Raw genomic sequence first — 140,336 nt, 5'->3', positions numbered from 1 at the left:
ATGACACTTTGAAATTTACCCAGAAATTCCGGCAAAACACTATTTCCGGCGAAACCAGTCCGGCGACGCGAGGAAGAAGACGCGCGCGTGGGCAGCGCGTGAACAGGGCGCGTGGGGGCGCGTGAGAGCTCCAAATTGAGTTCTGAAAATTGTCACGTGTTCGTGACGTCGTGTAGATCACCGTGGTATATTCATACACCCAAATTGAGCAATGTATGAAAAAGTTATGGACAAATGTTTGGTGTATGTGCGTTAAATAATGTCAATTTGGTTACTGTTTGTATAGGTGAAAATTATACAAAAGAAGAATGTAACCAATCTAGGGGAGGCTCAGGGACCTACGAGACGTCGATGTGATATGTGAGTGGGCAGTTATTTTTCAGTATATATATATATATACGTATGCTTGACGTATTTCCCAGAAAACGTATTTTAAAAGAAATACGAATTATATATCCTGTCATTTATGCATCATATTTTAATATGTGCATTACCATAATTATGCATACTGTTGCATGGTGCTGAGGAGGCCCAGGTAAGTGCCAGGTAAGTGGTATTCATGTTTGTATGCAATAGTGGTTGAGATGTTTAGAGAGCTCATAATCTGCACCCCGGTGTTAGTGCTCCCGCCCAGGGCCAGGGCATAGTCCTTCACGTGATGTTCACCCGCACCACACGCTCGTCTTGGATCCAAGTAGGTGCAAGCCTTGTCGTACAGACCACATTAGGTGGTTCCGACTCGTAGGTGACCCGCGATTATTCGCACAGTCTTCACGTGATCGTAGCACTAGAGCGTATATATTACACCCAGTCTTGTCGTACAGACCACGTTAGGTGGTTCCGACTCGTGTGCAGATTCAGATATTGAGTTGAGATTGGAGCTCTACATGCAGCCGTACAGGTCACGTTAGGTGACTCCCGGCTGCCAGATTATATGTTATTGATGTGAATTATGCTTGAGCATTTACATTTATTGTGAGATTCTAATGTGGCATATTCTCAAGCATGAATGGCATATTCTTGAGCATGAATGATATACCCTTGAGCATGTTGGCATATTTATACATACGTATATATGTTTATTTCTCTGGGAAACTATATTTGTTTTACGGCGAGGGGTTAGTATATTCAAAAGAGAAAAGAAGGTTTTGAATAAGTTCGTTTTGCTGACCCACTCAACTTTGTTTTGCGCCCCTCCAGGTTCAAGAATTGCAAAGGTGTGGTGACTACGAGGAAATTCAACGGTGTTCTGACAGAGTAGACCAAATAAGGACTCACCTTCGGGTGTTTCATTTTAGAAGTTGTATATTTTAAAGCTTCCGAACTGTGCAAATGGTTACGTCACTCTCACGTGATGGCCAGCATGCCCTCCTTCGGGACGGGGTGTGTCAATAATTTTCTCAAACATAGAGTGATGTGTGGTCATAATTTTTTTGGACATGAAGTGAGGAAAACATGACTATATCCATACTATTTATTTACACTTTTTTATTAGAGTAAAATTTTGTAGTAATGTTCTGTCAGTAAGGCCATCTCCAACCGAATGGTCCAAAGAGATGCTTCTTGTATTAAGCACTTAAACTGTTTTTCTAGAATTACTTGGATTTTTACTAAGGATTGATTTCAAAAATATTTTCATCAAAAGTGCTTCAGTCATTTTAAAAGCATTTATAAATGAGCTCTTATTGTGCTCCAAGTTACAAAGGAGTGGCTTGTTAATAGGAGAACTAAAAAACTATTTAAATAAAAAATAAAAACTTTTTTCCGCTGCCGGGATTCGAACCCGGTTGTGATACAAAGCTCAATCCAATTTATGTGCTACAACGGAATATGGGATGCTAGTAGAAGAATTAAAAAATTATTTAAAGTGAGAGAACTTGATATTATTTGTGATAAATAATAAATATTATCTTCCCAAGGGAATACTATTTCCAGTTAAGGGATCATCTGAGGATCATATTAGACCAACTATGATCGAACGATGTGTGAACATAATTTTCTCAGACATAGTGTGATGTGTGATCATAATTTTTTCGGACATGAAGTGAGGAAAACATGACTATATCCATACTATTTATTTACACTTTTTTATTAGAGTAAAATTTTGTAGTAATGTTCTGTCAGTGAGGCCATCTCCAACCGAATGGTCCAAATATATGGTTCTTCTATTAAGCACTTAAACTGCTTTTCTAGAATTACTTGGATTTTTACTAAGAATTGATTTTAAAAATATTTTCATCAAAAGCGCTTCAGTCATTTCAAAAGCATTTATAAATGAGCTCTTATTGTGCTGCAAGTTACAAAGGAGTGGGTTGTTAATAGGAGAGTTAAAAAACTATTTAAATAAAAAATAAAAACTTTTTTCCGCTGCCGGGATTCGAACCCGGTTGTGATACAAAGCTCAATCCAATTTATGTGCTACAGCGGAATATCAGATGCTAGTAGAAGAATTAAAAAATTATTTAAAGTGAGAGAACTTGATGTTATTTGTGATAAATAATAAATATTATCTTCCCAGGGGAATACTATTTCCAGTTAAGGGATCATCTGAGGCTCATATTAGACCAACTATGATCGAACGATGTGTGATCATAATTTTCTCAAACATAGAGTGATGTGTGATCATAATTTTTTTGGACATGAAGTGAGGAAAACATGACTATATCCATACTATTTATTTACACTTTTTTATTAGAGTAAAATTTTGTAGTAATGTTCTGTCAGTAAGGCCATCTCCAACCGAATGGTCCAAAGATATGCTTCTTGTATTAAGCACTTAAACTGCTTTTCTAGAATTACTTGGATTTTTACTAATAAATGATTTCAAAAATATTTTCATCAAAAGCGCTTCAGTCATTTTATAAGCATTTATAAATGAGCTCTTATTGTGCTGCAAGTTACAAAGGAGTGGCTTGTTCATAGGAGAGTTAAAAAATTATTTAAATAAAAAAGAAAAATTTTTTCCGCTGTCGGGATTCGAACCCGATTGTGATACAAAGCTCAATCCAATTTATGTGCTACAGCGGAATATGGGATGCTAGTAGAAGAATTAAAAAATTATTTAAAGTGAGAGAACTTGATGTTATTTGTGATAAATAATAAATATTATCTTCCCAGGGGAATACTATTTCCAGTTAAGAGATCATCTGAGGCTCGTATTAGACCAACTATGATCGCACGATGTGTGATCATAATTTTCTCAAACATAGAATGATGTGTGATCATAATTTTTTTGGACATGAAGTGAGGAAAACATGACTATATCTATAATATTTATTCACACTTTTTTATTAGAGTTAAATTTTGTAGTAATGTTCTTTCAGTAAGGTCATCTCCAACCGAATGGTCCAGATATATGCTTCTTGTATTAAGCACTTAAACTGCTTTTCTAGAATTACTTGGATTTTTACTAAGGATTGATTTCAAAAATATTTTCACCAAAAGTGCTTCAGTCATTTCAAAAGCATTTATAAATGAGCTCTTATTGTGCTGCAAGTTACAAAGGAGTGGGTTGTTAATAGGAGAACTAAAAAACTATTTAAATAAAAAATAAAAACTTTTTTCCGCTGCCGGGATTCGAACCCGGTTGTGATACAAAGCTCAATCCAATTTATGTGCTACAGCGGAATATCGGATGCTAGTAGAAGAATTCAAAAAATTATTTAAAGTGAGAGAACTTGATATTATTTGTGATAAATAATAAATATTATCTTCCTAGGGGAATACTATTTCCAGTTAAGGGATCATCTGAGGCTCATATTAGACCAACTATGATCGAACGATGTGTGATCATAATTTTCTCAGACATAGTGTGACGTGTGATCATAATTTTTTCGGACATGAAGTGAGGAAAACATGACTATATCCATACTATTTATTTACACTTTTTTATTAGAGTAAAATTTTGTAGTGATGTTCTGTCAGTGAGGCCATGTGACATCCCACATTGCCCAGAGGAGTAATCCTTAAATGTATATTCCCATCCCTACCTAGCGCGAGGCCTTTTGGGAGCTCACTGGCTTCGGGTTCCGTAGGAACTCCGAAGTTAAGCAAGAAGGGGGCTAGAGCAATCCCATGATGGGTGACCCACTGGGAAGTTGCTCGTGAGTTCCCAAAAACAAAACCGTGAGAGAATGGTAAGCCCAAAGCGGACAATATCGTGCTACGGTGGTGGAGTGGGCCCGGGAAGTGATCCGCCCCGGGCCGGGATGTGAAAATTTTGGTATCAGAGCCAATCCCTGGCCGGAAATGTGCCGACGAGGACGTCGGGCCCCTAAGGGGGGTGGATTGTGACATCCCACATTGCCCAGAGGAGTGATCCTTAAATGTATATTCTCATCCCTACCTAGCGCGAGGCCTTTTGGGAGCTTACTGGCTTCGAGTTCCGTAGGAACTCCGAAGTTAAGCGAGAAGGGGGCTAGAGCAATCCCATGATGGGTGACCCACTGGGAAGTTGTTCGTGAGTTCCCAAAAACAAAACCGTGAGGGAATGGTAATCCCAAAGCGGACAATATCGTGCTACGGTGGTGGAGTGGGCCCGGGAAGTGATCCGTCCCAGGCCGGGATAATCCCACATTGCCCAGAGGAGTGATCCTTAAATGTATATTCCCATCCCTACCTAGCGCGAGGCCTTTTGGGAGCTCACTGGCTTCGGGTTCCGTAGGAACTCCGAAGTTAAGCGAGAAGGGGGCTAGAGCAATCTCATGATGGGTGACCCACTGGGAAGTTGCTCGTGAGTTCCCAAAAACAAAACCGTGAGGGAATGGTAAGCCCAAAGCGGACAATATCGTGCTACGGTGGTGGAGTGGGCCCGGGAAGTGATCCGCCCCGGGCCGGGATGTGAAAATTTTGGTATCAGAGCCAATCCCTGGCCGGAAATGTGCCGACGAGGACGTCGGGCCCCTAAGGGGTGGATTGTGACATCCCACATTGCCCAGAGGAGTGATCCTTAAATGTATATTCTCATCCCTACCTAGCGCGAGGCCTTTTGGGAGCTCACTGGCTTCGAGTTCCGTAAGAACTCCGAAGTTAAGCGAGAAGGGGGCTAGAGTAATCCCATGATGGGTGACCCACTGGGAAGTTGTTCGTGAGTTCCCAAAAACAAAACCGTGAGGGAATGGTAATCCCAAAGCGGACAATATCGTGCTACGGTGGTGGAGTGGGCCCGGGAAGTGATCCGCCCCGGGCCGGGATGTGAAAAATTTGGTATCAGAGCCAATCCCTGGCCGGAAATGTGCCGACGAGGACGTCGGGCCCCTAAGGGGGGTGGATTGTGACATCCCACATTGCCCAGAGGAGTGATCCTTAAATGTATATTCTCATCCCTACCTAGCGCGAGGCCTTTCGGGAGCTCAGTGGCTTCGGGTTCCGTAAGAACTCCGAACGATGACTATATCCATACTATTTATTTACACTTTTTTATTAGAGTAAAATTTTGTAGTGATGTTCTGTCAGTGAGGCCATGTGACATCCCACATTGCCCAGAGGAGTAATCCTTAAATATATGCTTCTTGTATTATGATCACTTAAACTGCTTTTCCGTAAGAACTCCGAAAGATGTGTGATCATAATTTTCTCAGACATAGTGTGACGTGTGATCATAATTTTTTCGGACATGAAGTGAGGAAAACATGACTATATCCATACTATTTATTTACACTTTTTTATTAGAGTAAAATTTTGTAGTACTGTTCTGTCAGTAAGGCCATCTCCAACAGAATGGTCCAAATATATGCTTCTTGTATTAAGCACTTAAACTGCTCTTCTAGAATTACTTGGATTTTTACTAAGGATTGATTTCAAAAATATTTTCATCAAAAACTCATTTTAAAAGCATTTATAAATAAGCTCTTATTGTGCTGCAAGTTACAAAGGAGTGGGTTGTTAATAGGAGAGTTAAAAAACTACTTAAATAAAAAATAAAAACTTTTTTCCGCTACCGGGATTCAAACCCGATTGTGATACAAAGCTCAATCCAATTTATGTGCTACAGCGGAATATTGGTGTTAGTACAAGAATTAAAAAGTTATTTAAAGTGAGAGAACTCGATGCTATTTGTGATAAATAATAAATAGGGTAAAGTGAGAGAACTCGATGTTATTTAAAGTGAGAGAACTCGATGCTATTTGGGGTTTTTTAGATCAGAGAACGCCATGACTTTGAGACGCAGTCAAAGCGGCGAAAGGACTTCACCGGCAACCATGAAAGAATCTCGTGTATGACCTCGGGCGGAAGGTTGTTACGGTTTTCCCTCAGCTCGCTTTTCATTCTCTCGAAGACAGAGAGAGAACTAATTTCTCAGCAACTTAGGGTAATTTGCTTGTTATTCTAGTCCTAGTCGAGTTTTAAGTCCTGCAGTGTTGGGTATTGAACAAGGAATCCGGCAGGGTTAAGGGTCCCTAAGCCCCATCAAAAGCTAATTAAGGAGTCTGATGTAACAGTTCACCAGAAGGACTCTAAAACTAATTTCCGAAATAATACAGAGAAATTTTAAATGAAATTAATTAGAACAATCCTTAATGCATAATTTCCGCCCGTAGGCTCTTCAAATCCCTTTTCCTCTATAAATTTTCCCTCAATTCGAATACATCTAGTTCACTGTACAATTTTTCCGGTATGCTAATCCAGTCGCTTCGTAATTAGATAAACAAGTACAATCACATGACAAAAGGTTCACATTCATGTATTTAGCGGGCCTGGAATCACAAACATGTGAGATTCATCAGAAGTGTACAATGTCTCTAAAGCAAACCTGGACGGCTGCGGTGATACTTTGTGAATCAAATTCCATGATCTTCATCCAGTTCTCAAAGTCTCCGATGTCCTGCGACACAAAACTAGCCACAAAAGAGTCAAACTATTAGCACACTCCACTCTCGAAAACTTCAGAATTTTTGGCATGCTATTGGCCAAAAAGAAAAGGTTAAAGAGCTATGTCATGGGCAGTGTTGATAGAGCAAGCGACGGAGAGCCATTGATCACTACGTTTGACAAATTGGGAAATGGTGGCATTCAGTTGTTCGCCTTCTCTGCCACAATCACTCACATTTTTCTTAATTATTTATTTGATTACTAATTCATTCAAACAGTTGAGAATCCTGGCAACAAAAAGAAACAAACCATAGATCTAATGTCGGCGGTACTGACCAGTGATTTTGTGGATTCCGAGGGAGGTATTGCGGTGCTATTGTACCAATTGGAGCACAGAATCTTCTAGTTCCCCTGGCTTTGTCTTGGACAAGCAGGATGCCACTGGAGCATGTTCTAGGGGAAGAGATGCTGGTGAATACATGCTTGGAAGAAACTTCTCGGAGAGTGAGCTGTGCTGACTTCTTAACAACCCGGTTTAAGGTGGGTTAAGGGGGGTAACTTTTAAAGCCTGTTTATCTGCAACAATAAAGTAAACACTGGATCAGATTTTATTTTTTTTTTTTCACATCGTAATCTGACAACTAAAAACTTTCCTCAAAGATAACAATACTTCTCAGTTAAAGGTAGAGATTCAACGAGTTCCAGCAGATACACTTTTATTTGATATTGAAAAGCTTCATCCAAAAACTCGTTAAAAAGATTGTTATCATATGGTCAACTAGGCTATGACTGATATGACAGTTATAATTTTTAATCCGCGATGAAATGAATATAGGGGAAACAGATATATACAAAAGATTCAAATTTATACTATTTCCTCTTCAAATCCAATTTGGCAGATGCACTTATCAAAATCCAACGCAGAAAAGTATAACCACACCAGATGCCAACCGCATATAGGCTGGCTCTAATTTAGGCAGTAGCCCACATTAACAATACTGGCAGTCGGTAGATTTGCGCAGATAAGATCAAAGTAAATGGGAGATGTGCTCACAATCAATGACACTACCTGATTTGAGCATGAACAGTCAGATCTCCATAGTCATCTTCAAGAACATATAGAAGCTTCCTGTAAGCATGCCCATTGAGAAGGTCTTTCTCTTCCAATTCCTTCAACAACTTCATTGCCTCTCCAACCCTTCCTTGTCTGCAGATTTCATCAAGTACTGTCTTATAAGTAATGAATTCAGCTGATCTTCGATTCTCAATCATCTCCCACAGATACTTCAGTGCCTCCTCAACCTCTCCATGAAGAGCCAAAGCGTTCACAAGCGAGTTGTATGATTTACTACTTGGCATAAACCCTTTGCTCTTCATTTCATTGCACAGCTGCTTAGCATTGTGTGTTCGGCCTTGGCAACATAACCCATGGATGAGATAATCGTAGGAAAACGAGTTTGGTGTGCATTTATAGACCACATCCATCTGATGGAATATTCTAAGTGCATCATTGAGATGAAGGGAAAGTACATAACCCTTAATCATAGAATTCAAAGAGTAAATATCAGGCTCAATCCCATCATTCACCATTTGCCGAAACAGACACCTGGTGGTCTCCATATACATGTGATTTATGTAAGAATTAGATCCCCTACTCAAAAAGGCCGTAAAAAGAATATTATATGTCCTAATTGAAGGCCTACACTCCATGTTTCTGCTGTTCCTCATGTGTTTAAATATATTGACAGCTCTAGTCAACTTCCGGGCTTCCGTCAAAAAGTAAATAATGGAATTGTAAAGCGCCTCAGAACCAATGTAAGAAATAGCAAGCACTTGGTTGACAACATCATCCATTTCTTGATACATTTTAGCTACGCCAAGTTTCTTGATCGTAATGTGATAAGTAGAAACATCGTGTTTGAACCGTGGCTGTTGTGATGCCCAATTGAACAACTCTAAACACACAAAAGGATTGTCTTGCTGAGTTATAACATTGCAAAGTTCTTCAGGTGTAAATCTAGGCAACAACTGGGATAAGGCCCTTTGAAACTGGACTTCATCAAGAGTCGATTTATTGGATTCCGATCTCTTACGCTCTCTCCTTCTAAAAGATCGCAATGGGGGCTTGGTCGAGTAATAATTACACAGCAAAAACTGCTCATATATACCAAGATATCCATTTGAAGCGATTTTGGGAACTGGGTCAATTTGGGTTTGAATCAAATAGTGTATAGGCCTCAAAGTGCCAGTGATGGAATTCAAACTATAAGAAAGAACATCCATTCTAAAGCAATATCTACGAACGGAAATCATATTACTGAATGGTTTACCGCAAGATGGAAGCACCAAGTTTCGTACTACTGCACTTCTTAATTTGGTTGTGCCTCCTTACGCATTATGAACGTTTAGCCCAAAAACTGAAATCACAAACACAAATCATCAAAGCTCAATCAGACAATTAATTTCAAACAATGAAACATATAAACCGAAAAGAAGTACATTCTCGTATCAGGAAAACATGGCCTTCCATCATCAAACAGATTTTTTTTTTTTTTTTTTTGGTGGAAACACAAAACATGAAATTATTGCAAAACCTTATTGGAAATTAGATCTTTCTATAATCACATACATGATTACGGAAAATCAAGCTAACCCAGAATCCAAATTCCAAAAAACAAATCCACAAATTACAAAATTCTCCAACTTTAATCTGAAAACTGACTGAAAACCACAAAACAGATGCAAAATAACAGCCGCCTTAGGTTCAAAATAAAACAGAATAAAGAAAAAAAAAGATAATTCATGAAAAATGGTTGAATACCCAACCAATAATCTCGATGGAAACATTGAACGCAACAGTTTCCAGGGGAAACAGAAACAAAAATACAGATTATTATTATTATTATTATTATTACTTGTAGGTTTAATTCATATTTCGCTTTTTCTTGGCAATCAAACAGGTCGTAAGGAAATCAAGACAAGTTGAGAAGAGATTACCTGAAAAATAAGAGTGCTACTCTGTCAGTGACCGAGTGCTTGGTTGCTGAGTATCGATGAGAAATGTAACTTCAGTACTCTACCAGGAGATTTTACCACACTGGAGTCTGGAAGTGGTCTAAAAGCAACTCCGCCCTTGAGTGGTAATTGCTAGGGCTATTGGGCAATTAGCAATTATTGCTTTAGTGAATAATAATTAACTGAGTGCATTGATATTCCGTAAATAAATTTTTGGGCAATTGAAATTAAAATTTTATTTAAAAAATAATAATAAGTTTAATTTCAAATAAAATTTGTAACCAATTCCGTTACATCACATCACATGTTATCATTTGAAATTACAATCTCATTCCAATCATGCCCCGGTTCATATTCCTAAGTTTTTTTTTCTTTTTTTTTTTGCATTTATTTATATATTTTTTAACATTTTTAAATTTGGATGACATTTTATTTTCAATCCAGAGGTTGTACCACATGGACAACAAGTCTTTTACATTTTTTTTATTTTCAAAATCATGATTAGAAATAACTGTTGAATTTAAGAAATCCAACGGCCCAAATTCAAAGACTGCTGTAACGCGAACCCGTCACTTGGGTTTTTGCTGGTTGGATAATTGCGCCCCAATTGAGCAGTTAGGCCTTCTCCTATTGGGAGGGTAGAATTACTCTAACTTTATGAGTATATCTCAAGTTCTCAAGCCCCGTTTATCCCATTATTCTCCCTCCTCTTAGCAGCTCTATCTCAAAGTTTTGCACCTCCTTCATCTTTATCTCGCCCATTTCACGAAATTTTAGTAGCTCTTATTTCTAGTGATTGAGTCATCTATATCACGCTGAATTTCTTTCTTTCTCATATTTGGTCTCTCTGATGTTGGATTTGGTCATGGCAAAGGTAAATGGCAACAAGAAATCATAGGTTTCATAAAAAGTACTTTGATATACTGATATTATGTAAAGATTTAAGCGATATTTACCAATAACCTACTTTCGACGAACACCAATAGTGTCTTTAACTTGCATACAGATTCATAACACGAAATTTGTTGTATATAACCAGAAAAAACCTCTATTAACAATTCATTATATATTGAATTTTATTTTGTCAATTGGTTGATGTGGAATTTTAATGTGGTGCCACCATATAGTTCCACGTTGGTGATTAATTTTTTATTGCAAGCCCAAACAACTCTTTGGGCAAGTAAAGACCCAATGATTGAGGCCCAGTTCATACAACTTCACACATACAATTGTGTTTTGGGTATTGGATATCATATCGAAACATTAAAGAAAATTATTGACGAAAAATTAATAAATATATGTGAGAGATAAAGATAAATGTGTGAATAACATTATCATTTCAATATTTCTACATCATGAAAGCAAGTAATTACGATAGTAAAATTCAACAAAAAAATATAACTGTAAAAGATTTATTTTTTATTTTTTTTAATTAAATTTTAAAGCAAACTTATTTATAAAATAGGATAATTAAAATCTTGAATAAAAATGCAACCTCGATCAACAACTATTTAACAGTAAAACAATCACACTAAAAAACTTATCATGAACGCTTCCCGCTCAAACCTCAAAAGAATTTGAAGTAAAATGAAAGTTATAGTGATACCTGATACAAGGACGTTGTAAATGTAATCAAAATAGTGTGATCCGAGGATGTTAAATTTTTAATAAATTTTCTTCTATTTATTAAAATAATGATATTGAAGGATGTCGTTACCGGAAAAATTGTGAAACGGGATTACTGAATTCAGAATATGCCAGCGCAGCACATTATGTAATTGGCAAGCAAACACTTACAACCGTCCGATCAAAAACTCAATCATCCAAAGGCGGTGAGTAAAACCCTAACCACAGTATCCCCATTTCCGCCTATTTAAAATTCACGAGGCTCTCACTTTAGACATCCTCTGCCATTTCTCGCTCTTCGCACTCTGAAGTCGGCGAGATAAACAATCCCCTGAAGCTTCCAGTCTGCTTCTTCCAGGTTCGCTCAGATCTCTGTCTCTTTGTTGCAGATTTTGTTATTTATTTAATTAAATCCTTTGCGATTCTATTTGTTCGATTTAATTCTGGTTCCTTTTAGATGTTAATTTCCTGAATTATTTTTTTTTGAAAATTTTAGGGGTTTTTTGTTCGTTTGCTGATGAATTGGTGAATTGGGTTCCGGTTTTTGTTTGAGATTTGTGATTAGATCTAGATTTCTGTGTGAATTGCAAGTGGGTTTTAGGGTTTTCGTATATCTAATGCAACACTGTTAGAGAATTTATTTATTTGGTTTAGAGTTTTGATTCTGGGTCTTTTTAATTTGTTCAGATATGGGTTTTGATGTTTGTTTATTTGCTGATCGGATACAATCACGCATGTGTTACATTAATATTTTAATAATCTTGATTTTTATTTTAATATTCTTTAATGGTTTACTATTGTTTTTGTTCTGGTGTGTAGATTTGATCAGTTCCGTGAAACTGCTTCCTTGAAGCAATAGTAATAGTTGTGGCGTTTTGAAAATCTGACGCTCAATATGTTTTGTGTATTTTGTGGAATTTCTGGAGCAACTATATATTGCCCTCGTATTTTGTTAGGAGCATCTAAACGACTCTGTATTTGGATAATCATTTAAATTGATTCCGTTGTAGCGTTCTTATATGGTCTGCTGTATGTGTTGTTTGGCTGACTGACTGATTTATTTTTTTTAATCTGTTTGATATTTCAGTTCTGTTGCTGATAATCCGTCATGGGTAAAGAGAAGTTCCATATCAACATTGTGGTCATTGGCCATGTCGACTCTGGCAAGTCAACCACCACTGGCCACTTGATCTACAAGCTTGGTGGTATTGACAAGCGTGTGATCGAGAGGTTCGAGAAGGAGGCTGCTGAGATGAACAAGAGGTCATTCAAGTATGCCTGGGTGTTGGACAAGCTCAAGGCTGAGCGTGAGCGTGGAATTACCATTGATATTGCCTTGTGGAAATTTGAGACCACCAAGTACTACTGCACTGTCATTGATGCTCCTGGACATCGTGACTTTATCAAGAACATGATTACGGGAACCTCCCAGGCTGACTGTGCCATCCTCATCATTGACTCCACCACTGGAGGTTTTGAAGCCGGTATTTCCAAGGATGGTCAGACCCGTGAGCATGCTTTGCTTGCTTTCACTCTTGGTGTCAAGCAAATGATTTGCTGCTGCAACAAGGTGAGCCTTATATATCTTGTGTCAAATGCATTTCAAATTTTATATTGTTTGGTATTTCATTGTTTTTATATTGCAATTGTATATTGAATATTTTACTACGATGATACTTCAATTGGTATTGGATGTCAGCTATTATTGCTGTGATTTCACAAGCAGTTCTAACTCATGTCACACAATGTCGATTATTGTGTACAGATGGATGCCACCACTCCCAAGTACTCAAAGGCAAGGTACGAAGAAATTGTGAAGGAAGTGTCGTCCTATCTCAAGAAGGTTGGCTACAATCCAGATAAGATTCCCTTTGTCCCCATTTCTGGGTTTGAGGGTGACAACATGATTGAGAGGTCCACCAACCTTGACTGGTACAAGGGTCCCACCCTTCTTGAGGCTCTTGACCAGATCAACGAGCCCAAGAGGCCCACAGACAAGCCCCTCCGGCTTCCACTTCAGGATGTGTACAAGATTGGTGGTATTGGTACCGTCCCTGTTGGACGTGTTGAGACTGGTGTCATTAAGCCTGGTATGGTGGTGACTTTTGGCCCAACTGGGCTAACTACTGAGGTCAAGTCTGTTGAGATGCACCACGAAGCTATGCTGGAGGCCCTTCCAGGTGATAATGTTGGATTCAACGTGAAGAATGTTGCTGTCAAGGATCTCAAGCGTGGTTATGTTGCTTCCAACTCCAAGGATGATCCTGCAAAGGAGGCTGCTAACTTTACCTCTCAGGTCATCATCATGAACCACCCGGGGCAGATTGGACAGGGATATGCACCAGTTCTCGACTGTCATACCTCCCACATTGCTGTCAAGTTTGCTGAGCTTGTGACAAAGATTGACAGGCGATCTGGCAAGGAGCTTGAGAAGGAGCCTAAGTTCTTGAAGAATGGTGATGCCGGATTTGTGAAGATGATTCCAACAAAGCCCATGGTTGTTGAGACCTTCTCTGAGTACCCACCGCTTGGACGTTTTGCTGTGAGGGACATGCGCCAGACTGTTGCAGTTGGTGTCATCAAGAGCGTTGAGAAGAAGGATCCAACTGGAGCTAAGATCACCAAGGCCGCTGCTAAGAAGAAGTGAACCGCTCTGGTTCATCAGATTTCCGCAGGCGAAATCTCCTATCCTAATAATAATAGTCGGAAAAACTTCTCTACTAGTATTTCGATGGATTGCTCGTTGCGTAATTTGTTGTTGTTGTCGTCGTCGGGCATTCATTCTCAGAATTGGGTGCTCGACCGGCGGTGGCGATGCTAGTGTGTTCTTGTGCTGTCTCCTCCGTTGAGAGTCTAGGTGCTCTGGGTTTTTCCCAGTGCGGCTAAAAGCTTTTGTGACTGGTTCTTGCTACTCTCGGTATAAAAACTTAGCGTCTAATAAATATATTCTTGTGGTATTTCATATTTCGTACCTAGCATGTGATTTTACCAGCTCCTTTTTATATGGTATTGAAGGCTGAAGCAGCATATGCGTCGGGGATAATTATATTATCTCTGATGACCAAACTTTGATCTCCGGCAAGCTCCGACTGCAGTGAATGTGGTCCTTCGATGATGTCTTGTATGGGGATATGTTGTAGAATGTTGTTTATTCTTTTTGTCTTGATAGTTTCAGTACGGAGAGCAATTTACATGAAATGGTTTTACCGCAGCATAGCTGCCGGCTTGGTCAAGTAATATATTGTTGCATCAAAAGTAACTTACAACAATATGTTATTGGATCTAACCCGTTTCATTTAGCTCATTCTCTTCTATGATAATCAGACTCAGACTTGTATGGGGTTTGGTGTGACCTTGGGTTTGCATTAGATCACAAGTGGGTGGAGTGTTATTGGACGGTGTACGTTGCACTTTGACATCAACATTTGTGTCAAGGGACGATCCTTGGGCTGGGATAAGCGACTCAGTTTGGCTTCAACATTTTTACAATGAAAACGCCTTAAGCTTAATGACAAGGCAATTTTACCTTGTGAAGCCCCTCGAGGCAAGGCAATGTTGCCTTGTTATACCACTTTTGAGGCAACATTTTCCTGTTGCCTCGTCATTGGAGAGGTGAAATGCCATTGAGACTCAAGGGTTTATAGTCGGAAAGGGATCCTTTCCATATCTCTTCCACCAAATCCACCCAATCAATCAATTCGGACCCTTGAAATTTGATCAAATGGCTACAAACAGATGACCATTTTAAAAAGTTATAATAATTTTAGCCGTTAGATCAAATTTCATAGGTCTGAATTAGGTGATTTGGTGGATTTTGGTGGAAGAGATCCGAAGAGGATCTCTTTCCTTTATAATTAGTTTTTATTTGACTTGCCAGATTATGTGGTCCAATAAAAACACGACATGTGTTAGATATTTAAGTTTTATAACCAAGTAACCATACTCTTTTCTCTTAGGTTTTCTAGCCAAAATGATCCCTAAGATTTGCATAACTCATCACTTTGGTCCTTAAGATTTAAAATCAATAAAAGTGGTTTATGAGATTGTCCACCATCAATCATTTTGGTTATTCCATGAAAAATTATGTTAAATAAGGATCACAATGACAAAACTACCCTCATTTTAGTAAACAATATATTTTGACAAAAATTGAGGGTATTTTTGTCATTTTATGCTTATTTTATGGAGATTTTTCACGAAATGACCAAAATTATTAATAGTAGATAATCTCACTGACTAAAGTGAGAAGTTATGCAAATCTCAAAGACAATTTTGGCTAAAAAGCCTTTCTCTTATTAAACCCATTACCAAACAGAATCCTCCTCCTCCAACCAGTTTGCAAGACTTTTGTTTGATCCTGGGTTTAAAGGGTTGGTTTGCATTTGGTTACAAAGATGGCAAAGTGTTGTAATCGACAAACGTCTTAAACCATCACGCACACAAGTCAGTACTTTGGGTACTCGCCAATGAGTACTCAAGTATTATTTTTACTAAAAGCACATTTATTTATTTTCCTTCTGTTGATATTAAATATATGCGTAATTCATCTCCTAACTTCAAAGTTGACACAACTTTTTCGTTTCTCATAATCAATTTCAAAAGAATAACCATTCGTCTATTCATTTAATGTACTTTTTCAATCTTAAACAGTAAACAAGACGTATGTTTTTAAATGATCTAATGAAGTATAGAGGTACATATTTTTTTTACTAGTAGTCACCATCAGATGACTGGGATCGATAGTAAGGAAAGCCTACCCAAACCATATTCCTCACACTTAATTGGCACCATTTCTGGCCCACAATCATGCACGCCAGCACTCGTCTTTCACATGTCCCATTTACTCACTCATTTGACACCGCTACCAAACCCTCGTTGACCAAGAAATTTTCAGTATGCCAGGCAAACAGTTCGGTACATTAAATATAATAATTTAATTTATTAAAATTTATTTTATCAAATTTCCAACCAATCATATTATTTATACTAAGCTGTATTTCTAACGTACTAAAAAATATCTCCTTATTGATGACCCTTGCCAATGGCCGCCATAGCCCCACTTACCACAACATTATCCTCGATAGGACTGATTATTCTATAGACACTAGTCATGCACATGGGAATATCTGTTGTACAAAACATCACATACCCTCTCAAGTACGAAAAATACTTCCTTATCCTCCATGGCTTCTGTGTCTCTCTTCACGTTTAATCACATGAGAAGGGGAGAGAAACATACACTGCAACGTACATAGGATTAGAGAAGGGTTTTTTTTTTTTTTTTTTTTTTTTGGTTAAATAGACTTTTTTGTTTACATTACAATATATTTACACTAAAATTGGAAGCGACGCAATAATATCAATAAATAAGAGATAAGACTCCATTATAGAACGCAGACTTGACTCGTGACACTTCTTCCTCTGTAATTTGATAAGATGCAAACGTTTGGAAGTGGAGTCTAAGGGCCGACCATGAGAACCTAGACATGCGGCAAGTTCCTCAAATGAATCGTTCATACCTAAAAGAAATTGAACTCCTTTCCTTAAGAAGTATAAAGCAATTTAATTTATTTATATATATATATATATATATATAATTAAAAGTAAGGAACTGACCTATGTTTTTTTTTTTATTCAAACTTTGACATGCGTTTTTTATGTGCTACGATGTCAAATTATCAAAGAGACGGGCCAAAGACCCGCTTCTAACAACACTGATATTGTCTCCAACTTGTAATTATCACATACACAATCAGTTGTATGATTTTATCACAAAATAACTCAGTATTAGTAGGAATAGGATTAGGATATTTAAACATTTTTTTTCTTTCTCTTGCCAATGTAAGATATTCAACACACAAATCCGCCCTCTAAAAATATTGTATCACTTAAAGGGAAAGTACTTCATTAAAATTTTACTGAGGAATTCAAAAAAAGTATATGTAACACCACCATATTAATCTATGTGACACCCCGATTGATTCTCCCGATTTATTCTCGACAAAGCAATTGGAAAGTGTATGAATAACAAGTGGTCATGAGACCAAATTCGCTACTAGAAGGTTCCCATTGCTTTTGTTCACTAACTCATCTAAAATCGGAGTTGGGGAGGAAAGTAGGAGAAAGGATTTTTCTCACCTACGAAAAGTAAGTCAAAATCACACAAAATACTAGCAAGAGTACAATGATATTGTAGTATAGATGCTCATGTAAAGTCGTTCTCCTCAATGATTATTTTAATAATTTATGTAAAAACAATTCCTATTCAATTACTTAAAACTGAAAATTAAGAAAGAAGTTTTTGAATTTGGTTAATATTAAAAACGAATTTTAATTAAACACAAATAATAAATTTGGCCAAAACTAATATGATAAAAGAAAAGAGTTTTAAATACCAATTTATAAAAGCATTAGGGTTCCACCATCACCTAGCAATCCTCTAAATTTCTACCAATTACTTATGATCTACACATGCCACTTTGAAGGTTAAGTTTTCCTAATTTATATTCTACTTGGAACCTCCAACATAGAACGTATATCTAATATGCAATTCGTCCGGACGTTCAAATCAAATATGAACATGAGAGACTCATTATGTTTTATGAAAACCCTTTGAAAAATCATGCAACCTTTAAGACATGGTGTTCATCTTAAATGAAATTACAATTATTAACCACAAGAAGCCAGTGTCAATTTCAGGAAACCTTCCGACCAAAATTGCATCAAATTACTTTTCTAAAGATCCTAATGGTGATAAGGCATTAAGACAATTAGATAGTTTAAAATGGTGATTAATAATTCAAAGCGTGCATGCATTCAATCATAAGCAATTAAATAAAAATTACATATTAATGCTAAGGATCGTGGCTTCGTCCTAACAAAAGAATTTAGTTACGAACAATCATAAAACAAAATATTATTAAGAACATGGAAGGAAAACATCTTGAAAATAAACTTCCAAAGCTCTCTAAAGTATTGCGCGTGTTCTCCTCCTCTCTCTTTTCTCTAACCTTAATGGCTAAATATCTTTATTTATAGTACTACCAAATAAAACCCTAAAAGTCTTAGAATAAAACTAGGAAACATAATAAAATAATAAAACAGAAAATAAAAGATTTCCTATTTAAATTAAAATTCAGACTTCTCAGAAAATTAGCCTTTTGACCAACCAAATCAACTCAATTTGGTCCCAAAAGGTCTCTTTTGAAAGCTGGAGACGTACCCTACAAATCCGCAGAATGAATGTTCCTCAAAATATGCTATATTGACCTCCAAAATACCCAAAATGTCCAAAAACGTCAATCTAGAAAAACTGCGCGCTTGGCCTTTAATTCATTACCACAACCAAACGGCTAAGTAGAAAAATCTAAAACTTTGATATAATCATCTTGAAAGACTTACGAATAACCTCCAAGTGGAATCACTCCGATCGGTAACATGTCAAATGGAAGGCAGGGGGAGAATGGGTTGTGGGGGTGGGGGAGAGAGGGGGCAGGGTGGTAGGTTAACAATACTATCTTCAAGTAGACGGAAAAGGTCTAGCTGGTACAGGGAGGGAAGTGGTCTAGTTGCTTGGTACGGGAGGGAAGTGATCTATTTGAAGGACCACGTGAACTAAAAAAGGGAGTTGCAAGACTAAATCGTTACTAGTACGCGTATAAAATCAGATATCATAATTCCTTCAAATTACATAATAGTTTTATGTCTAATTTGAATAAATGATCCTCGTAGTAATATGATAGTTGGAAGGTAGCTTCCGTTATAAAATAATATGAAAACAAATGTGAAAAATAAGAAAACGAGTGCTTGAAATTCATTTCCAAATAAACTTCTATTTGCGTTTCAACAAGAACTTAAACTTGAGAAATGATAACAAACGCTCTTTTTGTTTTCCTTTGATTCAATCAATTTAACAGCTAAAAATAAGGAGTTTTAACTCAGAAACAATTTTTGAGTCTCAAATAAAAAATTATTGTTTGGTAAGACTATTTTTAAAAAGTAAACTTAAAACAACTTAAAAAATTATCTTACTTTAAAAAACATGAAAAAGTCGCCACATAGTACTACGGTCTAATGGTATTTCTCTTTACTTGAAAGTGAGAGGTTTTATGTTCGATTCTTGTCAAAGATGAATTTGAACTACATTATTATTAGTCCATTATGAGACTTAGCCCTCTCTCCCACTCCCTTAGTGTAGATAATATATTTTGCTCAAAAGAAAACAAACACAAAAAAATCAGTTTTTAAACTCTTCTCTCTCCATCTTTTCTTGTTATCCCATCTCTTCCTATCTGATTTTTCTCTCCTCTCTCCCAGGGGTGGGCAAGTCCGGTTCGGCCCAATTCCACTCTCAAACTGGAATCAAAATATAAAAATATCAACAGTTCAATTCGATACGGTTTCATTCAAATTTATTATTAAAACCGTATGGTTCGGTTCACGATGATTCTAGTTCGGTTCATACCAGTTTGTGGTTCTAACTAAAATTACATATATTTTTTTCGAATCATTTACTTCTTTGGTTTATTTTCAAATAATGACGAACAATACTACTTCCTACAACACTCTTAAAAAAAATAAATTCTAAAATTGGTAAACCATTAGAAAACATGAAGCAGAGCTTATAAGAAAGAAAACTTATGTTATGGTATTATGAGGTGGGGCTACGTGCTGAGATTAGGGGTGGTTCGGTATGGGATACCATACCGAAACTAGTATCCCGAATCCTAAACCGAATTTTTTCGGGACGGGAATTTGAAGACCAATCCCAAACCAAATTTTCGGGAATCCCAAATTTCGGGAATCCCGAAATATTTTTCGGATTTTGGGACAAATGGGGAATCCCAAATTGAAATATGAAATTATGAATTGTTCTTCAAATATATAATTCAAGAACACATTCATGAACTAGGAATTTCATTTCATTCACACTACCATTTAATTGAACACTGGCATGCTTGACTCTTTTTATCATAGTCAAAATTCAAATTAATTAAACTTTTTTTGCAATCTATTGAGACACAAAAGAATCAAGCCTTCTGAAATCATCAGCCATGACAGCAGCAATAATAAAATCCACATGAATATCAAACAGAACATGAAAAATATGCAAGGTGTAGGGCATTCTAGGTTGTTGAGCATGAATTAGAAACTACTAGCATCAATTATAAAAGAATAATATATATATATATATATGTATAAATATAAATATATATATAGTAATTAATATTATATATTTTCGGTTTGGTATGGGATTCCCGAAATATCGAGAAGCCAATCCCGAATCCCATACCGAAATTTTGGGATTGGTTCGGGATAGCATCCCAAAAATTTCGGGAATTTCGGTTTGGAAAATTTTTGGTTTGGGATCGGGATTTTTTCGGTTCGGTTTGGGATTTTCGGGAATTTTTTCCACCCCTAGCTGAGATGATGAATCAGGACAATAAATGGAAAAAAAAAATGAAGAAGAGAACTAAAGAAAATGGAAAAGTGGTGCCACGCAAAAAAAGAAGAGATGAAGAGATGAAGAGATGAAGAGATGAGAAAAATAAACAATGATGCCAGGTTTTTTTTTTTGTTTTTTTTTTCTCTCTCTCTCTATATGTTCTAATTTTTCTCTCTCATCTTCCTTTCTCTCATATTTTCTGATTCTTTGTTAGGCCTCTTCCTAGATCTGATATTCGTGTCATGTTTTTCATATTCATCTCGTTTTTGTGATATACCTGATATCTTAACGGGTTATATCGTGTAACACACATTAAAGTAAATGGTAATATGATCCGATCCGAAATCGACCTGTTAATATTATCAGGTAATATAACCCGACCCGTTACCCGTTAAAGAAAATATATTTAAATCAATAAATAATGAAAATGAAAACATAATTTGACCCCAAAAAATAGAAGACATAATACTAAATTCATATATGCATACCACATTGTCACATAAATATTACTTCAAAACATTAAAAAAAAAAACAAACATTTGTCTTTCAAGTATTACATAATTCAAAATAAGAGCCTAATGAAAAAAAACATTAGTACATAAATAGAAAATACCAAATGTTAAAGGATATGCAAAATGAAGGGAGTTGTGTTTAAAGATTGAGGAACCTGACACATTTATATATGCTTTCACATTTTTTAGACTTGTACATTAATAATTATGAATTTTACTTTCTTTTGAACTCCCTTAAAAATACTATTCATGAGGATTTGTATAGTTTTAAAAATTCAAACGACGATGTACCCATAATTAAAGCATAGAGGATGCGATCACGAGCCTTTACATATTTTTTCACATTTTTTCGCACTTGTAAATTAATTATTATATTTTTAATGTATTTGGTATTTTTAAATGGAAACGAATCCCCTCCGAATCCAAAGGAACTGAGCGCATGGATCAAATGATTCAAGTCATTGAAATTTGATCCAACGGCTACAAACAGGGAGCCCCTCTAAAAATTATAATAATTGTAGTCGTTTGATCAAATTTCAATGACTGAATCATTTGATCATTGAGCTCAATTCCTTTTGGTCCATAGGGGATCCAGTTCCTTTTTAAATTACTTAATATTTTTATTTTGATGTGTTTTAAAAATTTTTAATCACTCTTCACCTATAGTATACTATAAAAATAAATAAATAAAACTTAAATTTTTTAAATTTATATAAAATAATTATACAATAATACACATTTAATATATAGTATATAAAATATACACTATGATTATTATATTTTATAGTAAATTTGTTTAGTAATTTAAGAAATTAGAATCATCGAAATAATTTTTTTTCTTAACGTATCGAAATGGGTTACTCACTGTTACATTCATGTAAATCTTTTAAAGACCTATTATTAAGAAGTTCTTATCGTGTGATCTGTTAACGATCCAATTAATTATCGTGTTGATCCCTAATCTATTATTTTCGTGTCGTTTACATATCATGACAAAGAATCATGTTAAAAATTGTCTAATCTGCCTCCTTCTCTCTTGTCTCTCTCACTCTAGATTCTCTCTCCTCTATCCATGTCCCCTTCTTTTGATCTTCTCTCTTCTTTCTCTCCGCCTTTCTCATTTATTTAATTGTTATTTGAAAATAATTATGAATTTTATACCGAAATTTATTTTGAGTCTTATAAAAAACTGTTCTAAAAAATAGTTTAAACAAATATTTTTTGAAATGATAAATTCCCTAAAAGAAATGGGTGAAAATCACCTCGTTGTGAACTTTTCTTTTTTCTGGTCAAAACAGTAATTTGAACTTGGATCAAATTCAAAACATGGATGGATGGATGGATGGATGCTCATGCTCATGTGATAAGTCTTCGTTCTTTGTCTGCACAATGGTACAGCAAGGTGTGCAGAGAAACAGTCCATAACCAAACCAGCAAACAAGAAGAATTGACATATCAAAGGCAAAGATGATCAGTTTCCCAAAAAAATAAAAAAATAAAAAAATAAAAAAATAAAAAAATAAAAAAATAAAAAAATAAAAGGAAAGAAAAAAGGGCAAAGATCCCAAAACCCTATAAAGCAAAAAGTCCAAAAAAAACCCAGATCAAACATAGACTCCAAATATATGTTATAAAAATTCATCAAACCCCACATACATTAATCCAAAGTAGGTCCATAAACACATAGATTAATTAAGATTAGATTCAATTAGCTAATTTAAGCTAAAGGTAATTGAGTCTATGCGGCTTTTGCAGTGCAAGCCAAATAACTGCAACACAGATCATGTAGTGCAGTTGCTAGATCTCCATCATCTTCCTTGATCTCTTCTGCTGCAACTCTTTCACTTGTTCCTTCAAAACCCACTTCTTGATTTGCATGCAGAGCTGCCCTAGCTTGTGATCTCTTCCTTTTCACGGCTTCCCTTCTGCGATCATGATCTGCCATCCTAAAACAAAAACACCCCCATAAAAAAGAAGAAAAAAAAAATCAAAAACCCAAAAAACATATTCTTAAGAAAAAACAGAAAGAGAGCTTTAGAGAGAGAGAGAGAGAGAGAGAGAGAGGAAGAGGAAGGAAGGAAGTATACATACTCTTTAGAAAAGGTAAGATGGTGATGGGACATCCCTGAAACACAGAGAGGAAGGCCAAAACTTCCATGGAGGGTTAACATGGACTGCATTTTTCTCTCTCTTTCTATTTTTTTGGGTCTTTTCTGGAGGAGAAAATAAAAGGAGAACTTTTGAGAAATTCTTGTATGTAATTTGGCGAATTTTGGGCAAATATAAATGCAAAAGGGGGGTTGATGATCTATCTAGATGCAGACAAGAGTCTGACAGTGTAGAAGGGATGGGCAATATTTATGGTGTGCGGGTAATGGTTGGTATTTATGTTTATGTTCATACTTTCATATCCATTTATATTCATATCCATATAACTACTATCCGTTGGGTAATTGCATAAACGGTTATACCCATACCTATAACTGTTTATAAACGTTTAACCATACTCATAACCGTGTACCCATAACTGTGTACCCATTTGATCATAACCGTTTACCCATTTAGCTATAATCATTTACCCGTTTTTCCTTTTTACCCATTTACCCATTTTTTTCACCCGTCTACATGCTTTTTTTAACAACTTGAAAATTACAAAAGAAAAATTTGTCATAATTTTCGTTTTTTGACAATTAAACACCGTTACAGATACATTTTAGCATGCATTTCCCTATCTTAATCATTTAAGTTCTCATACAATTCTAATAATTGAAATAATAGTTTACAAACGGTATTTTTTTGTTACACCCAAGCAAGTCTTTAATTATAATTCATATGATTACAAAATAAAGCTTCTAAAAACAAAAAGTAGTCATTATCTTGAATACTAGATGATTCAAAGCTCCAAAATATTCCAAAACTAAATACTTTTGAACACTAATGTTTTAGCACGTTCAATTACAAAGTCTCATCAACTCGTTGTCACCAAAAGAGGCCTATAAAAGAAATAAATTGAATTAGTATCCAATTTAGGAACACTGACACTAATTAGCATGAATCAACACAGAAGTAAGTGATCACAGAAGATTTACATTGTACACTCAGTTATCAGGAAAAAAAAAAAAATAGGCAAACAAAAGTGGAGTACCAAATCAATTGAGTTAGTATCACCATTCATCAATATGCATAATCAGAAGGTTTACATTCCATGATTTTTCACACGCCCATATGCATAAATTCAATTAGTATCACCAATAACTCCAAAGTTAAAAACAAAAATAAAGATTAGTTTTTACCACATTCACATCAGTATTATCATCGAATGAGGAATCTTCAACACGAGGGTTTTTATTTTTATTTTTAAATTTTACATATATTAAATTAAATGGATATTCATTATAATTGCGGGTAATACCCATAACCGATGGATACCCGTTATAACCACGGGTAATACCCATAATCGCCCATTTAAATTTCACGGATAAACGGTTATACTCATAACCGTTTGTTCATTTAAACGGTTACCCATAACTGTAACAATGAACTTTAAATAAATGGATAACCGCGGTTATCCAAACCGGCCAAACCTATAAGTATTTTGCCCATCCCTGTATAGAAGACCATAGCAAAGATGCATTCTTGGGGTTTTGGCATTATACTGTACATTGTGCCACATGGTAAGGGACATGGGCTCTCATTTATTTGCCATTTGATTAATAGGCAAGTTTGGGCTGAACAATACTTGGCTACTCAAAGATGAGTATGAATTTCTACTTAATTTTTTTTTAAAATTGTTTGTTATCAATTTATAGAATTTCGTGTTTATAATCAGAACCGTTTATATTATAAATCAACTTATAAAGATCGCCTTTGCAAAAAATAATTAAAACTAAGGTTGTATGGTCATTAAACTGTTTAAAAACAAATTAACGGTATTGGTAAAAGTATTACGAACTGCCTATGTATTTGCTATAATAAATTGACTAAACGACCTTAATTTTAATTTATTTTTTGCAGAGATGATCTTTATAGTGTGATTTATAATATGAAATGTTCTAATTATAATCACAAAGCTTTGTGATTAAAACATTAAGAATTTTGAGTGGAAATTCGTACTCATCTTTGAGTAGCTAAATATTGTTCGTTTGGGCTTTTGATGTATTTGGACCTAAACTAAGCTCAATTTTTATATAAAGAGCAGTCCAATAGTTGGGAATAAGGTCCAAACACCTAACCTTTGTTTTCAGACGCTTTTAATCAGCTGAACTGCAAGATTTATGAAGACAAAAAATCGTACATTTTGCAGCTGGTGTGGTGCAAGGGAGGAAACGAATCGGTTTGGTTCGGCATGTGGTTACGTTGTTAACAACCAACTAAATAAAATCGGTTTAACTTGGTTCGATATATCAAAATTTTCGATTAGTCGTTTTGATTTTTATTTCCAAATAAATGTTTAATTCCTTTTATTGTTTTCATTTGCAAAAATTAATAAATCAAATGACCCACCCCTGGTTTAATTTGCACCATAGCAGAACGTTTAATTTGCAACCGTTAAGACATTAATACTCGAAAAATGTTAGCTACCTCTTCTCATTTCGTTCTTATTTAAAAATGTGAATTGATAATCAAAATTGTCTATTACCCAAATTGAAAATTGGTTAGTCATCTAACTGCTTTTAAATAAATTCACAATTAACCTTGAGATTGTGAATATGTGTACGACTTGCTATCCGATACATTTTCTAGTTTATTTTTTGTATTCTGGAAGGGCCACTCTCACTTTATTCAAAATGTCCGGTATGTAAGCGAGTGCTCTACGTGTTATAATATAAGTGGAGAGATATGAATAGATATATTATTTCCTCCATATATATACAGGCATGTGGAGTACCGCTTTAAAACCCGGTGTTTAGAAAAATCTCTCCAAAACTTGAACCTGCTCAACCCATATCGCAGCAGAGGCAAAAATCAAGGTACAGAGAAACTAAAACACATAATATTCTAATATCAAAACATTTCTTAACAACGCGATCCCCTAAATTACTTTCATTTACAGGAGAGCTCAAACTCGGGTGCAAATGAACGGGAATAGCAGATCAATATATGACATTCTTCAAAATTTAGAAGACTGGCAATCGGTAATGAAAGAAAAGAGGAACAATTTAGTAGAGAAAACTTGTTCATTTTCCACCAAATTTAAGCTTAAGTTAGAAGAAGAAAAAAAAAAGGGTGAATAACTGAATCCAACAAGCGAAAAGTTAAGATTTTCCTTCTTCTACAAGTAAGAGAGAAATATACTTTCATCACAGTCGGATAACTTAGTCCAAGTTGTTGAAGACATTACATGTAAATTATGTGTTCTATCTTCCAACGACGGACAGAGAAGTAATACTAGGCTAAAAACTAGTCGGTAAGTTTCCTTTTTTTCAGATTGAGGTTAAATTCTGCCCTTTTGATATGCATTCTTGAAAGACTCCAAAGTTACACGGGAGTCGGCCAACTTATGTCTTGTTTACAATCCATCCCACAATCGTCTTACCAATCAAACTCCACTAAACGCCATGAGAGCTGCCCTTTCGGAGTCGGGTGGGAATCAAACTTGGGTGTCTACAATTTTGAACACTCCCCCTTCGGGGTCTCTAGTTGGTAATATTGATGGTTGGTTTATATTTTTTGCTTACCATATGTCACCTGTGTTACCCACATGATTTGGAAGCAAAATTTTACTAATCTGTTTTATAAATTCATTGCAACAATTAACCCTGGAGGTGAAATCCTATGAATTCTGACAACATTTGGAAGCACTATTTACTCATCTTTTTTGGTAAATTTACTCATCTCCACATTTTTTACGCATGTATTTACATATTTTCTCGGGGAATTTGGACCACGCATTCAGACAAGAACAAACCCGATCAAAGGTTTTGAGTCACAATAATATTTGAATTTCAAACCACATATTGCTCAAATAACTCGAAAGAAGTACGAACATTGCTATAAGTATCACGACAATAAGTTCATGCTCGAGTGGATGATGCAACACCGAAATAAAGAACACGACGTAAAAAGTTTCTCGGAACCAACTAGCCATTGAGAAATATATTCCCGAGTGTAAACAGTGTTACAAGTTCATAGTTTTAACTGTAGAAACACAACAAATTTCAACTTGGCTCCTACCTGGGTTTTTCATGTTCAGAAAGCTATGCCGCCATCCAGCTACCATGATCCTTCAGCGCCCAATGTTGGATTTTCGAAAGCGGAGAAGCCCCAGAAAGTCTTCAAAGAGTAAGGCTGAGAGATAGTCACACCTTCTTCAGTGATTTTAGATATCTGCAATTTCAAAATTTAAAAGGTGTCATGTTACCAGGAATATAATAAAGGAAACTTTAATGAAAAGCTCTCGATACTGTTCACTTTGTCCTTATCGTTAAAACTCAAAGTTTTCAAGCCTTTTTCATTAGTTTTCCTTATAATTAAACCCCACACTTCCAGCGCACAATATTATCAAGATCTGTCTAGACCAATTGCTGCATCTCCTTTTTGGCGTTGCTACTACTGTGTTAATTTCAAACTACCTGTTCGCTTCTTTTTCAAATGTCTCACTACAGTGATCCAATGTGTGCAAAATTGCAAATCATCACTTTACTAACAGACCTATTGTAAGATCATAGTTTTCTCCACTAACGATTTCCCAAACTCAGGTAATCTTAGGAAGCTTGAACTTATTAACGACAAATACGAAGATGACTTAATTCAACTCTTGTCACCACATAATGTAAGAGGATATAGGCAAACCCAACTAACATAAAAGTGAAATTTGGCGAAAATCCTCAATTATATTAACACTAATTTCCAAAGGGAAAGAATTTCCCATTACAACTAAAATCAACTTGAAAAGAGTAGGAAAACATGGACATGCAGAAATAAAAAGATTATATATTTCCTCAACCCCAATCTAAAACACTTCCTACAATTGGTGAAAAGTGAGGACATACAAGGTAGCTATCATCCATGACTCAAAATTTGAAATCAGAATCCATTGGAAGCCTACCCTAGTACGTTGTCTCACATAAAACTAAACCCACTAACATTTGCCACCAACCTTCAACACCCCTTCAGAGATGAAGGTGACATTGAAAATAATGTGATGTTTATAAGCACACTGCACAAAACATCAGGCAAATGGGTTTCCAAGGAGAATATTTTCCTCTAACAAGGACCACCATCACCTAAATACTTTCTTCAATTAGTATGATCTACAGAAACAATGACTAAATTTTACGAAGAACCTCATTGTACAATGCATTTTACATAAAGTACATATGTTAGAAAACTTGTTGGGTAGAATTACAAATAGGAAAAAGAATTTGACCGGAAATTGAAATCTAAACCATGCACTCCTGTTCATTAGAATAGCAAGTATTATTTCCCACTTTGTCCACTTTAAGCAATTTCTGGAGCTAAAGCCCAATCTACTATCAGTAAAATAACTAGTACTTTCCGAGTAAAATTTAATTAACATACTTCTCAGGTTTATGAGAATTTCTTGTACGATAAACTAGACACTATAACATTAGCAAAATCAAGAGTGACAAGTCTTTAGTAAAATAGTTTGAATGTGTGTCTGTGTGAAAGGAAGAGAGGAACTTACACGGACAACAATAGCAACAAGAAAAAAAAATCTTTTGTAAAAGGTTTATAAGGTTTCATAAATGTTGAAGAAGATAAAAGATGACAGATAAGCATAATTCATACCAGTTAAAGAAAATAAACAGATAGATAAGTAAGAAAGCTCTCAGGAATAGCTAGCCTACAAATTACATAATATAATAACTTAAAACATAGTATTATAGGATACTAATTGATAGAGGAAATATCATTAATTAATTACTCTACCTGAAGCTTGTTGACAGCAGACCGATCACGATAGAGAAGGACACGCATGCACTTCTCCAGCAGCTTTACACCTTCTTCGAAAGTCAAGTTCTCATGCCACTCATCACGAAGAATAGGCCGTGCGAGGTGATTTCCAAATCCTGTAGCTACATGATTGTCCTCGAAATTCACACCTATCATGCTAACCTGGAAAGGATAAAAATATGACAAGTAACTAAGTCACCTCATTCAGTATTTTTATTCTTTAAGGAAAAACATATGTTCTAAAACCATAGAGCATGCTACAAGTGTTAACAGAAGGAAAAAATGAGGCCTACCATGCCAAGGTACTTCTGTCCCTTTTTTACTCCACCAAGGACAAGAGAGTTCCACAGTGGATCAAACTTGTTACGTCTATTGTACATCACACGGGTCAGATAGTTGTGCACCTCTTTTGGTCCCAAAGAGTTCCCATCATCCCACATGTTGTCGTATAGGCTACAACCAGAAAACTCAAAATGAATAATCCTTTAACCAACTGTTGCAAATGATACAAAGTGTTAGTTTTTGGTTCGTAAATTATGTCCTTTTCTGTCTAGGATTGTTTTAGGAAAAGGTGCACCAATTCTTCTCCACTTAGGGTTAGGAAAGAATCTTAGTTTCCTATTCAATGTAGAAATCCTAGAAGTCTATTTGGAATTGGAAAGGAAGTCTAATTTCCTATTCCACTTAGAATAGGAATTATAATCTGTAAAGGACATGTAAGCCAACCCTATATCTATAAATAGGGTGCGGCAAGGCTGTTTTTTTAGTAGAAGAAAAACAGCAAAAACAGCAGGAAGGTTTGAGATTAGTTCTAGGGTTTGCATAAGTTCTGTAATCTCTATTATTAATCTAAGAAGCAGTGATTTCTCTACCTAGGGAAATCACAACTGGACGTAGGCATAAGTTCTGCCGAACCAGTATAATTTCTGGTGTGTTTTCTAAGTATTTCTATATTTGCTAGTTGAGTCTATTGCCGTTGGTTATATCTAAGAATAAGGTCCAGTGAACGGGGTTTTCAACAATTGGTATCAAGAGCTAGGATCAAGGTGTTCTACGATGTTAAAAGGGAAGATGAATGCGGATCAAGGACCTGCGTTAAAACCCTTTGACGGCAAGGATGACTTCACGGATTGGCAAAGGATGATGAAGAACGTACTGATACAGCAGGATTTGGATGATGCACTTGATGGTAAGAAGCCGGAAAGCATGACAGAAGCAGCATGGAATAAGGTTCTCAAGAAGGCCAAGAGTTCCATCGAGATCCATCTCACAAGATCAGTTCGGTCACACATCACCGAAAAGATGTCTGCCCAGGAAGCATGGGAAAAATTGGAGAATGTTTATATGGGAAAAACAGTGTCCAATAAACTGTTTCTAAAGGATGAACTATTCGGGCTTCGACTAGAAGAAGGAGGTGATATTGAAGATCACGTATGCAGGTTCCAGAATTGCATAGCTAATCTTCAGAAAGTCGAAGAAACTTACAAAGATGATGATATGGCTATCATCCTGCTAAGGTCTCTACCTTCGTCTTTCAAGCACTTTCGAACAACTCTAATGTTTGGAAAAGAGTCCTTGAAGCTTGAAGACGTAATTCAAGCTCTTCAGTCATATGCTAAACTAGATGATATAACTGAAAGCTCTCAAGGCCTTTATGCCAAAGGCAAGGAGAGGGGGCGGGAAAAGACAAGAGAAGAGAAAACTGGCAACAGAGGTAGGTCAAAATCCAAGAAGAAAAAGGAAAAGAAGGAAGGTTGCTTCGAATGTGGTTCAGCCGATCATTGGAAGAGGAACTGCAAGATTTGGAAAGAAAAGAAAGCCAAGATGGAAGGAAGCTCAGGTTCCGCTAGTGCAGTCACCGAACATGAGAGTGACGGGGAACTTCTTTCGGTAACATCGGGCTCCAAGGCTTCCAATTGGATTTTGGATACTGGATGCACGTTTCATATGTGTGCAGAAAAAGAATGGTTCGATACTTTCAAAGAAGTCAGCAGCGGGGAAGTCTTAATGGGGGATGATTCTTCATGTCCTGTAAGAGGAATAGGCACTGTTCGAATCAGAATGTTCGATGGGATGATACGAGCTTTAGGGAACGTCAGGTATGTTCCTAGACTAAGAAAGAATTTGATTTCCTTGGGCACTTTAGATGAGGCCGGTTATGGGTACAAGTCTAAAAAAGGAAGACTCAGGGTAACCAAAGGATCGCTAGTGGTAATGCGGGGTGACCTACAACCCAATAAGTTGTATAAGTTAATTGGGACCACTATAGTCGGGGGAGCAGCTGTTTCTGTAAATCAAAGTATAGAAGACAAGACTGAACTATGGCATCATAGGCTCGGGCACATAAGCCAGAAGGGATTGCAAGAATTACACAAGCAAGGCCTGTTGGAAGGCGTGTCATCTTGCAAACTGGACTTTTGTGAATACTGTGTTCTTGGGAAGCAAAGAAAGGTATCATTCGCAAGTAGCAGTGCAGATAGCCGAAGTAAGGAGCAACTCAGCTATATTCACTCAGATGTTTGGGGTCCTGCTCCAACAAAATCAAATGGTGGAGCCAGGTATTTTGTTACTTTCATGGATGATTTTTCTAGGAAGGTTTGGATTTATTTCATGAAACAGAAATCCGAGGTTTTTGCAAAGTTCAAGGAATGGAAAACAGAAACCGAGAATCAAACTGGAAGAAAGATCAAGTATCTGAGAAGTGACAATGGAGGTGAATATACAAGTAATGAGTTCATTGATTACTGCAAGCAGGAAGGCATCATAAGGCACTTCACAGTAAAGAAGAATCCCCAACAAAATGGAGCTGCTGAGAGGATGAACCGAACTCTCATGGAGAGAGAAAGGAGCATGCGATTTCATGCAGGATTGCCTGATAGTTTTTGGGCAGAAGCTGTTAATCATGCAAGTTATTTGATTAACAGATCACCATCTACAGTTCTCGGCTTTAAGAGTGCAGAAGAGGTATGGTCTGAGAAGCCGGTGGATTATTCCAAGCTCAGGGTGTTCGGCTGCAGTGCTTATGCACATATTCCAAGTGATGAAAGGTCCAAGCTCAAACCGAAGTCTATACATTGCATATTCCTAGGTTTTGAGAAAGGAGTGAAGGGTTTCAAGCTTTGGGATTTCAACAACAGGAAAAAGGTTGTCAGTCGAGATGTTGTCTTTGATGAGACAACCATGCCTCTGAATAAAGTTGAGAACAGTAGGGAGAAGAAGGATGATGCTGGAATTGAAGCAACAAAGATTCCATTAATCAGTTCAGATGAAGAAGAAGCTCAGGTGGAGCAAATTGAGCAAGAGGCCGAATCTGATGGTTTTGAGGAAGAAGAAGAGCATCAGCATCATTCACCAGTTAGGAATCAGGTGGAGCAAGAAACAGGACAGATTGAAGGTACTCCAATCCGCCAGATATCCCAAAGGAGTCAAACTCCACCCAACAATCCACCTGCATTCCAAAGATGCATAGCACTGGACAGACCTAAGCGGAACAAGAAGAAGCTTGACAGGTTTGGGTTTGACCAAAACGAAGTTAATTATGCTCTTAACATTAGTCAAGGAGATCCAACTACTTATCGAGAAGCTATAGCAAGTGATGAGCGAGATAGTTGGATAAGTGCTATGACAGAGGAAATGGAGTCTCTTTACAAGAACTCCGTTTGGGAGTTGGTTCCTAAACCCAAAGACAGAAAGCTAGTTGGATGCAAGTGGGTATTTAGGAAAAAGGAAGGACTACATGAACAAGATGCCGTGAGATTCAAAGCAAGGCTCGTGGCTAAGGGGTACTCACAAAGGGAAGGGGTGGATTATGATGAGATCTTTTCACCTGTAGTCAAGCATACTTCTATCCGATTGCTTTTAGTAATGGCAGCTCAGCATGACATGGAGATTGAGCAGATGGATGTGAAGACAGCGTTTCTTCATGGGGATTTAGAGGAGACGATATTCATGGCTCAACCAGAAGGGTTTGTTGAATATGGGAAAGAAAACCTAGTATGTCAGCTAAGGAAGTCCCTGTATGGCCTGAAACAGTCTCCAAGACAGTGGTACAAAAGGTTTGATTCATTCATGCTGAAAATTAATTTTAGGTGTTTGTATGACTGTTGTGTGTACTATCATGTGTTCCAAGATGGGATGATCATATTGCTATTGCTATATGTGGATGACATGTTAATTGCTTGTCAAGACAAGTCTAGAATTCAAGACTTGAAAAAGATGTTGAGCGAGGAGTTCGACATGAAGGATCTAGGTGCCGCACAAAAGATCCTCGGCATGGAAATTCAGAGAGATAGGACCGCTGGAAGGATTTGGATATCACAAGCCAAGTATATTCAGAAGGTTCTTGAGAAGTTCAACATGCAAGAAGCAAAGGTAGTTTCAACTCCTTTGGCAGCTCACTTCAAGTTAAGTGGACAACAGTGTCCTACTTCCGAGGAAGAGCAACAAGAAATGAAGAAGGTACCTTATGCTAATGCCGTGGGCTGCCTCATGTATGCAATGGTATGCACACGTCCTGACATAGCTCAAGCAATCAGTGTCGTTTCCAGATACATGGCAAATCCAGGAAAGCAACATTGGGATGTAGTCAAGTGGATTTTGCGTTATTTGAAGGGTTCTTGGCGACAAAGGATTATGTTTGAAAAGCAAAAGGAAAATGCAGGGGTGTTAGGATATGTGGATGCCGATTATGCAGGGGATTTGGACAAGAGAAGGTCAACTTCTGGTTATGTGTTTACATGCGCAGGAGGACCAATCAGTTGGAGAGCACTACTGCAACCGATTACAGCTTTATCGACCACAGAGGCAGAGTATATTGCATTGGCCGAAGCTGGAAAGGAAGCAATTTGGCTTAGTGGCTTGGTAAGTCAAATGGGAATCACTCAAGATTGTGTGAAGCTTAAGTGTGATAGTCAAAGTGCCATTCACTTGGCAAAGAATCAGGTTTTTTCTGGAAGATCAAAGCACATTGAAGCAAGATATCACAGAATCAGAGATTGGGTGGAGTCTAAGGAAATTTGGATTGAAAAGGTTCATACGGATGACAATGCCGCAGATTTCCTTACAAAGATAGTGCCGGCCAAGAAGTTCAAGCATTGTTTGAACTTGATCAATCTCGTTGATTGATTAAAGTGGAGCACCTCCTCACCTGAGGTGCAAATGAGGCAAGAAAGAAGTTGCCAAGGTGAAGACTCTTGAAGTTTTTCCAGAGCTACTTCAAGAAGGTTCAAAGATACTCTGGGGTGCAAACGATCAAGACTTGGTTTGACTCACCAAGGTGGAGATTGTTAGTTTTTGGTTCGTAAATTATGTCCTTTTCTGTCTAGGATTGTTTTAGGAAAAGGTGCACCAATTCTTCTCCACTTAGGGTTAGGAAAGAATCTTAGTTTCCTATTCAATGTAGAAATCCTAGAAGTCTATTTGGAATTGGAAAGGAAGTCTAATTTCCTATTCCACTTAGAATAGGAATTATAATCTGTAAAGGACATGTAAGCCAACCCTATATCTATAAATAGGGTGCGGCAAGGCTGTTTTTTTAGTAGAAGAAAAACAGCAAAAACAGCAGGAAGGTTTGAGATTAGTTCTAGGGTTTGCATAAGTTCTGTAATCTCTATTATTAATCTAAGAAGCAGTGATTTCTCTACCTAGGGAAATCACAACTGGACGTAGGCATAAGTTCTGCCGAACCAGTATAATTTCTGGTGTGTTTTCTAAGTATTTCTATATTTGCTAGTTGAGTCTATTGCCGTTGGTTATATCTAAGAATAAGGTCCAGTGAACGGGGTTTTCAACACAAAGGAGCATGGCAAAAAAGCGCAATTAAAACATTAAGAAAGGTAGCCAGACAGTCATCTTCATAATGGTCCTTAATCAAGAATGCTCACATGAGCTCATCAAGATAATGTAATAGCTCCTGAAAGTCACTTATTTCTCCACTTGCGCCAAGAAGGGAATGCTTTCCAATGGGCTTCATTCGCTCCACACTTTTGTACCGCAGGGTAGACCCATAAGAACCTATCAACAAATCCATCAGTGTGATACTGTTAAGAAACCTCAACAGACACAAAAGGAGCATACATGGGTTTCTAAATTATGCGTCATGAAGTACTAGACTCCATATCCAAAAAAGAAAAGAGGTGATGTGCATTACTGATAAAAAAATGGACACCGCATATGAACCAATGAGTTAGAGAAGACATTACATGGTACAAAGACTGTCAGTAGTTACAGCAGATGCACAAACTTGGCACTCAGCTAAAAAAGAGGAGGAATAAAACAAAAAAATAAATCATATACGCTTTTGTTTATGTACCACCAAAAAGGAATTTACAGCTTGCTACATTCTTGATTACTTTAAACAGTAATGATGCAAACTACAAACAACCATTTATGATCTATCCATTTATTTATGGGAGGTTTAACAAAACACTCCCGGTACTGTTCACTTTTCACGAAAAACCACATTTATACCTTTCCCTGGTTCTATTCACTATACCTTTAAAAAGGGCTTTTCATTAAAAGGGAAGTTTTTTTGGACTTTTTGTTAGTTTTCCTTTTATTTAATGAATAAATTGCTTGTTAGGACCTAAGTTTGTTAACTTTGCTTCCTGAAGCATGAGGAGGAAGTCGAAGACATTCATTCTCCCCCACATACTCTGCTTGTTTTATTTCTCCCTGATATCTTGGAAATTTCACAGAACGTGGGAAGTTCAAATCTGTTTTTGAATAACAATTTAGCCTTGAACTTATTTTAGCCTTTATCTCATCTACAATTGACATTTCAGGGGTCTAAAAAGCTTAGAATGACTGCTAACAATGGGCATTATATATAAATAACAAAGAAATTAATGTACCTTTGAAAAGACTCTAATTTGAACTATTTCTGCTCAAGATAATGGAAACAAAAAGAATAAGCGTACAAGAACAACTCCGCAAATCCCATAACAAATTTCCCTACAAGAAGCTAAGAGAAAGGGGGAAAAGAGTCCCACATTTCAACAAAAAGGTTATACAGCACCAACATCATCAATTTTCAATATAGAAACTGACCAACAAGTTCAATCAAATAAAAAATTAAAACTTTACTTTGTGATGCAATGTAAATGGGATTGGTAACTAACCTCCCATATCAGCAGCCATCAAAATTCCATCTTTGTACTTGAGAGCCACAACAGATGTACCAGTCACATATGGATACCTTTAAAAAGTGAAAAGAAACACAAAAATCAAAATTAATTGAAAGCTAAATCCCCAACAACCCAAAATACCCTAATCTCTGTACATTCTAAAAATACAGATAATTTGTTGAAAATTAAACATATATATATATATATATATATATATAGAGAGAGAGAGAGAGAGAGAGAGAGAGAGAGATAATACATACAGGGTTCTCTGAGAGCCTTCAGGATTGCACAGTAGGCCGGGTTTGGATTGATTCGACTCCATTAACTGCTCGAAAGAACCTTCAAATGTTAAATCGAAGTAATTAAGCAATAATCCGGGTGGTGAAATCAAATGGGTACTCGAAACTTACACTCTTTTCTGCTTTCTGAAATTATTTTGGTGAGATCGCAGAGGGAAGAAAGAGTTCGGCGTTCTGTAGCTCTGTGAAGTACAAATAAAGACCACTTTTTCTTTTCCTTCCCCTCAAGAAATTGCGACCCGAATCGTTACTTGGTTTGGATTACCGAACACCTGGTGGAATTGGACTATAATTCTAAGCCCAACAATAAGTTCTGGCCAGCCCAATTCAAATTTGGTTTAATTAATAAGACATGGATCACGATTTTTTATTTGATTATCCAAGTAAGATTTGAATATGATAATCTGATTATAAATAGATATGGATTCATGTTGATTCGATCCAACTTAATGTAACATATTATTTGATTTTTTGTATTATATATGCTTTTTCATAATAGTAGTTTAAGTGTTTTAAGTAACATATTATTCGATTATAAATGGATTAAAAATACACTTATATTCTATTTTCTTATTATTTAACATTAAACTTTTAATTAAAATTAATAAAATAATGAGATCATTAATATTTAAATCTTTTTTAGGTCTTGAAAAATACACTTATATTTTATTTTCTTATTATTTAACATTAAAGTTTTAATCAAAATTTAATAAAATAATGAGATCATTTATATTTAAATCTTTTTTAGGTCTTGAATTAAATCCAACGATCCGATTCCATGACTTTAATCCCCCCATTTTGGGGCGGAGTCGAATTGATAAGTTTTCTTCTCTGATAAATTTTCTCTCATTTTGTATTTGGATCTTGTTAGAATGTTGAATAAATACTCTCATTACCAAATAAAAAATAAATAAATAAAAATTGTTGCTTTTGAAATTAGTAATTGATTTGGCTAGATTCGGCAATTTCTAACACGACACGAAAACGATACAAAAATAACGGGTTTCGGGTCATTATCAGATGACCAGTTAATAGTGGGTTCTCAATGGGTATACACGTGGGTAACCCATTTTGACTTGTTAAGAAAAAAAATATTTTAATAATTTTAAAGTTTAATTACTAAAAGATTTATTATAAACTACAATAGCCATATTAATATATACAATATATTCTATATTAAATATATAGTATTGTATAATTATTCTATATAAGTTATAAAAAAAATTTAGTCATTATTTATTTTTATTATGAGAGTTCTTTATTATCATTACTAGGTTAAATTTTACTTAACATGTTGTTGTCCAAAATTAAAATAAACTAGTATAGTATTTGTATAGGCAAGAACTAAGAAGACATACATACAAGTATGAAAAATGTGAAAGAATATATAAACATTCGTGATTCGTCATTATTCCTCCACGAGTAGATAATGGTTACACTTACATTATCGTTTAGATTTTTAAAATCCTTCAAACCCTCATGAATAATGGTTTTTATTTTAGGGCAAAATTAATAATAATTATTGTAGAAGTGTAAAAAATGTAAAAAAAAAAATATATATATATATATACAATCACTCATAGTGATAAACTTTACAACTTTCATGAGATGGTCAGCTTCGAAATCTAACACTGTAATCTATAAACCTTAAATATATATTTAACCGTCGATTGTCATTTAGTTTTATTCTTCTTACTGAATTTTATTTTTTAAATTTTATTTTTTTGAAAACATGATCATCTAGCGGATGTAAGAAGATGAATAGTTCAAATCTTTGATATCAAGTTTCGATATTTACGGTTAACTGAAATATGAGTTGATGTCATATAGTTTGTAGAAACTTTATAAACATCAAACAATATTTTCACTAATTGTAAAACTCTGAACATTCTATCAACGGTCCAAACCGTTCATCTTCCTACATCCTCTAATAGTTCATGCTTTCAAAAAAGAAAATCTGAAGAAAAAAAAAAACAAAATTTGATGAGAAAAATGAAGCGTAAATGTAAATAACAATCAGGGGTTAAAATTTGATCTATGATTTATATGATTATAATGGCGAATTTTGTAACATCCCACATCGCCCAGGGGTGTGGATCATGTAAGCATTATATGTATATTCTCATCTCTACGTAGCACGAGTCTTTTTGGGAACTCATTGGCTTTGGGTTCCATCAGAACTCCAAAGTTAAGTGAGTAACGCGTGAGAGCAATCATACGATGGGTGATCCACAATAAAGTTCTCGTGTGAGTTCCTAGAAACAAAACTGTGAAGGCGTGGTCGGGGCCCAAAGCGTACAGTTTCATGCTACGGTGGAGTTGAGCCAGGGATATGGTGGGGCCCCTGCGGGGGGGGTGACAATTTGGTATCTGAGCCAATCCTTGGGCGGAAGTATGCCAATGAGGACGTCGGGCTCCTAAATGAGGTGGATTGTAACATCCCACATTGCTCAGGGGTGTGGATCCAATAAGCCTTATATGTATATTCTCATCTCTACCTAGCACAAGGCTTTTTGGAAACTTATTGGCTTCGGGTTCCATAGGAACTCCGAAGTTAAGCGAGTAGTGTGCGAGAGCAATCCTATGATGGGTGATCCATTGGGAAGTTCTAGTGTGAGTTCCCAAAAACAAAACCGTGTGGGCGTGGTCGGGGCCCAAATCGGATAATATTGTGCTACGGTGGAGTCGAGCCTGTGATGTGGTGGGGACCCGGGCGGGGATGTGACAAATTTCGAAGTTCTTATTCATGAAAGTTGTAAAACTTGTCATTACGAACGTTTACATATTTTTTCTATATTTTTTACACTTCTACATTAATTAAAAAACTATTAAAGACTTTACTTAAATAACATCCTTAAGATATGAGAGTAAATCTGTACAGTTGGATTCTATTTCACTTATATTATTATAACTTTTTTGGACGAAAAAACCCCTTCTCTATTCCATTATTTTCCAATTTTACCATTTGATCAAAACAAAAGCCCTAATCCCTTTCGCTCCCCCCACTCCCGTAACCCTCTCCTATTCGACAACACCACAACCGTCGATGACACTGCTACCGTAAGTCTACTTCTCCAAAAATTGAAAAGCTGGGATTGGGTCCATTGGGATTGGGATTTCAACATGAGTAGGCAATTTTGAATTTAATTGGAATTTGGATCAAGAACTGCGTTTTCAGATTTGGATTTTTTTATTCTTCTAGTTTTTGTTAAGGTTTCGTGTTAATTGATGCTTAAACCTAGTCCTTCCCAAATTTTGCATTATTTCTTGTGCTAATTGTTATCTGGGATGTATTGGGATGCATGTAGTTTAATCCACTAGGAGGTATGTAATTCTAATGTGGGTTTTCGATTTGAATTGGACTGTAGTTCTCGAGCTAATTGTTATTTGGATTTCATTCTTCACGCAAGGCATTTTCTCATTCTTTTCATTTGAATGTCAATATTATATTGAAAATTATCCTTTTTATCAAATAATTAGACTCTCTCTTATAATATATATAGCATCAGTAACAAATTATAAGGGAAAAGTGAAGTACCTGTCGAGAATACCCAAAGAAAGCTCTAGGAAATTGCTCAGCCATGATATCCATGGCTGCAAGAAATGCCACAACCTATTCATAATTTCATACCAAACAACGATTAGGATACAGTAGGACAAAGCTTAAACAAACTGAGCTAGACTGTGAATTCTTGAAGAAGTTATGTGAAACACTAACAGATTAAACCAACCTTTGTGCATGCATACGCCAACAACCACCCTCACTATGTGTCCACCTTGTGAAAGAATCGGATGTGCGGGTAGTGATGGATCATCCAAGAGCCCATTTTCTAAGGCTCCAAAGACTCACTTTTACAATCAGTTTACCAATCCCTCAGCAGCTTGTTGATTAGAATATTAATTACTATTTGTGTTAGGATTAGATCTATAAGCAGGAAAAAAAGAAGATAAATCATACCCTCATGAGTCTATATTTTTGGTTTAGGGCTTTGTAGTGGACTCTGAGGTATCGTTTGGTACATGGGACGGAACGGAACAGAGTGAGACAAGGCGTTCCGTCCCACATTTGGTGCGCCTAAAACGGGTGGAACGAGTTGTTCCACGGGACGGGTTTTGGGTGAATTTTCGTTCCACCTCACCCCCTGGAACAACTCATTCCACATCCGTGGAACACAAAATTATAACCTCTCCGTCTCCTTCTTCTTCCTCCTTATTTCCATCCGAGGGCATCTTTGCTCCCGCTCCGTTCCGTTCCGTCCTGTCCCGTCCCGTCCCGTCCCATTCCGTTCCGTCCTGTTCCATCTGCATACCAAACGATACCTGAAGGACTAGTGTAACTGGCTCAATAGTTTGACTATGTGTATATACGTAGTCTTGTAGTTTCCTTATGTTTTCTAGTTCTACTTGCTTATACATCAAAATATTTACCCCATCCATATACCAAGTGTTTTTTTCTTTTTTGGTTTTCTCATCATCAACTTATTATGAAGAGTATCGTCCTGCGGACAAGTTTCTTCAATCTGTGCAGCAGCACAGTAAAACATCAGTTTTTTTTTCTTTAACGGGTAACGGGTAGGGTCACATTACCTGTTAATATTATTGGGTCGATTTCAGATCGGATCATTTTACGCTTTTATTTTAATGGGTATTACACGACACGACCCGTTAAGATATTGGGTATGACACGAAAATGATACGAACACGGAAAACACGACACGAATGCCAGGTCTAGATTTGGCTACTCAAACGATCAAGATGAGTTAATTCTCAATTCATGATCAGTTCAGGAATTTATGCTTATGGTAAGATATTGTATTATTATAAATTATCTGTTTACTAGAGTTGATTGGCTACAACAACAACAACCAAAAAGATTTATACCGTGGGTTCAGCTGTATGAATTCTTGCGTCAAGTCTTCCATTAGCTCTAAGTACTCCATGCCTTTTTTGTAGAGTTTATTTCCAAGTCTTTCTAGGTCTTCGTCAACCACTTTACCTTGAGTCTGAGTCTCATAATTACATCTTTTAACCAGAATAACTGTGTGCCTTTGATTAATTAACTAAATAACTTTAATTAAAATTTTGCGAATATGATGATATGATACTTATAAAATAATTTATAATATAACAAATTTATCATGAATAGTGTGAGTGAGCCACAAAAAGAGAGGATCTCTCCACTCCACGGAAAGGAGGAGACCTCTCTCTACACGGAGGACTTTCCCGATCCTTCCATGGTGCGGGGCCCCACCTCTTCTCGTCCTTCTTTTTTTAACGCGGCCCTCGGAGTTTCCCGTCCGCCCTTCAACACTCTTTTTTCTCTTTGATAAAAATAAATTAGCATATAGGCACATATAGAGTGTGCGAGAAAAATTTTGTATTTTTGTTTTTCAAATAGAAGGAGAGATGGAGGGAGTGATAGAATACGTGAGAATGAGAATTTTTTATTTTATTTTAATAATTAGAGATATGTTAAGATTACATGTAGGTGATGCTTTAAAAAAAATAGCAAAATTTTGGTTGTGTGAAATTAAATTTATGCCCCATATTTCTTATTCATGTTCTGTTTTAATTAGAAGGTTAAACTGGTAATTTTATAAAATTTTGGTTGACAATAAATATTTTATTAATTAATAGAAATAAAGTTATTTGCATGCAGACAAATAATAAAAAAGAAAAATTGGTTTTGTGCGGGACCCACAGGCGAAAAGGATTCTCTTATGATCTTTTTGTTAGGTATCTTAAGGATCCAGCAATAGTGTTCGTTCATCATACATTATGCTCTCAATTTTGATTAATTACTATTTATATTTAAATTTTAAATTTTAAATAATTTTAATCGTATAATGTACTATTAACGGATTCCTATAAAACAGGATCCTCCGGTTTCATGCTCATTCCTCCTGCTTTCCCGATTCTGTCATCGTGCGGTCTTTTTTCCAGTCCTCTTTGATCGACACCTAATTGGACGCTTTATTAATTTTTAAAAACAATAAACAGATTAATTATTTTAATTATGACGTGGCAAGATCAGTGTGGCGTGGACCCCATACGATCAGACCGATGAGTCCCAACCGTACGAATTTACCCGAGTCCAAAATGCGGGCGTGGCGCACTGACACGTGAGCGCACCGAAACCGAACCCGGACGCGTTCCCCGTAAAAAAAACGGATTGGATAACGGCGATAGGTCCGTACTTTGTTATTGCGGGGGATCGGTTCTAGTTGGTGGGGGTCTTCGGTCAAAAAAGAGAAAAAACGCAATATCATTTACGGGGACGAAGAACAAAGAGCGGTATCACAAAGTCGGTGTTTGGGAAAAACCCTAGACTCCCTCCCCCAATTCGATCAGGCAAAGTAGAATTTCATTTTTTGGGGGTTTTTTTTTTGTTTTGTTTTGTTTTTGGCATGCGATTGCTCAACTCAGGACTATCAGTTGAGAACTTGAGATGGTTTAATTTTAATTTTTTTGGAATTTTGATTAATTATTTGGTTTTTTTCTTTTTTAGGTGGATAGATCGGTCCCTGTGGAGGTTATGTGCTGGTTTGATGGTTGATTAAATTATTGGTCCGGAGGAGATTTTGTACTTTCTGGGCCTTAATTTTTGGCGGTGAAAATGGATTTGGTAGCTAGTTGCAAGGTATTTAGTTGATTTTTTTTTTCGATTTGATTTTTTTTTCTTGATGCTTATTGTTATATCTGCTGAAATTTGCTGGAAAAAGTAATTTTGTAGTCCAGTTTTTGCATATGGTAGAACATTAACCTCAGTAAGTTTGCTTTACTTTGCGAGTTCAGTCAATGGCGGGATCGTTTTACTTTAGTGAATTTAGTGAACTAGTATGCACCGTGCGGGCGGTGTTATTGAATGCATCAGCGGAAATAAGCTCATATAAGTAGCTTTAGGTGTGTGTCACTTAGTTTTTTCTGTTATCCAATTAGTAGATGATATAATGTAGTTGGGTTATCTCTCAAATGACAACTTTTTTTTTTTTGGTTAATTTTACATTTAGTGTTGTTCGTGTGACCTGCATAAGGTGTGAATAGATGAGATAAGAAAAATGAGTTTGGGTATTTTGAAGTAGAGAAATGCGAAGAAGCGAAGATATATGAATACAGTTGATCACGAGTAGTTCGCAAGTAATTGTTGGATGGTGGAGATTTACCTTCTAAGAAAGAGTTGTAAATCTAGTTACGCATTCGGTTGGAAGTTTTAATTTTCTTTTTCCTGTCCCATTTCTTTTCCCTTGAGGTTAAAGTATCCTTCACAGCGTTTAGTTCATTGAGACTGTTTTCATATTATATTCAACTTGTGAAATACATAATATGTAGACAGGTTTGCTTGTACTGTATACCTAACTTCATATATTACTGGTTCTGTCAGTTGAGAAAAGTAAAGAGATTGTGCTATATGTACCCACTTGTATTGGATACCCAAGTTTTTTTTTGGTGGGTTTAAAACATTGCATCTGTTATCATGGTTTATTTGTTAAAGAAGCTAGTGACTTGTTTCTTTCAGAATTCCAACGATAGTTCATAGCATAAACAAAATAAGAATTTGGAGAAAAGATTGCTTTAGCTACTTAATTACATTTTAGGAAGTCCAGACGTTGCTTACTATTATTTTGGTGTGCACACTGGTGGGATGCCACTTCTTGAAGCAGTGAATTTATTAGAACTTTTGTTTGTCATTGCAGGAAAAATTGGCATATTTTCGAATAAAAGAGCTCAAAGATGTTCTCACCCAATTAGGTCTTTCGAAGCAGGGGAAGAAGCAGGTGAGATGCTAGAAATACCACTCTCTGATGTGATGTTGGGTTCCTTACTGTATGTTGTGGATATTATCTACATACTCACCCCTTCATTCCTTTATATAGTGGATGTTATCTATGTACTCACCATTGCACTGCATTTTATGCTTATGTGGCGTACTTTTTTTGAGTTCACAGGAATTCATGTTGATGTGGGTTCCATTGTTCATGTCAATTCCTATAAAGTATGAGAGGTCCTATTATATTCTGCATATTTATTTAGGTGTAATTTATCAAGGTTGGATGATGTGTTATATAGAGTTCTCAATGACTACCAAGAGTTGCTTAGTTAATTTTCCCTCTTACTTTGCCCACCCCAGAAAAATGTGTAATATAAGCGAACCTAAGACCAAATATGACCTGTTCATTGCATAATAATTAGCTTACCCTTTACGATGGTATCTTGGGATGCCATTTTACAACGTTTTTGAGATGAATGTCGTAAGAGAAGACCGTTGTCTGATTTACCAATTTCTATTATACAGGATCTTGTTGACCGGATATTAGCGCTTCTTTCTGATGAACAAGGTAAATGGTTCTATACCAACTGCTTTTTCCTGGTTCAGATGATTTAATTGCTACGATAACAGTCTCTGTATGCTATCTGTTTTTATAAGTGTAGCTTATATGTTGGGGAGCCCAGTGCACGTATTTCATAGTTCCTTTTCTTCGTCCAGCCAGATAAGATATAAGAAGTAGTTGTTTCTTAATTGGGTTCTATAATAAAAGCATAGGAAATGAGAACTGATTGTGTCATAAGTTATTGATGTAGTTCATATGACATTTGATGTTAATGAGCATGCTGCATCTTTTTAGCATTCATTATGCTTTCGCGCTGAAGAATTCGAAGTGGCTTTCATCCGCAGTTTGTCTTCTATTTGGCTGACCTAGAAACGTTCAGGATCATGTATCTGGTGTCTTAGAATCTTAGATTTAGGAAAGCAGCTGTTTTTTTCTCTTAAAGAGCATTCTCTGGTTAAGAAAACCATTGAAGACATTTTAGTTTTAAATCTTGTAAAACTAAAATTTGATGTTATCCACAGTTTTTTTAATCATTCAGCTTTCGGTTAAAGGGTTGTCATCCAATCATTCAAAATTTGAGACATACTCATGATAGAGAATCAAGTCATTCTAAATCTGAATAGTTTTTTAATTTCCAAAATTTTCGAACCTAGTTATTGTTTCCTTTTTCCTGTGCGCTGAACTTTGCTTCTCGACCTCTCTATGGTTTTAGGGTTTTTAGCGCTTATGCTAGAAACACTAATTTTTACTAAAAACTCAAGTGCTTCTTGGAAATGCTTCCTACAGAAGAAACACAACGGAAAAGCACTAAAAATAATTTTATTGCACAGAAGCACTTCTAGTTATTTCTGCTAACTACTGCTGAAAGTGCTTTTAGCTATTCCAAAAGCAGTGCCAAACAGGCCTTCAGCTTCTATGCTCCAAACCATTTTTCTAATGATTGTGTTTTCATTATATTTTATCTGGTCTGGTTCTTTTGGAAACACTTTTTTTATTGTAGTTTATGACACCACAATATGTCTGCATTATTTTGAGGTTTTGGTTGTGCTCCATTTTTCTGCGTTTCCATTTCTTTGCTTTGATCATTAAAATATTTTACTCTGTTTATTTCGATTTATCTACAGTTTCTAAAATGTGGGCAAGGAAGAATGCAGTTGGAAAGGAACAGGTGGCGGAACTTGTAGATGACATCTATAGGTTTGTCCTCATATATGCTAATATGCCACATATTTGTTGCATTATTTTATTGAAGGGTTGGAGTTGTCTTTGCCTTCTTTTTTTAACTTTGTAAAACTGACTTACTCCTTGTAAAATATACTGAATATATAGCTGAAGTCCTCAGATGTGCTTTATATATAGTTCTCTATTTGTTCAGACTACATATTTTACTATGCTATTTCGACTGAATTGTATTTGTTTTCTGTTTTCTCTAGGAAAATGCAGATTTCTGGTGCCCCTGATTTAGCATCAAAGGGACAATGCATCTCTGATAGTAGTAATGTGAAAATAAAAGGCGAAATTGAGGATCCCTACCAGTCAGATATAAAGGTTCGCTGTCTCTGCGGGAATTCATTAGAGACAGAGTCAATGATTAAGGTAGTCTCCAATTTTTTGTATTTTCTTCCTCGTTCCCTTGGATTGTAGCACATTTGATTAATCACGAGTCTTTTACTTGTCCTATCCTTTTTTCATTTGATTATACATGAAACATTTCTTATATGAACACCTTTACTGCACTTTCTTATGGTTTTTGCAATTTCTCATCCCTTCAATGGCAGTGTGAAGATCCAAGATGCCAAGTGTGGCAACACATGGGTTGTGTTTTAGTTCCAGAGAAACCTATGGAAGGCAATCCACCAGTTCCTGAGTTATTTTATTGTGAACTTTGTCGACTAAGTCGGGCTGATCCGTATGTGGCACCAGTATTTTCTTGTTATAAAAAACTGATTATAGCTTGTTATTTTTTGTCTGTCTTATTTTGAATTACACATGTAACCATTCGCCAAGCCATCTGTTTTCCTTCATTGTTTTTGCATTTGTGGGGACATTGGGTGGTTTGTTTAACTCATACTTGCTAGTCCTTTCTCCCAACTTCTTTCCCATTTTAAAATTGGGCTAAATCTTTCATATGGTGATGTTAACATGATGAAAGTGATTTTTATTTTGTATTTATGACCCTTATAACCTGCTCTACTCAGTTTATGTACCATTTGAACAATTCAATATTTTATAGAAGTGCTGAAGTTTTGCTCAAACAAAAAACTAGGTCTCACTTTGGCCCATAGTATTTTTCGTTGTGATTGCTTGAATTTTTTAGTATCACTTGAACAATAAACTAGCTAGAATGGCAACGTGTACATTGAATTGAATTGAGGGGGTGGTAGGATTATCATGTGGTATGATTTAGTGGACTGCATGACTTTAATTGGAGATAAGTAGCCAAAGGGATTCATCTTGGTCCCAACACAATCATTATGCTGATGGCCTGGCTTTTTCCATTATATTGTGTTTTTTTTCTTTTTTTTTTTTTTAAATTTGTATTTGTTGTATCTTGACATTCTTTAAAATATACCTATTTTAACTAGTAGCTTCAGTATGGTGGTACAAACTCAGTAACTAGGATTTATGGCTATGTGATGGTTTCTACTTATATCAGGTTATGGTATTTTGGTTTGAGTGAATACTTTCACTTTATTTGTTTTATGTAACTATTGCCTCACTTAGCTTATGTTTTATTTTAACATTGCAAATACTTTGCCCCCTTTTATGCTATCTTTTTTTTTTATGCTACTTTGGCTTAATTGTTTGTCTATTTTATTCAGGTTCTGGGTAACTATTCAACATCCTTTACAGCCCGTTAAGTTGAATGTTACAAATATTCCAACTGATGGGTGAGCGGATCATGTTTCATTTTTTATAGTTATTTCTCTTGAATGTACTATGTGCACATGCACTGAGTAATAAGATTCTAATTCCAACAGTTCAGTTCGTTCTGAAGATGACATTACATTATGTATGATATCTAACCATCATAAATATTTAAAAAACTAGCCTTGGGGCGTGCCTAGGCACCCTTGGAGGCGGGGCTGCTGGGTTTTCGCCTCTGTTTTGTGAGGGTAGGCGTAAGGCGGCGTCGGGGTGCGCCCAGGCTTTCAGTTGGGCCTTATTTTCCTTCCAATTCCAGGTCTATTTCTGCCGTTCCTCTCTTTCTGCCATTCCTCTGTGTGCCGTTCTAGTTTCAAGGAAGAAGAAAGAGAGAGTTTCTCTCTCCAAATCCTAGTGGCAAAGTCTAACTCTTAACTCTTTTTTATTTTTTTGTTCTTTATTAATTATTGCCCATTCAGATTCTGCCACCTAGCATTTTGATTGGCCAAGATTTATTTCTCTTGAAATTTCCTATAACTACTCCACTCAGCCATTATTTCCTTTAAATTCCCTACAATAATTGCTCCACTCAATCTTTATTTCATTTTAAGTTCCCTATAATAGCTCCACTTAGCCTTTATTTCCTTTTGAATTGCCTATAATTGCGACATTCTGCCTTTATTTCCTTTCAAACTCCCTATAATTGTGGCCACTCAGCCTTATTTCTCTTGAAGTTCACTATAATTGCTTAGAATAAAATATATAATTACAACATTTTAAGACTATATGACATAATTTCCAATTACAACTGCCTTAGTAATGAAGAAGATATTATCTTTGGCTTAGTTATAATTATATTTGTTTTACGAAGGTTTATGCTATATATGTATAATTATATATGCAATATATATTAAGTTATTTAGGTCCCGTGAGGCTTCGCCTCACACCTCACTCCTATGCGGGGCTATTCATGGAACGCCTCGCCTACGCCTCCGCGTTTTAATACATTGAATATGATACATAATCATGTGTGCGATGTCATTTAACTCATAAAACCATTAATGAACCTGTATACTCAGAAGAGTAAACGTCTTGTGGCCTGAAAGTACTTATTTTCCATTGATTTACTATGAAGACTTTGAAGTTTGCTTTAACAGGTAGAAGTAACCTTATGAAGTGACAAGTATCTATGTACACTCACATATAGACAAGCAGATCCCTTGTGAAAATATTTGCACATTATCTATGTTTTTAATGCTTTACTTTACATCTAATCTTGTTCCCCATCCCCCCGCAAATTGTCCAGTTCGAATCCAGTGCAAAGTGTGGAAAAAACATTTCAACTCACAAGGGCAGACAAGGACTTGCTGTCTAAACAAGAATATGATGTTCAGGTTGGTTAGTGTATTGACTGATGATTGGTGAATCATTGGGTTTATATTAGTACTAAATTCACTGATTGGTGATTTGACATCATAATGCAGGTTTGGTGTATGCTTCTAAATGACAAAGTTGCATTCAGGATGCAATGGCCGCAACATGCAGATCTACAGGTCAATGGTATGGTTGTTCTGAATTTTTTATTTGGTCTTTAAAGATGCTGCTTTGGAATGGTTTTTTCAGTGTATCCACTTGAATGTGCTCTGTTTATTATTGGAGATTGTTCTGGATAATGTGCAGGTATGCCTGTTCGTGCAATCTTTAGACCTGGCTCCCAACTTCTTGGTGCTAATGGTCGTGATGATGGTCCAATTGTGAGTTTTTCTCTTATGAAATTATTAGCTTTTAGTTGTCAGTGTTCATTTCATGTGCTGGATCCGTTCTTTCAATTTTAGATGAGATTACTTGCATTGTGACTGTAGGGCTTTTCTGATTGCTCTGTAAATCAAAACACTTAATAAGTTGTTTGTGTTAGTATCTTAGTGTACTTCATGTTGTTTTGTCAGATCACACCATACACGAAAGACGGATTTAATAAGATTTCCTTAACAGGATGCGATGCCCGTATTTTCTGCTTAGGGGTTCGTATTGCGAAGAGACGCACTGTGCAACAGGTAATTATGATTTTTTATTTATTTCTTTTGTTCCTTTGGGTGGTTGAGCAGCTTCTTCAGCATATGTTTGTAAAACTGGTAATCAGAGAAAGAAACTTGTGGAAGAAGATTGTTGGCTAGGGAGATGTTAAATCCATAACGTCAAATTTATGCTGCTGTCGAATTGCCGACAATCTTTTTATAAAAAGCACAAAAAATATCTTCTTGATTGAATGTCCTGAAGCAGGAATTTATACATGGCTAACTTTTTGAGCTCAATCTCATAATTTACTGGACTATTGTTCTTGTAGATTTGATCGTTTTTATATTTCTTCCAGTACTTGTTGATGTTTAAGTATAAATTTGTATGGTATCTGTTATTGGTTTTCCATGGCATTTATTATATTAGTGTGGTCTTTTAAAATTTTTCTTTTTCTAGATTCTCAATCTGATTCCCAAGGAGTCTGATGGTGAGCGTTTTGAAGATGCGCTTGCTCGTGTGTGTCGTGTTGTTGGTGGTGGGACTGCAATGGATAATGATGACAGTGACAGTGATTTGGAAGTTGTTGCAGATTCTTTTACTGTCAATCTACGTTGTCCGGTAAGTTGTCTTTCCAACTTACCTTTTGTGCGATGAAATGCTCTCTTCTATGTAGGAGTTTAATTACAGTCAGGATATGACTCAATGTCTGATAATACTTTGATGAATTTTATTTTTTGTATATGAGCTCAAGACGCTGTATGCAATTAATATCTCAACTCTTGGGGTATGAAGAATGCTTATTTTGCCAAGCATATGAATAACCAAGGGACTCTTCTAACTTCTTCAGATTCTTATAATTTTGATATCAGGAGTACGTCTTTATGTTGTGTGTTACGCTAATTGTTTTAAGTAATTTCCAAGTTCTGATGTGTCTAGGGTTGTGACAAAGAAAAGCACCCTACTAGTGATGGGACAATCTTTTATTTGCCTGAACATGCTGACACTAATTGTTCTAACTCACATATCTTCTTTATGGTGCAATTATATTTTCTTTGATATATTAGGAATTTGTGTTGAATTATTTTTCTGTAGTACATAAAGAAATTGTCAGGAGACGAGTTTTCTTATGTCAACTAACATCTTTCATGCCTTGATTTCTGAAATTGGTATTTTTCTGCTTATATTTTATAGATGAGTGGTTCAAGAATGAAGGTTGCTGGGAGATTCAAGCCCTGCCCTCACATTGGCTGTTTTGATCTTGATGTTTTTGTGGAAATGAATCAACGTTCAAGGAAGGCAAGCTTCTATGCAAATTGCAAAGTGAACGATGCAGTTTGTTTGTCCTTGTTTTTTATTCTGTTTGTTTAGCATGCTTTGGTTTGTGATTGCAGTGGCAATGCCCTATTTGTCTTAAGAACTATGCGCTGGAGAATGTCATTATTGACCCTTATTTCAACCGTATCACTTCAAAGGTAATGCCTTTTTATGCACTACTTAATATTTTGGTTCTAAAGTATCACCTAATTGATCCATCCTTTGTTTTTTTTTTGTTTTATATTTTTGTTTCGTGGGGTTGTAACAGATGAGTTATTGTGGAGAGGATGTAGCAGAGATTGAGGTGAAGCCTGATGGTTCTTGGCGAGTTAAGACTAAAAGTGAAAGTGATCGTAGGGAGCTTGGGGAACTTGGACGGTGGCACCTTCCTGATAGCACACTTAGTGTCCCAACAGGAGGAGAAAGTATCCCAAAGACAGAAGTGTTGAAGCAGGTCAAACTGGAAGGTGTTTCAGAAGGTCGTACTGGATTGAAACTTGGAATCAGGAAGAATCACAACGGCTTTTGGGAAGTCAGCAAACCTGAAGATGTGAACACTTATTCTGGTAATAGATTACAAGAGCAGTTTGCAGACCACCAGCTAAAAGTTATCCCAATGAGCAGCAGTGCCACTGGAAGTGGTAGGGATGGTGAAGATGCGAGTGTAAATCAGGATGGTGGTGGGAACTTTGATTTCTCTACTAACAATGGGATTGAGATGGATTCTTTTTCTCTGAATGCGTATGGATTTTCGGGACAAAATCCTTCTGCACCAGTCGGAGACGCAGAAGTTGTTTTACTTAGTGATTCTGATGACGATATAATGCCCTCTGGAACCATATATAGGAATGACAGAACTGATGCTTCTGAGATTAGTTTTCCTGTGGCGCCTTCTGGAATTGCTGATTCATTTGGTGGCGATCCCACGCTTGGAACTGGTGGGAACTCATGCATGGGTCTTTTTGGCAATGATGATGATGAGTTTATTCCACTCTGGCCATCATTACCTCCCGGAACTCAATCTGGCCCCGGTTTCCAGTTATTTACTTCTGAGGCAGATGTACCGGATACCCTAGGTGGTCTGCAGCATGGTTCCATCCATTGTTCCACATCTATGAATGGATACACTCTGGCTCCAGAAACTACCATGGGATCTGCTACCCTATTACCTGATTCGTTTGTTGCACGTTCAGATGTTGACATGAACGGTGGCTTAGTTGATTATCCAATGGCATTTCCTGGTGATGACCCTTCTCTTCAAATTTTTCTTCCCACAAGACCATCAGATGCATCAGTTCATTCTGATTTGAGAGATCAGGCTGATATGTCAAATGGTGTCCACACTGATGATTGGATATCTCTTAGGCTTGGGGGCGACGCCAGTGGCATCAATGGCACATCTGCAACTCCTAATGGTTTGAATTCTACTAGAGTGCAAATGCCATCCAGAGAAGGTGCCATGGATTCTTTGGCTGACACAGGTTCGTCCTCTTCTGACAGATTTGCTGCAAATGACTTTTAGATTGGTTCATGATTAGCATCAGAGGTAGCTCGATTATATGGGTATGCAAATATTTTAAACATGGACACAGCATCCCTGTTTTCATTGTGGGGTTTTGTTTGAGTGCTGATTTATTTTATTGGTGAATATAACTGGTACTCTGGACTTGTTTTCTGGATGTGAAACAAAGTTTGTGGTGGGAGGGAGGAAGTGGAATATCTTTATTTCTTTCTTCTTTTATTGTCTTAGGAGCCAGTTGTAGCACATTCATTATATATAGTTTAGGCAGGTGCTACTTCCACATTATGTTGCTTCTTGAATGAGGTTATTGACTTTCAACTATTTCTCAAGTCTTAAAAAGAAAAGCTATAATATTTGTTCAGGATAATTCTACTCTTCACAAAAGTTGAATGTAAACTTTTGACTGTATATGGCATTTGCTTCCATTTATCTTTTTGCCCCTGCGTAACTAGCCTTCTAGGATGTGTAATTAGCACCAGTAATGTTCTTTGAGATAATGTTTAATTACAAGCCTTGTTTTGAACTTTCGAATACTCTTTTATCGGCAAAATTAGTTTCGTATGTTTTTTTCTTCGACAACTATGGATGCCCAAATTCTAAAAAGCAGAAACTCGATTACAAAGGAAACTAATTGGGTTGTTTTATTAATAAACAATGATAAAAGATTACAAGTACCTGAAAATATATCCAAGCTATTTGTTATGTATTTTCTTGATTTAGTTGAATTGGGTGGCCTGGCTGAAATTGTTTTATACTGTCTGAGTTTTGTTTAATGAAGTTTTACTACTCCAAATTTCTATGCTGGTACTTGAACGTTTTTATCTGAGGCTAAGAGGTCTAACTTATTCTACTGGTTAAAAGTTTGATTGACTTTCTTCCTTTGTATACTTCATTCATGTAATCTGATGTGTACAAGCTGATATCAATCCAGTGAAATAGTATCAACATCTTAGTCTTGTCGTTAAGCACATCACATGCAGATTTTATTTTCTGTCTGTACTCTGCTTTTTTAGATTTTGGTGGTTCTTTCAAATTGATCTTGGTTTTTGCTTGTGTTCGTGTTAAAAACCAGAAGGAACTAAAATATAACAGATTTTAAACATGCTTAAGTGAGTGCCATCTCAGGTTCTAAAAATCTCCTTTCTGTCAATAAGCTTCACTGATATAAGTGAGTGCTGTCTCGGAAGATGCATAAACGAGTTTGAGTAATGAAGTGAGTGCTATTGAGCTTCTTGAAGCTCAACCTCGTGTGGAATCACATGTTCAAGTTCAAGAACTCCATGGAAGTAAAATCTGCAATTCAAATAGGACCTATTTTTCCCAAGCTTGTCGCTTACTCTCTGTCCAAGTGCATCTTTCGCTCTATAGCTTATTTGAAAAGTCTGAAGTTCTTATGTTCACTAAGGCTGCAGACTCTGTGATACAATCACATCAGACACAATCACATCTAATTTTCTTCTTACGTCTTTGTTTATGAGGAAAACTAATGAAAAGGGCTTGAAAACTTTGAGTTTTAACGATAAGGACAAAATAAAGGGTAAAGTGAATAGTACAGGATTGAATTTTTAGTGTAAAAATGTGGTTTTTTGTTAAAGTGAACTGTACCATGGGCTTTTCGTTAAAACTCCCTTGTTTACGTTGTCAGAGTTCGTAATTAGTGGTTAAGAGAGAACTAAAGGGATGCCTGTGTGTACAGTCAACTTGTATCTGGTGTCTTCGTCTGTAAATATTGATTTCTTTCTCTTAGGAAACCCACAAAGAGAGTTGAAAAGTCGATAACTTAATTAAAGTGACTGGGTATAGCAATATAGGGGGTATGGAAATCGTCCCACCCATTGTACTGTTGTCATTCCTATATTTGGCATTCTTTGCAGTTTAATCAAAGATTATTAGGCTCACTGTTGTTCCCTTTGCAGCTTCTTTGCTTCTCGGTATGAATGATGGTAGCAGATCTGACAGAAGTAGGCAAAGATCCAATAGTCCTTTCTCATTTCCTCGCCAAAAACGTTCTGTGAGATCGCGATTGTATCTTTCTATTGACTCGGACTCTGAATAGTGGAACTGGAACTTGTATTGAGAACTACCTTTTTGGATTTTTTGTCTTATTATCTCCCTGGGATTCAAAGCGTATCCTGGAGTAATCTTATGATTGAGACAGAGAATCTAGTTTTGGGTTTCTAGTTGGAAGAATGCTGACAGACATTTGGTTCCTGGCAAGAGATGAAGTTTTTGGTGTGGCACAAGGCATCCGAGGTAGAACAAAGCGATACAAGTATACAGGGCATCCAAGTACACTGCATTGTCGCAAAACTTGCGCTGGCACCTGCAGAAATTTCCCTTTGGTTTGCGAGGTTTATTCCTTTTTTTTCATATTCTGTTATCCTGCTTATGCATCAGTAGAAGTGCTTCGGATGCCTGTTTAACTGACAGGATTGTTCGAGTTCCTCTTGGAAATTATCTGCAGGTTCGGTGCTGGTGTTGTACAGGAGATTGTGATTAGAATCCGGAAAACTGGGATGTAGTGGGGGAAACCTTACGAAACAAGTTAAAAGAAAATAGATGCTTCGTCGTCTCGGTTTTATAGTGAGAAGCAATAGCCTGTAAATATTCACTCAGTTTCCACTCGTTTATTTATAGGCATTTTTTGAAAATAATCGATATATTTCTGGTTGGTCAGGGTTTTAATGACTCTTTATTTTGGGGGTGTACATTTCTGTTGGGGCACGATATTTGTGTTAAGTACAGGGGGAAATGCACTTATCCGTTGCTCCGAAGGCCGACGAATAAGGCGTGATTGATGAGATCCTGTGAGGCAACAAAGAAATTATAGGGGAAGTCATATGTTCATTGTATTTGGAATGCAATTTGAGTTTTACGATCGATTATTCCAACTTCCATGTATGGTTGAAATTCTTGTAATTTCTGAATCCGGAGTCCCAACCGTGGAAATTGTTTCAGCCAGTTTAATGCAATTTATCATCGCATATGATGTCCCCGCCATTGGATGGTGCCAGCTAGTACTACAGTCTAGTAGTATTGCTCTTTCTAAGTAAGTAGTTGTTACCAATTTTAACCGTTTGAGTCCGTTTTCGACACAATGGTATTTGTGGCAAGGAAGAGCCAGCAATAAATTGATACCAAACTTGCCATTCATATCTAAAAATTATCGACAAACAGGTCGGAAAAATGCCATTCTCTTCCAATCAAAACCAAGGCGGACAGCAGCAATCTTAAGAAGTCAGGTCTATCCAAGTACAAATACCCCTCTAAGAAGTTAGCAGTAACAAATCTCTCCAACTGGAATTAAGGCGAAAAATCAGAAAAATTCCTCTGTTTCTTAAAACTATCGATATGTCAATAATTCTTGAAACTCAGATTCATGGTACTGTAAACACTACTGTTTTTTCTCTTGCAACGTTTGATGAAAGGATCGCGGACTCCCCAAAGCCACCACGGTAGATGCTTGCTGTGAACAACTAGCACCCGTGACAGTAGCCAGGTCATACGTTCGGGTACCACGGAGAGAAGTGCGAGACCGGCGCATATGTGGAGGCAGCATCGTATTAAAATCCACTGTACTTCATCCTTCATTTATATTTGGAATCCTGGAACGCCTAGTGCTCTCACAACCTGGGCAGTTATGCAAGCTTTCATGAATGTATATGTCGCATTCAAGGCAGAAGTGCTGTTTGCATTTTGGGCAAGCGACCCGAAGGCCAGGCTTGTTTCCTGTGTCAGATACAGTGAAAACAAATGTAAGATAGGGAGGCGATCTCACCTGTTACACAGGCCTGGTACAGAAACTGAAAACAAAGGCAAGATTTACATATGACATCAAGGAATAACTTGGATATACGTTTAAGAGGCAAGGTTTTGCCTGTGATTTTAAAAGTAATGTTTCCAGGTTCATCTTTTCACTTGTAATTCTCTCTCTTTCCTTTTCTATTACCGAATCTCTTTGGCGGGATAAGAAAAGGCCTTTTATTCTCTTATTCTCCCTTTAAGTATCTTATTATTCCTACAGTCACAAGCAGCTTCATGCTGCTGCTTCTAAGGGAGCATCTGCTAACACGTTGCAATAAAACAACCAAAACACTACGGTCCCCAGCTTCCTTATCAGACTTGCGTAACTTCTGTCAGACAATAAGGCCGATGTTTAATAGAATTGAACCATGTAATTCACATCAAGAATATTGCCTGGTCTGTAGATATCTTCCCCGAAAGAGAATACATTGAAGCTAAATCCGTCCAATCTAATTACAGCTATAGCTAAGCTTTTAGATTGTGAACTTAGTATTTCATTCATACGGTTGTTTTGGAGATCATGTTGTCTTTGGTTAGTGGATTCTTTTCGTCTCTTCATATGCACTTGTTTCAATAATGACAGCAAAACAATCATAAAAGACACGACTAACCTACATCTACAACATTTCACAAGAAAACAAAAATATACTGCAGTGCAGTGCTATCAAATTTATTCCAAAAGCTCCAAAGTATCTATTTATGTACATACATACTTACCGGGACCGAGAAGGTTTTGTTGGCAGCCGAAACAAGCTCTAGGGAACTTGTTTTGTTGATCAATTAGTAGTGAAAGAGAGACCTCGTCAAAAGGTACAATGGGAAAGAGATGATGATAAGACCTTGCTAAATGAGGGGAAGAAATGAGTGTCAGCCCACAAATGCGACATTCTGTAGGTAGCTCACAAACGCGAGCCTTGCACCTAGGACAAGTGTATCCAGCTCCTACCTTTGCCTCCTTGTGACATGAACAAATGGCCACAGAGCCCTCTGCTGCTCTTTGTGGGAAGCCCATCTTTATCAAGTTAGCAATTGCAAATTCTGCTATTGCTGGAGGTGGAGGTGCATGTTCCAATATCAACTCTTTTAAGTGTGCCTACACAAGAAGAAACATATCAGAACCAATGTTATAAAAACGAATTTTGTAGGTCAATTCCAATAATAACCGTCGATGAAAATCTTAAATCTTTTACGTGCAAAACAAAAGATCACTCGGCAGTTTCTACGACAACTTTAACTCTGTTGATTATTTTTGGTTATTCATTCTCATGTAGTTTGACATTGTAGGGTTTACTTAGATGAACTCACCTCATCCAATGCAATATAGTACAAGCCACCGGTTTCTTGGCACAGATGTTTGCATATGAAAATTTCTGCTGAAAGACCGATAACCGAGCACCTAATTTTGGATTTCTTACACTTCTGGATAGTTTCCATTATATCTCCAGGATCACAGGTACTGAGAGCTGAATATAAGATCAATACTTCTCTATGACCATATGATGGAATCTGATTAAGATACCCATGTACAAGATCCAATGCGTTCTGTAGGGACGAGTCACCAGAGCATTCCAGTTTACCCATCAAAGCTTTAACATGAGACTCGGGACTGCCACCAAGATCCGTTAAGCAATGAGCAACACCATCTTTTACAGTCACCAGGCCAACTTGACTAAGCGGATTCTGGTAGAAAAACTCTCTTATGAAAGCCTCAACATGTTTCGCAATGACCCCCATTCGGCTTGGTCGAAAATCCATTTCTGCAGCTGCCTTCAGACATCAAACGAAACCAGATGTAACAATTTTTCATCACATATAAAGTAAATACATTGCACAAGAACTGTCACAGAAAACTTCTGCATCCATGTATCTTAATACACCATTTTCGTTATTGACTGAGGATTATATAAACGATATCATTGGCTGCCCAAGCTAAGTTCATCAATCCGAAAAATGGCAGTACAAAAATATAGTCATTTCACTTGAAATCAATTAAAGCTCCAAACTTTACCAAACAAAGGTTTCAGAAAAACAAATTCCTGCAGATCAAACCACAAAAATAGTATAAATAAGCTAACATCTCTCTCTCTCTCTCTGAGATGGCAGACCTAGCAAAATTGAATAAAATTTCCTAAGGGCAACAAGCAAACAGGAATCAGATACCTTAGAGAGGTCGATAACAATGAAAAGATAACGAATGAGACCCTTTTGGATTCGGGCAGTGGAGGCGGCGCGAAGGCGGCGGCGGTATTGGGCATGTTTGAGGGACTGGTTATCAATGGGCTGGAGAAGCCCGGACTCGTCCTCTTGCAGAGACTCCCACGACCTCTCGTCGGCGTAAGCTCGCTCCCAGGCAGCGAGGCCACCATTGTTTGCGTCGTCGTCGTCTTCGTCTTCCTCAGCTTCTCCGTTTAGGCGTCTTTGTTCGCCGTTGTTCATGGTTCGATTGACCTTGATTTGCTGTGGCTGTTGGAGTGATGAGACCCACAGCACGGAGACGCAGAGACGCCCACCGGTTCATAATTATGTACCCAAATTGCTGGGCATTTTTGTCTTTTTCTTTAAGATTATCAAATAATTTTAAAATGACGGAAATTTTTACAAATTTATAAATTTTCTTGTTTAACTAACCTAACAAATAATAAATTTGAATATGAAATTTGTTATTTTTAAACTCTTATTCATAGAAATTTAGAAATGAAATTTGTTATTGTTAAATTTCAATCTTTAAACTCTCACTCATAGACATTTAGAAATAATATCCATTTAAGTAAAATTTATTTTTGGGATTAGAGGTCCCAAATTTCAATTTTTTTGCCACGCAAAAATTTTAAATTTCTATGTTTATAAATTCAAACAAATGAGTCTATGTCCATTTACAAATTCTGACTTTTGTCAGAACCCCAAAAGGAAATTTTATTTCTTTCATTTTTTCGAAATGATTTTTTGGGTAAATTTATACCTTTTTTTTTTGCCATTAGTCACTACAATTTAGTAGTTTTCTTTTCACTCGTATGTTACAGTGTGTTATTGGTTCGATCCTCTCAAATGATGAATTTTACACCCAATTATAACTGACACATTGTGTAACTTCAATATAAAAGTTACAAAAAACTATGTTTTCTTAGTTATTTAACTTGATTGATATTTGATAACCAACCCTTCTACTCTGAAAAGAAAGCAATTCATTTCTTTTGAAACCAACTTTCTCTACTAGTTAGTTTTAACTCTTAAGCCAAGAGTCCAAGACATGAGAAGCATTCTGATGTGGAAAACTTTTGAGCTGATGCAGGATGCCTAGCAGAGACCATCTGGGCATGTAACTTCAACCTTTTCAGAACCACCAGCTCTCAGTCCACTTTAGTTGCATGGGTGGCAACAAATTACAGTTTCTTTCTTCTGTACCACCGGAGATTCGTGCTCGAGGAGTTCTGGAGAAAACCTCACTCCCAGCCAATTTCTGAAAGAGAAGAATATGATTGCATGATATAAATCTATTGATTTTGGTAAACTGAGGGTGCTGATTACTCGCAATGTTGCAGGTGATTAAATTCAGTAAACTGATAACATGGTGGATTAAATTCAGAACGTCCACAGATAGTTCACCATTTTAATTCGCTTTCCCAGCTGCAGGATTCCGGCCAAACTGGATGATCATTGGTTTGCCTTTGAACACATACCCATTTACTAGATTCTGAAACGAAGGTATAATGGTATAACAAATGAGTAATTTTATCCATGCTTCAACGAAAAAGCAAGATAACAAAGGGACTACAGATATCTGCTTGAATGGTAAGCAAAACTGCGTACACTGGATGCAATTAAAAATCCGTCAAGACCTATGAAATCGTCATAAAACTAGCAGACGAGCACCAAGATCATCTTGATACCAATTGTACAGCAACTATTAATTGAGATCAGAGGGGCATACCAAAGCATAATGTGCTAGTTCAACTGATGGAAATGTCACAAAAGCTTGGCCTCTCATTCTTCCTTCCTGCAATCCAAAATATTACCTTCAGCTTTTGCTGGTAGGAAAGCACTTGAAGCAGATGCAAAGATTGGCAAAAGCCACCTTTCAAGATAATATAACATGCCACAGACACATCATAAGGAATGAAATCTTCATGACAACAAGTCTTTCTCAAGGCATTCGAATTTATACATGAACACCTTAAAGTTTATTAGATGCTTTCTTCATAAGTCAGTGTAAACGTCTCATTCCAACCTCATAGTCCCCCATATTTTTCTCAAACTGAGCCCATAACTCATCCTAGTTTTCTATCTTTCCACTTTTTTTCTTGTTCCATTGAAATATTTCAGCTATCCTTGATGTACAAAGAGAGTAACTTAGGACAGCATTGGTAATCAAATATGTAAAGGAACAAACGTTGACTTGGAAGCATAAAGGTGATCAAGAGATCTCACCTGCATGAGCTTCACGCTGAGACCAGATTTGGCTGCATCAATGCTTCCAAATAATGACCCTACGGCATAACAACAGTATTACAGTAGTTTAGAATGGTTAAACCTAGGTGCGAGACAGTTTAACAATTCTTGGACCTGGAAAATTGGAGTGATTTCTACCGTTTGGACACCAAAAAAATGTGAAGAGAATTCACATGTAAAGGATCACTTCTTCAATACTACTCTTTAGGATATCTCGGCATAAATACTTGCAGAGAACTAAGATTTCTAACATACTGTTTAAGAAAACTAAAATAAGTTATATAGAGTTCATCATAACTGTGAGCTCACCAAATATGTAATATAAGTCATCAGCAACAATATCCTTTGCCAAGTTCTTTATATACAACACCGAGGCCGGATTCCCAGCTGCATAGTTCTGCAGATTCCAAGTAAGATCTCTGTATTAAATATCTTTTTTCACAAGTCACCTAAATTTTTCCCTCAAAGTTCATATATAATTTTTATGACTAGGCATTGCTTCAGACTCCATACAGCAAGGCCGTCTACCAAAATAGAGCCAAATGTCAAATTGGTACCTTAAACATTGGCAGTGATAATATTTCTTCTGGAGGCAATTTTCCTTTTTCCAGTTCTTCTGGAGTTGCAAAAGTGTTGATATCTGCACTCTCATTTTCTGGATGCTCTGAGTCTTCAGTAATGCCATCATCTTTATTTTCATTAGCAACAACTTTTGGTGCAATTTTTATCTGCAACAATCCAAGAAGAATATATGAAAAATAGCTAGGCATAAGAGACCAACCGACAAAGATGACCATTCATCTTGAAAAGTAAATGACCTCTTCCTATAAAAAAAAGATTAAAGACCTGTACGATAGGATTCTTCTTTTTTATCATTGGAATCTCCTTTGGGATAAGAGTGGCCGATTTCAATCCAACATCTTCATGAGCTACATCTTTATCAACTGCAGGACCAACAATAGCTTCCCGCTTAATACGCTTCCGTCCACTAAAAGCTCTGCTATAGGATTTTTCCTTGACTTCCTGATAACATTCAATTCAAAGTCTCAAGGGATGTATAAACTTTAAAGAAATTAGAAAATTAGACAGGTAGAGTAATTTTTCTTCTTTTTGACATAATAATCCAAATGTGGATGTATGAAATGATTTCACGTCTCATAGTTCAATGTGCACTTAACAAGTGCATATATGTGTTCCAGATGCTTTTGGTGGTGGTGGGGGGGGGGGGGGGGGGGGGGGGGGGGGGGGGGGGGAGGGGAGGGGAGGGTGGTGTGTGTTGGGTTTGGATTGTTCTTAATTCTCATACTTGAAACCATGGTGGTACCCCTCTCTTCCTCTCACGCATTCACGAGTGCAAACTTAAAGAAGAAAACATAAATAGTTATCAAAGGAAGACTTGGCAACCTATGAAGTTACCTCATCCGAAGACTCCATTTCTGACTCTTCACTTGATAAATCAGCCGAGCAAGGCTTTTCGGCTAGAAGTGGGGGAGGTGGTGGAAGTGGCACGGGTACTGAGGGTGGTAGTGGTGGAGAGGGAAGAGCCATACGAAATGGAGCTGGTATGTTCATTTTGTTCATCAAGTGCAAAACCTACAATTCAGAGTGCAAGTCTTAGATAATATGGCCCAAAATATGTCTCACTGACTAGATAAAAACAAGGTACACATTCAAATTATGAGATCTTAGTGCACTGTTACATTAGTTTTGTTTGAGATTAGAGAGAACCTGTGTATAAAAGCGAGGTACAGCTATAAGAGCATTTACAATGTTGGTTAGAATATTTCCATCTGGTGGCGGGTAAGCGTACCTGTAATATATAAAAATCAAATCATTTTAAACCTATTGGAGGGTACACTAGAGATATAACTTCCCATCCACATTAACATATGAGTAACAGACTAACAAACATACAGATAAATTTCTCAAATACAGGAGGACCCTCATAAAATATGTTTTAATAATTTGAAGAAGTGGAGTCGAATAACATACTCGAGGTGAGGAGGAAAGGGATAGTCTACACCAAGCCTCGGAGCAATGGGCTCTGATCTTGAGACCTCAACTTTTTCAGCCTCTATCTTGATGGTAGGATTGTGGACCAACGATGGTTTGGAAGTGGGGTTTACAGAAATAGAATCGTTGTTAGAAGCCTGTGATGGCTTATCATTATTGGCAGCTGCTCTCTCTACTTTTAAGACCTTACCAAGAAACCTCAGCCTACCCAAACAAAGAAAACAATGCTACAAACCAATTAGTAACATAACGTGACAATGTGACTGCAATGCAAGAAAATGAGTATATGACAGTGCTTGTGATACCCATTTAACTGGCGTTGTGCCTGGTACGCCAAGCCTTCGTTTTGGAAATCCACAAATGCGCAGTTCCTCAGCCTGTGAGTATATGCATATAGATTATAGCGAGGGGAGCAAAAGAAAAAAACACAGGAACAATAACAATTCAGAAGGAGAAGCAAGAATTGACCGGCCAGTAGCAGCGCACGAGCGAACAGAAGAAGCACCATAGTGGGACAACAGCCGAAACAGAGTCTCCTCAGAAATAGCTTCTGGAAGGTGACGAATCAATAAGCTCACCCTAGCCCCACTGCTTCCACTTGGTGATTCTTCAAAACCCAAGTGGTGGTGGTATTGCTGCTGCTGCTGCATCTCAACTCTCAAAGAACTTGTGGGTTTGGTTAAACACAAGGGTTGAAGACGTAATCCTTGCAACCGAAACCGGCTGCTCCAGCCAAAATTTCTTGCTTCCCCAATACCTATTCATGAAAACCATGTGAATTTTCGACGAACGAGAAAAACCCATTTGGCAATTAACAAAAAGAACTTGCTTCTCACAACCCTTCACCACCATGATTATAAAAAATCAAATTTAGCCCCAAATTTAACCTAATATCACTCCATGAACTGTTCAAACTACATTTAACATGAACACCATATCGCATAAAATCAGCATTAGATAAATTTAATCAAGGGTTTGGAACTAGAATCTTAGCAAATAATTTTCATCATAATCAATATCAAACAAAGCTAATCAAGTTTTTTGGGTTTAGACACTAAATTTTTGAAGCCTGAAATCCGGCCCTTCAATTTAACCCCGCGCTATGCTGCTTGTGGAAACACCTCAAACGCCAAAGGTAAGATTTTGATAGAGGATTAAAGAACCCAGGAGGGAGGCTAGCTCAGGAATACAATGTAGAAGAAGCCGAAGCTAAAGAGCCATGAGCGAGAGGATTTCATACCTTTTGCCACAGACAAATGTGGAGAGTTCCGAGTTCATACGTGCACCGATATAACGCGCGACGGTTTGTGTTGGAACCTCTACCTCTCTCAGACTTTGCATAGTTTTCTTTCTTTTCCTTTTTTATTAAATTTTTTTTTAGTTTAAATAGTTTTATTTTATTTTTTTGGTCAAATAAATAGTTCTAAATTGATTGGAATTAAAATCGTTTTTTGTGAAAATTCTTTTAAAATAAATTTTTAGGGTTGTTTTAGAAAAATAAAATAGTACTATTCTCACATTTATTTTTACTTCTTACAGACCTCTTTTAAATTTTGACCGTCAGATTGAATGAATTGAAGGAGATCATTAGTCAACATTAATAAGGGTGTGTCAGAGATAAAAATAAGTATGCGAATAACACTTTCCAAAAAAAAAAAAAAAAAGGATTTTTAGTAAAAATACAAGTGACTAGAAAATTTTCTCCAAGTGCATTTTGGAGAAATAACAGTTATGTGAAGCACTAAGAGTGATTTTTAACTCAAAAACACTTTCAGTCATTTTAAAAGCACTTCTAACCGAGTCCTACAAATAAAAGGTCTTTGTTTGAAAAATTATTCAAAATAATCACTTTTAAAATCTCAATTGTTTCCAAAGGAAAATTTGAACCACAATATTACTAGCTCATTGTAAGACTAAGCCTACCCCCTTCCTTTTAGAGTAGATAATATCGTTTGTTAAAAAAAAAAAAAATCTCAATTGCTGAAATGATCAGTTCTTTTAAAATATCGTTGATATCTAATTGCTCCATATTTAATTTTAGTTCCTACATCTGATTTAATATTGATATGTTGTTGATGTATAACTTTGATTAGTTTAGCAAGTGAAATTTAAATTATCATAATTTTAAGGAATCCTACCTTTTTAGCCTTCTAATAATATAGGATCGTTAAAAAAAAATGAAATGATTATATTTAGAATAGAACTAGCAATTTACGAAATTCGAATCTAAAATTGGAAAGTTCATTTGTATATTTCCTTCCCTCGAATGTTGTATTGGAGCAAGTTCTTCCACCGACGAGTCCAATTCAGGTAGCAATTCGTTCATGCTCGGTCTAGTGATGTATGATATGTGTTATTTATTTAATCTATCGAGTGATAGAACAACTTTTGTGTTATTTATTTAATCTATCGAGTGACAGAGCCACTTTTGAGATTGTGAAACCTGTTGAAGAAGCACAGTATTTGGACCATCTCAAGTGCTACATCATATCGTCAACCGCTTGCGTTGTCACACCAAGGCAATTTTTATTTTCAAAAGTATTGAATTAGGTAGCAAGCATGTGATTTATAACATTTCAATCTCTCTAATCATCAAAATTACAGAAAAGAGAGTTTGATCTTGAGATGCACTGAGTTGAAGAGAAATGTCCTATCTACTAGAAGAACCCACTTGTAACCCTTCACTTCCTTTCGCCTTTTCTTAAATCTTTTCGAAGAGTGATTCGAAAGCAAAATCATTCTCTTAGAATCCAAACAGTGTGTAGAAACTTGTTGCATTTCAGATCAAAGCAGTTGTCTTTTGAAATGCTTAAGTGGAGTGTGAATGGTCAGATTGTTACACCTTGTTCAGCTTGCGAGAAAATGGAAGCAGATTAAATATCATTAATACTATTTTTTTCCGGTGCAGTTTTGAAGCTTGAACAGAAATGAAACCAAACCATTTGGTTGCAGTTCGGTTTGATTTCAAACAGTTTTGGTTTTGCAAACTAAATGCTTTATGCTATTAATATAACCCAATTGAAAAAAATTCTTGAACACCTCACTAAAATTGAACTTGAAATAAAGTTCAACATCAAAATGCCTTATGGCATTACTTTAGTAATACCCAATTGAAAAAGTTAAGTTTACCACACTAAAACTAAAGGTCAAACAAACTTCAAGACAAAATGCCTAATGAGATTAGTAGTATAACCCGAAAACATAAATGGTTCATGCAATTCTACAAAAAGGTTTTGGTGCTTCAACTTTTAAGTCACTACTTTGCATCGTTCAACCATTTCTCTTTCCTTTTCCTTTTGGACACTTACTCTTCGAAGGTTAAGAGGCCCTTGAATTTTTGAACGAGCTTGAGAAGATGATACTTGGGAGGACCTTGGACCTTGTGAAATTGAATTTGATGGATGAGAAGCCATTGAACCTTGTGAACTAGAAGCTTGAGATGCCTTGGAACTTGTTGTTGTGGTTATGAGTTAAGAGTAAGAGATGCGATACTTGAATTCAAAATGGCCACCTCTACATAATACAAATACATAAGCAATATAAATTACATTAGTTAACAAAAGCAACAAAACACATTGAAAAAACAAAACAAAGAAAACCTACAATATAAATTACCTAATACTGGTGTGAAATTAAATATTTATTTAATTTTTGTAGTACGGTTCAGTCTCGGTGAGGTTTTAGATGTTCAAAACTGAAACAAAATCGTTTTTCATGTGATATCGCTGTTTACACATCTATTTTTATCTCTACACATCATTGTTGATTTTTATTAATTGATCTTTTTCATATTGCCGTTCAGTTTTGAACCAAAATCGTTTCAAAATCGCAAAAATAGAATTGTCCAATGCAGTTCAATTGAATTCGTGTTTCGGTTTCAGCTTTTAGTTCTAAGTGCCCACCCTTAAATCTAGACTGGTAGACGACTAATAGACTCCTTCCATATAATAATCAAGTCATTGAAAAAAAGGTGCAGTCAAGAACTCAAATCAGAATTCTCTTCAAGTTTTGAATCTCAATATTTCCAATTTCAACATTTGGATTTCAGTATTTCCTAAAACATGGGCTGAGAAATCAAGTGAAATATTATTATTAAAACGGCCCAAAGTGGAGCCCACTCGGTAAACGAGAGGCCAGAGCCGCCAGACCAGTGCGCTCAATCGCCTTACGCCTTTTCTCTTTCCCTCGATCCCATCTTTCGTTCAACCCAAATTCTGTGCGGCTTGGAGCAAAAATGGCCCTCGTCGGCGTTCTGGCTCTTCAGGGGTCTTTCAACGAACACATAGCAGGCACTCCATTTTTGCCTCCTCTCTCGTAGCAAATGCATTCGATATCATTGGACTATGTTTTTCTGATGCCCTGTGCGTCTGTTTGTGTGTGTTGTAGCTCTGAGAAGGCTTGGGGTGAAGGGCGTGGAGATAAGGAAGCCAGAGCAGCTTGAAACCGTGGCCTCCCTTATAATCCCTGGAGGGGAGAGCACCACCATGGCTAAGCTCGCTGAGTACCACAACCTGGTCTTTCTCTCTCTTTCTCTCTCTGCCTCTGGGTTTGTTTTGATTTGTTCCTCTGTTTCATATTGGTTTATTTTGTTGACAGTTTCCTGCTCTGCGTGAGTTTGTTAAAATGGGGAAGCCTGTTTGGGGGACCTGTGCAGGTCTTATTTTCTTAGCCAACAAAGCTACAGGCACGTTCATGTTCCTTCTTTCTTTCGTTGCCGTTATCAATCCCTTAAGTTGTTGATATGTTCAATTGTTTTTATAAATGTGATGAGACGAGTGGCATGTTTTTCACCTTTCAGGACAGAAAATAGGAGGACAGGAACTTGTTGGCGGCCTAGATTGCACCGTCCACAGAAACTTCTTTGGCAGTCAGGTAATGCACTCACTTCTCTGTTCTCAAGTTTACGTGATTTCGATATTCAATGTGGTAATTGTTTTGCTTTTGGTAAACCAAAAACTTGCAGATTCAGAGCTTTGAGGCTGAACTTGCAGTACCAGAGCTTGCTTCTACGGAAGGTGGTCCTCAAGTATTTCGTGGAGTTTTCATCCGTGCTCCCGCTATCCTTGACGTAGGACCAGAAGTTGAAGTGCTGGCTGATTATCCTGTTCCATCTAATAAGGTGGTAGATTCAAATTCTGCTGTTGAAGCTCAAGAGGTTTTTCTTCTGTCCATAAATTTTTTACCGGTTATACTGTTATATAATCAGTCTTTGGTCAAGCCTCATTTGTTTCGTTTAAGTTGGCAGCTCTATTTGCTTCTTCAGTAACCATATTTCCTTGTAAAACATAAGACTTGTTTTGGAAGGAGTTGAAATACTTATCGTATCAGAACAAGTTCATCATCTCTTTCTAAAATAGGGTAGTTAGTTTGCAAGTTTATGATAGTGGAGCAAGTTATGATCAAAAGTTCATTTTCTTATCCGAGAAGCGGTAAATTTCTTCTGGTCTTGCCTGAAACATATGTCTACGATTGAAAGTTGTTGACTGGAATTAGATACACTAATTTGTTATGTACATGGGTACGGTTATATCATCTCGCTTAGTTTTGGGCTCGTACAATCACCAATCACAAACCTGGTTATGTCATGTGTTGTCAGTAACACTGCTTCTGCTGTATATAGCAAAGAGAAGAGACACTATCAAACCTTCTGTACTGGTGTGCAAATATGCAGTTATATTGCTATACAAAACCAGAGTATCATTCGTCTAAGATGAAATTACCAATGATGGCATGCTGCTGACATATATTTACCTTCTTTCATTGCTATTTTCTTATTAGTTTTTGATATTTCAGGAGAATCCTGTGCCTGAGAATAAAGTGATTGTAGCAGTTCGACAAAAGAATTTGCTGGCGACTGCCTTCCATCCTGAATTGACAGCAGACACTCGATGGTAAATATGCTTACTCTGTCAGCCATTCTCCTAAATTCACACGAGGTTCTAAGTATTTAATATCGCAGGCATAGTTACTTCTTGAAGATGTCAACTGAAACCGGACAAGGAGGCATCGTTGCTGTTGGAGCAGATCTAAGTTTAAACCAACAAACAAAGATTGACCTCCCTATATTTCAATAGTGGCAGACAGACAAGTGTTAAGGTTTTCTTCCGTGCATTTTGTTGAATTCCTTACTTTTTAGAGTCTGTTTTTCCGTTGGCGGATGTTGATGTACGATATCTGTTAAAGGTCTTTGATGGTGGACAAGTAGTCTTTCGGGTGAATGGTTTAGTTTTAAGGCAGATAATCCGTTCTGCATTTCAGATGGTGTATATACAATAACACAGTTGAAAGGAAGTTTCCTTTGAATCCTTTGAATAAATGTTGAGGATATTACTTTCTCTCGTGCAGTAAGTAGTTAAATATCAAATTACCATAGGCTAAACCCCAAAAACTTCCCCCACCAAGACCAATGCCTTGCGAAAGTCACTAATCTTGAGGATGCCCTCAATGTGTTCGACGAAATGTTTCAAACGCGTTCTCTGCCTTGCGTTGTCCGCTTCAATCAATTATTGGGATCAGTTTGAATAAGGTTTCGGGATCGTCCTCGTATTTATGTTCTAAACATCATCATTAATTGTTGTTTTCACGACCTTCAACACTCTAATCTGCGGCTTTCTTCTTGAGGATAGAGTGACCGAAGCAGCACAACTTTTCAATAAAATGTTGGAGAGTAGTAACTGCAAGCTGGTTGTGATTACTTTCGGCACCTTAGTCAAGGGACTTCGCATGAAAGGTAACAATCAATTGCTTAAGAAGATGGAAGAGGGAACTTGCAAACCTTACCTAATTATTTATAGCACGATCATTGATGGTCTTTGTAAGGATACTTTAATTATTGATGCACTGAAACCTCTTCTCAGAAATGATGAGAAAGGGTATTTCTGATTCACGGAGTTTGCAAATAAGGGGAGTGGAAAGAATCTACAGGATTGTTGAATGAAATGGTGAGCAAAATATCTCTCCAAATGTGCTTACTTTCATTATCCTGGTTGACAACCTTTGTAAGGAGGGGTTGGTCAAGGAAGAAAAAGGGGTGTGCTATCCACAAACCTTATTTTACTCATCACACATCCCTTGATAATTTATGTCCGTTGATCTTCTTCAATTCATCTGATCCGACGGTCGAAAATTAAAAAGGTGTATGAGAAGTAAAATGGGGTGTGTGGATATCACACCCCAAGAAAAAAAACGTGGTCAAAATGATTACTCGAAGAGATATTGAACTTGATAGAGTTACCATACACTTAGGCTATCTCCAACCCAAAATTCTAATTTGTTAAACTTTTGTACTTTTGTACCAATAATTTTGGATTTTGGATTTATTATGATTTTTTTAATAATCTATCTTGTTTAATTTTAGGAACATTTTGATGTAAAAAATATTCAAATTCTGAATAAAAAGTGTGGAGATATTTTTAGTTGGATGGGTATTTTGAAGGAAATTTTATTTGAACCCATATAATCTTTTTTTACATCCAACTTACTATTTTCACCCATATTAACTTTAATTAAACCATCAATATCTCTTTAAACCATATTTACTACCTAAATTACCCTCACAAACCTAATTCAATTGGTAGATTTATCCGTACACTCATTTAGAAATAAAAACCCAAAATTTGCAAAGAGAAGTCCATTTCAAGTTAGGACTATGAAAAAGTGGACAAATTCTTAATTCAAACAATATGATTGTCCTTGCAATCATATTGCAAAAAGCTTGTCGCACTAGTTTAGGGGTTTTTTTGTTTGTTTTCAAATGGTCTGAATCTAAATTCTAAATGCTATTGTTTCTTTATTCTTATTTTTCTTCCTGCTTTGGTTTAAGTTAAAATCCTCTCTCTGGTTGTGACCAGTGGCGAAGCCACGTGAGGGTGAGTAGTAGCGGCCGCCACTACCCTTGCCGGAAAACATGACCGGAGCTCTGGTTCAGCCCTTTCCCTCACCGGAAAACCCAATTGGTTCAGACCCTTCGGACAGAAGCGTATTATGTCAAAATAATATATTGCAATCAACTAGGAAATTAATCAATTAATTTAGATAATTAATCCTATTTTGAATAAATAATTGAAGGTTACCTTGTGGGGAGGATTTGACGAGGATGGATGAAATAGGTTTTGAATAAATACCTATTTTGGTCACTTTTGACCTTGATTGAGTCGTGATTGTCCGCTACTTGCGTGTAGGAGTTCTGATGTGCCTCGAGGGTAATTTTATTTTTTTACCTAAGAATCCACGTGTCGCCTCCATATTTTTCTCGATTATTTTTTGGTCCACAGTTTGGTTATCAGGTTATGGGAGCAAGTAAGATGCTTGGTTATCAAAGTAGCAGGAGCTTGGAGCAATCAAATGGACAGGTGTAGCATTTCTATTAAGCTATATAATAGTCAGTAATAATTGTTTACTGACTTATTAGTAGGCAAATATTATCCGTTTGGTTATTAGGATAGCAAGAATTTGAGTGAGTTTTAAAGATAGGTGTTGGACAATTATTGGGCCACCTAAGTCAGTAAAAATTGAGTACTGACACCTTACCCCAGTATTATCTTTCTCTTCAGGTCTTTATCTTTTTGCCCCACTTGTTTGGTTACCCATCCCACCCCCCACTTTTTTTTCCCTTCTAACCCCACCTTTTTTTTGTGGTTTATTAACCCATTTCTCCCCTTTTTTTTTTTTTTTTAATTTTATTCTTGTATGTATTTTTATTTTCTCTTTTAAGACTTCCACCATATTTATCTTAAACTCTCACATTATTTACAAATATTGTATAACACTGTAAATATTGTTTAATGCTTATTTTATGATAATTTAAATGAAATGACGGCCAGCATGCCCTGATCTCGATCGGGGTGTGTCATTAAATCCATCTAGGCTCCTACCTAGATCTTGCCTAGGCACCTAGCTACTAGGTTCCAGTCCACTGTTTGATTAGCGCCTAACATTTTTTAGGATCTAATCCTAGCCAATTTAAGTTTCTTACATTGACTTTGATATTATTGCTTACAACTGCTTTAGTGGAGAAACTATTTTCTAATATGAATATTGATGCAAAACTTTGCACTATCTAATGTGAAAACAACCGCTTCAATTGAACCTTACACTCTTTTGAATTTCGTCCTCGCAAATTTTGGCTTCACCACTAGTTGTGACTATCAATCAATTAAGTACATGATTTAACTGACTATTTTTAGGGATGAATATTTATCTTTAGGGTGTATTTTGTTGGATGAAATTTCATATCTTTTAATTTGATTTACTGCATGCATGCATGGATGAAAATAAAGGTAGGATGATATATGTTTGTGATGGTTAGTTGGATCAAAGAGATAATTATTCTCTTCAAAGCTCCAATTGTCCCAAGATTTCCAAGCCCTCGGCAATTTCAACTTAAACGATTCATGGTTGTTCCGCCTGATATATATCACAGGAAATATACTAGTACCAGTCCATGAGGAGACAAAGGAACGAGCCATAGAATCGTCTTCTGCATGTCATTTGATTTGTTTGATCTCAGCACTATGGCATCTCCCATTGCTGCTATTGTTGATTTGTTTGTGCTTTGGTGTTTGTTTAGGTTTATTGATAAATTTTAGTTGTATTGTTAAATTTATTTTGTATTTGATGGTAATTATGCACTAGGGTAAAAAAGACAATTAACATTTAAAGTTTAAGTTGAGTATAAAAAGATGTTATATAGGTTCAAATAAAATTTCCTCCAAGGAGTTTTGGTGTTGGATTCTTTTTGGACGAATTAATTAGACTATTTGACCGTTGGATCTCCTTTTTATCGAAATTTGATTAAATTAGATTTGAGAAGTTGGATTTAAAAAAATAACCGTACAATGGTAAAAAATCTAGGGCACACAATAAAAAACTGTTGGAGTGGAATCTAGTCGTAGAAAGGCTGCTTGCTTTGCGCTCGCTCGCAAACAATCTCTCCACGTTGCTGCATCTAATACGCGAAGCCCACCTTTGTCCAGTCTTCACGTTCAGGTGCTGCAAGCTGGGGCCCTCGGCCCAATTCCTTCCCTCATCCATCCGGGGCGGGGGGATAGCAGACCCAAATTTCCACCCCCAAACCAAGGTCCCATTTTCTCACCCCAAGATACATTCCTCAGAGATGCTTTGGGCCCAAATTTTTTATTTTTTTTTGGTTTTTTCAAACCAAGCCCCATATAAGTTTTTCTCTCCTTGGAGACAGCCTTATGTATGGTTACTGTTTGGTAATCGTTGCTCAGTCGGCCCAATCTGAGGCCATTAGATTGGACTTTACCGAGATTGAATTACACTTCACCAGAACCACTGTTCTAAAAATTTTCACCTAGCACTACCTAGGCGTTAGGCGGCTGGTTATCGCCCGATTAATGTCTAAGCATTTGAATTAAGAAATGACACCTAAACCTGCTGAGACGCCCTCCTAGCATGCCCATATCCGTCTAGGTCGCAACTCACTTAGACTGAAAATATATAACTTTCATTTTACAATTTATTTATTTTTCCAATAAATTGTAAGAGTCTTGTTGCATGAACACACATTATATCTTTATTTCTCATGTATTCATTATGTTTCAATACTTTATAATATATATGTCACTTTATTTTATAGTTTATAATGAAATTATATATATTTTATGTATAAACAGACATTTATTTACATGAAATATAATAGATTTACTTAAATTCGTCTACTCTACCTAGATGCCTGCCTAGGTTTCGCCTAACCCCACAAACGCTAGGCCTCAACTCATCGTCTGATTAACGCTTAATGTCTTTTCAAATCTTGGTAGAACATGTCAAACAATATCAGGCGGCAACTATTTAGAAATGAATACCTTGTGATCTTTTTCGGTAGAAGAAAAAGGACAATCTTTGTCGAAACTCAACAACACAAAGTGAAGTTTGGGTGGAATTCGATAACGCACTTGAGTCTTGTCGATCAATCAGTGAACGTTGGTTGAGTCTCTGCGACTCGCAGAGTTGAGTTGCTGAAGAAGATGATGTGGTGGGCAACAACTGCTGCTTATTATGGCAGCCGCAGACTTAGAGCCATAGGTATGCCGCCTTCTTTTCACTCCTCTGTTGTTGTTTTTGTAAACAGTTACTTGGGTTTGTTTCACTCTCGAGCTTCTAAATCGACCAAATCTAGAAACACCCAACCACCCCAGTTTGTGAAAGTCACCAATCTTGAGGATGCCCTCAATGTGTTCGACGAAATGCTTCAAAGGCGTCCTCTGCCTTCCGTTGTCCGCTTCAATCCAATATTGGGTCAGCTTGTGAGATTGAAACATTATTCCACAGTCATCTCGTTGAATAACCAATTGGGTGTGTCAGGAATTCGTCCTAATGGTTATACTCTGAACATTATCATCAATTGCTACTGTCATCTCAACCAAATGGGGTTTGGTTTGTCATTCTTGGGAAAATTCTTCAAATTAAGTTTTGAACCTGATGTCACGACCTTCAACACTCTAATCAATGGCTTTCTTCTCGAGGATAGAGAGGCTGATGCTGTCGGGATTCTGAATAAAATGATGGAGCGTGGTAACTGGAAGCCCACTGTGGTTACTTTTGGCATATTAGTAAAGCGACTTTGCATGAAAGGTAACAACATTGGAGCTATCCAATTGCTTAAGAAGATGGAAGAAGGGGCTTGCAAGCCTAACGTTGTTATTTATAACAATATCATTGACAGTCTTTGCAAGGATACTTTAATTGTTGATGCATTGAAACTCTTCTCCGAATTGACAAGTAAAGGAATTGCCCCAAATGTCATTACTTATACCTGTTTGATTCATGGAGTTTGCAAATTTGGGGAGTGGAAAGAATCTATAAGATTGTTGAAAGAAATGGTGAGTAAAGGTATCTTTCCAGATGTGCAGACCTTCAATGTCTTGATTGATACAGTTTGTAAAGAGGGAATGATCCAAAAAGCAAGGAGCGTGGTCGAAATGATGATTCAAAGAGATATTGAACCTAATACAGTTACTTACCGTACACTTATGGACGGTTACTGTTTGCTCGGAGAAATGGGTCAGGCGAAAAAAGTTTTTGAACTAATGCTTAGCAAAGGCTCCGTGATTGATGTTCGTAGCTATAACATACTGATAAATGGTTATTGTAAACATAAAATTATTGATGATGCCCTAATGCTTTTTTGGGAAATGTCTCATAGGGGGGTGTTTCCAGATACAGTTACTTATAGCACTCTTATTGATGGGTTTTGCAAGATGGGGAGAATACAAGATGCAGAGACTTTGTTCTCTCAAATGCAAGCTTGTGGCCAACTTCCAGATGTTCAAACTTATAATATTTTACTCCATGGCCTGTTTGAAAACCAACAATTTCCCAAAGCAGTGCAATTGCTAAGCGAGATGGAGGGAAAGAAGTTGAACTTTGATATCATAACGTACGGTATTCTTATTGAAGGTTTGTGCAAAGATGGAAAAGTTGAGAATGCATGGGAAGTCTTTCGCAGTTTATCGTCAAAAGGATTTCAACATAATGCCAGGACATATAATATAATGATTAGTGGATTTTGTAACACGGGGCTAACAAGTGAAGCAGAAAACTTGCTTAGGGAAATGAAAGAGGAAGGTTGTTCTCCAAATGGTTGCACGTACAACACAATTATTCGCGGGTTTATCAGAAACAGTGAGACATCACGGGCGATGAGACTTATTCAAGAAATGGTGGAGGGGGGTCTTTCTGCAGATGCATCGACTACGGAATTGATAGTTAATTTATTGTCTAAAGTTGACGTTGACCCTGCTTTGTTGCCATTGATAGAAAGGGCACTGTGAAGTTCATTTGTATGTTTGATAGCTGAAACAGATCCTTATGACCATCACAATGTAGTTTGAAACTGTTGCACTTTTGACAACTTTGGGTGCTTCCTTACCTCAAATGCTGGGTTGGAGGGAGTTCTCCTACTGACGAGTCCAGTTCAGGTAGCCATTCGTTCACGCTCCGCCTCGAGATGTAAGATAAGTGTTATTAATGTAATCTATCAAGTGACAGAGCAACTTTTATGTTACTCTTTAAGATTGTGATATCTGTTGGAGGAGCCGAGTATTTGGACCGATATGATGAGATGAAGTGCAACACTGCATTCATGGCTTGGTTCAATTTCTGTTTAATTAGCTTTTATAGTTTGTTTTTGGTTATAGGATATGAATCTGATGGAGAAGCAATGGAGGAATGATAGCCACATCTGATCAAAAGATGTATCCAAATTCCCTCACGAAGGGAAGAGTCTGTAATCGACCGACCAAGCGATGTCAAATGCAATTATCCACAGCCTCCGTTGACACTCCTCGAGTTCCATATTGTGCCATTCAAGATGGACAAAGATGCCATGGAGGCGAATTTGCTTCACGGTTCCAAGGTTGACGCTCTCCTGCCCGACCATCCTCTCGTTGTCACTTCCCTGCCTGCCGGCACTAGAGGATGCGCTTCTCTTAACCAAGTCAAAGTCACTAAGTGGGATGTCTACAACAACGGACGACTGATTGTACATGGGTTAGAAGACTTCTCCGATCCGATTGTCCAAACCCTAAGGTATCCGCAGTATGACGTGATGAATGTGAAAGAGGATTCTTCACATAGCCTCTCCGGTAGGGTGAAATTCCCCATAGCCTCTCCGGTCCTAGAAGGGGTAGATAACTGTGAGTTGCCATCAGTTGTCCCCCTTTTGAAAAAAGAAAAATGAAAAACAGGACTAATTTAATCACGCACTCAGTAACCGATGAGAGAGTGAGGGAAAGTTTAGGCCTTTGGAGATGGAGAGAGCTGTTGATTTTGTACCAAGTAAATTTGGGTTGAGAAAAGAAGAAGATGAAGGCAACTAAAGGGATGTAATCACAACCCTCGAACCTAGAAAATGGGATTCACTTTGAATATATACTACAAGTACGCAATTGTTTATGTTCCAGAGAAACCAAGAATACAAAAACCAGTTCATAGTACAGGACGAGCAGCATCTGATGGCGGAAGTGGAACGGGTTCTCTTCGAAGTTCCTTAACAACGGCAGCCAATGCCTCAGGGTTGAGACCCAAATCACATAATGCAATGAGGATGGAGAGGGTGTGACGGTCCAGCCCTGTGTCAAGAACGTTGGACATCTGAAATGCTAGGTCAAGAGATTCCCGTGCGGTTTTTGCAGCATCCGCATCCATATTAAGAACCTGAACAAAACGTGAAACAAAACAGCCATATTGAACCCGCAATGACCAAAAATAAAAGAATGTTCGTCATAATAATTCAGTAACATTACAACCTATCAAAACACTCCTAATATTCCTTCTTCACATCTTCAACTAAAATACACATACAACTAAAATACATGTTTAAGGCATTCAAACCATACGGAAACTGAATTTTCTTCGAAAGAAAGAAGAAGGCCGGGAAATTGATTGCACGAATCTACCATGTTTTAAGCATCTGGTATGTTGTTTGACTGAATCATGATACTCATTGCACTCTATATCACACAGTGGCCGCATAATTCACTTCGTTTCTCTGAGATGGACTGCTTGAACACAGAGACGACTTGGCTCGAGGACACTAATGCCTAGTTTTGGTGTTTTGGATACAAATTGGACGTAAAATGGATGAACGTAGGCAAACTAGTTGCTTGAGGTTTACGGTTTCATCTGGACTAGTATTGGGAAGCAACACTACAGCAATAAAATTGGGGCATGAAATTCAATTTGAATTCCTCTTCTTATTCTATTTATCTTCTTATTGTTTCCAAGGTGTGTCAAATTTGCACGGCATTTTATTTCAATTCCGTTTTCGATAAACACAGAGACGATTTACTAAGAACATCGAACCTACCGGAGATCGGTTTGCCAGATCCATTAAACTGCTTAAACACCCAAATCAAACCCAATAAACAGGTTTAGTACTTGGCAAAAATCAACCACAATCACAATTTGGGATAGTAAAAAACCCCAAATTGTAACCTCTGTAGAAGCGGGCATTCCCAATTTTAGCATATTTCAACCAATTAAAAGTATCAGTACATTGATTAGCTTTGCAAACACAAGTAACCCAATAAAATTATAAATTACAAACCCTAATTTAAATCCTAAATAAAACTCCCCAACTTAAAACCCCTAAATTAAACCCTAAATGAAATATTATTTTCAAAATAAATTCCAATAGACACCTTGTAGAAATTATAGCAAGAAGAAGAAGAAGAAGATGAGGAAGTTACCGACTGAAACAGTAATTACAGAAGCGAGAGGAAGAAGGAAGTGCTTGTTGTTAGTCGGGTCGGTTGGGCTTCACACTTCGCTTTTGTCCCCTTGGCCCCTGCACTGTTCACTTCAGTTTTTTCTGTCCCTTGATTTGCTTTGAAAAGGTTTTTTTTTAATTTTTTTTTACAAACGGTATTATTATTATAAGTTAGATTAAAGAGGGGTGGAATTTCTGATAAAAAGCAGTGGGTTAAATAAGAAGTCCACCTAAACAATTCATCACTTACTTGATTCAATCTTAAGATTTTTTTCTCTTCTCGTGAGGGAAGGCAGGATTGATGCATATACAGTTGAGAGTATGCTTGTACTAGTGGGTTACCCAGAACTAGTAGCCATTTATCTACCGAGAGGATCCTCGTCGGATTCTCTTTGTGAGGATCGTGGAGATCCTTCAATCACATTCGTTCATCGTACATCGTGCGGTCAGAAATCATTGTAATTTTTTTATTTAAAATTAAATATAAACAATAACTAACCGCATGATGTATGATAAACGGATGTAATTAGAGGATTCCTAAGATCCTCATAAAGAGGATCCAGCGAAGATTCTCTCTTATTTATGTAGCCCTTCATCTTTACAATCTATATCTATCTTCCTCATTGAGCTTTGGTCCTTTATTTGGTATTTTTGTCTGAGCTCGTCTCAATATACTCAAGAGCTCGTCTCAAATCTGAATTTTATGCCCCTTTTTAACTCAAGTGTCGTCTTATGTCGCAAGTCTCCTATCATCCTCATCTGCTACTTAACCCATCAAGTGTCTCTCCTCAATGGAATTTTGGTGTTGTGTTTTTTTAAGTGCTTTTTGCACTGTTTAATAGGATTATGAGAAAGCTCACTGTACGGGTAGTTTGCACACCCCTATCTTCCATTCATCCAACTGTTTTGTTGGTTCGTCCTTCTGGCAGTGGTGGCATTGCGTGGCGGTGCAATTGACTTGGTGAAGGTTGTTGTCTTCCTCCAATGCTTTTTGTTGTTATGGGCTAACTCATTTTGGGCCTATCTATTGTATTTTCTTTCTTGTATTTAAGCTTGTATTTGCGTTGTTTTGAACTATCTTTTAAACTATTTTTATTTTATATTAGTCTTTTTATTTAAGGAAGTTTTAACGAAAAGCCAGCGGTACTGTTCACTTTAACGAAAAACAACATTTTTACACTAAAAATTACTATTCACTTTACCCTTTATTTTGTTCTTATCGTTAAAACTCAAAATTTTCAAGTCTTTTTCATTAGTTTTCATTTTATTTAACGAAGTAATTTAGTTTGAGAAAAAACTAATCAAAATATATTGTTTCTTTACAGAAAGTTCTCTATTGTTGATATTAAAATTTTCTTTACCTTGAGAGAAGAAATGTCTTGTTATTCTAATTCAATATTGAATCAATGTCAACCAGGTTATAGTTGACCAATTTATTATAGTTGTACAAAATCACTTTACGTCAAAGTCGACCAAATTAGTACGCCTTAAAAAAACAAGCATTTCTAGGGCTTAAAGAACACCTTCCATGAGCCTCCATCGCCATGGGAGAATACTTGTTTGACCAGGACTAATATATTTAATTATTTCTTTTATTCATGGAAGGGGTGGCAAAGGGAAAGGGATCCTTTCTGGATCCCTTTCTCCTAATCCATTAATTCTGGGGATCCAGGACATTGAAATTTGATCTAATAGCTAAAGTTATTCTAACTTTTAAAGTGGGCCTCCTGTTTGTAGTCGTTTGATCAAATTTCAATGGTCCGGATCCCCAAACTTAGTGGATTAGAAGGAAGGGATCCGGAGATGATCCCTTTCCGTGGCAAAGAATCAAGCTCTTCCCACGTGGAGTAGCCGTGGCGCTAAGGTGTTCTTAACAATATTAGAGTTGCAGCCATTTAGTATAACGGTCTACTAATATTCTTTTCACTTAAGTGAGATGTCTTAAGTTTGATTTTCGTCAAAAACGAATTTGAACCACATTGGTTCTTAACAGTACTAGAGCTGCAGTGCTCCAAACTCTAAGCCCGTCAGGTGGCATTTCTGGCCAAAAGAAATCGTTTTATTTGTTAGCTTTGTAATGTGTTTATTAATACATAAAATTGAAAAAGTATGAGTTGTAACTTTGGAATTCATAATCAAATATACCTAAAATTCATGAATTAGTACAATAAGATGGGCTCTAACTCCCTTTCTTTATTTCCCCAATTTTTAAGTTATCTGATTCATTCATTCTCCTAAATTCTGTTAGATCAACATGCCCAGATTTAGAGACCCAATACAAACTTTTGAAGTCATTGAAATAAATCAAAATTGATCTCTTTGGTTAGTTTAACAAACCGTAGAGCTCCTCAATAGCTGATGTTCAAATGCTTATATTGTCTAACTGTAAATTTGTACAACAAATTAACTCGAGTGAGTAAAAAACTTCTAGTGGAACGATTAATTCCTAATATTTAGGAATAAAAATGAGAGGAAGATTGTAAAGATGAAGAAATAAAAGAATGAAGCTAATTGTTTGAATTGCTTTTGTTTTCAAATACAACTGTGAATTGCTTGCTTAACTCATAAAAGAACTCACGTATATATACAAGCTTGGCTTCCCAAAAATAAAAGACTAAAATGGCTTAGAAAATCCTTACGTACTTCAGCCATCAACTTTGCATGCTGAAGACCAAAGACAATATTTATCATTAATGATTATTCAAAAATACTTCTGGATCATCAAGCAAGAATCAAATTGTCCAACGATTTAAATCAACCGTTGGACAATGTAAGGATTTCATGTTAGCTACCAAGAGAACCATTCTCCTAGCATATCATAATATAATGCAAATAAATTTTTTCTGTCGATCTGTAGTCTAACAAGAGAACATTTTCCATACATATAAACCCCAATTGAATTTCATATAGTTTACGAAATCACTAATTCAATATTAAATAAATGTCAACCCAACTGGATTTTTGTGGTCTTACATTAGGTATAGATTGCCTTAGGCCAGAATATAGTTGTACGAAATCACTTTACGTTACCAAGTCAATATACCTTGCAAAACAAGCATTTTGATCTAGGGCTCAAAGAGCATATTTTATGAGTCTCCATTAGAATAGTTGCTTGAAGAGTACTACATATTTTTCTTTATTTATTTCTTGGAAGGGGAGGCAATAATCAAGCTCTCCCAACATGGGGTACGTAGCCGGCGGTGGCGGTAAAGTGTTCTAACAGTAATGGAGCTGAAGTGTTTTAATATTTGTGTTTTCATACCAATCTAAAACGTCTATTTTTTTTATCGTTAACATGCTTTTATAAATTTAGTTTTACCACGATCGATCTCTTATAAAAATGAGAGCCGCCCTATTTTTTTTTAAATATTTTTATTTTTCTAAGAACTGATTTATGTAAGTCGATCCAAACGTGTTACAAAAAATGAAACTTTATATGACAACTTTTATATGAAAATTACAAAACTTTCTCTGGAGTCATGCAATTTCATGTCCCATGTATAAAAAAGGATAATGCTGGGGAGACCAATTTTTAAATCAAATTTGCAAACCAAATGATATGTCACCAATTAGAAATAAACACATTAATCAACACTTAACTAATAATCCAATCATCAACATCTACATCATTTGGTTTACAAAATTTAATTTAGAAATTTGGTCTCCCTAGATAAACTAAGTTAATGTTCTATGCAAAGACACCCATAAATTTTGAAACAATCGAGATAATTTTTTACTTTTATGTACATCAAGTTTATTTCCCTCATCTAGATAAACTTCTTGTATTTTCATATGAACTCGTTTATGCATGCAAAATGGATCCAAATATATATGATACATGAACAAAAAAGTGTGATTAGCAATCATTTGTAAGTTTGATAAAACTAGCGTCGCTTGCCAAGGTGAAGAATAATTGTAATTGCAAAATTGCAATGTGCAGCCATGCAAAATACACAAAATATTGCCAAAAAGCGTTTGACAAAGTTAAAGAAATATCACAATGCTTAAGGCTATCAAAAGGTTTTTTTTTTTATATTTTTTATTATTGGAAAATTTTGAATACGTGCAGAAGCAATGAGCAGAAGCAATAAGCCGAATCTCAAGGCTAGGGTTCTCTCATCACTCCCTTATATAATCTCTTGTTGTTCCCATTCTTTCTCATCAATCCTTCATCTCATAACACAAAGTAAAATTCAACAGGAGAAGAGAAACATATATAAATTACGGTAGCCAAAAATGGCTAGGATTACAATGTCGCACATTTTGGTGGCTCTTTTCGTCATCCTTGTTTCGATGGAAGCCGCCTTCGTTATGGGGCAAGGCAAGGGGAACGGAAATGGGAACGGGAGCGGAAATGGGAATGACAACGGCAATGGTAATGGCAATAGCAATGGAAATGGCAATGGCAACGGCAATGGCAATGGCAACGGCAACGGCAATGGCAATGGCAACGGCAACGGAAATGGGAATGGGAATGGAAACGGCAACGGGAACGGGAGCGGAAATGGAAACGGCAACGGCAATGGTAATGGCAATGGCAACGGGAATGGGAATGGAAACGGCAATGGTAATGAAGCCGATGAGGCTGCTGTTTCCAATTATGACGTGTTGACACCAGTGGTATCCGGGCAGGAGCGAGGGTTCTGTAAAGCAAAGGGGGCTTGCTATTACAAGACTCTTACGTGCCCATCCGAATGCCCTCAGAGAAAGCCGAAGAAGAACAAGAAGAACAAGGGTTGTTTCATTAACTGCGGTAGCAAGTGTGAAGCTACTTGCAAGTGTAAATCATTTGACCCTTTTTTTTTTTCTTTCAATTAACTAGATAACTAACAAAAAGAACATAATAAGTTGATCAAATTGTTGAAACTTTTACTAATAACTAGATCTTCTTTTCTTTCGTTCAGTTAGGAAAGCCAAGTGTATGGATATGGCTCTCTGTGCTACGATCCCAGGTTTGTTGGTGGTGACGGTGTGATGTTCTACTTCCATGGAGCCAAGGGCGGAAACTTTGCCATTGTTTCAGACACCAACCTCCAAATCAACGCACACTTCATCGGGACTCGACCAACAGGAAGGACCCGCGATTTCACATGGGTTCAGGCTTTCGCAGTGATGTTTGACTCTCACACCCTTGTCATCGCAGCAAAGAGAGTATCAAAGTGGGATGACAAAGTTGATGCTCTCATGGTAAAGTGGGATGACAAAGTTGTTACCATCCCCACTGATGGAGATGCCGAATGGAGGACTAACGGTGAAGATAGAGAGGTAATCGTCGAAAGAACTGATGAAACCAACTACGTTAGGGTTACAGTGGCCGGTCTCGTGGAAATGGACATTAGGGTTAGGCCTATTGGAGAAGAGGAAAACAAGGCCCATAACTACCAAATACCAGCTGATGAAACATTTGCTCACTTGGAGACACAGTTCAGATTTACCAATTTATCCGATCTTGTGGAGGGAGTTTTGGGCAAGACTTACCGCCCGGGTTACGTTAGTCCGGTCAAAATCGGAGTCCCGATGCCGATGGTTGGTGGGGAGGACAAGTACAAAACTTCATCCCTCTTTTCTCCTCTCTGCAGGGTTTGCAGGTTCCAGAAACAGCCTGAGCTTGCAGCTGCTGGAGGAATTGCTCAGTACTGAATGATTATAATTTTTTATTCAAATATATTTAGGGGTGGACAAAACACATCGGCTACCAATAAAATGTTACAGTTTAACAATATATCATGAATATTACAATATTTATAGACTGCAACTAATGATGAATTTTTATTGTAAATCAATAAAATGTGACAATATTAACTAATATATAATAAATATTTATACTTATTATAAATAGGTCAATCAAGTTTGTGGTACACTAGTGCACCTAAAACCGAACAAAAATTACAAATTGAGGTCATTACATTACAGTTGGAAGCCCCTTTATTAAATTTTTGATATTTAGGAATACATCAACTTGACTTTAGACTATATATGCATTGCAGTTTCTGTTCTGAAAATCTACGGAATCATATTTGCATGGTAGTTTTTATTTTATTGTAGTCGAATTAGTCAGATCAAATACTCCAATTAAAAGTTTAAGACTAGTGCTCTTATTTTCTCTTAAAATTACAAGCCTCATAAAACATTATATAACATGTTAGGCCATTTTATTTTAAGAATCTCAACGGTAGGAGAAAAACATTATTAATTAAGTAAACTAGTATAATGCATCTTAAAGAAAATTATATGAGTTTAGAGTTTAGGGGCTTAAACCTGACAGCGTAAATCACTATTTTCTACAATAATGCATCTTAAAGAAAATTAAGTGGCACTTCAAACTACTCAAAGCAATCAACAAATATCGCAAATGTAGTCAATCTACGAGTTTAGGGTTCAGAATAAATTTAGCCAATCGCAATTTCACATGGGTTTAATTCCATTCATCATCACCAATCAATGATACAATCTAGGAAATTCTTTTTCATTTGTAAGCGAGATCAGGTTAAATTCACATGAATGGGGAGAATGTATTATATTTACTTTGAGTTCGATACTTAGTAGGTGACTCACTTTGTGACCTAGCCCAATTCTTCTCCCCTCCCCCTTAGAGTAGATCGAGTATACCACTCCTGTTTGGATCTTTAGAATAGAATATATTTGTATAAGACGTTTCATTCATCATTGATTCATTGTTTGTCTGTGAAATATTGTCAGTCAACCAGGTTGCAGTTGAGCTTAATTTAGTCGTGTAATCTCACATTAGGTATTGACCACTATATGGAGTATAATTGTACAAAATCACTTTATGTTATAGCACACCAAAATTCTCAACAAACAAAAAAAGGTCAACCAAATTAGTATGCTTGCAAGACAAGCATTTCAGGGCTTAAAGAGCATCTTTTATGAGCCTTCATAGAATAGTTGTTTTGAGTCTTTGCGCGCGCGCACAAAGACTCAAAACTATTCTTTATATATATATATATATGTGTATCCCACTAAGGCAGCCGAAAGAAATGTTAATGTGAACTGAAAAAAAGAAGAGAAATGCTAATGCTCTATGCAAAATTAATGCATGCACTAATAAAATTTGAATTGAAGCAATCGAGAATTTAATAAAAGTTCTTACAGTTGAGAGTTTGGGTTTTCTTTTTAAAAGTTTAAGTTTATTTCTCTCATTTAAACATATAAATATAAATTATTGTAATTTTTATCGTGAATTTGATCCGATAACAATTCGATCTGATAACAAATTGGCCTAGAACTTGTTGTTTTTGTGTCGTTTTGTATCAAGTAAACAGATCGTACAATAAATTATTAGGCATAATGAATAGACTTAGCAAATGGATGGTATTTGTCATGTTTGTGTCCTTTTTGTGTCATACCCATTAACTTAACAGATTGTGTTGTGACTCATGTCAGACTCAATATCTTAACAGGTGACTTGATAACGATTCTATCCGTTACTGAGTTAATTGACTTAAAACATAATATTTTTATGTTGTTTTGTGCCAAGTTAACGGATTGTGCAATAAATTATTAGGCCTAGAATATAGTACCTACACAACACAAGTAACTATCACTTTACGTTAAAGTCCACTAAATTATTATATATACCTTGCAAAACAAGCACTTCTAGGGCTTAAAAAGGAGCATCTTTTATGAGCCTCCATGTAGAATAGTTGTTTGAGTATATATAACATACTTCTTTAATTCATGGAATGGGAGGCAAGAATTAAGCACCTCCCTCGTGGGGTGGCCGGTGGTGGCGATGAAGTGTTCTTACAGTATTGGAGCTGAAGTGCTCTAATATTATTTGTGTTTTGATGGCAGTCTAAACGTCTCAAAAAGTTTCTCAATCTTTAATATGATTTTTATAAATCTATTCATATCATATTTATTAATTACATTAATCCATCGATTTCTCATAAAAAGAGACCCATCACCACTTCATATGACAACTTTCACATGCAAATTGCAATATGTTTTGAGTCATGCCGAAAGAAATGCCAATGTGGACTACTAAGCAAAATACACCAAAAAATTCAACAAAATTGAGGATTTGAAAGTTTCAACAGTAAAATTTTTAATTATGTTTACATTTTAAGTTTATTTCGCTTATCCACGTAAACTTATCGCATTTTTTTTTATGAACTCGTTTATGCATGCAAGCATATCCAAATACCATATATATATATATATATTAAGATCCCACATCGTTCAGAGGTGTGGATCCTGTAAGTCTTATATGTATATTCCCATCTCTACCTAGCACGAGGCCTTTTGGGCGCTCACTGGCTTCGGGTTCCGTAGGAACTCCAAAGTTAAGCGTGTTCGCGCGAGAGCAATCTCAGGATGGGTGACCCACTGGGAAGTTCTCGTGTGAGTTTCCAAAAACAAAACTGTGAGGGTGTGGCCAGGGCCCAAAGCGGACAATATAGTGCTACGGTGGAGTCGAGCCCAAGATGTGACAATTTGGTATTAGAGCCAATCCCTGGCCGAAAGTGTGCCAACGTGGACGTCGGGCCCCTAAGGGGGGGTGGATTGTAAGAACCCACATCGTCCAGGGGTGTGGATCTTGTAAGCCTTATATGTATCCTTTTGGGAGCTCACTGGTTTCGGGTTCCGTAGGAACTCCAAAGTTAAGCGAGTTCGCGCGAGAGCAATCCCAGGATGGGTGACCCACTGGGAAGTTCTCGTGTGAGTTCCCAGAAACAAAATCGTGAGGGCGTGGCTAGGGTCCAAAGCGGATAATATCGTGCTACGGTGGAGTCGAGCCTATAATGTGGTGGGGACCCATGCCGGGATGTGACAACTAAAATTTAGTCAGCAATTTGATTAGAAAGCTTGATATAAGTAGCATATATAAAATGTAGTTAGCAATTTGATTAGAAAGATTGATATAAGTAGCAACACTTGCTAAGGTGAAGAATGTAATGGTGTGTGGGATAGAAAACTTTTATTAGAATGACAAAAATAAATAAATAAATGAGACTTTTCTTACAACTTTGACATGCAAATTGCTTTGAGGAAGCCGAAATAAATGCTAATGTGCTATGCAAAATACACAAATAATTTTTTTTTGAAGCAATCCTAATGCTTAAGAAGCTTAAGTGACATCTAACAGCCATACAAATATTAGCCAAAGTTGCTGGTTCTAGGCTGTTTGATTGCATGAAGAAGCAATGAGTACAAGAATGGAGCCGAATTCCAGGGCTAGCTAGGGTTTCCTCACCACTCCCTTACATAATCTCTTCTTGTACCCTTTCTTTCCCATGAATTCTTCAGCACACAACACAAAATACAATCAACAGAAGGAGAAGAGAAGCGTACATATTTGGTAGCCAGAAATGGCGCCTACGATTACAATGTCACATATTTTGGTGGCTGTTTTCGTCGTCCTTGTTTCGATGGAAGCCACCTTGGTTATGGGGCAAGGCAATGGAAACAGGAAAGGGAACGGGAATGCGAATGGCAATGGAAACGGCAATGGGAATGGGAATGGCAACGGCAAAGGCAAAAAAAGCGGATGAGGCTGATGTTTCCAACTACGACATGCCGACACCAATGGGATCCGGGCAGGAGCGAGGGTTCTGCAAAGCAAAGGGGGCTTGCTATTACAAGACCCTTACGTGCCCATCCGAATGCCCTCAGAGAAAGCCGAAGAAGAACAAGAACAAGAAGAACAAGGGTTGTTTCATTAACTGCGGTAGCAAGTGTGAAGCTACTTGCAAGTGTAAGTCATATAACTCTTCTTTTTTTCTTTCAATTAACTAGATATATAACTAACAAAAGGAATTTTACTAACAACTACATCTTCTTTTCTTTTGGTGCAGTTAGGAAAGCCAAGTGTGATGGATATGGCTCTCTGTGCTACGATCCTAGGTTTGTTGGCGTTGACGGTGTGATGTTCTACTTCCATGGCGCCAAGGGCGGAAACTTTGCCATTGTTTCAGACACCAACCTCCAAATCAACGCACACTTCATTGGGACTCGACCAACAGGAAGGACCCGCGATTTCACATGGGTTCAGGCTTTCGCAGTGATGTTCGACTCTCACACCCTTGTCTTCGCAGCAAAGAGAGTCTCAAAGTGGGATGACAAAGTTGTTGCCATCCCTAATAACGGAGATGCCGAATGGAGGACTAACGGTGAAGATAGAGAGGTAAATCATCGAAAGAACCGATGACTAGGGTTACAGTGGCTGGTGTCATAGAAATCGACATTAGGGTTAGGCCTATTGGAGAAAAGGAAAACAAGGTTCATAACTACCAAATACCAGCTGATGACACATTTGCTTAGGGGTGGAAAAAAATACCGAATATCCCAAACCAAACTGAAAAATTCCTGAAATGTTTGGTACTCAATACCGAACCAAACCGAAGTTTTCATAACCGAACCGAAATGGACATTAGGGTTAGGCCTATTGGAGAAAAGGAAAACAAGGTTCATAACTACCAAATACCAGCTGATGACACATTTGGTTAGGGGTGGAAAAAAATTCCGAATATCCCAAACCAAACCGAAAAATTCCCGAAACCAAACTGAAAAATAACCAAACTAAAAATCCCGAAACGTTCGGTACTCAATACCGAACCAAACCGAAATTTTCGGTACATGAATCGGTTTCAAGTTTTTGGTTTTTTGGTATTCCCAAACCGAACTGAAATAAAAAATATATATATAATTTAATTTTTAAATATACATTTGAAATTGTAACAGCTGTCGGATTCGATTGAGATTTAATCTCAATCGTTCAATAGAAATCAAACCCTACACTTACACTCCATCTCTCCTGTCTCTATCGACACTCAGTTCTCACTCACTCTCTCGTGGCTTGCCTCAGACTCAAACCCTCATCTGACCACCCTCGTCGCCGATTTGTCCCTCCGTTTTCGAATCTGACCACACAAGTGACTCACCTGAGTCACATCTCTCTCGACTATCACCTCTCAGATCTCTCTCTCTCTCTCTCTCTCAGTTTCTCTCAACTTCTTATCCCTCACAGAGTCATAGTGGAGGAGCCTTCCTTCACAAATCACGGCCACTGGCGCCGCTCTTCTTCTCAGTCTCTCAGTCTCTCTTGATTCCAGTCATCCAGTGCACTGTGCAATTCTCCCCCAAATCAGGTAAAGTTCACAAGCTAATTTAGGGTTTGAATTTTAATTTAGGGTTGGAATTCGAGATTAGGGTTTGTGAAATTTAGCACTTGGAAGATAGAGTATATTGCATACTGAGAGTTTGGGGGTTGAATTGGTGGTTGGAATTCGAGATTAGGGTTTCTCTTCTGTCACAGACTCACAATTGAAGCATAAATTTGTTATGGGTTGATAGTTCATAGTTGTAGCAATAATTGCAGCAGCTGAAATGAATTTCGAGAGTTGGTGTAAATTGATGAATGGAGTTTAGAATTAACCATGGGATTTCAGGATGTTTGTAATGCAGCACCATAAATGTATTTACAGTTTGTTTAGTTGTTCTTTTATATATGAAGATGTTGAACTGATGAACTATCAAATACCCACATAATTGCACGTCATTAGGTTAAGGAATCTTCAATTGCAATGCTAGATCATATATCTTTCCTCAGTTGTTTTGTTGGTATTTTTGACCAGGCAGAATTGGGAGTCTGGTAGAAAACGTATCTGCCTCATCGAATTCAACACTTCACTTCTTTTAAGTGCCTCATTGACTGTCTCTGCCTATATAAACAGTACGGTTGCAACAGTTGCTTTGATAATAGTATTTCTTATTTTTCTTAAAAAGTATTTGTTTCTTAAAAACATTAGTTAGATATGAATAATATGAATTCTCTTTATGAATAGATGACTCTTTAATTGTGTTTCCTCTTTATGAGAATATATATATGAAGCTAGTCCTACGCTTAAGGAGAAAAGAAAATTTTCGATTACATTTTGTACTGTCCTAGTCTTACTTTATTAATGGAATCCTTGTAACAAGATTGCACGTCCTTTTCTTTTGATGTTGTTGGCTACCTTGTGTATATAACGTTTGCATATTGACACTAGGAGGTCTTTCACAAACAAGAAGGGAGCAACCACAACCATCAACAAGATCAAGGGGCCGAAGGGGTCGAAGAGGCCAACAATCTTCATAAACTTTAAGCTTTTCATTTTGCTTTTGGTTTGTAACGTAATTTATTTTGAAACTTTGGTTTGTAATTAATTTTTTTGCTTTTGGGTTTGTTACTTCATTTATTTTGAAACCGTGGCTTGTAATTAATTTTTTTGCTTTTGAATTTGTTACTTAATTTATTTTTGGCATGCATGTGTAGTAGAATAGGCAGATCATATTGGCTATTGTGAGTAGGGAATATATGCAAGGATTTTGGTTTGATTTTATTTCTACAGAATAACTTGATCACTTCATTCATGCTTGGGATCTATAGATATGCAGATTGGCTGCACACTGCACAGCAGCACAGGCAAGTTATTATAGACCAAAAACTGAAAAGCCCAAAAAAATCCAAAAGCTAAAAATTATTTCGGGATTCCCAATTTGTCCCGAAATCCTGAAATTATTTCAGGATTCTGAAACTTTGGTTTGGGATCGGTCTTGAAATTGGGATTCCGAAAATTTCGGTTTGGGAATCGGGACAACGTTTTTGGTTTGGTGAACCATGATTTGCTCACTTGGAGACACAGTTCAGATTTACCAATTTATCCGATCTTGTGGAGGGAGTTTTGGGCAAGACTTATCGGCCAGGTTACGGTAGCCCGGTAAAGGTCGGAGTCCCGATGCCGATGGTAGGCGGGGAGGACAAGTACGAGACTTCTTCCCTCTTTTCGCCTCACTGCAAGGTTTGCAGGTTCCAAAAACAGCCCAAGGTTGCAGCTGCTGGAGGAATTGCTCAGTACTAGTACTGATCAATAGTAAATAAACAATTTATTTGTGTATTTTGGGTAATTTGTTAGCATTTCAGACTTGAAACTAATGAATAAACGACTAAGGGCTGCATACGAAGCTTGCCGAGAACATATTTGCTATGCTACTTGTAAACTTAAATTTTGTTTGCTTATTATCTAAACTTAGAAGCTTTTGACTAAACTTTGTGAACTCTTTTCTATAGATCTAGGCAGAGAGAAAAATAACTGTTGGAATCTTGTCTTGCAAGTAACCTTGGTTGGTTGTAGGGATGACAACTTCCCTGTCAATTTTGGCCCTGAGTAACCACCCTAATGGAACGCCGACACTGCTCCTGTTTATCGGAAGTTAAGGCCTTAGTCAAACCCAGAGAGAGAGAGAGAGAGAGAGAGAGAGAGAAAGAGAGGGAGTCTAAAATATTTGAGAATTTTATTAATAATTCAATAGCATCCTTGAGAATGACATTATTCAACTATAGAGAAACTTGGGGATAACATTTTACCTAAAGCCAGGAGCGATGTCTATCTACAAGATGCTTCTACTGCTAAACTCTTTGCTACTCCTTTACATGGGTCACCGAATGTTTTAACCGAGACTTCGATGCTACAGCTCTTGGATCCAACACAAGCCTGTAATCGTAAACAAAGAGAGGTTAAACTAAAGTTGGAGGTGCAAAGAATTTTATCAACGTACCAAGCAAGATCAGACCTTCTGTACAATGGATAGAGCGCTACTGCTCTTGCATTGGCCATGGCTAAAGCTCCCACAAGTCCCTTGAGGTTTTCCGTAACTTGCAAATTTGATTGAAGAAATGACCTGGTTGGGAAATGGGCACTCAAGTGATAGCACAGGCCCTAACTTCCTTCCCACCTTTGAATCTGAACTCCATGTATCTACAGGTGACAGGTGAGACTCCGATACATGTGAGCACAAACTTTCAATCTGTCTGGTAGCAAAGGATATCTGCGTTGGATCACCCCCAATTTCCTCAAACAGGACAAGAGTATTGTCACTTGGTTTCAACCATGAACGAGGCACGTGGTACCTGTACATTTAGTGAGATCAAATATTCAGAATCAAAGTTTCAATTCAAGTTCTTCCCTTAGATTCTCTTCTACTTACAATTCCTGAGATGGCTTGCCACAGTTCTTTCTGCATTTGTCAGAGTTATAAGGTCCCCTGAAATCACAAGAATCAGGGCAACCACTAGTTGGAGAAATGTTGGTCGGCCAGTACCGCCCAATACTTTGTCCGTTCACCCATGCTTCACCCTTTCCCATCCCTGTAAAGTCTAGCGCAACAGGGTTACTGCCATCAGGAGCATTAAATGTTGCCTGAATGATAAGGAATGTTTCTTGGGTCAGTATCTAAAAGAAAAGAACCTAGCATTCCTAGTAGCTGTTATCCTAAATCATAGGCAGCCAAGACTTGAGGAAACCCACCACTCAGAATACACCACATGCAAGCATGAACACATAAGAAAATACAACATATGCACCACATGTAGCAGTATTAGAAAGGTTAAATACTTTGTGTCCCTGCAATTTCTCCAAAATCACATCGTTTTTCACCACATTTACCCGTATGCATAATAATTATGCTAAATATTTACCTTGTACCATGTCAAGGGTTGTTTCTTGGGCAAGGTAGGTTGTGAAACCCACTGAGAAGAACTTCCACTGGGAAAATCCAAGTCTTCCCCTTGAAGTCCAATCTGCAGTTGCAATGATGAAGATGAAGAAAGGAAAATTGTTAGATTTCGTCCTTTAAGGTACACCACTGCTTATTCAGAATGAAGAACTTGGGTATTTCTCTTTCTATTTTCAGTTTTCCAAATTTTATTAGCCACTTCCCTCAAGTTTGTAAATTGATTGAAATCGATAGCAGGGAATTGCAACATAACAACAACTGAACAAAAAGAGGAAAACTGACCTGATATGTCCACTGCTGAGATGAGAGATCAATAGTAGTGCCATTTTTCAAGCCTTTCAGCTGTACAGGACCAGTGATCCCAGCACCTGTTTTGTCAAAAAAAGCTCCATAGTTCTGAAAATGGGTATACAAAAAGTACTTTAGTCACAAATTGACCTTAAAGCATGGAACTCATTTATGAAAACTGTAATGCCAGAATATATAATATATATGCGAGCTTGTTTATAAACACACGTACAGAAGCATAAGAAATAAGGTCAAACCTGAAGGCCAACAGTCAAACTCAGAAGATCGATTGTGTTCTTCCCAGATGCAAATGTTACAGGGATCTCCACAGAAACCGTGGGATTGCTAGCGCTGCCTGTTCCACTCCCTGAAAAGAATCCAATTATAACATAAATACAAGATCGGAACAGTTGTAAAGTTGACCCAGAACATTTGCAAATGTCCAACCAATGAACCTTATCATCAGGCTTCTGTCTTAGTATCTAATAATTGGTATTACAGGAGGAGATTTTCCAGTACAAAAAAAAAAAAAAAGAAACATAGAACCACAGTACTTGAGATCAAAACCCCATTTAACATGGTGCCTAATGAGAGTGTATTCTGAAATCTTCTTTTGAAGTCTATAGAACAGAATGGCTTGGGGGATTTAAAACTTAGATTGGGCAGCAATCGAAGCCTTGAAGGCCTGCCTCTCCAAACTACAAAGGTTTAGGGAAAATATAATTATTGTTTCCTTTGTAGTTTCTCAATACAATGTCAACGTCTATTTGCCAGGTAACTAATGTAGCCACTGGATTAAGACCAAGGAAGAAGGGCAAGCAATCAAATTGTAACCACACTAGTTTATAACTTTATACATCACCTGCAGGCTTTCCATTAATAAACGCATGAAGGGCATGGCCAAGTGATTCCACATGAAGAATGGTTTGAGACCCATCTTGAAGGAATGCATCAGAACTTGTGACATCAATGCTGCAGAATTTGTTTAGAATATGGATATAATTCTTGAAAGAAATCAAGACAACTGGATGAAAGGCAAGAAATATATATAAAAGTTGTTAACAAAGCAGTCGTGGATCGCGTACCTTAAAGAGTACCATAAATAGTCACTTTTATCAGCTGTAGTATTTATTTGCTCCAACAATCCAACTCTGGTAAATGCATCCTTCTTTGAGATACCAACTGGTTCATTTATCCAACTCCAGCCTGAGCCCAACGCTTCAGAGGAATCAATATTATCTATCACTGAGTGATGCATGAAGCTCAGAATCATGGCAGCAGAGTTAATCTGTCATGATAGATTATATACTTATGAAACAATTCCCTTGAAAAAAAGAAAACATAAAATGATTTTGAGCATAATACTTATGAATATGAAGTCTTCAAAAGAAAATATACAATAATTCTCAGAAATAAATACCAAATATGAAATACGAGACATACACTAAACAACAGGATTACATAAAGAATTTTGATAAACCCTCATTAGAAATTGGAATACACAGATTTAAAAAAAGTAGGGACAGATAACTTTAAGTGGTAAATATAGAATGTTTTGAAGATGACTCATCTCTTGAACATACCAAGAAAAGTACACATGATATACATTTAGAGAACAAAATATTCTGCTGATACAAGCAAGCACAGCCAATAGAAGAAAGGAAGGCAAACCTTTGCAGTGTTAAGGGCTACATTTTTGCAGTCAGGTAAGATGCTCACAGACCAAGCAGGCAACTGATAAGAATTTCCATTGAACGTCACAGTGGCATCAGATTTAGTATCAGAATTGGAAAGAAACGCAGCACATGCTGATCCTGTTTGGTAAACAGTTGCCTGAGAAAATAAACAAGAAAATAAATGTTAAAAAATCATATGTTGCAAGGGCATTCACCTAGACAAATGGAGTCACACTTCTTACTTCATTTCAGATACACAAAGCACACAGGTGAAGACTAGAAGCCACAGGTCATAATGATTACATTGGAGATCCTAAGAACTAGTTTGGTACCTAAAGCTATACAGTTTGTTTTATTAATAGGAACTAGTTTTGCAGGATCAATATTAAGGAAGTTAATCCAAGACCAATGGAATATGGTTTCACTTCAGATACATACCACAGATACTTCCTTTTAGGTATTCTAACATGAAAACTAGCAAGTTCAGATACTACAGATATTTTTTTCTCAGATATTCAACATGAATAACTTGTAAGTTCTATTGCTTCAGTACTAATAAAAGGGTACGAGCGATAAATCCCACACTAGATATGGCTATATGGAGGTATGCACTTAGACTGGAGGACTTCGAGGCCCGGAAATATGTAAAATTTGGAGACAAGGGATACTCTCTAACACTGAAAAAAAATATTATACCTCCACGTTTGGACCAAGAGAAGAATTTTTTGGGTCAGTGGCCACCATTGCTTCTTCGCAAAGCTTTACGGCCTTATGCACATCTTTTAGGTGACCCCACTTAGGTTGCCTAAGAAATCCTGCAACAGACAAGAAAAGTTGAATCAATTACTGATGAGCCACCAATGTTCTATGCATTTGATGTTCTTAATAATTATTTCTTCTCATGATAAAAGTATATATTGACAGAAACTGCAGTTCATTTATATACATACAATTAGCAAACACGCCTATATGAATTAGCAAACACACCTATACCATCAGCAGTATTAAAGCAATAATATAGGCATACTAGAAAACATACCATACTCATCAATTGGAGCATCGTAGTCATAACTTGTAGCAATAAAGGGTCCACCAGCGCTCCGCCCAAAGTTAGTCCCGCCATGGTACTGTTCAAGAGCAACAGAGAACAAATCACTCCATATTTTCTTCCTGGTTTTTGAAATATACTGAATTTGTCCTAAATCATCAAGAGTCGCTTAAAGTTATGTTAAAATGTTAACTCCAGAGACAATTGCAGTACCATATAATAATTTTGGAAAGTTCCACCTTTCTGAAAGAAGCGTGCTACGGCAAATGCGAGGTCTTCCACTGGTCTTTGAGGCACAGCACCACCAAAGGAAAGAAACCTAGTGATCACATACATTTTGAACAGTGCCAATAAAAGAGCAGTCAGATCAAAATAATACTGGTGATGCCCGAAATTGATTCAAATTTGTAGAAAAACTAAGCTCAAAATACCCAAAAAGAGAAAAGGATTAGGTCACACATTACCATCCACTCCAATTCTCGGTCCACATTTTGGGTCTCTTTTCAGGAAGTCTTGGGGTCCATTGATCACAATAAAATCCATTGCAAGTGCTGATCTGTAGGCAGTTATATAGCATGCAAATAGAGCAAAGAAAGCATCGTGAGAATTCTGTCTTCATACAAAGTCAATACACTACAATACAAACGAAAACCGACTACAAAAGCCTCACCACAGATGCAGGAGCGTCGGCTTGCTGACACATGACCCAGGGAACCCCTGTATCCAAAGACACAGCCATGCTTGCTGCCCACTTAATATAGGTTTGGGCAGCAGCCCCATATGCTTGATCAATGTTTCCATACTCGTTTTCAATCTGGTATAATTGAAACAACAATTAGCCCATAACTCAAATTGGAATATTCTTAAAACCAAAAACATAGGGTAAATAATAAAAAGAATCAAGAAAATTTTAAACCTGGGATAAAATGATGGGTCCTCCCTGAGATGCATAAAGCTTCTCCTCCTTCATCATATCAACAATTTTTGCCGTGAACCGCTGCATTTCTGCCTGAATCACATAAATTCTACTAAAACACTGAAGTTGAGAAAATACCAAGAAAGGAAACACAAACACAGAGGCAGTTGGGATAAAGTGGAGAAGAAGAAACCTTGAACGGCTCATTGTCCGTTCGCAATTGAATTCCAGGTATGAAATGCAACCAAAGAGGAAAGCCACTGTTGAAAAATTGAAACACAAACACAATCACACAATAAAACTTCTTCAGAAAGTAGTGAAAAGTAAGTTGATCATCATAAAAGCAACTTCCTTTTTCTATTTCTCAAAAAAGGAAAATGTAAAAAGACCAATTAAAATTCAACTAAATTCATAATACCCATAGTTCCATTCTGCGCACACATATGGACCAATTCGAAGGTGCAAATAAAGGCCAGCTTCTGCTACTGTCTTCACAAATTTAACCAAGTCTTTTCTTCCCCCAAAATCATACTGCAAAAGTCGTATGTTCCACCAGTCACCATCATAACAAAGACACAAAATGCACATAATTCAAGATAACCAGAAGCACAAAAAACCCGCTACGTCCCGGGTTCAAACCATCCTCCATTCTCTTATAAAACACTAAAACGAAAAACAAAATTCTGGGTTTTCATGATTTCTTTAGCACTTTTGTCTCCTGACCAAGAAAAACAGTAATGATTGCAATGAACTTTTAGCCTTCGTCTTCCCACATTCTCACAGAACCTAAACGGCGTCGCATTAGGATTGAAGAGTTCAGAAGAATCAAGAAATGGAAATGTGATGAGAGAGAGAGAGAGAAAGACCTGGCCTTGAACTGGTTCGTGCAAGTTCCAGAAGACGTAGGTCTCGATCACGTCCAAGCCTCCGTCTTTCGATTTCTGAATAAGGTCCGGCCACATCTACAACCAAACACACACACAGCAAAATTCAGAGAGAAAATAAAATATAAAAAAAATTAAAATTTACAAAAAAAAAAAAAATTTGAAAAATGGTAAAACCAGAGGAAGAGAAGAACCTCAGGAGTGCTGCGAGGATAGTGAATGGAGCCAGACACCAAAACTCTGCGCTTCCCATCAATCACCAGCGCCCTGTGGTCGTACGTCACAGTCGCGCAATACGACGCCGTCGCCAGAACTCCGAGCACCAAAACCACCACTAAAATCCTCATCTTCTTCAATTCTGAATTTCCGAGTTCGTTTCTGAATTCAATATTTTTCTTATATTTTCGGAAAACGATTTCTTGAAGCAATGGTTAATCAATCAAAACTAAAAAAGCAGTTTCTAAAAGCGATTTTTGGATTTCTTGCAGCATTTGCTTTGCTTTGCTGCTTAATGTTTGATTCTTTGTTTATCTGTTTGTGTTTCGGCTCGCTTGGCCGCTTCCTTAAAACAACGCTTGGAACCAAAGCGGTGACGTTTTGGAGAACGTCATCGCTGCCGTCGTCGTCTTCGTCTTCTTCTGCTTTCTGCTTTCAGCTTTCAGCTTTCAGCTTCTGCTTTCCGCTGCTGCTGTTGCTGCTCTAATTAGTAATTATCAGTGAGCTTAAAAGGAGTGATTACGGTTTGGTTGGATAATGAGCGCGTTACAGGGGGGAGGAACTGATCGGGTGTGGGTGTGACGGGGTGCACCGTAAGATTGGTGTGTCGCGTCTCTGTGTACGGAAACGCGGAGTTGTAACTTATTTGTTACAGTGACGGAAAGGTTTTTACTGTGGTGGGGTAAAACAGAACTTTTCAGTAGTTTAGGAATTCGTTCGAGGATTCATCAATCATGTTCGTTTATCATACTTTATACAGTTAGAAATTATTTTAAATATTATTATTTAAGATTAAACATAAAAGGTATTTGATAAAAATTAACTGCACGATATACAATAAACGAACATAATTTACGAATTATCAGAATACTCACCAAAAGAATCCGAAGAGAATAGTAGGAGGTGATGTGAATTGGCGGGAGCTGGCGTTTCGGTTGCGTTTGTTGAGTGTGAACGTTGGACTGCCAAAAGAAAAAAGATTATTTTAAGTGGAGAGAAAATCTCGTGAAGGAGAGAGATGAACGGATGAGGGTATGGGGATTGAATCGAATGGTTGGATTTAATTATTAAGATTATTATTTCCGATTATTGGATTCTAAAAAATTATGTTCCACGTATGTCAGATACCAATCATAATATTATGAATTGAATATAAAAGGTATTTTGTCACGTATTGATAGCTTACTAATCTATTTTTCTATGCAGTCTGAGTATCGTGCAAGGCGTCAACGTATTTTTAAGCATTCGAGTCAAATGGTAAACCAAATATGAGCAAGTAGATCTAAATAATGCATCATTGTGAGTTCAAATTCGGATTAAGGGTTTCATATATTTACTCTCTTCCTACTAGACTAACCTCTTGAGGTTACACTAATCAGAATATTAGACGGCCAATAGTTATTATTTTTACTTAGGATGATGTTTCAAGAGGCAATTTATTGGTTTTAAAGTAGAATATCGCTTACAAATTAGTTTATGTGTATTTCTCTCATTTCTTAAAGTGTATTGAGGATATGAATTTTTTTTTCTTCTAAATATATGGTTTTGTTTTTGTGGCATATTTTTTATGTAACATTTATTATGACAAGTTGATAAGAAAAATGTCCTTTGTCCGTTATCTGCAATCAAAGTTTGAATCTCTCTTTCTATTTGTACCCATAATTTAATTAATTAAATATGATCATCGCTCGAATAAACAAAAAATACATAATGCACATATGTATTTTTCATATACAAGTTAATTATTATCGCATAATCCAATATCTTAGTAGATAGGCTATTCAATTTCTACCAATGCATTCCGAGTTCGAAACTCTCCTCTTATAATAGTCTGAAACTCCCATCCTCTCCTCAATAATAATGATTAAAAATAAAAATAAAAATAGTTTTATTATTATCCACCGTTGCCGGCCCACCCCCTTGACAGTTGTCGTCTTGGAAGGTTTTGTAATTTGCTTACGGTTGATACAGAATCAATCTACGCAGGACTTTGAAGACAACAAAAGAGTGCAGACGAATAACATTTTCTTCTGCAGCCTGTCATTAGTCATTGCATGGTTGAAGTTGAAGGGTATACGCCAAATTCCGCAGGGTCTTAATCTTAGTACTATTTGCTGCATTAAGGAATATGCATGCCACACGACAAAGTATTCCAACGTATGATAGGCTAATCTTACCTTCCAAAGTCCTAATTTAATTTTGGTCTTTGTTTTTGTTTTATTTATTTAATCTGATAGTTAGAAATTATAAAGAAAAGAAAAAGTGTGCGAGAGATTTAAATGAGTGTGTGAAAGTCATTTCTCTAAATTAAATTCCTAGAATATTCTTTCCGTGTTTCAGCAATATGAGATGAGAGTTAATTTTTGTTTTGAGAAATGCTAACTAGCTAGCTAAGTACTTTTATTTATCAAACCAAAATTCAAATTCAAGCAAAAAAGAAAACACTAACATAAACAACTGATTTAATTGTAATTACTAATTAGTCCCATTAATTCCCGGTTCCAAACAATAGTGTATTGCATCATCCATTTCATGTATGTTAATTCATTTTGTTCGATTGTATGATAGGTATTTTTGCTTGGGGTTATTAATGCAACTTTTAACTTTAGCATGGAATGGTAGCTAGTTCATCAGCTTGGCATGACCTGCAAGGTTGGCATGGTTTGCCACACCCTGTCCAGTGGTTCAATCGCCTCATAAGTTGCTGGCTACTGAAAACTAGAAGCCACAGTTGAAACGTTTGAATGGGGGTAGTTTCGTAACATTATTATTGTTCAAATGGAAACCCTAATAGCTAGTGGGAAGGTTCATCATTCAGATATTGTGAGAGCTGCCCAAGTTTGATGGAATACGGCACTTACTGCTCTTCTTTCAACAACGAATCATGATTCTTGTTTTAAAAATCATGCTTCACTGTTGAAAAACCAATAATAAACGAACACGTGGAAAACAGGAAAGTGCTTGGATTTCATTGTTCATTAGTGATTGGATTTCAGCAACACTTGCTGATCTTCTTTTGTATGTGTTGCCTCACTTAACTCAAACGAACGTACTTCTTTGGTTTTAAAACAGGGAAGTGCTTGTCTTCTCATTGCTATACCCTAAAAAGAATTCATCACTAATGAAGCTCACTGCAATAGGTTGTATAAAACAAACTCACCCACCAAACTATAGTGGTGCCATGTGAAAACCAACACAAGTGAGTACAATGAGGTGTCACAAAATCATACAAAGCACCCGAATTCCAGAAGGAACGATACATATAGATGCATTGAGTCATTGACCTTGTTGTGCTTTAGGTTGGCCGACTCAGAAAATGATATGTACTTTGGGGCGGTGCATGCGTGCAGCGAGTGCCATGAAATGGTCAAAAGTCCAAACACACAGTTGCCAAAACCTACTTTGTACTATAATATATCTGCATGCACGGTTGATAGTATTGGCAAACCACATGAACCACTAGTATATAATGTCCAACCACTACTTTTAAATTTAATTAACTACTAAAATAAAGGAGAGTAACTTAGATGGATCATGTACACTAATGCAGTGGCATTCACTAATACAAATATGATATAGCAATTTTATTTCACATGATATTGTATTGTTAGATCAGATACACCGCCATAGCGACATTTCAGTCTAATAATTTAATGTCATGTGTTAATCTCACTTCGTAAGCTATTGTGTTATTAGATTAGGATGTTAGTATCCCTGGTCTATCTAAATCATTTTCCAAAAATAAGGAAATTGATGTTGCCTGCTCATTTGCTCTATCATTAAATTGCTCTGATGAGTCTCGTACAAATGATAGGATAATGAACATTAAATTTATTTAAACTAAAGGAGGATTCCAACATGAAACTTTAGATGCATAGACAAATACTCTTACCAGTTGAACTACAAGCCACTTGTTAATGAGTCTCATCTTTTAACCAATAGTTTCATACCATTATCCCATTGCTAAATCAAGAAAATTGACCTAGCTCATACAGATTTTTTGCTAGCTACACACCAAAATGGTAGGCACGGCACAACGCACTACCGTTTAGTGGCCACCTCACAAGAAAAAAAATGCAAGTTTTTCGATATATTGATAAGTTAGAAAGTTCAATTACCAAACAATAATAGTCGTGAAAAAAGTTTTCAAAGTAACAACGTATATTTTGATCCTTGGATCAAGTTTTATATACAAGCAATTTATGGAGGGGGAAAAAACAAACCAATCCTGAATAAAAAGAAAAACGCTTTTAACCATTTGAGCTACAAGTCTTTGTGTGTGACACTCAACATTAGCGATAAATAGAATCAACTATTTGTGCTTTACGGCCTGGCTAAATGTTGCGTGATGTTTTAATATCCCAGATTTATAGCCATAAGAACTTCTTTTTATATTAAACTTAAATGTTTAAATCTCATTGTTCATTTTTTGGATTACTCATTGTTCATTCTTTGTGTGTCACACTGCAGCTGCAACTGAAGTGTGTGCGATTTGTGATGTCGTGTTGGCTTGCATTGACAATGGGTTTGATAAAGTGATTATCGAATCCGATGCCAAGGTGATTATCCAAATGCTTAGGAGCGAATTGCCTTACGACTTTAGCCTTGAATGTATACTTGGTGATATTGAGATTCTAGAACGAAGGTTGACATCTGTCTCGTTCGTGTTCGTGTCTAGAGAGAGCAATCGTGCTGCTCACTCGGTGGCTAAGTACGTATTTAAGGAGGATCGAGCTTTTGTCTGGGTTTGTATTGGTCTGGAATTTTTGTTTAACTTTCTTGCTCAAAATGTAAACATTTCTATTTAAATTTTTTATGTTTCTATCTTCGGAAAAAAAAAAATGTTACGTTGCATTGTAAAAAGGGAGTTTTAACGAAAAGTTCGCGGTATTGTTCACTTTAACGAAAAACCATATTTTTATACTAAAAAGTCAAACTTGGTATTATTCACTTTAATTTTTATTTTATCCTTATCATTAAAACTCAAAGTTTTCAAATCTTTTTTATTAGTTTTCCTTTTAAAAATCTTAGACATTTTTGACATACTTACATCATTGCAGTGGGAAAGATTTAATTATGGTCCGAGTGGTGTTGGGTTATAGATGTTGACAGCTCCTTTTTTAGGGGACTGGGATCAACAAAATGCTGCTGTCTCAGACAAGCACCTTGGCAATTTGACACAATCACAAGCCCTACTAAGTTACTCAAACAAACCTACAACCTAATTCTTATTTTAGGTCTGGGATGGTCCAATCTGGTTTGATTTTTATGTCAGGTTTTATCATTAGGCTATTGATTATGATTAAAATTGTAACCTGTGAAAGACGTTTTATCTCAGTGGAGTAAAGTAATTATGTTTATACATTCTGATTCGAATTTGACTTTCACAAATTATTTTTTCATAACAACTAAGACCATCTTCAACCGAGGACTGGCCAGAGGACTCGTTTTAGCCCTCTGGCCCTTCAAGAAATTAATATTTTAATGAACAGTATAGGGCCATATTTACATTCGTCTCCAATCGAGGGCCATAGGGCTCGTTTTAGTCCTGTCACAAAAAACCGTCTCCAACCGAGGACCAAAGGGCCAAACATAATTTATTATTTAAATTTAAAAACTACAACAACTTAAATTTAAAAACTACAACGATAACTGGCCCAAAAAACCAAAAAAATTAGAACTTAAATTTAATGAATGGTTTAGGTATTTATAGGGAAAAAAAATTAGAATTTTTAAGAATTAAAAAAAAAAAAAAAATTTGAATACAACGTCTAGCTGACTAGCCGTTGTATTCAAATTTTTTTTTTTAAGCAATCCTGTCGGTTATAACCGACAGGATTGCTCTATTTTCTGCAGCCAGTCAACCCTCCAACCCTATAGCCCTCTCCAATTCCGTGGGGCCCTCTCAGATTCCACAACCCTTTGGCCTAGCCCTTAGTTGGAGACGATTTTTCGGGCTATTTTCGACCCTTTGATCCTTTAGACCCTTCAGTTGGAGATGACCTAACTATATTAATACTACTTACTAATATTATTGCTCTACTAAAAAATGGTCTAAAATGTGATGTTTAGTAATTCAAGTTTGCATCGTAAACTATCGTGCAGATTTTTACTTTGATAACCAAAATAGAATTAAGAAAAACCTTTGCATAGGTTTCCACCTCAATTTGATGGGAAATTTTAGAGAACGGAGAAGAAGACGCATGACATAAAATATTAGAATTTAAACTCATTTATAAGTGATAAATAATAGAATGAGTATCACTATTATTTATGGGTACAACAAAAATATTTCAATATTTGTCATAAACTAATACGATTTTCAAAATATGTGGAACTAAGATGTGTATTTAAGCATGGAAAATAGTTTCGCTCAATACCCTCAAGTAAAAGTGGTGCTCCTTATTTTATTTATCATTGTTAGATGAGTTTAATTTCGAAAGCTGTGTAGTGTATAGATACAAATATCAAAATTCAAAATCATACAATGATATGAGTAGGGTGTTAAACATTACGACGACTTGAGGATGGTAAACAAAAATGCACCCTCAAACGAGTTCAAATCTTCTGTACGCATTTTGTATGTAGCCTCTCTGTGACCTCTATAATTAATTGACATATGTTTATAAACTTACCGCTTCTTAATTTTGTTGTAATAAGTTCAACACCTATCACTCACCGACGGAGACCACAGAGATGTGGCCACAGAAAATAGGAGCCGAAAATTAAAAATCCCCTTAAGCCTACGTATGCTTATTTGCAAATGGGTCATGAGGGTTGGGCCCAATAATAGCATTAATAAGAGAAAATGAAGTCCATATGCAAATGACGACCAAAGCTCTAAGCCGAAACCAGTTTCCATCCCAAGACTTTATTCAAAGTTACATTTGCAGCTCGCAGCAGAGGAAGCTCCCCCAACAATGGCGACCCCCAAAAAAGACATACCGCCAAAGAAAACCAAAGAAGCAAAGAAGCCGAGCACCAAATCCCCGCCGCCGAAGAAAACCCAGCAAACAAAGAAGCCGACCACGGCCAAGGCAAAAACCCCTGAGAAAAAGAAGCCGAGCAGCGCCAAGAAATCCACCAACATAAACAAGATCACCAGCAACGGAAATGCGAGAGAATCCGACGTCGAGGCGGTTCCGTCGCCGAGCTCCGAGTCCCGGAGAGGCGCAGAGCAGAACGGGGGTAAAATTACGAAAACGCCCACCACGAAGTCGAAGAAGGGCAAGGAGAAAGGAAAGCGAAAGCGAGAGGGGGAGGTCGCAGATGAAGAGGAGGTGAAGGCGTATACGTTTCCGATGGAACGTGTGAGGAGGATTATCAGAAGCGAGGATTCGGATTTGCGGATTAGCAACGACGCCGTTTTCCTCATCAACAAAGCCACCGTAACTTTCTGACTTCCTCTCTCAATTTCCGAATTAGGGTTTTCATTTTTTTTTAATTAATTTTTCGAATTGGGGTTGCAGGAGAAGTTTCTGGAGAAGTTCTGTGAAGAATCACATGCGTGCTGTGTTAAGGACCGGAGGAAGGCTATTGCTTACAAGCACCTAGGTAATTTTCTCCTCCTCACTATGAATGTATTATCTATTTATTGGATTTTAATTAGATATTTGAATTTTCATTTTTTATTTCGTCTGTGATTACTGCATTGTTATGAGTACTGAACATTTTGATCAAATGGGTGTTTGAAATGATCAAAATTTTCTCAAATGTTATACTGCTATAGCGTTCTTATGGTTCGGCTTCGAGATTTGAGGTATTTTTTACATGCTTTGTTCAAAATCGAAATGGAGTTAGCATTTCGATTTCCTCATGAAATGGAGAGGTCCCGTTGGTGAATCCTCTCATTGTGTGATGTAAATTGTACCGTCAATCATGTTTATATAGCGGTTAGGAAGTGCAACCATAGAACTCCTCTGGGTAGGATTGGAGAGTCTTGTTCAAAATGACCTCTGACTTGTTATGTAAGATTCATGGTTGCCATCAGTTTATGTGCATCGTGTAATTGGATTTAGTTATGAACAGAATGTAGCCGTCGTTGCTAGAGTCATGTTGTATTTCTCTGGCATGTTGATGAAATTGTGCTTACAACAAAAGCCTACCAATATGTATTGTTAAGAGGAACAAGGTTTTGGTTTGGATTGTCCAATGTCAAACAAATATTTGACAATATGAAAACTTCGAGTGCAGAAGATTTTGTTACGAGTTAAGAACCACCATTTTGATTTTCCTTTGTGTTTGAAAAAGGCCTCTAGCTGCCGTGCTGAAAACATTTTTCGTTTTAGATTTCCAGACAGATGATTTTCTCGTCACAGTTACTAGAAACTGAATTTCTAAACTTTGCTTACAGCTCCTCTTTCTAACGCAGTCAACAGGGGAATGCTAATTCTTGAAACATTAGTATTACTGTATCAGGGTTTTTTTGGAAGTAGAAGACATCGTTGTTGGTTATTGCAAGTTACATTAGTTCCCAGTCATATTAACATGCTTTCTTCTTGTTTCAGCCACAGTTGTTTCTAAACGAAAGAGATACGACTTCCTTTCAGGTATCTTTTATGCTTGCACTCAATCCTACTCCTAATTAAAAATATGACTTTTGGTCGACCATCATTTATGCTGTCTAATGCACAATCGTTAACAGATTACGTTCCGGAGAAGGTAAAAGCCGAGGATGCATTGGCAAAGAGAAAATTAGCCGAAGCAAAAGCAGGGTAGGAGTTCCAGAACATACTAAATGGAGACCACTAGGAAATTTGCAACCTTGTACTATTGTACAATGTATTGGATGCACTTGTTCTTCATCCACTTTTGCAAGTGCACATAACATACATGAACTTAGTTCATGGTATTTTGGAAGATCATAATATTTCCCGACGATGAAAAATTCGGCGTTATGGGTACATTAGATGGTAGGTCAGCTGGTGAAGTGCGAGTGAAGTCGGAGTCTCGCTGTCGATGCGTAGCTATAGCTGTTTTTCTGTAATATTTTCAGAAATCTTACGGGAAACGTGTAAGATTCATGCCAGGGTACTTGTCCTGCCAACAGTGTACAAGATGTTCTATCCTTTTCATTGTCGTGTTTTTACATAAGCACGATCCTTCATCCCCCGTTTCTCCCATATATTTTTGTCTCTCTTTACAAAATGTGAAAAGGCTTTTTAATCAAAATGATCATTGAGATTGTTTAAAACCGATAGAAGTAGTTTCCGAGATTGTCCATGGGCAATCATTTTGATCATTCTATGAGAAATCTTTGTTAAATTCAAAAAACCAGTTCAAGGGATTTTGACGAAAATACCCTTAATTCAATAGAGTTTTGTCACGACCATAATAATTGATTGTAGGCAATCTTAAAGACCAAAATACTGATTATGCAAATCTCGAGAACCATTTTGTACCGGTCCGGTTAAACACCATAGAAAACTTTCATTTATACGAATCACATCCGAAATACATACCGATGCTAGTTTTAAAGCGAAACACTCGAACACCATCGCAGGCAACTCCGACATCGCTTTTATTCTGGCCATGGTGACCATTACAAGAATACAGATTATCTGAAGTATTTATAATTTGAAAGGAAAACGAAAAGATTTTGCCTCTGCAGATGCAAAACAATGGGTATTTGTACATGTATTGTCCTATAGAAAAGCAGTCAACAGCAAGTGAATATTGTGAGTTTGTAAGTTGTAAACCTACCTTTGCAAAAACCTAAACGCAATACAATTATGCCCCGTGCATCTCTCTCTACCTCTCTTTCCGCGCTTCTTATCTAAAAGCAAACGTCGTTTGTCACCGTTGAGCTAGATCATAGCCATCAACTGAAACAACTCAATGACCTGGTATGCTACGTATGGCAATCTGAAGGAACCAAGTTGCTGGAAGCGGCATAATTACAGATTCAAACGGCAAATCAGCACTACGGAAGGTACCCCAATCGACTGCTTTTCGATATTTCCTTGAAATTAAAAGCACCACCTTTGCCTGTCGGTGGCTTTTGCTCCTTTGAAGTAGCGCCGAGCAGGGATTGTGGGTTGTTTGATTTACTTTCGGTGAATGGCTTGCTTTTTGCCGGTTCTGTGTAACCTTTGCCTGTGAGGAGTTGGTCCTTCGGACTAGCACCTAGCAGGGCTTCTGCATTTGTTTTAGTTTCAGGCTCACCGGGTCTCATCCAAATTTTCACATGCCCCTCCCAAGATGCGGTGAGAATAGCATCCTCTGTGAAAAGTAATCCGGATAAGGGCTCAGAATGAACGCAGTGGGACACCAGTGGGGAGAGCTTTGGAATGTCCCGCATGCTGGGAGCAGGTTGAAGAGTGCCAATGGGGTAAACGCTGTCCCAATGGGATGACTGGCTACCTGTGCTGAATGTTGGAGATCCACCAAGTGAACTTCGGCGAAGTGGCACTACAATCTCATCCATTGGCAGGTCCCATAGGAGCAATTTTGTGTCCTGTAAACACGTGTATGAGAGGTGGAAGCAGAAAGACAAGCAAAGCAGATTGAAAAAAGAGAGCACAACAAAAGCAGAAAAAGATTTCATGGCCTATTTTAGGTTCATAAAAGTAAATCATGTCCCAATTTCTTTCTTTGAAAATCCCGCACCTGGATATTAGATTCTTTATTTGGACTTAAGCAATTGTCTCCATAAAAAAACGAAACAAAAAATTGGACAGTTATAAGTAATTTGATACTAACCAGCACGAGCAAAAGTTTAAAAGAATATGTGTTTAGCTGTTTGATGGGGAGGGAATTTGATTGATAAAGATATTATAAGCTGATAAAGATAAGCCCTTGTCGATAGAGAAAAAAGAAGGTAAACATAAGCCCTCAACTGATATTATCTTTAAACATATTAAGCATGGTATATCATCTCAGTGTTTACTTTAGGCAAGGATGAGAAGAGGAGAGCAAATACCTGACCCACAGAACCAAAACGGTAAACAATATTTTCTTCCGTGTCATCTGAACTTGGTGGTGACCAATATGAATCAAAAGCAACACCACTGACCTGCATACATCAGGGCTGAAAGGTGTAAGATGTCGAGTTTTTGACAAATCAACAAGAGGGGGAGAGAGAGAGAGAACTCAATAAACATTTGCAAAAGTTCTGCTGAAACTGTACCCATGAGTTGTGGCCTTCACCCCAAGCTACTACTTTTCTATCTTCCATGCTCCACACGGTAACAAGATCCTCTTCCCCTCCTGTCAAAATGTATTTCCCATCCGGACTGAGAAACAACACATCATGAAGGTCAAATATGAACATCATAGTGATACAACACATTCAGTCTGACGAAAATTCATATGAACATGTCATGTGGAACGCAAGTATAACTTTCTGGATATACTAATGACAGGACTTCGGCCAGTATAATTCATGTATCAAGGAAAAAATATATTTTTATCTTTTTACCTCCACGCGCAACACAGAAGAGCACCATAATAACTCTTGCCACCGAATACTAGTTGTTCTTTTGAGTAGTCAAACACTCGCAAATAGCCTACATGTAGCACCTAATATCAGTACCAATTAACAGACGCACTCATCCACAAAGTCACAAGCCTAACAGATTGAGAAATACCATCTCTACCGACAGTTGCCAAATTTGCCCCATCTGCTGAGTAAACAATGCTGTTTATTGAACCTTGGCAAATATGCCATCTGGAAATTGGATTACTCTGCAGATAAACCATCAAATGAAAGAGTGGGGAAAAAGAAACCTGAAGGAAGATGGTAAACAGTTCTATATCTGGTTCTTGTATAAGCTTGAGGAAATAACAAAAGTTCCAACTATCAGCCAAACTTCATAACCTATATGGCAGTATTGCAGCAGCTAACACAAAAATGTGGAAAATGTAGGCCAATAGGCAGTGACGGTAATGATATTATTTGAACTTGGTCATAATAGTATGTACTTTAAAAGCCAATCTTTTGAATAAGCAGACAATTACGTATAATAATGCTTTACTTAACATGCGAAGAAATTTTATACATTGATATTACCTTACTGGATCTTGCATGAGCCACCGAAAATTGAGTATGATCCTTTATAGCTGGGAAAGAAGAATCACCAGCACTTTCCTTACTCTAAAATGAATTAATGCCGATTTCAGTTCATGGAGTAAGGAAAACCAGGAAAGGATAAATAGCATTTGACATAGGAAAAATTAAAGCTTAAGGCTTGCCTTCTCATAGACATACAAATTTCCATCACCATGAGCAGCAACAAAGGTACTATTCCCTTTAGGAACCCACGCAACGCTGGTACACCGGCTGTTAAAACCAACTAGTTAGTTTGTGTATGAAGACTTGTAATCATAGGACTTGTGCCCCCAATTACACCAAAACAGATACCACAAAGAACATTCGAATAGCACATTCAATGAGAAAATAAATGCACTCTTCCCCCACCCCCGACAATGCATTTGGGTCTGTTGCTTCCAAATGTTATAACCTTTCCAAGCCGATAGCTAGAGTGATTACAATTTATTACATTAGCAAACTGTATTTGATACATGTACTTCTGGGGTAAAAAACCGGAAATGACAGATCGCCAAAAATAGGATTTTTCCTGGATAAGGAACTCTCAGCTCCACTTATGCAACAAGTGCTAGTTTGTTTATCTACCTTATGCCAAACGTACTTCTTGACCCACCAATTTCTCCGTAACACTATCAGGATTATATGCACACCATTAGTGATAATGTGCATTCCCGATACCTTTTTTCATCAACGAACTCATGAAATATAAGGAAATAAGGCAAAGTTGGGCAACAAACTTGCCTGCTAGTGACAGCACCTTCTTTGTTATAATGATGGGCACCAACAAGCTTCTTTCCAGAATCTTGCAATTGCTGCCTCAAAGACGCGGAATAGACTACAACACAAACAAAGTAAACAAGTCACACACAGCCTCATCATCACCAAAACCCCATTAAATCACATAGAAACAAAACTCCTTACTATCTCCAGAGCTCAATCCAATAAGCAAGTCATGCCCGTCCTTGGCCTCGGAATCAAAAGCATGGCACACCGGATTCGAATTGCTAAAATGCAATGACTTAATAGGATCCTACAAGCAAATTCCCCAAAACCCTTTACACAAATTTCCCCAAAACAAAAACCCAATTATCCAAACTCCACAAAAAAACCGATGCAACCCCAAGAAAACTGAAAATTACCTTATCAGGCGAATTGAGATCACTGATATAAACAGTATCCCCAACATTGAAAACCATAAACGATCCTTTACCGCCGAGATTCGAGTTAACAGCGTGGTGGGTCCCATTCGACCCGCCGAAATGAGCATACCTGCTACTCCCATTGCTGGTTCTGCTATATCCACTCCCTCCCACAAAGTTCAGAGCTTTGCCCCCGCTTCCTCCCAACAGCCTCGCCGCCGCCGACCGCACCCCGGTGGTGCTGAAACTCGGCGTCAGCGTAGGCTGGCTGCTAGGCTTGTCCTTAAGCTGCGCTACCGTCACCTAAAATTCACAACCAAACACTGACTAACTCCGAGTCAACAGAGACAGCAACAACATAACTAACACAACCGATTAATTAGGGCCTCGTTTCGCTTAATCCTACATTAAATTACATTAATTTCGTTTTTTTTTTTGGGTACCTGAGAAATTGACTTGGCGTACGAGTAGGGGAGGAGGTTGGGCGGCCGAGTCTTCTCCGAGTGAAGTTTGTATCGGCCTTCTGGGGTTTTAAAATACGCCTTTATCAGAGATTGGGTCTGGGAATTTGTTGTGCCAGAAGAAGAAGACGACGTCGTTTGGGGCGTCGCCGTCGTTGACGATGATGCCGACGGCATCGGGCTCAGGCAGTTTTTGTTGTTGGCGTACCCGTTGTTGAACATCGTCGTTGAAATTAAAGGAATCACAGCCACCGACTGACAGAGAGAGACAACATCGTCGAGTGTTCTTTTTACCTGGTTTTTTGTTCTGCTTTTTGGTGAGGCGCGATCAGGTGGTGCGCGGGGTGTGGGTGTCTCCGATGAGGATGGGAAAGTAATCGAATGAAAGTGTGGTTTTTGTTTGGGGTGTTTGGAGCTTAGTTGACTTTGGGGTTTGGACTTTTCGGAAAGGAGATGGAGATGGAGATCGTCGGTATCTGGGACGGTGAGGGATATTCCACGTGTTGGCTGGCTGTGAATTTGGAGGAAATTTAAAAAAAAAAATGAAAGCATAATGCGAGATTTGTAATCGATATGACGTAGTTGGTGCTAATTAAATTGTTACTAATGTATTTATTAACGTAATTATTTAATGACACATCATATGATTTACAAATGTGATTTAAAATTTGATTTACTTAACAACTACTATGACGATTGTTGATAATTGAATTGTTACTAATGTATTTATTAACGTAATTATTTAATGACACATCATATGATTTAAAAATTGATTTACCTAGCAATTACCTAAACTCGTAAATTACCAATAAAACAATGTTTATCCTCCCCATCTTTAAGATCCAATGAGAATTCAAAGCGGAGTGTTATAACATAAAAAAATCTACGAGTTGGTGGATACCATCATACCTCTTCCAATTCACTCTTTGATTCTCTCTCTACCGTGTGTTTAACATGTAAACATTGGATTATTGAGCTTGGCACAAACACAACCCATTTGTAATTCTTATGTAGAAATTGTGCCATATTCGTGGTCGTGTCAAAAAATAAATTACACAACTGCTAACTTCTTGAGTTTGAACTGTATTATGATGTCGTATCAAAATTATCACTTCAAAATATTTTTGAGAAATTAAAAAAAATAACCAAAATTTGGACCCCATATAGAATTGTAGCCATCCTTTTAATTTTATTATAATTAGAACCAAAAGTTGACATAAAAATACTAATATACCCTTTTAACAACGAGGGAAGCAATTACGCCCACCATTGCAAAGATTAGAGTTGTAACCACAAAACTCGTTCTGGTGTTATATGATTCCAACACCTTTTCTTCTGGAAATCAACTCTGCAAACAATTGATCTATAAAAAGCACAATCCTTTTCTATAAATCTTGTTACAGATCAGAGCCCAATTTGATTTTAATGTGTACTTTAATCCAATTTGATATTCAACAAAGAGAAATGCAAGAGGGAAAGAAGGGGGGAGAGCTTACTGCTTAGTGGTTACCTTGAATAAATGATATGATTGTCTTCGAAAAACAAATTGTAACGTTGCGTGAGGCTCCAACCTCTGGGTTTTGCTAGGATGGGAAGAAGATGACAAAGATTGGGATTTTTGAAAATTTTAGAATAGTAACTGTTAATATCAGATAGAAAAATAACCAAGAACTTAATAAAACTTCTCATCAGAAATTGGCTGAACTTTTGAGCTTTTTGAGAGGGCTAGAATTGTCTAGGTTGCTGAAGTGAGGCTTTGAATTTCTTTGGATTTGTTTTGTAAAAAGTTTTAATCATAAGGGTGTATTAGTACTTTTATATTAGATTTTGGTTATAATTATCATGAATTTAAAAAGGTGGCTATATTCTATATAGAGTTCTAATTTTGGTTATTTTTCCAAATTTCCCAATATTCTTTCAATGATGTTTTATCGCAATAACAGAAATTAATCATGTTTATACACCATGGTGTCTAATAAAAAGGTGTCCTTTTAATTTTGATATGCCTTTGCTATTTGGGTCGGCTTAGCTCTAGGTGGGTTTCTAATATGGGCTAATACTTGTGATAGACTTTTAACTGGTCTTGTAAGATCCATTACCATTCAAGGTGTGGGAGGACAAATGAATGGGCTGTTCCCTCCTTGGGCTGAGGCAATAGTCCCGCCTATTTTGCATTGGGCTCATGAGAGGTATGGCCAAAAGAGGTTGAAATGTCACTGTGAATCTTTCCATCGTCAGAAATGTGAACTGTCGTGACGAAACCACTAACTAATCATTTTTTTAGGAAAATAAGAAAAGAAAAGAAAAAAACGTGAGCCAAATTTTGCATTGGGCTACAACCTAGGGCAGCCCTACCATGATTCTGCCGAGTACTTGAAAGAACTGTAGGATGCATTTTCCCTTTAATTTAGTTTGTTTTTCTATCCAAAAAAAAAGAGTTGAGTTTCTGTATGAGTATCCAAAAAGTCATAGATGAAAGTTTTGACGTAATGTGGCCTTGGCCGTAGTAAAGGTGGCTAAGACAGTGTCTCCCCCCCTTCACCTATTTTGAAATCTGGCAAATTTTATATATCAAGTTGGCGTTAGGTTTTAAGGAAATATATCATGCTTAGTTCTTTTAGGATAGGTCACAAACTTAATTGCAAGATGACCATAGGAACAAATAAAAGATAGGGAAGAGTACCATATTGTCCTCAAGCTTACTTCTTGTAGGATTTTTTTTTTTTTTTTTTGAATAAATAATATTATCTACACTAAGAAGAAGTGAGGTAGGCTTAGCCGTACAATGGGTTAAGCAATAATAATATGGTTCAAATACTCTTTTGGCGAGAATCGAACTTAAGACATCTCACTTACAAATGAAGAGGAATACAACTAGACTGTAGTATTAAGTGGCACTTGTTTAAGAATGTTAGAGATTGGGGTTGACTTTCCAATTTCAGGGAATTAGAAGGTCCGTGAAGGTCTGGGGTTTGTCATTTTGAGTTTAGAGTTTTACAATGTCATCTGGAAGGTTAATGGCTTATACAGCCTCTTGATGGTTGGGTTGGGCATTTTTATAATTTTAACTAACAAATTAGTTCGACTTTTCATTTAATAACTAAACTTAAAAAATGAAATTTTAATTGAAATTATTTTGTTGGTTTACAAACTAAAAGGTCCCAAGTCCCCTTCCCCCTCCCCCCTCCCCCATATTCAAAATCAATTAGGCTACCGCTTGAATAAAAAAAAAAAGATTTTGACTTTTAGTATTTATGTAACTTTATATATCTAAAGTTATGATGTAATATAAAAAATAGTAGCTGCTTCAATGAAACACATAGAAATGAAATTTCAGAATCACAATAGCTAATGTCAACTGATAGATGTAGAGGTAAGGCCCCATCACCCAAAGAGAAAATAACAACAAAACTTTAAGAAAGCAAATGGAAAGCAATAAGATTTGTGAAGGTGACCTACTTGGAGCAACCATCAGCAGATCAGCAGATAGCAAGGGAGTTTTCATCCATGAGTATGAGGTTGGCCCATAGGGATTTCACAACTTGCATATCGTCATCAATCATCGTCATGCTCCTTCTGAGAAAGTAAAAAGCCATACTTCTTCCTTTTGATTTTGCGGCTTGCAGTGCATGCATATACAAGTGTAAACAAAGCAATCATGCACTTACTAACCAGCTTTATTTGCCCACACCCACTCGATTTTCCCTCTGGTTTTTTTCTTCTTTCCCAAGCAAACCAGTAGCTCTGACACCATAATCTCACAATACATGCATATCCTCTCCCTCTCAAGAAAATAAGACATGCCCTCTCTCACCTAATACCTCCTCTCCGACCGCTTATATAAACGCTCTCTTTTTCTCCAAACTCATATCAGACACTTGTGCGCAAAATATCAAACACATCCCACCACACTTAAATATGATGAAGCAACGATATCAGCCTCTCTTCTTACTCACACTCCTACTTATCTTCCTCTCCCATTGCACCAAAACCCTAGCCCAAGGCCCTGCTGCTGCCCCGGCAATCACCAGCCCGGTGGCCGTTCCGGTACCACCAGCCAACGCCCCGGCACTAACCAGCCCGGCGGCCATTCCGGCACCACCGGCCAACGCCCCAGCGCCACCAGGCCCAACCAACGTCACCAAAATCCTTGAAAAGGCAGGAGGCTTCAACGTCTTAATCCGCCTTCTAAAAACCACCCAAGTCGATAACCAGCTTTACGGCCAGCTCAACAAATCCGGCACTGAATTTACACTTTTAGCCCCGTCCGACAGCGCCTTCTCTAAACTCAAAGGTGGATCCATGAACTCCCTCAGCGTTGAACAAAAAGTCAAGCTCTTGCAATTCCATCTAATCCCAGATTACCTCACTACCCAAAACTTCCAAACTGTGAGCAATCCGGTGAGAACCCAAGTCGGAGACGGTTCCGAGTACCCGCTAAACATCACCACATCAGGCAAGACAGTGAACATTTCAACTGGCCTTGTCAACACTTCAATCTCAGACACTGTCTACTCTGATGGTCAATTGGCTATTTACCAAGTTGAAAGTGTGCTCCAACCCTATGGTATTTTTGCTCCCAAGCTTCGGCTGCCGTCACCGGCATCCGCTCCTGGAGAAGAAAAGCCTAAGGAGGAGCCTTCTCTTGACCCTGTTGCTGAAGTGAAGTCTGGTGCTGTGCCTACAATGAATATCCCCAAGATTAATGGCATTGTCTCTATTGGAGTTGCATTATTAGCTGCTGCAGCTATAAACTTTTTGTGACGAACTGGCTGGCTGTGAATTTGGAGGAAATCAAAGAAATAAAAAGCATAATGCTTGGGAGACCATATGTTTAAACTATATTTTGTGAATTATATGACGTTATTTGAGTGTTAATTAAAATCCTTATTTCTTATTAGTAACATAATTTACAAAATTTGATCTAAATTTTTTATCTACGTAGCATTACCTAAACTCGTAAATTACCAGCAAAACAATGCTTATCCTCCCCATCTTCAAGATCAAACGAAAATTCAAGGCGGAGTGTTATAACTTAAAAATGTATGAGTTGGTGGATGATCATAATAACTCTTCCAGTTCACTCTTTGATTTCTCTATACCATAATGTGTTTAACATGTAAAAATGGGATTATTGAGCTTGGTACAAATGCAACCCACTTGTAATTCTTATTTAGAAATTGTACCATATTCATGGTCGTGTCAAAAAATGAGTTACACAACCGCTAACTTCATGAGTACAAACCTTATTATGATTTGTGTCGTAAATTGTCACACTTAAATGTCATTTTACTTAGATAATACTTTATGACAGTGACAAAAATCAATCATGCAGTTAGGTGCAATAAAAAAGATGTCCTTTTAATTTTGATATGCATTTGCTATTTGGGTCGGCTAATCTCTAATTGGGTTTCTAATATGGGCTAATATTTGCTTTTAACTGATCTCGTAAGATCCATTGCCATTCAAGATGTGAGAAGACAAATGAACGGGCTGTTCCCTTTTTGGGCCAAGGCAAGAGTACTGTCTATTTTGCATTGGGCTCACGAGAGGTAATGCATTTTTTTTTTAAATTTTAACAAACGACATTATCTTTACTAAGGGAATGAAGGAGTGGGTTAAACCTGACAATAGATTTGCTAAAATAATGTAGTTCAACTTCATCTTTGGCGAGAATTAAACCTAAGACTTCTCATTTACAAGTAAAGATGAATATTATTAGGCCGAGGTAATACTAATTATATAAAAACATATGAATATATGAAATAAAAACGAAGGTCAAATTCTGAAACCACAAAAAAAAAAAAGTTAAAAAAAAAAAAAAAAAAAAAAAACAAAAGAAAACGTGAGCCAAAATTTGCATTGGACTAACTTGAGTTAAGTTTTTGTGTGAGTACCCAAAAATTGATATGAAAATTTTGACTTAATGCAACCTTAGCCATAGTAAAGGTGGATAAGACAGTGTGTCTCTCCCTCTTCACCTATTTTGAAATCAGGTGAATTTACATATCAAGTTGGAGTTAGGTTTTAAGGAAATATATCATGCTTTACGGAAAAATACGATGTCACTTAGTATTACGGTCTAATGATATCTTTCTTCACTTGTAAGACTAAGTCCAACAGTTGAGGCTTTTTAGCCCATAAAATTTAGATTCTCATTTAGAAACAGCTTTTATCTACTAATGGTTTGACTTCAAATTTTAGCCCGAAACTATTAAAGAATGGTTTTAGCCTACTATTTTTGGGTAAGTTTTTTAAAATAAAATTTATGTAGATTCTTTGAATTTATTCTATGAACATTTTAACATAAAATATTTAAATTCCAAAATAATGAAAAATCATTAAACCTACTTCATTCTTACACATATGCACCACATGAAAGAACATAGAAAACCACACAATACCCCATTCTTAAACACAATTACTTAGGTGGGTAGAAAGAAAAAAAAGGAAGAACTGTATGACGAAATTGAAATTTGTGTGGATTTTTTAACAAATACATAGGTATTATTAAGTTTTTGGGTGAATTTTGATTTAAATAATTTTACAAGTTGTTTTAGCCGTTGGATTTAATTTTGGGCCGTTAGATATTTTTTTCTTTTACCATTAGATTTGCTCATATTCGATCTTAGTCTTTGGATAATTATTATTTTTAAATGAATTTGGAATTTGGAATTTGGAATTTGGACCGTTGGATCAACCAACAATCCAACGACGTGGGCCGTCCAATAAAAATAATGTAGTTGGTCTTTTTGCAAGTGGTTGAGAGCGTTAGCATCTGAGTCATGCCATTATCATTGGCTCATTTTTTGGGAGAAATTTGCCCCAAAAATAAGTTTTAACCCAAATTTTTTTTAGCCCAATGTTGGAGAAGGTTTTTTTTTTTTTTGGGGGGGGGGGGGGGGGGGGGAGGGTGGCAGAAGGCGGCTACGGGTGTTTTAAAACTCAAATTTTGAGTTATGACTCAACCACTGGAGTTGGTCTAAGTGAGAGGTTTTAAATTCGAATCTTGAAAATGACGAGTTTGATATCAATTTATTCTTCATCTCAATTATTTAAATATATAGTTGTATAAAAAAAGGGTGAACTGAATATTTTAGGATACGTCACAAACTCAATTGCAAGGTGAGCATTTCTACTAATTAATAAAACACTCATTGTCAACCAAAACCCTATGAAATTACTAGTTTAACCCTCTAATTAAAACATAACATAAATAAGAAATATGGGGTAAATTATCCTATTGTCACCTACATGTAATCCTAACATATCTCTAATTTAAAAAAAAAAAAAAAAACTTCTCACTTGGGTGGGCAAACGGGTAGAGGAACTACGGGTTGGGGCAGGTACGGGTAGGGTCCTATTTTTTTTGGGACCAAAAAGGCCAAGCCGGGCTGGGCCATGGTTATTTACGGGGCGGGCCAGTTCCTAAACCTTTGAAAAACAGGGCCTCGGACCGACCCGTTTCTAATTATAATCAACGGTCAAGATTGAATGATAATCTATCATTCAATTTGAATCGTTAATTTGTAACCTAGGTTTCCAAATCAGTTTCAGTCTCATAGTCTCACTCTTTCACACAGTCTCGCTCCCACACCCACCTCTCCACCGCCACTCCCTCAACTCTGACGACATCCTAGAAAATGCCCATCACCGCCGCCGCGACCAACATAATGGCACCACCACCACCCATCTAGCCATCCTCCGACCTCGACGACATCCGTTACTTCGCTGGCTACTGTAAGTCTACTGTTAGTGTCTACTTCTCCGAATTTTATTTTTGTTGATGCGGAGGATCTCAGACTGATCAGTAGCATGAATAATAGGATTGATTAGAGAACTGCGTGCAATTTTCAGATTTGGGGTTTATTTTTATTTTATATTTTTTAATTTAATTTAATTTAATTTTTTTCCTTCTAGTTTTGATTCAATTCGTCTCCCTGCGTTTTTCAGACTTATGGCCATTGTTTTGATTTAAGTAGTCTCCTTGCGTTTTGATTTCATGGAAATTCCTCTTCTCAGCTTTTACTCTGTATCCAGATTGTGTAGACGTTTTTTGAGCTTCTGATTCAGTTTTTTTTTTTTATTGATTTATAGTGTAGTCGGATTTATGAACGGTTGTTGGAGCTTCTGATTCAGTTTTTTTGTTTGACTGTTGATTGATTTATATGATTTCAATGTCTTGCTAGTTTTAATCACATGTATTTGCTCATATACGTGAGTAGTAACTTATAATAGGTTGCTAACCATAATGCGGTTTTTATGAACCGCTTTATCTATTATATTATGGAGCTTTTGCTCCAATATGTTTAGATTACCAAATACCTAACTAAGTAGTATCTGTCAATAAATTGAAGACTTGAGTTCTTACTTGACACGGTCGGTAGCATGTTGAATGCTTCAATTGGTATGGGAATGTTTGATATTACAAATAATGTACTTGGCAGATAGCCAATGCTAAATTGGATATATGTCTTAATAATTTCTATTTATCTTTGCAGGTGTTGGTAAGAGTTGCCTTCTTTTGCGTTTCTCAGATGGTTCCTTCACCACTAGTTTCATAACAACCATTGGGTGCGTATTCCCTAGCCTTAGAGTTAATTGTATTTGTCATTTGTATACATATGATACGCTTTGAGTGCGGGAGTTCGTGTTTGAATCGCGATATTTCATACTAGAATGCTACTGAAATGCAGGTTGAGGAATTGCCGAATTGGCTTCTCTTGTCGAAGACAATCTTACTTGCAAGCATCTTATTCTCTCAGTGGGAGAGTCCTTGGTGGACTTCCTTCAGAGTGATACCATTACCAGGCATGTAAGACAAACTCCTAAGTGGTATTAGCATTGCCATTTCTTATGAGATTAATTTTAGAGTAAAATATTAAAATTCTATTTTTGCTTACAGATTCAATGAGGATTGTTGTTGGAATTTGGACGTTGGATGTGGTTTTGGATGTTAATTTGGAATTTATTGCGGATGTCATGACTCATGTTTATGTTGTTTTGGATTATTTGATTTTTGGACTTTGGAATTTGGATGTCTTGGACTTTCGGATATTTTGTATGTTCATTTGATTTTAGATGTTGGACGATGTAATATATTGTTATTTTGGATGTATTGTTAATCTATGAACTTGGATGTTGGACTCTGTATTTAGATTGGATGTGAATAATGGTGAATTTGTGCAAAATCTGCATACATGCAGTTTGTGACTCTGTGCAGTTGCAATCTGTGCAAATCTGTGCAGTTTGCAATCAGTTTGCAAATCTGTGCAGTTTGCAATTTGTGCAAATATGTGCACTTGTAGTTTGCAATCTGTGCAAAATTTATTATTATTATTTTTTTCAAAAAAACAAAAAGGGGACCTGTGGACTCAGCCCGTTTCAACTGGGCCGGGTAAGGTCCGGTTCTTATATTAGAAAATGTGACACCCCGGCTCGGCCCGACCAGTTTCCTTTGAACCTAGGTCCGGTCCGGTCCCTTCAAAATTAGGCTCGGCTTGGCCTGTGCCCACCCTTACCACATTCTCTATCACTCTCTTCGTCTCTCCTTCTATTTCAAAAACAAAAATAAAAAATTTTCTCATACACTTTGTGTGTACCCATATGCTAGTATTACTAAATAAAAGATGGGAAATATTATCCTATTGTCCTCAAGCTTCAATGAAATACATAGAAAAGAAATTTCAAAATCCAAATGGCTAATGTCAACTGATAGATGTAGAGGTAAGGCCCCATCACCAAAAAGAAAACAACAACAAAACTTTAAGAAAGCAAATGGAAAGTGGTAAGATTTGTGAAGGTGACCTACTGGGAGCAATCATCAGCAGATCAGCAGATAGCAAGGGAGTTTTCATCCATCAGGATGGGGTTGGCCCATAGGGATTTTACAACTTGCAAATCTTCATCAATCATCATCATGCTCCTGCGGATAAAATAAAATGCCACACATCTTCCTTAAGTTTGTGGCAAGCAAATCATATGCATATCTTTATTTGATTTTATGATTTTTCATTTTTTTATTTAATTCGAATTTGAATGCATAAAATGAAATTATTATAGCTGAGTTGAATAAATTCATATGCTTTTCTTATATTTTATTTGTTTTATTTGTTTTTAATTAATTGTTAAATTTTGCCTAAAGTGCATGCATATGTAAGTGAAAACAAAGCAATCATGCACTTACTAAACTAGCTTAATTTATTTGCCCACACCCACTTGATTGCCCTCTGTTATTTTCCTTCTTTCCCAAGCAAACTAGTAGCTCTGACACCATAATCTCACTCTACATGCATGTCATCTCCCTCTCAAGAAAATAAGACATGCCCTCTCTCACCTAATCCCTCCTCTCCCACCACTAATATAAACCCTCTCTTTTCCTCCAAACTCATACCAGAAATTTGTGTGCAAAATATCAAACACATCCGACCACACTTAAATATGATGATGCAACAGTATCAGCCTCTCTTCTCACTCACACTCCTACTCATCTTCATTTCCCACTCCACCAAAACCCTAGCCCAAGGCCCTGCTGCTGCCCCAGCAATAACCACCCCTGCGGCCGTTCCGGTACCACCAGCAAGCGCCCCGTCAGTCACCAGCCCGGTGGTCGTTCCAGCACCACCAGCCGACGCCCCTGCGCCAACAGGACCAACCAACATCACCAAAATCCTTGAAAAGGCAGGAGGCTTCAACATCTTAATCCGCCTCCTAAAAAGCACCCAAATCGACAAACAGCTCTACAGCCAGCTCAACAACACCAACAGTGAATTGACACTTTTAGCCCCGTCCGACGGCGCCTTCTCAAACCTCGGATCCCTGAACTCCCTCAGCGATGAACAAAAAACTCAGCTCTTGCAATTCCATCTAATCCCAGATTTCATCACTACCCAAAAGTTCCAAACTATAAGCAATCCGGTGAGAACCCAAGCCGGAGACGGTTTGGAGTACCCGCTAAACATCACCACATCAGGCAATGCAGTGAACATTTCAACTGGCCTTGTCAACACTTCAATCTCAGGCACTGTCTATTCTGATGGTCAGCTGGCTATTTACCAAGTTGACAGTGTGCTCCAACCTTACGGTGTTTTTGCTCCCAAGCCTCCCCCGCCAACACCGGCACCAGCACCAGCTCTTGCGGAAGAGAAGCCTAAGAAGAAGCCATCTCATCAAGTCCCTGTTGCTGAAGTGAAGTCTGGTGCTGTGCCTACACTGAATATCCCCAAGATTAATGGCATTGTCTCTATTGGAGTTACATTATTAGCTGCTGCAGCTATGAACTTTTTGTGACGGAATTATTACATTGGTGCCCATTGGAGTTGAATTTGTTTTATACAAGGCGACTCATCGATTCGGATTGAATATGAAGGGTAACGATGGACACGTAAGGTGAGTGGTTTGGAATAATGTTGTGTCCGGTAAACTCATTACCATTGTTATGCATGCCAGTTTGTGATCATATATGAGAGCAATACTGTGTAAATAATGAATCTTATGTGGTTCTTGTACGTAATTTGCATGTTCTTTTGTACTCTATTTGTTGATAATGACGTATTATTACAAATATTTACATTTTTCAATAAATGTTATTCCTTTTCAAATTATGATCAATGAGCAATGAGCTCTCATACTAAAAAAGTAATGCTAGATAGACCAATTTTTTAGACAAAATTTACAAATAAAAAAAATTATTGAGCAACTATACTAAAATTGTGTCTGAAATGTATACCAAAAAATAATAACATATATAGGTAAATTAATTTATGAAAGAATAATATATATAGCTATATATATTAAGAAACTAAAAGAAGAGAAATCAACTATCAATGATTTCCGTCGTTAACAATTACATCATGGAATAACTTGGAAATTCCGGAAGCCATCAAGGTTGACTTTAATCCCACATTGATTTGACATGCCATGTACTATTCTCATGAAGCATGTAGTTAAACTGATCCAAATAATTAGACGAAGTGGGTACAGTTGGTCATGAACTTTCAAGAAAAGAAAACTACAAAACAATTTAAATATTATAGATGCAAATTTCTTCCTCCTTGATCTTGGATAAAATTACACCTACAAAACAAATAACACATTTGGTCAAGGCCAAGAGCCTCACGCGCCCACGATGAATGGGGAGGGAGGGGGGGGGCGAATAACCTCTCATGCCAAAGTTAGAATTTTGAGAGAAAAATGTTTAGGGAATTTTTGAGTGTTTAGCAAGAGTTAAGACCTAGGTTTTTAGAGGAAATGAGGTTGAATATATAGTGCATGGCAAGTCCCCCTCTTGAGAAAAGGTGGCCGGCCCTTTGGAGTATTTTTGTGTGAAATTGGTGATTTAATTGGTAATTAATGGATTAATTAGGAATAAATCCATTAATTAGCCAATTAACTCAATTTATATGGAATGTTTTGAAGGTTATGAAATAATTACCTTGTGGAAAATATAGGATGAGGATGGATGAAATAACTTTGAATTTGTTACTTATTTTGGGCACTTTTGACTTGATTGTGGGATGTTTGTCCACTGCTCGAGCATAGGAATTTCGGTGTTCCTCAAGGGTAATTTTGTCCATTTTGCCCAAAAATCCATGTGTTGCCTCTTGATTATTTTTGGCTCCACAAATATGTTGAAGGAAAATTTAGAGAGAGAGAGAGAGAGAGAGAGAGAGAGAGAGAGAGAGAGAGAGAGAGAGAGAGAGAGCTCTTAAGTTGTTAATTGCACATGCTATCTTGTGGCCTTATGTCTTTATTTATACTAATCAAGTTGTTAATTGCACATGCTATCTTGTGGCCTTATGTTTTTATTTATACTAATCAAGTAAGCTTTACTTGCTTTACAAGTAATACACAATCACATTTCTTAACAATCTTAACTGCAACGAAATACATGTTAAGAGTAATTTTCTCCCTAATTTCTTGCATGCATACGATAAATCCACGTCGCTAATCATCAACTAGTTTTTATGTTAGTACTTTTCTTTCTGAATATAGAAGTGTCAGGTTTAAATCTTATATCATTTAATAAATAAAATAAAAGATATAAAAGTTGTATGGGTAGGGGTAAAGTACAAAAAACTAGCTCAACTATTGGTGTCACGACACTTTCATACCTCATATTTTAAAATTGACAATGTCATACCCCATATTTAGAATTTGGTCAAATGTTATACCTTCAGTTACTTGGCCGTTTACTTTTCAGTTAAATGCTGACGTGGCTTGATTCGGGACCCACTTTCTATTAAAAAATCATTAAAATATTATTAAAAACTAATTTTTTTTTAATATTTTTTAAATATTAAAATAATAATAAAAAGTAAAAAAAAAAAAAAAAAAGAAGAAAATAACCCTCAGTTCGTCCCTCTCCTCCCCCTCCCCCTTCTCTCTCTTCTCTCCATCTTCATCTTCTTCACCCCACCTGCAAACCCCCCAAAAAAAAAAAAAAAAATTTGAAAACCCATCAACCCCCCTGCGGAAGAAGAAGAAGGAGAAGGAGAATGAGGAAGGAGGAAGAAGAAGAAGAAGAGGAAAAAAAGGAGAAGGAGGTAGAAGAAGAAGAGGAAGGAAATTTTTTTTTTTTTTTTGAAAACCCATCAACCCTCCCTGCAGAAGAAGGAGAAGGAGAAGGAGAAGGATAAGGAGGAAGAAGGAGAAGGAGAAGGATAAGGAGAAGGATAAGGAGGAAGAAGAAGAAGGAGAGGAAAAAAAGGAGGAGGAAGAAATTTTTTATTGTTTTTTTAAAACCATCAACCGCCCCTGCGGAAGAGGAAGAAGGAGAAAGAGGAAGAAGAAGAAAGAGAGGAAAAAAAGGAGAAGGAGGAAGGAAATTTTTTTTTTTTTTTTTGAAAACCCATCAAACCCCAAATCCACCACTCTTATCCATTCTCCACATCCTCTTCCGCACCCATTCTTCACCGTCTTTGCGCACCCATCTTCCCGCAAATGGGATTTGGATTAATTTTTTTTTTCCTGGGTTGCAGGAGGGAGAAGAGGGGGTGGGGAGGGGGGAAACTGAGTGTGGGTGTGGGGGAAGACAAATTGGAATTATTAACTTTTTTTTTTTTTTTTTTTTGGGGTTTGCAGGTGGGGGAAGAAGATGAAGATGGGGAGAAGAGAGAGGAAGGGGTGGGGAGGGGAGGGACGAAATGAGGGTTTTTTTATTATATTTAATTTAATTTTATTTTATTTAAAAACTTTTTATTATTATTTTAATATTAAAAAATATTAAATAATTTTGTTTTAGTTTTTAATAATATTTTAAAGATTTTTTTAATAGAAAGTGGGTCCCAAATCAAGCCACGTCAGCATTTAACTGAAAAGTAAACGGCCAAGTAACGGAAGGTATAACATTGGACCAAATTCTAAAGATGAGGTATGAAATTGTCAATTTTAAAAGATAAGGTATGAAAGTGTCGTGACGCTAATAGTTGAGGTAGTTTTTTGTATTTTACCCTATGTTTTAATAATGTTGTTCTCGTCCACAAACCTAACAGAATGACATACTACACTGTCAAGTGTCGACTAGAATCACAAGAATTATAGTGGCTCGGCGAGAAAAGCCCATGTCCACTTAAAAAGTATTAATTGAAGTCTTATCTATAGAGCCAAAAGAATGAGCTACATGGAAGATGAACCTCTCCAGATCTACTTTGTGGGGATCCCTAATCGTTCATCATATATCGTGCGGCCAATTTTTGTTAGGTATTATTTGTGTTTAATTTTAAATAAAAAAATATCAAATGATTTTTGATCCCACGATACATGATGAATGGTTAAGATGTGAGGATCCTTAGGATCCCCACAATTTGGATATGGATATGATCCAAATCCAAGCTACATACACTATATACAGAGTACAATTTTCTTTTTGATAAACCGCAGAGTCAAGTTCACTTCAACATTGCTATTATGGGAAATGTCTATGAGGTGATTTATATTTTTTCAAATACAATATGTCAAAGGGGCATGAAACCAAACTACCGTTAAAGAAGTCATGAAAAACAAGACAAAATAACTTGAATTTAATAATCAAAAGAAAAACTTATAAAAAGGAAGCTGAGAAAGGTTGCGAATAAGTAGCTGCAACACAATGAGGGCATGAATCTCACCAATGAACAATGGAGTGGTTAACACTATAATTGGCCTGACAATTAACAACTTGATTACCCTCTGAAATATGAGTACAATCACCAATACAATTAATTAATCTTATGCAATTACTATGACAACTAGTCATATTAACAGTAAACATAAACATGTACATCAATAAATAGAGAATTTCAGCGTTTTGAATGTGCCTCACACGCTGACAACTAAAGATTTCATAAGATTGTCTTTGAAACTCACATTAGGCTCCAAGTGCAGATCAGCCATGTCACGTTCGGCATCCAAATTCGGTCCATTAATCCCACGAATTCTCTTACCAGATTAGGAAGAATCAGCACCATTAGCTCCAAATTCAATTAGTGAAGAAACTAATTATCCACCCATCCCCGAGGACTTCCCCTTTGCCTGCCCACCAGGCTCCACCGGCTCCACCACTTTCACAGAGAGAAAAGCACAAACAAGTTAGTCTTCAGGGATGGGTGAATAATTAGTTTCTTCATTGATTGAATTTGGAGCTAATGGTGTTGATTCTTCCCGATCTGTTAAGAGAATTCGTGGGATTAATGGACTGAATTTGGATGCCGAACGTGACATGGCTGATCTGCATTTGGAGCTTAATGTGAGTTTCAAAGACAAGCTTATGAAATTAACTCGGCGACTTGACTTGGTTGTTGTTTTTGAGAATTTCAGAGTTTTGAACATGCCTCACGCGCTGAGAACCAAAGACCTAGAAATGTTTTGTTCGTGCTTTTCTCTCTGTGAAAGTGGTGGAGCCATTGAAGCTTGGTGGGTAGGCAAAGGGGAAGTCCTTAGGGATGGGTGGATAATTAGTTTCTTCACTGATTGAATTTGGAGCTAATGGTGCTGATTCTTTCTGATCTTGTAAGAGAATTTGTAGGATTAATGGACCAAATTTGGATGCTAAACGTGACATGGCTGATCTGCACTTGGAGCCTAATGTAAGTTTCAAAGACAAGCTTATGAAATTAACTCGGCGACTTGACTTGGTTGTTGTCACTGATTTTGATTTTGATCCTAATCTCGTTGGCGGGGATGTTTCCTTCTCTCGTGAGGTGAAAAGGTCTATCGTTACGTTCTTTGGAAAAGTTGTGACGAAATTTGGTAAGGATTGGTATGATGCTCTGGTCATCAAACTTCTTGGGCAATCGCACACTTATAATTTTTTGTTGAACAGGCTGAGGCAAAAATGGCAATTAAAAGGAGGTATGCAGCTTATTGACATTGATCATGATTTTTTATATTTTTAAATTTTATTTGAAAGAGGATAAGGAGTTTGTTTTAACTGGTGGACCTTGGATAATTGTGGGTTAGTATTTGACGATTCAAAAATGGGGACTAGGATTTGTGCCTGCAATTGAGGTTATTACTCGTATGGCTGTATGGGTTAGGATACTGGGTGTTCCAATTCAGTATTTTAATGTTTGGGCAATGAGGAAGATAGGTAGTGTGTTGGGAAAATTGTTGAAGATTGATGTAAACACCAATTCTCAGTACAAGGGCAAATTTGAGGAAGATAGGTAATGTGTTGGGAAAATTGTTGAAGATTGATGTAAACACCAACTCTCAGTACAGGGACAAATTTGCTAGAATTTGTGTTGAGATTGATGTGACTAAGCCTCTTGAAGCGTTTATTCAAATTAATAACGGATGGTACAATTTGAAGTACGAGGGCATGCTAGAAATTTGTTTAAGATGTGGTCACTATGGGCATAAAAGGGAGAGCTGTCCTTGGAGTGTTGATCTTATGGTGGAAAAGGTTGATGGTGGTGAAAATTGTGGAGCCAAAAATAATCAAGAGGCGACACGTGGATTTTTAGGTGAAGAGGATAAAATTAGCCTCGAGACACACCAGGTTTCTTGCACGCAAGCAGTGGAGAATCATACATCAACTGAGTAAAGAATGCCCAAAATAGGTAACAAGTTCAAGTTTATCTCATCCATCTTTACTCCATATCCTTTACAAGGAAATCATTCCATAACCTTCAAAACCTTCCTTATAAATTAAATTAATTAGGCTAATTAATGGATTAATTCCTAATTAATCCATTAATCACCCATTATACCAATTAATCACCCATTACACATCAAAAATACCCCAAAGGGCTGGCCACATTTTCTCCAAAAGGGACCGGCCATGCTCTATATATTGAACCCCATTTTTTCTCTAAAAAGCTAGTTCCACACTCTTGCAAAACTCCCAAAAACTCTCTAAACACTTTTCTCTCTAAATTCTAACTTTGGCATCGGAGGTTCTTCGGCCAAAGCCCCCTTCATTCATCGTGGGCGCGTGGGGCTCTTGGCCTTGACCTAAGGTGTTAATTGTTTTGTAGGTGCAATTTTGTCCAAGAAGAAGAAGGCGGAAATTTGCATCCACAAATTGGTGCCTTCATTGAGAGTTGAAATTCACACTCGTAGAAGACTCTTGCATAAAAAGGTTTTTCCTCTATTTTCTAGTCCACTTGTATTTTTCGTACGTTCTTATTATTAGAATTTTTTATTTGCAAAGATTCTTTGATAAAACGAAAAAGAAAAATACAATGGCTAGAAATTTAGAAAACTCTATGAGTGAAAATTCCAATATAAAAGAAATGGGATCACGGCGATCCACGAGACTAAATGTGATCCTAGGGGGAGCGGCACCACCACCACAAGGTTCTACCATGGGAACCACCATGGTGGCCACCTGCGGCGAGGTCCATGGCACCACTACCACGACCCGAGCCATGCCACTAAAGCAAGCCCAAGCCATGCCACTAAAGCAAGCCTAAGCCATGCCATCCAAGGCTCATGGCACCAAGGCCATAACCCAAGCTATGTCACTCCAAGCCCTAGCCTCGCACCCACGTGTGCCACACGCTGAGCAACCCACTCCCGTGGCCCAACCTGCTCCCACCGAGCAGCTTGCTCTAGTGGCCCAACCTGCTCCTGTTAAGCAGTCTGCTCTCGTGGCCCAACCTGCTCCCGTGGTCCAACCTGCTCTTACCGAGCAGCCTGCTTCCGTGGCCTAGCTTTCTCCCATAGCCTAGTCTGCTCCCGTGGCCTTCCAAGCAGCCCAAATTGATCCAAGATTAGTTCAACCGTCCCGGCTCCAAATTTTCGGACCGATGATTAAACCGGGAGCATTTTCACCATATTTTCCTGCAGATTTGACATTTTCCAGCTCAAACCTTGCACCCGGAATCTACCACACTTCCATTGCTCAAGGAGAAACATTCCTTCTGAGCTCTTCCAATCCAAATGGCGAACAACACTTGTCTTGACAAGTCATAGAGTTGACGAGCGCTCTAGCACATCAGATGACCTTGGTGAACCAGCTCTTGCAGCGCACGAAGATGCAACGTGTTCCAAACGAGGTATCCCGAAGAAAGACAAGGGCAGACGAAGAACCTCTTCAGCAGCGTCTCGACAAACAGCCACTTAACCTGCCACGAACCGAGTGTTTGGGCAGAGTACACTCCTGATTGGGTCCCTGAGATAGCGTATACTATCGTCTTAGTGCGTGGAGGAGAGTGCACTCTTGACTAGGCCCACGGACGAGTATACACTTTTGGTTGGGGCCACACTCCGATAATCAAACATGAGCAACCTTTTAAGTGAAGTGTTCATTCGCAGCTAGGCCCGCAAGGAGCATCATCCATATCACATCGGAATAGGCAGAATGACAGGCAGAAAGAAGCAGTCACTCGATCTGGCTCAGGTTCAACCAGCAACCTGCGAAATCCTTTGTCTACTAGGAATTCACTAAATACACCGATGCCGAGACATAGACGAACCGAGCACGTAGAAGAGCATCCTAAACCAGCAGGTCAAGACTAGGGCAGCCGAGAGCTCTACCACTCCTAACAAAGGCAAATTCAGGAAAAAGTAGAAAGGCTCTTGACCGAGTGATTGCGTAATTTCCCACGTAACGGAGCTATTGATAAGGCGGTCCGATAAGACATGACCAACATGAGCGATTCATCTTTTAATGACAAGATCGAGCAAACGGGACTACCCCATATAGATTGCTGGATATAAAGACTACTTCTGTTCTGACAAATGTAGCAACTTAGCCTAATGGCACGCCGGGGGCAGGCAAGTACCAGAAAGACACATCAGCCCAACTACCAATAACCGGGGGCAGGCTAAGGATTACTTCGGTTATCCCAGTAGTCCAGCTTTCTTCAGTTGCACTCACGACAATGATTTCCATGCTTTCCAGCGCGAGAGGATAAACTAATTGCTTTCCAGTGCGAGATGGTAAACCAATTCCCCGACACCCATATGGGTCTACTCTTTAGTGCGAGATGATTAGCTCCAGTGCGAGAGGGTAAACTAATTCCCCGACACCCATATGGGTCTACTATATAGTGCGAGAGGATAAACTAATTACTCTCCAATGCGAGAGGGTAAACCAATTCCTTGACACCCATATGGGTCTGCTATCTAGTGCGAGAGGATAAACTAATTGTTCTTTAATGCGATAGGGTAAACTAATTCCCCGACACCCTTATGGGTCTACTCTCCAGTACGAGAAGACAAATTAATTGATCTTTAGTGCGAGAGGGTAAACCAATTCCCTGACACCTATATAGGTCTGCTCTCAAGTGCGAGAGGATAAACTAATTGCTCTTCAGTGCGAGAGGGTAAACTAATTATTTTCCAGTGCGAGAGGGTAAACTAAATCCCTGACACCTATCTGGGTAAGCTTTCCAGTGCGAAAATGCCACATAGCTTAAAAGATCGAATGCTTGAAGATCAACTAGGCAAATGGTTAGGGGGCAACAACCACTTTTGCACTTAATAGTTCACTTATCCGATACTTCATCTTTAGCAGCTCCGATTTTGGCAGCCTTATCCTTGACTGCTCTATCTACAAGCAGCTGAGAAATCTAACTCAAGCAGTTTCCTCATTTTTGGCAAGCAGCTCAGACATGGCAGCCCAAACCGTTGCCCATGCCACGCCACTTCCTCGACCTATACCGAGCCAATCCTTGGCTTTAATCAAGCCGAGCAGCATAAGCAATGACCCCTACCACACCACCTCATTAGCCCATGACAAGCAGACTCCTGGCCCCTAACAGCCAACGTGCCGCACCACCCCGACGGCTGCCCTGTGGCAGCATTTCCTAAGAAGAAGAAAAGGAGAATTAAGTTTTCCTTACATTGGTGCAGCGCAGAGAAGACGAAGAAAGCAACGAAAGACGGTCATTTACACGAGCAAGTGTAGAAGATTGCTAGGGGAAGGGGAACAAATATCCTCTAAGCTTTCTCTATCTTGTAGGGTAGAATAAATCGCTTTCCAAAGTTGATTTAACAACCCACTTAAGGTGGACTTAAATAGGTTTTGAGAGAAATTTATTTCCCTTTCCTTTAGAAGGATCTAATTTCATATTAAAGAGGGCATTTACATCAAAATAAGAAGCAGTCCTAGAGCAAGAAGATCTCTACACCTGTTGCCCTTTCCTACAAGCAGCCTAGCAGGTGTGGGGGCATTTATGGAGCCAAAAATAATCAAGAGGCGACACGTGGATTTTTAGGTGAAGAGGATAAAATTAGCTTCGAGACACACCGGGTTTCCTACACGTAAACAGTGGAGAATCATCCATCAATTGAGTCAAGAGTGCCCAAAATAGGTAACAAGTTCAAATTTATCTCATCCATCTTTACTCCATATCTTCTAAAAGGAAATCATTCCATAACCTTCAAAACCTTCCTTATAAATTAAATTAATTAGGCTAATTAATGGAATAATTCCTAATTAATCCATTAATCACCCAATTAATCACCCATTATACTAATTAATCATCCATTACACAAATTATCACCCATTACACACCAAAAATACCCCAAAGGGCAGGCTACCTTCTCTCCAAAGGGGACCGGCCATGCTCTATATATTGAACCCCATTTTTTCTCTAAAAAGCTAGTTCCACACTCTTGCAAAACTCCCAAAAACTCTCCAAACACTTTTCTCTCTAAATTCTAACTTTGGCATCGGAGGTTATTCGGCCAAGCCCCCCATTCATCATGGGCGCGTGAGGCTTTTGGCCTTGATCTAAGGTGTTAATTATTTTGTAGGTGCAATTTTGTCCAAGAAGAAAAAGGCGGAAATTTGCATCCACAAAAATGAGAGTAATATTATGAATATGGATGAGCCTATAGTAAAGTCTACTCAAAGTAACGATGATGTTTCTACTATTTATGGTACATGGATGCAAGTTAAGCCTAGAGGTAGACCTCGGAAAATAAATAATGGACAGGGAGGTGTGGATGTTTGGTGTAATGAGCAGAGGTCAAGGTTCAGTGCGCTTAATGGGGAAGATAAAAGTCTGAATAAGGGTAATGTGGGAAGTGGCACAGATGGTGAGAAGGGTGAAGGTTCTATTGAAAGGAAAATTTTGGTGGCTAGGAAGAAGAAGGAAACTGGTGATCAGGATGCACTTGTTGATATCTCTAACTTTGGTGGAAAGGCAAATGCTTCTTCATGACTAAACACTGATAATTTGGGGTAGCTAAGACAACCTTTGGTGAGAAGGTTAAGTTTTAGTTCGGTTAGTAATGTTGAGGCTCAGCCGTTCAAATTTAATTTTAATGCCTTCAAGACTAATATGTACTATGGTTCAAATATGTTGAAGGGAACATGTATTTTTGGTCACCAACCATCCAATGTAAGTGGCAGCGGTGTTGAGTTAGCTGCGTGTGATCTGGATCCAGGTGAAGATATGATGAATATTGATCATGCTATTCTAGGTTCAATTATTCAGCGATCTCGTTCAACTAAGGATTCTTGTTCAACTAAGTCTGATGAGATGTATGCCTCCTATATGGAGGCAAGCCTTATGGGTTGCTAGGCTTTATGCCTTGGTTTTATCTATCTCCTCCATCTTTATGATGAATATTGTAGTATGGAACGCTAGAGGTGCTGGTTGCACCAAGTTTAAAGATAATATTGCAGATTTAATTAATATTCACCAAATGGAGATTTAATTTGGTTATTTGCGAGCCCATGATTAGTGGTAAGAAAGCTATTTTAGTAGTGAAATCCCTTGGTTTTCCATGCTTTGAGATTGTGGATACTGTTGGCTTCTTTAATGGTTTGTGGATGTTGTGGAAAGATTCTAGATTAAAGGTGGAAGTTATCGGTACCACTGACCAAGCTATTTCCATTGTTGTGAGAGGTGTTGGTCAGAACCATTGAATTTTCACTGCTGTCTATGTAAAACTGTAAGAACTCAGATTCTTTCACTGTGATTGCATACCCATTCAACTGCGGGATGCTTGTATTTATAAGAACTTCACGATTACATCTGAGGATTTGAAATCCCTATTTACAAGAAAGTTTGAAAAACAAACAAAACAAATCAGATAATCACATATTACATATTTGAAATCATATCCTACAAACAAGGAAACCTAATCAAGTAACACTTTCAAACAAAACTGAACTCCTCAGATAACAATGGACTCCTCAAAGCACGATGGTTGAAACTGCATGTGGACCTCGTCTAACAGCCCCCCGCAAGCTAACAAAGGGAGAAACCAGTAGAAGCTTGAAGACAAGAAACTTAAAACGAGATGAAGAGAGTCCTTTAGTGAAAATATTAGCAAGTTGGTCCTGGGAACACACATAACTAACCAGTAGTTGACCATGAACAACCTTTTCACGAAAGTAATGGTAATCGACCTCCAAGTGCCTAGTCCGCGAATGAAAAACCGGATTTGATACAAGAGCAATCGATGAGATATTGTCGCACCAAATGGTAGGTTGAACAAGTTGCATATAAAGATCTCTATAAAGAGACCTTAACCAAGATAACTTAGCAGCAGTATAAGCTAATTGCCTATACTCCGCCTGTGCACTTGATCGAGATACCGTCTTCTGCTTCTTTGAACTCCAAGATATAAGGTTTGAACCCAAGTAAAAACAAAAACCACCTGTGGAGTGACGAATGTCTGGGTTGCCAGCATAATTGGCATCTGAAAAAGCTGTCAACCTGACAATTCCTGGTTTATACAATAATCCATGATCATAAGTAGCCTTCAAGTACCGAAAGATCCGCTTGACTGCCATCCAGTGCATGTTCTTTGGCGAGTGCATAAACTGGCACACTTGATTCGCAGCATAGGACAAATCAGGTCGAGTGATCGTGAGGTATTGGAGCGCCCCAACAACACTATGATACAACGTATGATCATCACAAGGATCACCAACATAAGCACTTAACTTCTGACCAGACGACACCGGAGTAGAGATAGGTTTTGCTTCTGTGAATTTAGTACGAGAGAGGACGTCAAAGGCATATTTAGATTGGCATAAATGCATGGAATCACCATCATATTTTAACTCAATACCCAAGAAATAACTCAAGTTTCCCAAATCTTTTATGGAAAACAAACTACCAAGTTTCTTGATCAAATGATCCATTTGACGAGGACTATTCCCTGTGATTAAAATGTCATCTACATAGATTAGGAGAATTAAATAAACACCTCGTTTATTGAACACAAATAAACTATAATCACATGTATACTTTTTAAACTCGAGTTGAAGCAAATAATTAGAGAAACATTGGAAAGCTCTAGGCCCTTGTTTGGGACCGTAAAGAGAACGTTGCAACTTACAAACATGATTTGGAAACTGTTTGTTTATGAACCCCGATGGTTGACGCATGTAAACCTGTTCAGTCAAGTAACCATGCAGAAACGCATTCTGAACATCAAGTTGATGTACATGCCACTTCTTTGACACAACAAGACTCAAGACAAGTTGAATGGTGCTATGTTTTACCACGGGACTAAAAGTCTCAGTGTAATCGACGCCAGCCATCTGGTGATATCCATTTGCTACTAATCAAGCTTTATGACCTTCAATAGTACCATATGCTCGTCATTTAATCTTGAATACCCATTTGTTTGGCAACACGTTCATATTAGGACAATATGGAACTAAACTCTAGGTTCCACACCACTGTAGGGCATTGAATTCCTGCACCATAGCATCCCTCCACTCCTGATGCTTGAATGCCTGACTGAAACACGTAAGCTCAACATGAAATTTGTCAACGGCAACATGCATAACATATTTTGGATTTGGTTTTGAAATCCCCGATTTGGAGTGTGTAGTCATAAAATGACCAGTATCACTAGACACAATGGCTTGCAGAGGTTGAGAATCAATAAAACTTGCTCATTTGATGACGGCGAGGGTGCTAGGGCTAGGTTAGGTGCTAGGGGCAGGTTAGGTGCTAGGGGCAGGTTAGGTTGTAAAGCTGGGACAAGTTAAGAGATAACATTAGTAAGCAAGGTGTCAGGTTGAGAAATAGTGGGGTCAGGATAGGATGGTATGGAAGTAGCGAGATTAGAGTTAGGAGATATTTGTTGAGGTGGACAATTCAAAGTAGGACTCTCAGGTGAAGCGGTGGATAATGGGAACGTAAAAAGTAGATCGGGTAGAAGATTATTACCTGGTGATCCGACATTTTCAGAAACAAATAAATTCGTCGTGTGGACATATCCAAGAACCTGTATCCTTGATGGTCTAATGAATACCCAAGAAAAACATATGACTTTGATTTTTGTTGCAATTTATTTTGGGTGTATGGTGTTAACTAAGGAAAACAACGGCAACCAAACACTTTTAACATCTCATACTTTGGTTTTTTTTAAATAATTTTTCGAAATGTGAGATGTTAGACAGAACACTAGTTGGTAACCGGTTGATTAAATAAGTAGCCGTTGAGCATGCATCAAACCAGAACCTAGGTGGCATGAAAGATTGAGAAGGCATGACAATTGCAGTTTCAACAATGTGGCGATGTTTGCGTTTGGCTAAACCATTTTGTTTAGGATATTTAGGGCAAGAAAAACGTTGTGAAATACCATGAACATCCAAAAATCATTGGAAAGCATGACTTTTGTATTCACCACCTTCATCACATTGTATAGTTTTAATGGAGCAATTAAACATGTTCTCAACTTTAGTTTTAAATTTCACAAATATCTCAAACACTTCATATTTGTTTGTCATTGGAAAAACCCAAGAATATCGTGAATAGTCATCGACAAATAACAAATAATAACGAAAACCTTCATTGGATTTAATTAGAGAACACCACACATCAGAGTGGATAAGTTGCAAAGGAAATTAAGACATGGACTCGAACACATTGAAAGGAAGCCTAATGCTTTTACCTAAAAGACAAGACTCACAAAAACTTACACCAGAGGTACCATGAACGGGTACCAACTTATTGGAAACTAAAAAATTTATTATTGGTTTCGCAGGATGGCTAAGACACGCATGCTACCTTTGAACCGAGACCCTAACCCCCACAAATGCAGAAACAGTATGCTTGAGATGTCCACAACCATTTGGAAATGGGTACAACCTATTCTTACATCTTCCTCGGAAAAGCATCTTCCGTGTCTTGAGGTCCTTAACAAGAAAGAAATGTGGAAAAATTAGTAGGTAACAATCATTATCTAAGGTGAATTTATGGGCAGAAATGATATTGGTTGATGCAGAAGGACAATGAAGAAAATCATATAAAGCAAATGAGCAAGCATTAGTTTGAAGATGATTTGAGCCAAAATATGCAATAGAGATACCAGAATTATTACCTACACCTCCCACACCATCATTACCATTGTACTCCTTAGGATGGGCCAGATTTTGAATATCTGGAGTTATATGTACGTTAGCACTGGTGTCGAGTAGCCAAGAGCCATTCTGCTGCTTATTAAAAGTGATGGGAGAAGACGTTATTAGGGCTGGGTTCGGTTTTTTTCGGTTCGGTTTTTTCTCAAAACCGAAACCGAACCGAAATTTCGGTTCGGTTCGGTTCGGTTCAAATTTTTTTCGGTTTTTTTCGGTTCGGTTTTTTTTCGGTTCGGTTTTTTTCGGTTCGGTTTCGGTTTTTTTCGATTTTTTTTTTTTTTTTTTTTTTTTTTTCTTTCTCCCTCCAAAATTATTAAAAAAAAAAGGAAATATAAAAGTTCACATTCATATTAGTAGGCTAGGCGGAATGAAAAATAAGGAGGAGGAGGGTTAGGGTTGTTTTGTTAAAAAGATTAAAAAATTAAAAAAAATCTCACAAATCTTGGAGGCAAGAGGGTTCGAACCCATGCCTCCATGCTTGTAAAGTTTCACTGAAACCAACATGGCAACAGGTTCTGTTTTGTTATGATTGTATGACTAAACTATTTATAAATATTCAAAAAAATTATATATATATATATATATCGGTTCGGTTCGGTTCGGTTCGGTTTCCGAGCCTCAAAAACCGAAACCGAACCGGTCAGATTCGGTTCGGTTCGGTTTGACAATTTCGGTTCGGTTTTTTTTTCGGTTCGGTTTTTTTCGGTCTCGGTCCGGTTCGGTTTTCGGTTTTTTTCGGTTTTCGGTTTTTTGAACCCACCCCTAGACGTTATGGCTGAGAGACGTTTGGTAGGAATCCTTCCTTCAAAGGCAGTATTCATTCGTTGATAGTAGTCCAGTGCAGGATGACCCGGTTTACCACAAATATGACAAATAATTCGATCACCACAAAAAGTCATCCTTTCACCATTACCTTGGTTATTCTGAGTGTTGTTGTTGTGATTATTGTAGGCTCTTTGATTCCTACCACGGTTGGAAGCATGGCCTCGCCCACCACCACGAGGACGACCACCACGGCATCTAGAAGCAACAAAGGCGTTTACAGTAGCACCTTCCACCAAAGACACATTTTGTTCAGTCATTTTGCGTTATGTAGTCAACATGAGTGATTCAAGTGTTGGATACGCGATAGGGGTATCCCGAGCTTGTGCAACACTCACAGTCATCTCAAATGCTGGTCCTAGATTGTTCAACACAATCTGAACAAGTTCCTCATCAGACACAGGTTGCCCGGCAAAAGCGAGGTTGTTCAACACAATCTGAACAAGTTCCTCATCAGTTCTCAGAAACAAAATTCTATTTTGAGAGGTAGATGCATACCTTTAATCAAAAGCTTCCCATGTAGCTCCAACTATTCTTTTACTCGCCACCACGGACAGGACGGACGCAGTCAAGGATCCATTTATCTAACTTAGGATCATTTGTTGAACCCAAGCCGTGTACGCAGGGTTGACAGTGGTGGAGTTTGCAACATGTTTTGGGGGACACAACAACGTGCCATCAACATACCTCATAAGGTCCCTACTTTTCAGAATAGGAAGCATTTGAGCCAACCACAGTGGGTAGTTGGTTCTATCAAGTTTGATATTGACGATAGTGGAGAAGGGTTGGAAGGTGGTGCTGGTGTTTTGAGGGTTGGAGTTAACAACGGAAATATTGTTGTCAGCCATGGAAGCGTGGATGGAGAAGAATGGGAAGTATGATCTTTGTCGTTAGACAAAAAAAGCTCTTGAAACCATGTAAAACTTTAAGAACTCAGATTCTGTCACTGTGATTGCATACCCATTCAACTGTGGGATGCTTGTATTTATATGAACTTCACGATTGCATATGAGGATTTGAAATCCCTATTTACAAGGAAGTTTGAAAAACATACAAAACAAATCAGATCATCAACAAATTACATATTTGAAATCATATCCTACAAACAAGGAAACCTAATCAAGTAACACTTTCAAACAAAAATGAACTCCTCAGATAACGATGGACTCCTTAAAGCACGGTGGATGAAACTGCATGTGGACCTCATCTAACAGTCTATGCTAGCCCTTGTGTTACTAAAAGAGAAAAATTGTGGGATTATTTGGATTTTGTAGCCGATTGTCATCAATTGCCTTGGTTAATTGTTAGGGATTTCAATGACATGTTGTGTGTGGAAGATAAACTTGGTGGTGCTCCATTATGCAGATTAAAAAGGCTTCCAATCCTGGGTGGATAGGAATTATATGATTGATTTGGGTTGTATTGGTCCTAAATTTACTTGGACTAATAAAAAAGTTTTAGAAAGAATTGATCGAGGGATTTGAAATATGAGTTGGAGGAGCCTTTTCTTTGAAGCTTATGTTCACCATTTCCCGCGAACCAAATCAGATCACTGCCCAATTAAGATATGCTTAAATTCTCATCATTCATTTTCTCCCAAGCATCGTCCTTTTCGTTTTGAAGCTATGTGGTTGAGGCATGAAAATTTCAAGGAGTTTGTTGCTGGGTATTGGAGTAATGGTGGATGTTCGGTTGCTGATAAAACTTGTGCTCTTGTTAAACCGCTTAAGAAGTGGAATATTCAAGTCTTTGGTCATCTCAAACAGAGAAAGCGCAGACTTCTAGCAAGAATTGATGGGATTCAAAAAGTTTTGTGTCGTGGGGCTAATAAATTTCTTTCTAAATTGGAGGATGAGTTGATTTCTGAGTATAATGAAGTTTTGAATGAGGAGGCTATATTTTGGCATCAAAAGTCTCGGTTGAGGTGGCTTCAAGAAGGTGATCGTAATACCAACTTTTTTCATCTCACTACTATTGTAAGGAGGAGAAGAAATAGAATTGAAGGGCTCATTAACAATCAAGGTTCTTGGATATCGGAGCCTTCTAATCTGAAAAAGTTGGCAGCAGAGTACTTTCAAACTATTTTTTCGCGTTGGAAAAAGTCTAAGCAAATGGAATCTCTTCCTAATTTTTTTCCTGATATACATGATGCTGATTGTGAAGCTCTTACCAAAGATATTTAATATGGTTGAAGTCAAGGAAAGCCTCTTTAATATTGGAGGCCTTAAAGCTCCAGGTATTGATGGTTTTCCTGCTTGCTTTTAT

General features: G+C 37.3%; 14 protein-coding genes, 2 long non-coding RNA genes and 4 pseudogenes across 29 annotated transcripts in view; 12 read left to right on the top strand and 8 right to left on the bottom strand.

Annotated features, from left to right (window-relative positions):
• LOC148698149 (uncharacterized) overlaps positions 1–1,343 on the top strand; it is a 1,553-nt gene extending 210 nt beyond the window's left edge. The window contains exons 2-4 of the long non-coding RNA XR_015960341.1: positions 24–185; positions 287–360; positions 1,201–1,343. This is a non-coding gene — a long non-coding RNA (uncharacterized LOC148698149). The remainder of the gene's footprint in view (positions 1–23; positions 186–286; positions 361–1,200) is intronic.
• Positions 1,344–6,515: 5,172 nt separating this feature from the next.
• On the bottom strand, positions 6,516–10,005 carry LOC137715107 (pentatricopeptide repeat-containing protein At2g27800, mitochondrial). 4 transcript variants are annotated; one of them, XR_011065515.2, is made up of 4 exons: positions 9,808–10,005; positions 7,880–9,227; positions 7,147–7,386; positions 6,516–6,836 (listed from the first exon to the last, which is right to left on the bottom strand). XR_011065515.2 is itself a non-coding variant. In XM_068454331.2 (3 exons), the coding sequence occupies exons 2-3, from the start codon at positions 9,121–9,123 to the stop codon at positions 7,383–7,385; spliced, it is 1,248 nt and encodes a 415-aa protein (XP_068310432.2). In that variant the 5' UTR covers positions 9,124–9,227; positions 9,808–10,001; the 3' UTR covers positions 6,849–7,382. The 4 variants fall into 4 exon arrangements, 2 of the variants coding, with proteins under 2 accessions (XP_068310432.2, XP_088547474.1); XR_011065516.2 differs by lacking the exon at positions 6,516–6,836 and adding an exon at positions 6,849–7,028 and having other exon boundaries at positions 9,808–10,001; XM_068454331.2 differs by lacking the exon at positions 6,516–6,836 and having other exon boundaries at positions 6,849–7,386; positions 9,808–10,001.
• A 1,579-nt stretch (positions 10,006–11,584) lies between these two features.
• Positions 11,585–14,415, top strand: LOC137715556 (elongation factor 1-alpha). The gene is made up of 3 exons (XM_068454903.2): positions 11,585–11,809; positions 12,539–13,021; positions 13,217–14,415. Exons 2-3 carry the CDS (start codon positions 12,560–12,562, stop codon positions 14,096–14,098), a joined length of 1,344 nt encoding a protein of 447 aa, XP_068311004.1. The 5' UTR covers positions 11,585–11,809; positions 12,539–12,559; the 3' UTR covers positions 14,099–14,415.
• Positions 14,416–22,995: 8,580 nt separating this feature from the next.
• LOC137716347 (uncharacterized) lies at positions 22,996–23,779 on the bottom strand. The gene is made up of 2 exons (XM_088691347.1): positions 23,500–23,779; positions 22,996–23,354 (listed from the first exon to the last, which is right to left on the bottom strand). The coding sequence occupies exons 1-2, from the start codon at positions 23,586–23,588 to the stop codon at positions 23,147–23,149; spliced, it is 297 nt and encodes a 98-aa protein (XP_088547473.1). The 5' UTR covers positions 23,589–23,779; the 3' UTR covers positions 22,996–23,146.
• Positions 23,780–27,345: 3,566 nt separating this feature from the next.
• LOC137715358 (proteasome subunit beta type-4) lies at positions 27,346–36,999 on the bottom strand. Of its 2 annotated transcripts, none has more exons than XM_068454653.2 (7): positions 36,860–36,999; positions 36,710–36,774; positions 36,444–36,520; positions 35,208–35,337; positions 29,619–29,778; positions 29,302–29,487; positions 27,346–27,735 (listed from the first exon to the last, which is right to left on the bottom strand). In XM_068454653.2, the coding sequence occupies exons 2-7, from the start codon at positions 36,769–36,771 to the stop codon at positions 27,622–27,624; spliced, it is 729 nt and encodes a 242-aa protein (XP_068310754.1). In that variant the 5' UTR covers positions 36,772–36,774; positions 36,860–36,999; the 3' UTR covers positions 27,346–27,621. The 2 variants fall into 2 exon arrangements, with proteins under 2 accessions (XP_068310754.1, XP_068310755.1); XM_068454654.2 differs by having other exon boundaries at positions 36,710–36,788; positions 36,860–36,982.
• Positions 37,000–42,862: 5,863 nt separating this feature from the next.
• On the top strand, positions 42,863–55,779 carry LOC137716169 (E3 SUMO-protein ligase SIZ1). 6 transcript variants are annotated; one of them, XM_068455574.2, is made up of 17 exons: positions 42,863–43,099; positions 43,257–43,388; positions 44,443–44,523; positions 45,042–45,084; positions 46,203–46,275; positions 46,512–46,674; positions 46,857–46,987; positions 47,901–47,969; positions 49,250–49,337; positions 49,428–49,503; positions 49,624–49,697; positions 49,890–49,997; positions 50,416–50,577; positions 51,151–51,255; positions 51,351–51,431; positions 51,542–52,754; positions 54,712–55,779. In XM_068455574.2, exons 2-17 carry the CDS (start codon positions 43,365–43,367, stop codon positions 54,849–54,851), a joined length of 2,631 nt encoding a protein of 876 aa, XP_068311675.1. In that variant the 5' UTR covers positions 42,863–43,099; positions 43,257–43,364; the 3' UTR covers positions 54,852–55,779. The 6 variants fall into 6 exon arrangements, with proteins under 6 accessions (XP_068311675.1, XP_088547471.1, XP_068311677.1 ...); XM_088691345.1 differs by having other exon boundaries at positions 51,542–52,836; XM_068455576.2 differs by having other exon boundaries at positions 42,873–43,099; positions 43,265–43,388.
• Positions 55,780–55,973: 194 nt separating this feature from the next.
• Positions 55,974–59,129, bottom strand: GTF2H2 (general transcription factor II H2). The gene is made up of 4 exons (XM_068455577.2): positions 58,760–59,129; positions 57,905–58,366; positions 57,317–57,692; positions 55,974–56,524 (listed from the first exon to the last, which is right to left on the bottom strand). Exons 1-4 carry the CDS (start codon positions 59,033–59,035, stop codon positions 56,376–56,378), a joined length of 1,263 nt encoding a protein of 420 aa, XP_068311678.1. The 5' UTR covers positions 59,036–59,129; the 3' UTR covers positions 55,974–56,375.
• Positions 59,130–59,626: 497 nt separating this feature from the next.
• LOC137715951 (RNA-binding (RRM/RBD/RNP motifs) family protein) lies at positions 59,627–64,427 on the bottom strand. The gene is made up of 13 exons (XM_068455319.2): positions 64,299–64,427; positions 63,527–63,815; positions 63,364–63,435; positions 63,038–63,262; positions 62,774–62,855; positions 62,462–62,638; positions 61,892–62,068; positions 61,603–61,773; positions 61,355–61,442; positions 61,025–61,083; positions 60,528–60,593; positions 60,203–60,290; positions 59,627–60,056 (listed from the first exon to the last, which is right to left on the bottom strand). The coding sequence occupies exons 2-12, from the start codon at positions 63,706–63,708 to the stop codon at positions 60,207–60,209; spliced, it is 1,383 nt and encodes a 460-aa protein (XP_068311420.1). The 5' UTR covers positions 63,709–63,815; positions 64,299–64,427; the 3' UTR covers positions 59,627–60,056; positions 60,203–60,206.
• A 2,575-nt stretch (positions 64,428–67,002) lies between these two features.
• Positions 67,003–69,393, top strand: LOC137716260 (putative pyridoxal 5'-phosphate synthase subunit PDX2). Of its 2 annotated transcripts, none has more exons than XM_068455686.2 (7): positions 67,003–67,347; positions 67,445–67,572; positions 67,655–67,742; positions 67,857–67,930; positions 68,022–68,213; positions 68,852–68,949; positions 69,018–69,393. In XM_068455686.2, exons 1-7 carry the CDS (start codon positions 67,293–67,295, stop codon positions 69,130–69,132), a joined length of 750 nt encoding a protein of 249 aa, XP_068311787.1. In that variant the 5' UTR covers positions 67,003–67,292; the 3' UTR covers positions 69,133–69,393. The 2 variants fall into 2 exon arrangements, with proteins under 2 accessions (XP_068311787.1, XP_088547469.1); XM_088691343.1 differs by having other exon boundaries at positions 67,179–67,347; positions 68,022–68,177; positions 69,018–69,315.
• A 4,425-nt stretch (positions 69,394–73,818) lies between these two features.
• Positions 73,819–76,975, top strand: LOC137716141 (uncharacterized). The gene is made up of 2 exons (XM_088691341.1): positions 73,819–76,030; positions 76,219–76,975. The coding sequence occupies exon 1, from the start codon at positions 74,047–74,049 to the stop codon at positions 75,850–75,852; it is 1,806 nt and encodes a 601-aa protein (XP_088547467.1). The 5' UTR covers positions 73,819–74,046; the 3' UTR covers positions 75,853–76,030; positions 76,219–76,975.
• LOC137716142 (mitotic-spindle organizing protein 1A-like) lies at positions 76,926–77,618 on the bottom strand. The gene is made up of 2 exons (XM_088691342.1): positions 77,479–77,618; positions 76,926–77,236 (listed from the first exon to the last, which is right to left on the bottom strand). The coding sequence occupies exons 1-2, from the start codon at positions 77,479–77,481 to the stop codon at positions 77,009–77,011; spliced, it is 231 nt and encodes a 76-aa protein (XP_088547468.1). The 5' UTR covers positions 77,482–77,618; the 3' UTR covers positions 76,926–77,008.
• A 4,858-nt stretch (positions 77,619–82,476) lies between these two features.
• On the top strand, positions 82,477–84,073 carry LOC137714306 (uncharacterized; annotated as a pseudogene).
• Positions 84,074–87,640: 3,567 nt separating this feature from the next.
• Positions 87,641–91,153, top strand: LOC137714307 (uncharacterized; annotated as a pseudogene). Its single transcript, XR_015960391.1, has 3 exons — positions 87,641–88,008; positions 88,109–88,564; positions 90,916–91,153. The product of XR_015960391.1 is annotated as an uncharacterized LOC137714307 (transcript).
• Positions 91,154–91,566: 413 nt separating this feature from the next.
• On the bottom strand, positions 91,567–98,371 carry LOC137714090 (beta-galactosidase 8). The gene is made up of 19 exons (XM_068453380.2): positions 97,814–98,371; positions 97,602–97,697; positions 97,154–97,266; positions 96,929–96,995; positions 96,736–96,828; positions 96,490–96,633; positions 96,284–96,375; positions 96,033–96,138; positions 95,811–95,898; positions 95,468–95,586; positions 94,767–94,928; positions 94,181–94,383; positions 93,958–94,067; positions 93,353–93,462; positions 93,090–93,203; positions 92,770–92,871; positions 92,280–92,491; positions 91,866–92,202; positions 91,567–91,786 (listed from the first exon to the last, which is right to left on the bottom strand). Exons 1-19 carry the CDS (start codon positions 97,964–97,966, stop codon positions 91,679–91,681), a joined length of 2,529 nt encoding a protein of 842 aa, XP_068309481.2. The 5' UTR covers positions 97,967–98,371; the 3' UTR covers positions 91,567–91,678.
• Positions 98,372–104,654: 6,283 nt separating this feature from the next.
• Positions 104,655–106,941, top strand: NF-YC10 (nuclear factor Y, subunit C10). The gene is made up of 4 exons (XM_068455163.2): positions 104,655–105,223; positions 105,305–105,389; positions 106,343–106,384; positions 106,480–106,941. The coding sequence occupies exons 1-4, from the start codon at positions 104,756–104,758 to the stop codon at positions 106,551–106,553; spliced, it is 669 nt and encodes a 222-aa protein (XP_068311264.2). The 5' UTR covers positions 104,655–104,755; the 3' UTR covers positions 106,554–106,941.
• A 302-nt stretch (positions 106,942–107,243) lies between these two features.
• On the bottom strand, positions 107,244–111,931 carry LOC137715422 (putative catabolite repression protein creC). The gene is made up of 11 exons (XM_068454752.2): positions 111,467–111,931; positions 111,024–111,326; positions 110,806–110,914; positions 110,626–110,719; positions 110,028–110,115; positions 109,846–109,929; positions 109,424–109,520; positions 109,255–109,342; positions 108,964–109,069; positions 108,757–108,849; positions 107,244–108,291 (listed from the first exon to the last, which is right to left on the bottom strand). The coding sequence occupies exons 1-11, from the start codon at positions 111,704–111,706 to the stop codon at positions 107,758–107,760; spliced, it is 1,836 nt and encodes a 611-aa protein (XP_068310853.2). The 5' UTR covers positions 111,707–111,931; the 3' UTR covers positions 107,244–107,757.
• A 3,441-nt stretch (positions 111,932–115,372) lies between these two features.
• Positions 115,373–116,384, top strand: LOC137714785 (fasciclin-like arabinogalactan protein 12 pseudogene; annotated as a pseudogene).
• Positions 116,385–119,030: 2,646 nt separating this feature from the next.
• Positions 119,031–120,675, top strand: LOC137716378 (uncharacterized). 2 transcript variants are annotated; one of them, XR_015960890.1, is made up of 4 exons: positions 119,031–119,235; positions 119,986–120,058; positions 120,181–120,295; positions 120,390–120,675. It is a non-coding gene; the product is annotated as an uncharacterized LOC137716378 (long non-coding RNA). The 2 variants fall into 2 exon arrangements; XR_015960889.1 differs by having other exon boundaries at positions 120,181–120,299.
• A 1,164-nt stretch (positions 120,676–121,839) lies between these two features.
• LOC137714202 (fasciclin-like arabinogalactan protein 12 pseudogene) lies at positions 121,840–123,067 on the top strand (annotated as a pseudogene). Its single transcript, XR_015960888.1, has one exon. The product of XR_015960888.1 is annotated as a fasciclin-like arabinogalactan protein 12 pseudogene (transcript).
• Positions 123,068–139,696: 16,629 nt separating this feature from the next.
• On the top strand, positions 139,697–140,254 carry LOC137714311 (uncharacterized). Its single transcript, XM_068453551.2, has one exon. It carries the CDS (start codon positions 139,697–139,699, stop codon positions 140,252–140,254), a length of 558 nt encoding a protein of 185 aa, XP_068309652.2.
• Positions 140,255–140,336: the final 82 nt, after the last annotated feature.

This window comes from Pyrus communis, chromosome 3 (assembly GCF_041283825.1).
Source record: "Pyrus communis isolate YQ-2024b chromosome 3, ASM4128382v1, whole genome shotgun sequence".
Taxonomy (NCBI): domain Eukaryota; kingdom Viridiplantae; phylum Streptophyta; class Magnoliopsida; order Rosales; family Rosaceae; genus Pyrus; species Pyrus communis.
This window is presented reverse-complemented; position numbering and strand designations above follow the sequence as displayed.

Bases quoted from the DNA above. Each gene is read 5' to 3' on its own strand.
- LOC137716347 (XM_088691347.1), bottom strand. From the start codon at position 23,588: ATGCAGTCCATGTTAACCCTCCATGGAAGTTTTGGCCTTCCTCTCTGT. The intron at 23,355-23,499 runs GTATGTATACTT...TTTTTGTTTTAG, and splicing joins CATCTTACCTTTTCTAAAGA to GATGGCAGATCATGATCGCA.
- GTF2H2 (XM_068455577.2), bottom strand. From the start codon at position 59,035: ATGAACAACGGCGAACAAAGACGCCTAAACGGAGAAGCTGAGGAAGAC. The intron at 58,367-58,759 runs GTATCTGATTCC...TGATGTCTGAAG, and splicing joins TTGTTATCGACCTCTCTAAG to GCAGCTGCAGAAATGGATTT. The intron at 56,525-57,316 runs GTAAGTATGTAT...TATCTGACACAG, and splicing joins ACAAAACCTTCTCGGTCCCG to GAAACAAGCCTGGCCTTCGG.
- LOC137716141 (XM_088691341.1), top strand. From the start codon at position 74,047: ATGATGTGGTGGGCAACAACTGCTGCTTATTATGGCAGCCGCAGACTT.
- NF-YC10 (XM_068455163.2), top strand. From the start codon at position 104,756: ATGGCGACCCCCAAAAAAGACATACCGCCAAAGAAAACCAAAGAAGCA. The intron at 105,224-105,304 runs GTAACTTTCTGA...TTGGGGTTGCAG, and splicing joins TCCTCATCAACAAAGCCACC to GAGAAGTTTCTGGAGAAGTT. The intron at 106,385-106,479 runs GTATCTTTTATG...AATCGTTAACAG, and splicing joins GAGATACGACTTCCTTTCAG to ATTACGTTCCGGAGAAGGTA.
- LOC137715556 (XM_068454903.2), top strand. From the start codon at position 12,560: ATGGGTAAAGAGAAGTTCCATATCAACATTGTGGTCATTGGCCATGTC. The intron at 13,022-13,216 runs GTGAGCCTTATA...TATTGTGTACAG, and splicing joins TGATTTGCTGCTGCAACAAG to ATGGATGCCACCACTCCCAA.
- LOC137715107 (XM_068454331.2), bottom strand. From the start codon at position 9,123: ATGATTTCCGTTCGTAGATATTGCTTTAGAATGGATGTTCTTTCTTAT.
- LOC137715422 (XM_068454752.2), bottom strand. From the start codon at position 111,706: ATGTTCAACAACGGGTACGCCAACAACAAAAACTGCCTGAGCCCGATG. The intron at 109,930-110,027 runs GCAAGCCTTAAG...AATTCATTTTAG, and splicing joins ATTTGTATGTCTATGAGAAG to AGTAAGGAAAGTGCTGGTGA. The intron at 108,850-108,963 runs GTACAGTTTCAG...TGATGTATGCAG, and splicing joins GTGAAGGCCACAACTCATGG to GTCAGTGGTGTTGCTTTTGA.
- LOC137715358 (XM_068454653.2), bottom strand. From the start codon at position 36,771: ATGGAGTCGAATCAATCCAAACCCGGCCTACTGTGCAATCCTGAAGGC. The intron at 29,488-29,618 runs GTAGGCCTCATT...TATCCTTTCCAG, and splicing joins GACAGAAGTACCTTGGCATG to GTTAGCATGATAGGTGTGAA. The intron at 27,736-29,301 runs GTAGAGTAATTA...TTGAAATTGCAG, and splicing joins CTGCTGTCAACAAGCTTCAG to ATATCTAAAATCACTGAAGA.
- LOC137714090 (XM_068453380.2), bottom strand. From the start codon at position 97,966: ATGAGGATTTTAGTGGTGGTTTTGGTGCTCGGAGTTCTGGCGACGGCG. The intron at 96,996-97,153 runs GTATTATGAATT...ATTTTTCAACAG, and splicing joins TGCGCAGAATGGAACTATGG to TGGCTTTCCTCTTTGGTTGC. The intron at 94,068-94,180 runs GTACGCGATCCA...CAAATTCTGCAG, and splicing joins TATTTATGGTACTCTTTAAG to CATTGATGTCACAAGTTCTG.
- LOC137716260 (XM_068455686.2), top strand. From the start codon at position 67,293: ATGGCCCTCGTCGGCGTTCTGGCTCTTCAGGGGTCTTTCAACGAACAC. The intron at 67,348-67,444 runs GCACTCCATTTT...TGTGTGTTGTAG, and splicing joins TTTCAACGAACACATAGCAG to CTCTGAGAAGGCTTGGGGTG. The intron at 68,950-69,017 runs GTAAATATGCTT...TTAATATCGCAG, and splicing joins TTGACAGCAGACACTCGATG to GCATAGTTACTTCTTGAAGA.
- LOC137715951 (XM_068455319.2), bottom strand. From the start codon at position 63,708: ATGCAGCAGCAGCAGCAATACCACCACCACTTGGGTTTTGAAGAATCA. The intron at 63,436-63,526 runs GTCAATTCTTGC...ATATACTCACAG, and splicing joins TCGTGCGCTGCTACTGGCCG to GCTGAGGAACTGCGCATTTG. The intron at 62,856-63,037 runs GTATGTTATTCG...TATATATTACAG, and splicing joins CCCTTTCCTCCTCACCTCGA to GTACGCTTACCCGCCACCAG.
- LOC137716169 (XM_068455574.2), top strand. From the start codon at position 43,365: ATGGATTTGGTAGCTAGTTGCAAG. The intron at 46,675-46,856 runs GTAGTCTCCAAT...CTTCAATGGCAG, and splicing joins AGACAGAGTCAATGATTAAG to TGTGAAGATCCAAGATGCCA. The intron at 47,970-49,249 runs GTGAGCGGATCA...CAAATTGTCCAG, and splicing joins ACAAATATTCCAACTGATGG to TTCGAATCCAGTGCAAAGTG.
- LOC137714311 (XM_068453551.2), top strand. From the start codon at position 139,697: ATGTGGTTGAGGCATGAAAATTTCAAGGAGTTTGTTGCTGGGTATTGG.